At 45.7% G+C, this 110622-nt stretch overlaps 4 protein-coding genes across 5 annotated transcripts; 3 read left to right on the forward strand and 1 right to left on the reverse strand.

Moving 5' to 3' along the window:
- Positions 1-517: 517 nt before the first annotated feature.
- LOC135397680 (clotting factor B-like) lies at positions 518-5721 on the forward strand. The gene is made up of 7 exons (XM_064629289.1): positions 518-583; positions 2502-2586; positions 3570-3622; positions 3862-3974; positions 4766-5007; positions 5069-5223; positions 5292-5721. The coding sequence occupies exons 2-7, from the start codon at positions 2508-2510 to the stop codon at positions 5451-5453; spliced, it is 804 nt and encodes a 267-aa protein (XP_064485359.1). The 5' UTR covers positions 518-583; positions 2502-2507; the 3' UTR covers positions 5454-5721.
- Positions 5722-6721: 1000 nt separating this feature from the next.
- On the forward strand, positions 6722-10468 carry LOC135397690 (clotting factor B-like). The gene is made up of 7 exons (XM_064629300.1): positions 6722-6877; positions 8367-8444; positions 8532-8584; positions 8850-8962; positions 9077-9318; positions 9562-9722; positions 9981-10468. The coding sequence occupies exons 2-7, from the start codon at positions 8387-8389 to the stop codon at positions 10140-10142; spliced, it is 789 nt and encodes a 262-aa protein (XP_064485370.1). The 5' UTR covers positions 6722-6877; positions 8367-8386; the 3' UTR covers positions 10143-10468.
- Positions 10469-11833: 1365 nt separating this feature from the next.
- Positions 11834-31738, forward strand: LOC135397702 (clotting factor B-like). Of its 2 annotated transcripts, none has more exons than XM_064629309.1 (7): positions 11834-11949; positions 22963-23050; positions 23612-23664; positions 24075-24181; positions 25278-25519; positions 29710-29870; positions 30976-31738. In XM_064629309.1, exons 2-7 carry the CDS (start codon positions 22984-22986, stop codon positions 31135-31137), a joined length of 792 nt encoding a protein of 263 aa, XP_064485379.1. In that variant the 5' UTR covers positions 11834-11949; positions 22963-22983; the 3' UTR covers positions 31138-31738. The 2 variants fall into 2 exon arrangements, with proteins under 2 accessions (XP_064485379.1, XP_064485386.1); XM_064629316.1 differs by having other exon boundaries at positions 22966-23050.
- Positions 31739-32335: 597 nt separating this feature from the next.
- Positions 32336-110266, reverse strand: LOC135397717 (B-cell receptor CD22-like). Its single transcript, XM_064629327.1, has 10 exons — positions 109801-110266; positions 49908-50252; positions 49389-49508; positions 43707-43889; positions 42156-42437; positions 40049-40351; positions 39123-39422; positions 38799-38927; positions 33636-33720; positions 32336-33534 (listed from the first exon to the last, which is right to left on the reverse strand). The coding sequence occupies exons 1-9, from the start codon at positions 109871-109873 to the stop codon at positions 33641-33643; spliced, it is 1815 nt and encodes a 604-aa protein (XP_064485397.1). The 5' UTR covers positions 109874-110266; the 3' UTR covers positions 32336-33534; positions 33636-33640.
- Positions 110267-110622: the final 356 nt, after the last annotated feature.

The raw sequence follows: 110622 nt of genomic DNA on the forward strand, positions 1-110622 counted from the left end.
CCCGTGAAACCCGAAACCGGTTCGTGAACTGAACCGTTTGGAAAAAAACCGGATCGAACCATTATAGTTGCCTTCCGGAGCTGAACCGGAACTGAACCCTTATCGTCGAACCCAAACCCGACTCTCCGGTCTGAATGTTACAAAGAAAAAGGACGGGGGGGGGGGGGGGGGAGAAAATGAAGTGTTTTCACATATTCCTACGGGAGAGTTACTGCATCACGAGGTCTCTCATACAAAATATAACGAACTTTAATATCCGCAACAGTTTTTATTTCGCCTTATTTCTTCCTCACCTTCGCCTTGGATTTATCTTGTTTCCTTCGTGCGGAATGAGTTCCGTTTGCACTTTTCTCGGTTCTTTCAACACAGGCAGCGTCATCGGCTGCCCTCGGTTGCCCTCGAGGCTCATTATCGGCGACCTTCCGAAGTGGTGCTAAGTGCTGCTCATTCACCCGTTTGAATAAATTATTTCATCCTCTTCTCTACTGTCCACCGTTTCTCGGTTGTTGTGGAGAGTACTGCACTACGACGGATATCACGTGAGCCAGACTCGACGAATCACGATCCTGTATATATCAGAAAGGTACGTGGATAGCTATATATAAGGTGAAGGTGATCAGACTCATCGATGTCAGAACCTCTCGTATTTAAGTCAAGGTGAGTGGCGTTGCCCCGCGTTTTACCTAGGTGAAATTTGACTCTTGAAATGTTGATAAGATTATTCTGCAATAAGAGAGAGTGTGTGTGTTATGATTGCGAAATACGTAAATTGCAGGAAGTGATATATTTTGCTTTCCTAAGCTCTTGATATTTTCCGCGCGAGACATCGTCACGAAAGAAATTTGTCTATCGCGCGCTGGATTGCGGATGTCTGAACTTGACGACAGCGTAAAAGTTCAAGCAGAGCAAATTACGTTTGCTTTGACTGTCTGGTTCTAACGCTCTGGTCCTGTTCTGTTTTTCTTGTTGCTCACATAGTTGATTGCCTTTGATATGTTTTCGTTTCATGTCTACTTTCTTTTTCTAAGAGGTTATTTTAGGGCGCCACGAGCGGAGCCCGACATGCCACCACATTTTCTCGTACACTACGCATGAAAGTCATTACGTCAAACTATTTCACAGCTTCTTAAAGTGTAGGGTGCTTGAATACTAGGTACCTCTGCGTAGGGTGGAGTCACCCTTTGTAGGAGCGAATGCCGCAAAGCCGCCATGTTGACGCCCACGCTCACCATGCATGAATGCTGTGCACCGATTTCACCAACTTTTTCAAACCTCCTCTGCTAGGTATTTGCTCAACTTTAAAATGTAGTGTGTAGCTCAGCGTATAGCTACACTTCTGCGAGCATGTCGCGAGCTGTGCGTGGGAGTCAAGATGGCGGAAATTCGTAGCAGTCGACGCGGTGGTCTTCACCCTATGCAGATGGAGCTAGCATTGAGGCACCCTAGAAAAGTTGAAAATGCAGCGATCCGGTGAAGGTAGGCTTGAAGCAGAAAGCCTCAGGTCTTCTACTTCAGCCTATTTCACAGCTTGACATCATATGTCTTTTCCCGTTCATGTCTTCTCCATTTCTAATCTGGTCTTGGTTAATTGAATGTTCATTTATTTGACAACTCGGTTATTTGAATATAGCGATATTCGATCGTGGTGTCAAACGGAACAGAATCGGAAAACGTTATTTTCGGCCGAAATGGTGCTGAATCAGAGCCATGTATTTGCTCACTACAGAGCAAAGCCGAAAAATAATCTTTACAGTTTTCGGTTCGTGAGGGAAGAGGGGAAACCGTGTTGCAGACAGCGGGGTGAAAGTGTACCTTGTCCACATATCCACCTCACAAAGCATGATCTCTGGCATTTCAGACTTTTGATTTAACGTTTCTCTCTGAAGGCCCGCCTGAAAGGTGATACGGAACAGCCATAATTACCTTAATTTTCTCAAACTCCCTCTTGTCTATCTTCTCTGCTTATTCTTTTGAGACCAACATGTACGACAAAGTTTTAGTACTTTTGTTTTTAACGCAAGATATTGGAGAGTTTTAGTCAGCAAGGAAATAGCGGGTGCACACTGTACATGCGCCTGACGTCCCTCGCCGTAGCTGAAGGGGACGGAGCACAAAACTAAACACTACGCCATTATTCAGTTCGTATGATGGATAACACAAATCGCGGCAACAACACACATGATATCAAGCGAACAGAGCTTAAATATATGACGTGATCTGCTTTAAATGAATAGTTATATAGGGCGTACGCAATAAGAACACGGCATTTTCTTGCGTATACTACAGCTAGAACTCTTCATTGATCCTGTTCGAAACAATATGAAACTTTACTCTGTTATTCCAGAGCTGAATCTGTTGAATGTTTCTCTGAATGTTCTGAATCTGAATCTCTGAATGTTTCCTCAATCCAAAGCGAAACCCGGAAGGTTTAGTTTGGTTACAGGATGGAAATAGAAGGCTGTTAACTGAGAATGATGCATTTTTGCGTTGTACACTTGTAGAACGCAATGAAGGTGAAGATGAGCACAGCAGCGAGTCTCATTACATGTCTTGTGCTAGTGACATCAGCCGCGACTCAGGGTTCTGGTAAGCCCTATTCCATGACATCAATCACTCTGTACTGATGTGCATTCGTGATGTCTAGTTATTTTATAGACGTGGCATTCCATGGCATAAGTATTTATCTTCTACTTTTATTGACGCTTTTTATCTTCATTACGGCCTACGGTGTCAAGATTTCTTGGACATAGCATCCAACACAAAAACAAGATAATGATAATGGTGTTTCACAGCGGCGATGCCGCATTTTGCATGCTATCAATATGCTAAAATTCCTGTCGACAAATGTCTCATGTCAGGCCATGTTAACGATATTCGTAAACTATTAGTTCCCGCAGGATCGTACGCAATTTACTGAAACAATATGGAAAGTGTGATAACCTTTGCATTTTGATGTCCTGCGTACGACGATACATTGAAGCTCGTCGCCTTCTACAGTCGGAGCTCGCAGCAGTGGACGGCCCTCCGCTCAGCGTTTCAAAAGTACTTGGGCCCTGGAATCACAGTGTCAGACACCTGGCGTTCTCCGCCATAGTGAAATTTTTCCGGGACATTGATGCAGACAACAAGTTTTGAGCCTATCTGTGTTTTGTGGGTTTTGCTGTTTGACTGTTTGCGTGTTGCCTGTTTGCGCGTTCTATGACATCTCAGTGTTTGTGTACTTGCTTTCTGTCGGAATCACCACCACCACTAATCATCAGCATCAGCATCATCGCCACCATCCTGCTCACCTTCATTGGCATCTACATTCCAGGAGTTTTCCACTAAAGTAACTGGTGCAAGTGATGTGGAGATGCGGGCCTCACATTAGTGAAGCCAAAATCTCCATTTTATTTTTTCATTAAAACCAAACCAAACCAAAAATTTGCGCGTGATTTATCATTCTTCATGATCGCCATCACCAACAATTATTGCGCATCACTGTCTGTACCGAGTGGTTCTACTTATTCCTGATTTACTTGCTATACATCTTCCTTAATTTGAATAATAGCCCTAATCCTGTCTTGCAGCGTGTGGAATGAAGGCACTCAAGTCTAATCAGGGAGCAGAATGGCCTTGGCTGGTGAGTGTTATTCAGATTATAATTTATCATTTCCATATAAAATCACTACCGTGCCTGTACGCCGCCATCAACAGTTATAGCCACAAGGGGTTATCAACAATAATAACTACAAGGCGATATTAATAGTAATATAGCTACGAGGCATGTTCTCGTCCTATACATGACACGTTTATTAAGCAGTGTAACCGGTGCAGCATGTCTACCGACGTAACGCAGTTCGTTCGTACTGTACTACGCAGGCATCTGTCATGGAGTACAATTCTGGAAAAACGCCGGACTACCTTTGTGCTGGAGTACTCATCAGTGATCATCACGTCTTGACAGCCGCTCATTGTTTTGATGGCAAGTCATTGTAAGATGTGTTACTGCATACTGTCTACGTAACGCAAAATACATAAGAGCTTGAATGTTGTAATCTGTTGCTCTCTCTCTCTCTCGGTTGATGTGAGTCAGTAGCTTTTCTACTCGCTCTCAGTGTAAGCCTGCGGCGCAAAGACTACCGGTTCCCATAATACTAAATGCTCACGCAAACGGGATCGACAGAAACATACAATTGTAGACGGACACCGCAACGAAACAGAGCAGTGATTTAACGCAAGTACTTCGCGCTCCTGGTCCCACTTAGTTGCATTGGTTGCCCACAATGATTCGTAGACAAGTGACTGCATAGACGTAATTATTATGTTTATGGAAACGTACTGTTGGGGACACGGTTAGCTAAAATCGCCTGTCAGTATCTCGCCGTTTCATATTACCTTGCTTGCGCTTGGAAGTGTTGCGCCAATATTGTATTTGAAGGTGGACCGTGTGCAGCACGTGTTTATTATTCGAAAGAAGTCTTGCAACAGCTGTATATTTGAAATGCGATAAACCACGGAGTGCTGATTTTAGACAACAGTGTCCCTTACAGTACATACCTAATTCCACTTATTCCACTGTATAACCGCTATGGAAGAACCTGGTACAAAAATTTGTTAATGGACTCAAACACTCTTGAGAATCCGAAAGCAAGGTGTAACACATTTTAAGGGGGTTCCAGTACGTTGTCGAAGCGCTGTATATTTTCTATTTTGTAATCATTTATTTCTGTACTTGACACATGCAAAGCCTCGAACCCATTCACAAAACTGATTTCATGTGCAGAGACACACGTCGTTACTCAGTGCAACTGGAGTCGAAGTCCACAGATTCTGGAACTGAGTACAACATCCAGGTTATCACCCGGCATTCGTCCTACATTCGGGGAAGGGCATACGGCGATATCGCTGTGCTCACCCTACGCTCTAATGTCCCACCAACGACATCACCTGTCTGCCTGCCTAGCACCAGCGAGACTTTCGCTTACAAGCCCGCTTATGTAGCTGAATGGCTACCGTCGTCCCCAGGTACTGTTTCGTGCTGCCCTCGTTATATACGGTGTCGCTAAACGCGCTGCAACTTTGACAGGCGGACCGCACCTCCTGAAGTCCCAACGGGTGCTCATAGCCGACAACACGGTGTGCAAGGTCCACTATTCCACGCAGAAGCTTGTGCCGATCAACCGAGGACTAACTCGGGCTCACCTTTGCACTGATCTTCGTAGTTTGCAGGGGGACTGCAATGTAAGCGTCACGTAATAATAGAATGTAGAAAACATGCTCTGATATCCTGTTTCTGTACGCCATTTCAGAGACTGAGTGCCTCTCCTTTGATGGTGACTGACACGAGCGTGACGTGGTCCGTGGTTGCTATTGCTTCATATCGTCCAAAGTGTGAAGAGGACACTGATCCTGGCGTCTACTCTCGTGTATCACTCTATGTGCCTTGGATTGAGAGGATTCTGAAAAGCTGAATGATGCCTATTCGGGTGCTCTGGAAGCACGAGATAATATTGGAGAAGAACATATGGAATAGCTGGAAGTTGGAGAAAAAGAAAACATGTGGGAGAAAGTATGTTGGAAGGAGGCAGCGGAAGTCAAGGGTTCAAAGGAAGCGAGTTTTCAGGGTAGCATCAGACAGTTTAGCTAGCGACGTTGGTCATCATGCACTGGGAACGGATATAGCAAACATTTGATGCGATAGAAACACTAAATATTTCTAGAAATATAGTCTTCACCAGATCTGGGCATGTCTTGATTTTGTTCTGGGTTCGTAAAATTATCATGTCTAGGAATAGACTAGAGCATTGATTTTTAAATTGGTTCTAAAATAAAAGTACGCAAGAAATAACTGTGCAAGTGCACAAACACAGCCATAACTTTCGTTCAGGGGCTGCGCATGCAGCATGCCTCTCCTTTCCTTTGCCGCTTTCCTTATATATGGGTCCAATGCATATATATATATATAGGGTGAGGTAAAAGGATTATCAAACGGCCACGAAGTTTTACAGAAGTTCTAAAAAAGACGCGGAAACAGATTTTAGAGAAGTTACAAACACTAGTTTATTACATGGGGAGACGTTAAAAAGTAAAATGGGCAAGGGGTCGACGTTTCGACAGTGGCACTGTCTTCGTATATATATATAAATGGGCCCAATGTGTGTATTGCAATCTTCAATAAAAAAAAGTACTCGAAAGAACGCACAGTGTTCAATCCTTCAGTCTTCAATAAAGGTATGCGCTGCGTGACTACACTTTTGAAACGATAGACATATATTCCTGCGATCCTTTACTTCCACATTTAATTCACGGTAGCCGTAAATCGAGCTGCGCTCCATTGTTTCAACCCATCACCAACCAGCCGAAGAGATCAACGGAACGGTTCAAGGCCCATCCTCCACAAGGACTTGTGTAACTGCATACATGGCAGCCCTAAGAACGAAACTTTGGTATACCTTGCGGGTTTCAGTACACGTATCTTTCAAGGAATTATAGCCCACGCCACTATCACGATACCCAACCGCATGTTTCATTCTAAGCAAGTCGATTTATTACCCTATCACGACTTTCTCGTATTTACCTTTCCCATCCAACTGTCCGCTGAACGGTTTCCACTTGTAAGGTAAGGCGTGTCCCGGACCTTGTTATTGGTCATACCTGCTAATTATCCTCAGAACATACGAGGGCTAATACGACCGTTTCCCATTCACCTCGTGCCGACGATTCGTACCCTTGCACTTTTTGCAAAGGGTGCGGTACTTTCGGAAAAGTTACGCAGAGGGACTTCCATCACGTGATAAAAAGTGACCTATCACAGTACCCTACGGGGCAGGTATATAACAAGTGGATAATTGTAATCGTCGTACAACGCACGAGGGACAGGTTGCCCAGAGTCAAGGTGAGGTTTTGCTGTCCGATTATACGTGGAATTAACGATGCAGCTGGAAGAGGGGGAAGAGAGAGATGCAGAGTTGCCGTCATAATAATGTGGCAGGCAGACAGCACTGCGTTCCACATTACTTGTACAACTCGATTGATTTCGTCTTACAGAAAGCTGTAGGAGATATTAGAGTGTTTTAGTAGATAGGGGGAGGTGTTCAAGATAACCGTTCCGAAGACACAGTAAGCCGATCACGGTATTCCTTTGGAACGGTTGACATTTCGTGGCTGATTTTTGATTCCCACAGCTTCCTCTGTCGTATCGTTCCATAGACGAATTCCATAGTATGTTACTATTACGGAGTGTTAGTAGATCTGACGTACTCTACGATATACGATACGATAAAGGAAGCTATCAAATCCAAGCTAGACAATGTGACGTCAGCCACTTCAAAGGAATACCACGATCGGCTTGTCCTGTTTTCAGAACCGTTATCGTGAACACCCCCCGATCTACTAAAAAAATGTTTCAGAAGAACAGGAGTGTGTGGCATTAGCGAGTTTTAGTGAATCGATTTCCATGAAGCGGTTCGCCTACGGTATCGCGGGGGACCAATGAGAAGGGGAACTGGCTCCAGAGCGTAATCGTCTGGTTGGGTCACGGCAAAACCGTTCGCGAACCGTTTGAGTAAAAGCGATTCACTAAAACTCCCCGTTATCGCGTCAATGCCACGTGTGTAGTTTCTTAGAACACGCCGGAATACGATGCAGAGGCTGAATGAACAATTAGAACGAACACAGCATTTAGGCCTCACCAACGCCTAACCAATGATTTCCAGGACGGCAGTTGTCGAAAAGTCAGCGAGTGCCGGTAGAGGGAGTCGAACCCACAGCTCTCCGACTGACTGGCAGCTAGGTGTGCTACCACTACACTAAGCCGACATCGCCCTTTGTCAATGCACCACGAGCGCGCGATGACGACGTTATTTCAATCAATAATAGACTAAGTAAATGGCAGCGTACGTTATATAGGTGCTGTAAAACGTAGTAATTATAGATGTTGTATACTACTATAGTTAGCACGTACTGTTAGTAGTACGATTACGAACGTGGTAATCCAACGCATGGCATAGTGCCATACATATGCATTTGCACATCGCTCATTTTAACCATTAAGTGTATTTAAGCATTATGCATGCATGCATACGTACATACATTACCTACACATAGCACAACATCTCATGTACATTGCAGCTCATCGTTGCTCATATATGCATTTGTAATAGGCTTTTTGTTTGTATTCAAATGTTTACTAAACCAGATTGTTCTTGCTGAGTGAAAAAAAGAAAAGAAAGAACAAGTGGGCGTAGCGTAATGGTAGCACACCTAAGCGGTAATCAGAAAGGAGCGACTTCGATTTCTACCACCAGCACGCGACGTCTTTTCGTCAACTATCGTCTTGACCCGCAGTTGAGAACTCAACTCACCTCAACACTGGTCCATTCTAGGATAAACTTCCAGATTGAACATGAACGTTGCAACCTGCGTCATCTGCCTGCTTCTGGCGACAGCCGTTATTGCCCAAGGTGATCTTTAGCTAAGACATGTTTGATATCTCTCCGATGGTAGCAAGGATCACTACACGTAAACTATGAACACGTGTCTCGTTTCAGATTGCGGCTCGAAGGGACCTCGGTCGAAAACTGGTGGAGAGTGGCCTTGGCTGGTACGTTCGTCATTCAATGTTCTTTTTGTTTGTTTTTTTCATGTTGAAGTGGGTTATGAGATTAAGAGTGTGGTCAGATTTACGAAGTAACCAATAAATGTGTCTTACAATTAGAATTAGCCGCACAATACTCCTGTAATAACTAATGTTTCCTGACAAGACTGGCAATCACCAAAATGAACACCAAGGATATAGCACCATCTGCTATTTTATGTGAGACAGATGTAACAGTACGCTTCAATGTTTTTTTGTTTTTTTTTTCTAGGCTTCCATCGTGGAGTTCTCATCTGGCAGGACGCCCAGCTTCCTTTGTGCAGGAATCCTCATCAGCAGGAGCCACGTTCTTACAGCATCGCACTGCTTCGATGGAAAGCCACTGTAAGCATCCTGGCAAGAATATATTTAAGTGGTATATGCACTTCTTCAGTATACTATGTGCACTCTTACTCCACCGAACTCGAAATGAACATGCCAACCGTTTATTTTACTTAGGAGCCCTCGGCGATACGCGGTGCTATTGGGCGGTGCATCGTCCGACACTGGCGCAGAGCACAACATTTTCTTCATCACCCGCCATCCGTCGTACGTTCGTGGAAAGGCGTACGGCGACATTGCTGTCCTCACACTCCGGGAGGATGTACCAGAGAGCACCTCCTTCATATGCTTGCCGAAAGCTGGTCAAGCATATGAATACAAGCCATCCTTCGTGTCTGAATTCCTGCCCAAAAAACTAGGTACTGATTGTTAGTGTCCGTAGCGAAACGAAGATGTAAAGTAAAACTGATTGAATTCGAGAAATTTTTAGCAGACTGTGAAATTCACATTTTTATTCTTTTAAGACTTGAATCGACTATACTTGTCATTCCATTAAGCGCTCTGCTTAAAATCTGACTGACTGACTTAGGCACGAAGCGACCTGCGACGGACTCTTCGATATTTCCGTTTAATAAAAAAACTCGCTTTTTAATTGTTTTCAGGAGCTAGCGACCCGTTCGCGCCCAGGTCATCGAGAGTACTGATCGGAGCAAACAATGACTGCCAGAGTCACTACAACGGGAAGGGAGTCACTGAGATCGACCAGGGAATCACAGACTCTATACTGTGCTCTGACCTTCGTGGGAAACAGGGAGAGTGCGACGTAAGCTTGAAACACACTATGATACTCTGACTTTTAAAATATGCCGTACCAGCATGACGAACAAAGAATTATGCCAGTAAGGTTAGCTATGGTAAAGTATCGCGAGAAAATATGGTATATCAGTAACCACTAATTTCTTTATGTTTTAGTCAAAATAGGTTTTACACCTACACGTGTAAAAAGGCCCTTTGCAGACAACCAGAGTGTACTATTATGCCCGCAACAACCTGAAAACTTGTATGTTGTAAATATTTGCAGAGACTTACTGCATCTCCACTCATGGTACCAGACACTAGTGTGCGCTGGTCTGTCGTTGGAATTGCAGCGCATCGTCCAAGTTGTCTAGACCAGACAAACCCTGGAATCTACACACGTGTCACCTACTACCTGCCTTGGATTCAAGATGTCATGAATAGTTGAACGGGGGAAGTGCCACGATAACCTAATGTAACACATTTTTCTGGCGAGAACGACACACTCATCAAAGGATGTGACTGTGAATGTCACCAGAAAGAGACTGAAGATGCCCCCCAACCAAGAGGATAGTCATCACGAAGTACGGTTGTTGTTTACACAGAGACTGCTAAGCAATCGAATACGTTGTTTCGATGAAGTGCATGCCTTGATGGCGTCTTATGAATGTGAAGCCAAAATTCTTTATTATCATGCAATAAGCTTTTATGATGTAACATTGTTATGGAAGTCTGCCGAGGAATGGCGAATAAAGAGAACTGTTCGGCTCTACAGGTTTTCTTTTCATGACAGTGAAATATGTCAGTCTAGCATTTGGGTCCAACTGTACAGCATGGAAGTGCTGGTCATCAGACACGAATCTCAACGAATCAGCAATATATGAAAATGTGGAAAGCGGGCCACGATGCACACAAGAAATTTGACTATGGGGCTCCGAGCGCTGTTCTCCTTACAGCTCAACCACTCATTACCCGTCAGTTTTTATCGAGTCAAATGGCCGTTTATGTAGTCGGTCCAGGCCGACACAAAGGTCACGTCGACGGGAATTATATAGAGTGCTGTAAAGCAAGGTCTACGTGCTGTCTTCAGTTTCTCCACGTGTGCGAGAATATGACAAAGTCACATTACCAAGGACTATCGGAGGATCCTCCGCACTATGCAAGGTGGTCTGCTTGCACAGACCACCACCAATTCTGCCAAGCGTTGTTTTGGCGTCGCCTATTACTCCGCGAAACACACGTGTGGTGCACATAAGCAAAATGCGAAGTAAACGCAAGTCAGTGTAATCATTGAATCCGTGCTCTCTGAATGATCTTCATATGGTGCAAGGAAGGGCTGTGATCAAATCCAGCAGAGAAGGAATGGACAACGCCTTAAAGTGGACTGATTCCCTGTATAACTACTGTATTGAAAATTTACCGGCTTCTCACATGTCATGTGTGGGTTAAAGATTCCGGACATGCGATAATTTTGAAGACTTCACGATGCAGGTTGATGCACCCTAAGAATTACCGTTGAGCTTATTGAGAGCAATATTAGTAGAGAATTAACGCCACTGCAAAGAAGCATATGGCTTTTGTGTTCATTTGGCTCTAGAAAAACGTCCCGGACTAATCCTGACAAGTACGGACAGTAGCTTTGAACAAAAGCTCGCGGTCGTCAGTGACTCTGAAATTTCGCTGTGTTAATTAAAATGAAGCACGTGTCATTGGAATAAAATAAAACAGTCTTATGGAAAAGTTGGGAGCTAGCTCCATACTTCACTTCAAGCGACTCCGTGAGTAGGCCAGAGTAAAGAAATGATGAGGGACAACACAGTGAAATATTGCTCAGTGACTCTGCACCGAAGCATCTCTCGCAAACACAAGTAGCCAATCTCGTCATGTCCACATTCGTCGGGGAATAGATTTCTTTGGCATCCGCCTGTGTATGCGGTGTGCTCACGAGCAATTTATTTTGGAGGCCTAAGTATAGTCTGTTATTTCCACCGTGGCATTTCGCGATTATTATCTTCGCTTTGCCCAAGGGTTGCTTCGGTAGTTATCCATTTACCTTGTGAGAATAAATTGTGCCCTTTCAATGGTGTTTTTCGTTCCTTCTCGTTTATCAGCAGATGAACATAGTGTGTAGCACCGTGCAACACGTTTTCGCGAAAAACGCCCGCTAGAGGAAAGCGTGGGGCATAAAGACGTATGAGTTAGACGGCAGGACACACCATCCTTGAGCGCGCTATAAAAGACATCTGCCAAGTCAGGTGAGTGTAGAGTGGCCCCTTTTCTAAACAAACATAGGCAAAAAAGACACTTGGCAGCGAGGCCGGCACATTTATGTCATGCCTTAATTCCCCTTACGAGTGCAGACGTAATACATCAACGGATTCTTGTAGGAAATGTCATTTCTATCCCATGTACATGTACTCACGGTGAACAGGATGTAGAAGATAACTGGCATTACGAAGTGAAACCTATTTCGGGTATTCTTTTCTTTCGATGACCCTGGACTCTTGTTGTCAATTTGTTGTTACCTTTATAGAGTCCAGGAAAGCTTTGAGGGAGACCTTGGCTAGGCAAATGCCTGAACAGGAGTTGTCTCGGATGTATACACGTGCGGGATTTTACTAATATACAAACTAACAGTGTATCTTGCAGTCCAAAAAAATTAGGGAAGACTACTCAAATTTTTATTGCGCGAAACTGGAATACGCAACTCTTTATTTGTCTGGACGCAACATCGGCAGTGAGAGGCCAGAGGGAGCAGGCCTCGGCAGCTCAGTCAGTAGGGTGCTAGTCTAAGCTCAAGGTCGCGGGTTGGTACCAGGCTGAGGGCGGCAGCAATCCGGGGGAAGTAAACATTGCTTCGAGCATCGTGCGAGTAATTTCTTGCGTACATGAAAGAACCCCAGGTGGTTCACGTAAACCGCAATCCAACCCTGAGGTGTGTGCAGCATGTCGCCTCACATCCATAGGCTGACTTGTTTGTTTGTTTTTTTCGCGAAGCAACTGTGGCTACGAGCGGCGCTGTCTTGCATTATGTGCAAATCAACTCAAAATTAAATTATTATGGGCCACGGGGAGCACAGATCTCACGCTGTATTGCACACCGTCGAAAGTAAATGATGAAACAATCCTGACGCTGTTCAGCTGCCTCTTAAGAAGCGAAGTGATCGCAGTTAACGAAAAAACATGTACATTCTCTGGCTCTACCTTCATAGGTAGCTTTGACAATACTTACTGACTCTTCAGTCTTCCACAGAAATACCTGATCTAATCAGTTAATAATAAATATCACGCTTGTGTCAGGAGTTCGCCGTAAGGTTCAGAGAAGTTGATTCATTTTGGTTTCACAGAGCAACGTTCAACTGAACTTAATATTTTATCCCACAAAGAGCATATTATTTTCGGTTTCGAGATACGCTCTCGACTACACTGAAGCATTTGACTTACTAAATCATGAAGATCCTTCAGAAGCTCGAACACGATGGCATTCGAGGTATCCTACGGATGAGCACTTATCTTCGACACCGTAAACACTACGTTAATATGCAGGGTGAATGTTCTAGCACACTTCATATTGCAGCTGGAGTACCACACGGCACCCCCTTAAGGACACTGCTCTCCATAATTTATATAAATGATTTAGCCTTATCGAACGACATTAAATTCATTGTTCACGCTGAGAAGCTTGTTTTTGCAGGTCAAATCGGTAGCAGATCTAACAAGGAAAATTAGCTATTTTTAACTCTCTTACACAATTGTTCTACTAACAACTATTTAGCAATCAATGCCTCGAAAACCATGGCAGCCGTCTTCCAATCACTTGGCACAACTATTGAATGAATGAAAATATAAAAATGACTGATTGACTTATTGAACTATAACACAATCAGAGCCCATTGTTCTTGGAACCAGTATAATTGACATTGTAGATGAAGTTAAATCACTGGGTGCCTGGTTCACTCACACAATGTCATGGGATAAGCATGTGAGTTACACTACTAAATAAATATGAAGAGTAATTGGTATATTATTCGTCTGTGTGTGTCCGTTTCTCGTCGTCTTCCTAGTCTCGTTTTTTTTTTTTTTTTCACATGTATTCTATAGCCACCAGCTCGCTTGTTTCCTATCCATTCTTTTAGTGTATTTGGTCGTTCTAGATACACATTGCCTTGTAAGGCGAAGCTGACGGTACATGATATTCTTACATATTGTCACCTATAGTATGGAGCATCACAATGCTAACAAACCTCAACAGACTGCTCATTTGCCAGAAGAAAATGGTTCGTCACATTGCAGGTGTCCCATTCTTACACTCCACGCAGTTTCTCTTTCGGAAACTTAACATAATGAAAATAACTAACTTGTACCATTATCGTTTGACCGTTACGTACAGTGCGCCAATTGAACAAAACAACTACATTTTCCTGAATTTAGCACAACTCACAGCCAGGCCGATTTCGTACTCTCTATTTGGGAACGAATTTTACAATATTCCGCGTTCAAGAACTAATACTAAAGTATCACTCCTTATTAATACAAACTCACAAAATAACATTATTATTGAATCACTTTCAAGTCGGTTAATAAGGTCATTTTACGTTGACTGAGGCCTATGTACATTTGATTATGTACATTTCTGTGTGTCATTGTGTTTATTACTATTTCATTTGTTTTATAATTTAGTGTCATATTCAAGTGGATTAGTTAACTGTTATCTTAATGTATGCTATTGTTCGGGACGAACTCAAGTGTGCTGAAATTTTCATTTGAAATCTCCATTGTTGATGTATTATAATTGAACCTAATCTTTCGCTGCACGTGAACTTTGTGGGGTGTCAGGCCCCGCCAAGCTACGGTGTCGTAGCTTTTTGCTAAATAATAATAATTCATTCATTTCATTCATTCAGCTCTCACTAAATACACAACATTACATAAGCGGGCCGGCCTAAGCCCGAGGGGCTTGTGACACAGGGCCCGGCGTCAGCAGCGGTTACCTACAGCATGAAAATTATGATACATGCCATTGTTGTATATTACATAAAGTACACGAAACCGACACAATTAGCCTCAGAACAACCCATGTCATCAGGAGCAAGACAAATTAAAGCATCCGGTAACTGTCATCAGACACAGGAAACAAACTTCACTAAGGCTGCCTGAAATAGAGATTTCTTAAATGTGTTTTCAAGTCTCGCTTGCGTTGGGTGGCGAAAACCTCGTTTAGCGGATTGTTAAACATAAAAGGAACATACAATAGTTACCATAATGGGTGAATGTTAACGGCCCAATATATCGGGGAGGTGGCTTCCTAAGAAGACGCCTGGTGGGGCTAGGGTTTTTGTATAGCTGCGACCAGAAATACTTCAATACAACAGTGTATCCGAAAATGTTTTCAAAACGAGGAAGTTGTACATATACAAAAAGATCCGTCGTATATTGTGCAGGAGGACCACAGACAACGCTCGTGAGACAGTTGAAGATAGAGTTAATTTTACATTTCCAAGTATCGCTGCAATGTCCAAATATGGTACATCGTATCGAATGATACTATACCCTAAACTTTCTAAAATAGTTTTCCTTAGGGATAGGAGGGGTAGTACCACGGGTACTACCAGGGGTAGTAATAATTGGGTGTTTACGTCGCGAGACAACTGAGATCATGAGCGACGCCACATTGATCGGTCTGTGGATTGCTTTTGCCCACCTGATGGTTCTTTAACGTGCGATGAAAGCTCGTCACATGGCACCCCGTATTTAACGTCCCTCGCGGAAGACGGCGTGTCTAAGCAACTTGTGCCCTGCCACCAAGTTGCTGGAGTCCTCGGCCGGGTTCGAACCCGCGATCTCGGGATCAGAAGGCGAACACATTGCCGACTGAGCCACGGAGGCCGGTACCAGGGGTAGTAGTAGGGGTAGGAGGGGTTCCTTAATAGGAGGGGTAGTACCACGTAGCTCATATAATACAGGAAATCTTTTTTAGCTTTGAACGGACGGAAATCAAGTGATCATTCCAAGACGTATCACTGTTGAATAAAATACCCAAATATTTAACCGCATTGCTATAATTGACTTGCACAAACACAGTTATCACACATAGAAGAATGTAAAGTAAGGGGCAATGTGGCATGCACAAATTTGAGTGGACTGTGGAATACGGCTAGTTGGGTTTTTGCTGGATTAACCCGTATTTGATTCACGTGAAACCAATCCCATACTGCACAAGCATGCTGCTGCAAGAGACGCGCAGATTCTGCGTAATTAACATGAACAGAAGCCAAAACTGTGTCGTCAGCATGCTGAAATAACAAACTGTGTGAAAGCGCAGGATGCATATCATTTACATACAAATTGGATAATAAAGGGGCTAGAACAGAGCCTTGAGGCACCCCGGAACAAACATCAACCAGGTTACTGCGGTCTCCACAAAGAAATACAAACTGCGTGCGCCTATACAGAAAGTCCTTTAACCATACATGTATTGGTCAACGAAAACCATAAGCATAAAGTTTCTGCAATAAAATAATAATAATAATAATAATAATAATAATAACAATAATAATGAATGAAAATGAATTATTCCCAATACTCATGTCAGTATTTCTCAAATATAGCACTGTGTTGGTAAGCTTTGGAGCGGTCGAGCGGTTATTAGCTTGGGGGAGAGGGGGTCTCGTCAACACAAATCTTCGAACCCGCATGACCAAGAAGAATTTTGAAATGACTGTGCTCCTTCGTGCAAACAGAAGGTATGCAACTGAAGAGCAATGTTAAGAAGGAAAGCAAACAGCTTATAGAAGTTGCTGGTTAATGTGTGCTATCTGGTCAGTGCCCAGTCTATTTTCTTGGAATAAAGATATTTGATGGTTCATATCTGGGGTGTGTGCAGAATCCATAAGAAAGAAAAGAAATAATGAAAAACAGTATGCGTTATCACATCATGTGACCCAAGGTAATCTGCTGTATTAATCGTAATGCAACTAATAACAGCTCGCTAAATTAACCCGATCAGTACTGTAAGTATCTGCAACTCTATCAGTGTAATTGCTCCCACGGGGTATCTGTACCTGTAACTCAGATACTTTTAAACCTATTTATCTGCAACTGTACTTTTTAAAAGTAACTTTAACAACCCTGACTGTAAGCATGGTACACACTACTGCGTCTCATTGCATGCGAACGCGGAATGTTGGTTACCGTGGCAACACACGCGTGGGAGACCTTCCGCAGCCGAACGCAAGGAGTTCACCCGAGCTGAACTTTTTTTCGACTAGCCTATTTCCGCCCCACGCACAGAGCCGCAAGCGGAGAACCATACCATCGCCGATTTCCACGCATGCGTGTTAAGGCGCGTCTCTGTGTGAGGAATTTCAACACAGCCGCTGTAAACATAAAGCACATGGCGTTGGCACTGAAAAAAAAAAAAAAAAAAAGAAGAAAAGAAAAAGATGCAGGATTCATTACACTTTCATTCAAACTCATAGCAGTTTGTGTCACGCCGGACTTTAACGTGGAGTTTAAACTTTCCGCCGGAACGCTTCGTTGACAAGGACGTGACGAAAGGCACGCATTGGCCGACACTTGCGGTGTCCGCATGTACGTGAACAGTCCAGCGGATCGCTAATGTCGCATGTATTTGCAAGCAGGTGTCTGCACGCAGTGAAACGCAGTAGTGCGAACCATGCTTCACTCTTCTCCGGGGATTGCGGCTTGGGGTGTGCTCGGTGGTATTTCGCCTAATAGGCTCAGGCGACGTTGAGGTCTTGTTTTAAAGTGTGTGTGTGTGGGGGGGGGGGGATGTATGCATGTGAGTGTGATTGTGTGTGTTCTCTGTTTGTCCCTTTGTCCCAGCTCGGAACTGCCCAGTGCCCTGTGACAGACCTCTGTGGTCGTCATGGGGCCGTCGCCTCGAGCTGGCTGACATGGTGTACCGACGCTTGTGGTCACAAGGTACCCCCGCATTAATGTTGGCTAATGACACTAGTCTGAAATGGCGGCGGAGGCTCTCTGTATGTAGTATGTACCCGTTCTCTCTGACCCAGCATATAGTGCTGGACACCGGACATAAATCTCAAATGGACAAAAGAGGTTCGTTCTTGATTAGGAACTTGAAAATTCCAATTCTAAACTTACCAGTGTCGTGTCACACCTGGAGCTCTCACTAGTGCTGGTCACTGACACAAATACGAAACGGCAGCGGTTCTCCTATTGTTCTGACAATCCACTCGAGCCGGCTACACCGTGATATATTTTACTAAGGGGACCATATACGTTAGCAGTGGAAAACTGACTATTTCGCTACTACAAATAAAGAATATAGTAAATTATTGGGCTAAACGTTAAAGGAGCAGTGAGGCAGCCTCGATGATTTTTGGTTTCTGGCTTCAGCGTGTCCTGCTACAAATAAAATGAGCTCCTACGACAGAACGACGAGCGCAGGTGATCCGCAGCGCAGCGCGCGCGCGAGGTCTCTGTTCCGCACACTTTTCTAAAATCATCCACTCTTTCAAGGAGCGTATAATGAGCCAGGGAAGGAGGAGAATACTTCGTGACGTGAGCAATCCCCCTGGCAGAGCCGATCATGTGAATCGTGACGCAACCGCGGCGCAGCTCAAGCGTGTACAAGCGCGTGAACTGAGAGGGAAGAAAGAAAGAGAGAAAGAAGACATGCACGTGGAGCTGTGGACGTCACGCGATGAGATCAGACCGTCCGACCGAAGCTGATTCCTTCGAGTGTTTTTGCAAATGAGTGTTTTGTAAATTTCATTGCGTAGTGACGATAATACACCGCGCAGCGAAAATATTGTACTGGGTAGCTGTCTATAAAAGTTTACCATGCATGAACGCAGTACTCACCAAATACTCAATGTAGGTGGAAGATTCCTGTGTCCGCGTGGAACTCTAATTGGTACGTTTCATGGTGGCAAATTTCAAACAGACTCAACATCGCAATCCACAGTTACAACCAAAAACCTCCCACAGTTACAACCAACCTCCAAATCCCTGGGAAATGGGAAAACAATCAAGATGGAAGCCATGTTATGTAAACTTTTGTAGGTAGCTACCCTGTACATGGTGGCTCGTGATGGGGAGCTTTACGAATGAAACAGAGTTTCGAACCATGTTAAATACCATGTCCCCACTCCGTTGAGGAAGAAGAGCTCACCCTTTCATCAATCATCTAAAAAGTCAACAAACAAAAACTGCACTCTCAGCCAAAATGGTGCAAAAAGGGGATCAACGGGGTGCAAAGGCGGGTCTTGTCACGTCGTTTAGATGATAAAGGCTATATGTATACCTTTCAGATGGTGTAAATAAGTGTCATGTTCCAATGATATACCTTGCTCGCTGTCTGTAGGTATAAAAGCAGCATTATGTTCCACGTTTATACCTTCAGGGTTATTTTTCTATACCACTGCATTCCGCGAGATCTCGTTGGCCCTCACTACCCTCCTCACTACCAACCTGCCCGAACCACACTCTCCGAGTCTCTTCGTCAGCTGGACTCTCGCCCTTTCTCCCTATCGAAATTGCTTGGTCCCTGGCCCAATCCAGCCCAGCAACGCTCTGCGCTCAAAGCTCTTCTGACATTTCTGGACACCATCGGACTTCGATCGTTATTGTGAAGGGGCTCGTTATTTTATTCCCCCATTACCACCAGCAATGGGGTAGAGTATCGCCTGTGGCGATGAAACTCCCCACTCTCTAAGGTCAAAAATAAAGTTGTTGTAGAGATCTCGTTGGCAACCTACTCCGCCAGGGAAGGTATAACGCATTATAATGGTATAACTTGTTTGTGGTTGCCTAAGATGTCCGCTTGCGCTGTTTTGCTGTAGTTTTGCGTTGATAAAACACAAGAATACTGTGATTTAGTGCCGTATTTCAGTGACACCATGCGGCGGATGCAAGTTATAAGTGGCATATATAATGCGTCTTGGTGCATTAGTGGCTATATTCACAAATCTGTGTTGGTTTGCCGTCTGCGCCGTTTTAATACAAATTGTGGCAGTGTTGTCGTAGAAGTGTTGTTGTGAACTACGATGTCCAAACAATGAGTTGTCGTTACATGCTTAAGGGGTGGAATTTTCTTAAATAAAGAGATATTAATTTACAGTGCACTATAAAATGCATGTCCTTTTAGCGAATGACAGTCACATTTTAGCGGCCGTTAGGCTTATCAGGGTGGACCCGTCGGAACAGCATGTTGGTGTTCGAATTCATTGCTATTCCCGTATTGATAACGGGCGCCGTCATCTACATTTTCGAGCTGTTATTAGAAGACACAGCATTAATAACGCTGGAGATATTCATGAAAAAAAAAAACAAAAAAAAAAAACGGAAAAACGTTCGAATTGTGCGTTGCACTGCAAGCAACATATGTGTCGCCTAACTACGATTTATTTTGGCAGTGTTTGTTTGCGGCGCGGATTTTTCACGGGTGTATTTTCAAGAGTGGATTTTTGAATGTTTCGGCGTAAACCCCTTCGCAGTGTCACAGACAAAGAATAAATGTTCTAAGTGCATTTGTTGACTTTGCACAGTATGCATGGGATGTGTAGAATGATAGAGAAAATAATACAGTACGTAATTTACAGCCTTAAAAAAACTTCAGGCTTCCACACATGTATTGTACTGCAAATTTCTACTGCTGGAACATGATCTTACGACACGGTAGGGTCCTGCACTCAACGCAGGGAAACATCCCACATCATCATCATCATCTATTCATATTCGTTGTTACGACACACATAAAATTGTGAGCATACAGTCAAACTTTACGGATAGTAACAACAACAACAACAAAAAAGAAGACAAAACCAGGAGTCATTCCAAATCGCAAAATTGCACTAACAACCACTGGTCAGCATTGTTTCCCAAAACTTAACGTCTTCCCATGTAAGACAGACAGACACATCCACTTAACCTGTTTTCAAACGCAACCGCCATAGATACCTGACCCAAATACACGTAGCGCTTGGAACGTGGCTGTGGTATCCACAGAGCTCAATAGTAATCGCTATTACACAATTCTTCGCAAATATAGCGTCACACATGTGCAATGTAGTCAACCTATAGACTCAATAAGGCCCTAGCGCGGCTCTAGACGGAGGAAATCAGGATGTCCTGACCCCCCCCCCCCCCCCAAAAAAAAAAAAAATTCTGTCGTTACACGTGCTTCAGTTGACCATAGGGAGTGTATATGTAGCATGCGGTCCAAGGACGGACACCCTCCGATAAATCATGGTTCCGCCTCTGAGAACATCAGCACAGTGCTGCTCAATTCCGACACTGAACGACCAGTCTAACTACCCACTCCGGCTGTCGGAGCTGGGGAGAAACGTGCTCCCGAAACCAGGATCTTCTTTGGATCTTCCATGCGCGACACACAGAGCAGTTGAAGGAGGCCACTATTCCAATGTTACGTAAGAACCGGCCACTGTAGTCGACATTCTGCCGGAGGCGGTCAATTAGCGTCTCCATTAAACGGGAGAGCGACAAAGGTACCGAAAACGGCATGAGGTACCTTCATCCATTCTGTAATGTCAGTTCATGCCGTTTCACTGACCCGCATCTCCCTGCACATCCTCTAAATCACAGCGACGAGCAGCAACGCCCTGGATCAAGCGAAGAACGCGAATTACACGACCGTACCGGTATGCTGGCAAAAGGCGCCGGAATGGCACGTTATCCATTGTAAGATTACATCATGCCCTTTCGCGGCATAAGAGTCGCATATCCTACCGATGTCGCGTACTAGGGAAGCATGGCTTCCTGGTATCAAAACTGCTTGCAGGCTCTCAAAACAGATCAAGAGTTACTATACAGATGGGTCAAAGCTTTGCTGCTGTGAGTAACTCAATGAGCTGTATAGTGCTACTATAATGCCCTGGTGTTCCGCGGCAGTGGAAGATGTACCACAGAACAGGTGGGCATCGAGGTAGACGGATATAGTTCCAAAATAACAATATCATATGAAACCTTTGCTGCTATACTCGCATAGAAGTGAAGAAGGATAGAACATGGATAGCTATTGTCTGAAATGAAACCAGGAGGAGAGAGGCAATTTAAGGGATCGGACAAGAGCAAGGGCACGCACGCAAGCACACACACACACACATACATTGGATGGTGATGGGGTGGGCGATTCACCGCCGCTGAGGCGGTACACTACCCTATTTCGCGTTGGGGGAGGATGAAGGGATGATGATGGGGCTTTCAAAGAGCCGTCGCCAGACCGGTGGAGCACAAGTACTCCGCCAGAAGACGAAGGCCCTGCGCCTGGTGGGCAGCGTTCGACCACGGACGAAGGGCATTGCTGTATACTAGCTGTGGAAAGCTGGGTAGTAAGTGATATCCATAAGGAAAACCCGCCGACTAGGGGAAAATAAATAAAAATGGACGCACACAACTTTCGTGCGTCTTTGCGTCCGTGCGTAATTATTTTTTTATTTATTTTCCCCTAGTCTCGGGTTTTCGTTATGCGTATCTGCCACCAGCTCGCTTGCTTTCTATCTTTTTTATAGTAAGTGGTGCATGGTGGATGAAGCTGCACGAAAAGAACACAGAACGAAGAAGCAGACACTATAGATCATGGTGTGCCGTCCTCTCTTCATCCTGTGTCCCCTTCGCGCTGCTTCATTATCTATGCCTATACCGGAAACACAGTGGCAAGAACGAAGACCAACAGAAACTAACGAAATACCATAGTTTGACTTTTACGAGAATTTGCAAATATTCATGTCAAATTTGAGCAGGCCATCCGCATCCATTATAAAAGCGAAAAAAGCAGCCTCATCATCTCATCATCTCCTAACAAAATGTGTGTGCAAAGGATATGACCTCGCCTACTTCTGGGAGGAGGCTCTCTGGGCTTTCGTTTCCACAAAGCCACTGAACAAAAACGCGTCGACGATTTTACCCGTTGAGCAAAGGGATATAAAAGAAAGAAAAAAAAAACGGTCGGGAATAATGTGACTGCTACCACAGAGCCTTTATGAATTATCACGTTGCAGAAGGAATCGTTATGTAACTTGTGGCTATGACAGTTTGAGCTCTAATGTATATTTGGTATCTGTTTCCATCTCTACGGACTTGGTTGGTTTACAAATGTTCGAAACTTTCCACAAAACGGGTAGCATAAACTCTCCTGCACTTCCTTCCACTCCGAGGGATTCCAAATCAAGCATATTTAGTATGTGTTTAGTGCTTTCGCGCAACAGAGCATGGGGCAGGATTCCCTTACCAATACACTTCATATTACTTTCTAATTGCAGAAGGATACCTGCAAAAGACAGATGGCTGCACTCAAGTGGTTATTCTCGTGCGTTCTTTTGGCAAACTTTTCCACGTGCCAAGAAAGCTGTAAGGAGTCTTTTCTTGCAAAAACTTTTCATTGCTTCCTTGCTATACTGTTCCCATTGTACGTTTCTTATAAAAATTCAGCTAAGCAGGTAACATGAATAGCGGGTGTGAAATAGGAGAATCGTTCACTTCGCTCTTTCTCTTCCCCCTCCATATTCTCCTCAAACAAACCCAAGGGAATCTTCCAGCTTCAGGAGAACCTGTGGAGAATACAGAGCTCTGTACTTGGCGTGATTCGCAATACTGTACTAACGTGGTCACAAAGAAACGAATGAAGTGAAGTATTCACATGGAGTGAAGTGAAGTGAAGTGAAGTGAAGCTCAAGAAATTACTATACTTAAGACAAAAAGCACTGTAGTTCTTGTTTACCAGATTATGTTAGTCGTAATCGAGGGATTCGCGGGGGACCATAGGAACAACGTTGGTTGTAGTTCTCCAGCAAACCATCCTCTGTGTCTGCTATATCTCGTACCGTTGTGTATGAATAACACAACTGTATATCGTTGCACTGTTGCATGGTATCGTCGCATTGGAAGCTTAAACTCGCTCTTCGTTTCCAGCTTGCGGTACCAAACGTAGCAAGGCGCAACCCGGAGTGGAATGGCCGTGGACCGTAAGTAATGGATAGTAAGACTTGAGATCTGCAGTCGCTCTTCATGTGTCATTAAAAGGAAGATCCAGCGACTGCTATAGTAGATAGAGGAAAATACCTCCAATATTTCCAACAGATGACCGCTATCGTAGTGTTTGGTATACCAACAGCCTACTGTTCGAAATATCGATAGCTCGATAATGCTATGTTTCCTGCCTACTTACGATATGTCTTTCTGAGGATGTCTTGCTCATGATCGTAACTATCCGCGGCGGAACGTTACGAATTATTATTATTATTATTATTATCATTTTTTTGTGACTACTGTATTTAATGTAATAAAAATTTATTATTGTCTGAGGATGACTTGCTTTTTCTATGGACCACTCACCTGTGGTAATATCACGTAATAATGAACAATATTGTCACAGGTCGCCATCATGGAATATAACTTCGGAAAGAAGTATCTCTGCGCTGGGACACTGATCAGTAACAAGCATGTTATGACAGCTGCACACTGCTTCGACGGAAAGTCCACGTAAGCATGACTTCCGTACAGTGAGCTACAATTGCTGTGTGCGGAATGACCAACCCCAAGCATGCATTAGATGAAAACGTCAAAGGAAGCACAGGACAGTGTTTATAATAGGCCTATACTATAACCCGCCGTTTGTTAACAACACATTTGGTACTCTCTGTTTTAAGGTTTCGATTGATCGCGTGGTATAGTACCCACTACTAATACAATGTCGTTCAAAGTGCTCAACTAACGGAGGAGTAAACGACATGAGCAATACGTGCCTAAACATGTAGTATGACAGAAATATCTTGAACTGGACTACAGAGGGCTGATCTCCTGAAAAACAACAAAAAAAAGAAAAAAACATATGCCATTAACTACTAGTGTTATGGCCACGTAATTAACCTTTATCAAAAATCGGACGTACATTAGAGCAACAGTAACAGCAGAGCAAAGTATGATGATGCTGAGGCGAGACCTTTCTGAACGATGTAGGTGTACGTAAAGGGGAATATGTGTAAAAGTTAGCTGCGGCTATGAAGGCCAGCTACTCCACATTCGTGTGCTGTAGCAGACAAAAGCTATAGAACACACGCATGACTGTTAGATCCACAGAAGTGCACCTCAGCCACGGCAATGACGCTTAAACACAAAGACAGCACCATAGTACTCTTTCTCACGGATACGGGATGGGCGCCCATCCCGTATCCGTGAGGAAGCGTACTATGGTGCTTGGACGCCTAAGCGCTGAGTCGCGACAATGTTCGACGTCGGTCCTTTCTGTGAGGTTCATGATTACATTCACATTATCTCTAGTAATTGCGGTGGAGCAGGGCCGGCGTCTACGCTTCGCCTCCCGGGGAGGAGGTAAAGTGGGAAATTTGCGGCCCCCCATGTATTTTTAATTTTCTGTATCCCTTCTGTCGTCCTAAAGCGGCTTCGTCTTGCCCGAAAGTTGTCCTTCTGGCGCCCCCTTAGGCGGGCTTAGGGGGGCGACTGCCCCCCCCCCCTTTGGCGCCGGCTCTGTGGTGGAGTATCACCTGTCCTACTGAAACCCAATCATGTGCCCTGATATAAAGTGTGACAAAGTTGATGCCAAGGAACGTGTGCGTAGGAATCCACGGCGCTACACGGTACTTGTGGAGACGACGGCTACGACATCTGGAACCGAATACAAAAGCCAGAAAATTGACTTTCACCCAACATACATAAGAGGAACTGCGTATGGTGATATCGCGATAATCACCCTGAGGTCAGAAATTCCCGAAGTCACAACCCCAATATGTCTTCCAAGTCCAGATGACTCGTTCGACTTTAAGCCTGCTTTCGTAGCGCAGTGGCTGCCGAACACACCAGGTAAGTGTAATTTGTTATCTATTTATAATTTCGCACAAAAGAAAGAAAAATGACAACTTGGCGAATAGAGTCCTGCCCGAACTATGGAGAGCTCAGTTTCGTGATCCCGCTACCATGAACGTTGTGAAAATTCCCCAGTATCGTCCTCAGTAGCGTTGCAAATGCTCTACCAAAGAGCAGAGTTCAGGATGGTAGCACGTGCCTGAAGCCCAGTCCAAGCCACTGAGGACACCACTGAGGAGCTTGTTCAACGTTCGCGTAAGCGCGCCCCTACTACCCTGTCCACCAGGAACACAGGTGCTTCTACACCTCCCGTGCGCCCTCCAAACAATGTTGCGAGACATGAAAAAAAAGAAAAAGAAAAAAGAAATTATAAGCACACACGCAAACAGCACAAAACACACACACAAAAAAGGGCAGTACTTTGGTTATACTATTGGCACATCTAAATTCAGAGACCGCTGTGATGAAGTCGCTAAGAGGCTTAGAAACAGTCCCATCAGAGCTGTGGGCACTCAGTGTCCAAAGGTATGTGAGTATATGTTACCCGAATACACTTTTCTCAGAGGAATTTCTCCCAGAATCGGCTTTGGATTTCTCGAATCAGCGCGACAGTTGGCAACGTTGATGTGGTGTGCAAATTTGGCCAGAACAGCTACAAAACGCGAAATCACTGGTACCTCGGAGGTTCCTGATATCCTTGCTGTTGATGCTTGGCTGCGGACACAGCTTTAACCCTTAGCAATGACGGTATTTCCTGTCTTCGCGTCTACAATGCATCAAGAAGAAACGGCGAAATGCCGAAGACCTGGAAATATGCCTTTGTAGTCTGCTTATAGCCTGAAAAGCATCCATCTGACCTCTAGCCTTTCGTCCAGTTGCGTGACAAGTTGTATTGGTAAAGTTTTGGAGCGAATGGTATAGACTAGAATGGTGGCTTGAAGGTCATCGCAACATGCCCGAAGAGATGGAAGGCTTCCGTCGCCATCGTAGCTCCACAGATTCGGACCTCGATCTCGTCACTATACCGTCCAGCAAGCAAAAAGCCGGAAAAAAATAGTCATGGCGGTATTCACGGACGTCAAGAGAGCCTATGATATCGTCAGTCATGTCCGCGTTCTGCTTGTATTTATGTAAGCAGGTATTCCAGATAGAATTTTCTCGTGGCTGGCTGATTTTTTGCAACACAGAACGCTTTCTGTTTGCACGCAAGAAAGGGCCACGCCGAAAGTTGTATTGTCTCACGTGTTACCACAAGGAAGCGTCTTAAGCCTTATACTTTTATACTTTTTAACCTTGTAATGGCGGGCCTAAAATCGTTGCTTTGCCCCATAGTCAATATCTCTATGTCGATGGGGTCTGTACCTGGACTGTTGGGAATTCGAGACCAACAATACTGCGTCGCCTTCAGCGTTCCCTGGATAACTTTTGCCGCATCTAACAAAGGCAGGCATGGACATATCAAATGATAAAATAGCAGCGTTGGCTTTTACTAGGAAGCATATGCATCGGTATAAGCTTTTCCTTGGCAATATGTCTCTTAAACAAGTCACACATCATATATTATTGGGTCTCACTCTAGACTCCAACTTGTCCTGGAAGAAACAGATCGATTACCTTGACACAAACGCACACTGGTGGATCTCCGTCATCCGTCACTTTGCTGAGGCCAAGCGGGGAATGAATCAGAAGTCTCTTCTGGCCATCCACAAAGCCCTAGACCGAGGAACTCTGTTTTATAGCCTACTTGTCTGGTACGAAATTTCACAGACCCTAGAACAACGACTTCGGTGTATCCTTGCACGGAGCTTAAAGATCTGTCTCGACGTCCTGAGGGCCGCGGAAGCGAGGACGGTGATAGCAGGAGCAGGCGAAATACCTATTGAAGCCTTGCGACTGAACGAGATTATTGGACACTATTTGCGCGTCACAGCTCACCACCGACGCCATCCACGAATAGCAAAAGTTAGCCGCCGAAAACAAAGTAATGCATACCAATGTCTCATGGAAGCCAACCCCAAGGTTCCCCCGCCCTTCCGTAAAATCAGCGGTGCCCACGACGCTTCCGTGGTCGTTTCCATTGCCATCGATCTCACTGTCTATTCCTGGTCCTAATATCAAAAGAAAGCAAGTTCCTACATGAGTTCCCAAACAGCTTGCAGCGGATATGATGCTTAGCCCATATGGTGGCCACACTGCAGTACTCACTAATGAATCCATCAGCCGAGAATGCTCACCGTCTGCTTAGTCTTCCCAATGGACGACGTGTCGCATGGATACTGTCTCTCCCACCGCACATCATCAACCTCGGCTGAGCTCTATGCTATCCTGTTGTTTCGGCGAAATATAATCGCATGATAAAGGCTGCTGGCAGCAGTCTTTATCATTGGGATTCCAACATGTGGATTCGTGGATCGCTCGTCCCAGTCGTCACAGACATCCGCCACCAAGCTCAGCATATAAGCGACGTAGGTCACCGTATATCCCTGCAGCGCGACCCAGGTCACTGTGGTTTGAGAGGAACGAATAGACCGAGAGAGCGGCAACGGTGCCTACCAGTCTCGGACGGTCGCGCCAATTATGCTGTCGAGGGGAGACAGGAGGTCACTTTTGAACAAGAGACGTCGTTGGGCTAGTTGGTGCATAGCTGAACATAAAGGTAGCACACTTGAACATCAACACAGAGGACTTGACGGGACACGTTCTTGTCCCGTGAAGTCATCTCTGTTGATATCCAAGTAGCGCTACCTTTATGTTTAGAGGTCACTTTTGTCTGAGGTAATCCAGCCACTGGCTCGGCAGCAATAGAGTCGATCGGGACATCACTGACAGGTCTCTCAGAATGAAGACAGAAGAGAATGCGGATAATCGGCTCTCGTGCAGCAGTTTTGTTCCTCCAGACCGTGCTCGAGGGCCCACGAGAGCCACGACGATGGCGATCGTAGCAGCTGTGGCGTCGTAACAGCTGTGGAGCTGTGGCGTCGTGAAACATGTCCTGGTAGAACGTGAGCTCTACGAAACGGAGAGGCGGCTACTCTGTGCTCAAATGAATACTGCTAGCAGGCAGACATTCAACCTGGCTGCAACTATAGGCCCATGTCAGGACCTTGTGTAACACTGTCGAAGTCCTCTAATGTTCATGGAGTTTCTGGTGTCTACCGGTTTGCTTCAGACGCTTTAGTATCGCGCGTACTTTGTATCCCAATGACAATCGGGGCTTCCTTCGTTTTTTTTTTTCTTAATCTTCCTTTTGCCCGGCGTAGCACAGCCAGCAAAGGACAGCTCAATTGTTTCATAAATGGCTTGTACGTAGCCCATTTAACTTGATTCTCATGTCTCTCACCTAATGTTACACATGTAATGGGGTAGGGTACTGCTCTCCAGCGGTGAATCAGCCGTTGTCATAATCACGATTTATCTGTTGTTGTCCTTGGCAAAGTTAAATTGTTAGGCGTTTTGCAAATTTATCCTACTCTGCCGCTATGCTTTTGAAACCTTCACCTTTGGCAAATACACCTTTCACTTTAAACGTGAAGAAACTGCTCATAGTACGGCCACATCAACCGTACGGCTATATCAAGGCATGGGTCGTAGTAATGATATGGTGTAGAGAAGGAAAACGTTTCCCAAAGTTCTCCCGGTTGGAAAAACGCCGCCAGGCATAGCTACCCGCGACACAAATAAACAGAGACAGACTATTGCTGCCCTGACTTAGCAGTACAACCAGGTGTTTGGCAATTTGATTACAGGTGCTAGATTAACCTAGGTTGCCAACATAACTATTGCAAATCTCACAAGTCAACTTATGGCATCAAAGTCGTCTTAGTGTTGAGAAGGTAACCTGAAAAGTAACTTTGAAAAGTGGAAGATTCAGTGATCCGGTGAACGTCGATTGAAGCGAAAGCCTCTGGTTGGTGTCCCGCTCCCTTCCGACCTGAGACTTTTGCTTCAATCTTGAAAGGCAGTTCGGTTAGCCCACGTTGCAGGTAAAAGATAGTTACAATTATTTTATAGACTAAATACAGCAAAAATAACGAATTACAGTTAATATATTTGCAACTACTCGAAACCTCTGTTCATTGGTACAAGCCTGTCATTTCTCCATTTTTATTCGCTTTACTGAGATTTAGCTCCTTGCATACAAGCAAGAAGCCTCATCAGCACAAGTTATTTCAAATTTTCCTACGCAGATCTCAGCGGACCTTATCAACTACGAATTCAACGCGTCCTCATATCCGCCAACGATGTGTGCAAGACCGAATACGCTTCTCAGCAACTCAAGGAGCTGAATCGGGGAATATCAAGGACACACATGTGCACAGACCTCCGTGGGAAGCAAGGAGACTGTCACGTAAGCTATCGCATATTATTATCTGCGTAATAGCGTTGTTTACTTGGAATATCATAAGCAAAGACGCAAAGATGTAGATAGGCCTCAGTTCAGGATACGTACCAGATGTCTTGCTACACTTGCAGAATAGTCAAATCGGAATTTTTGGATAGTCGTACTAATACTTTTCAAATTCTTGTTCAGTTCGTAGAAAGTGTCATACTAAAAAAAGGATAAAGAAAAGCAAACACACACACATGTCGCTATTTCTGAAGCACTGGAACATATTATGCTCGTATTTTGGAGTCGTTGCAGCAAAAGCGCTGTGGATACTGACTCGAAGTGAACGAAGATACCCAAATTATTTTATTCGCGAAATGAATCATTCAGGACGCCGTATGGGTGCACTGCTGAATTTTTAGGGTAGTTGATATTTTGAAAAGTTCAATTTGAAGCATAATGTAAAACCCCGAGACTTGGGAACACGAAAGGACAGACACAACACGAAGTCTCAAGACTTCGTGCAAGACTTCGTGGGAGACTTCGTGCGAGACTTCGTGTTCCCTAGTATCGGGGTCATCATCACCAGCTCGCTTGCTTCCTAGCCATTGTTTTCAATTTGAAACATAACTTACCTGAACGCTATAATAAAAATATAAGGATAATATAAGGATAAATTAAGTTGGTAGAACTGGTTAGGTTCAAAAGTAAACCCCAATGCTTAACCCTTCAAAAGGTTAGAGATCATGCAATCAGGTATGTTCGTGTAATATGCCGTCCGGCTAGAAAAGCAGTTCTGCTTTTCGGGGGGGGGGGGGGATATATTTATTAGACGAAAAGGAAAAAAACCGGGGAAAGGTCAGCCAAACGGGACGTCGGCTTGCTATTCCAGAAATAAGAAATAATAATAAATAAATAAAAAGAAAAGGTAAGAATTAAAGAATTTCTAGCCGGATTTGCTTAGCCGGAACTGCTTTCTAGCAGTTCTGCTTTTCTAGCCCGCTTTTCTATCGTTTCAACGTAGATTTCACAGTAAGATTGTGTGTAAAAAGATATTTTCTCTTACGTGTCTATCATCTTAGTACAACTTGGTGAATACTTGACCTAACTGTTTCTGGTATTTCAGACGCTGAACGGTTCTCCTCTGATGGCGACAGACAGGAGTGTCCGCTGGATTGCCGTTGCTGTGGCTTCATTCCGTCCACGCTGCGACGACCAAACTAACCCCGGCATCTACACGCGCGTTTCCCTCTATCTGCCTTGGATCCAAAAGATCATTCGCGGATAAAAATTCAAGCCAAACTCAGCACGTAAATGGGCTAAAGAGCACGCTTTGTTCATATCTATAGACGCACAGGTCTCTTGGAACAACAATAGATAGTTGTACATATGGGGTATACATGTACCCCAAGCATTACCTAAATTGCTCTGGAGCTGATGCACCTCATTCACTGCTTACCGCCGACGCAGACGAAGGGAAAGTAGAAAAAGTACATACATGTCATGAGCTGCGCCCGCATTCAGTTTTTGATCTGCTGATTTCAGTGGATCGTTAGCAGCTGCATAATATTCTAAAGGCTTACGTCGATTATATCCTGAAACCAGCTGCACTCATAGTAAGAAGACTCGCTGCAGCATAAGGGGAAATAAAAGGGTTTGTCTTGAAGTAGGTACTGTACGTTTTGTTTATACTTCACCGCTTTGTTAAAAGGGAGGCTTCGCGGTTAGACGTCTATTTGTTAGAGCTTCGAATTTCATTATTAATATCGGTGTCGAAACTTTCCGTCGGGCGCAATAGCTCCGTACATAATATGTGTAACACACATTATAGAATGTGGTGCTTTCTTACGTGCTTTGCAGTGCAGACTGTAATAAAAATATGAATCAGCTTTTTTTGTCCAAGCATTTCATACCAAATAGCTTTGCACTGTACGTATCCTTTTACGATTTTTATACGAATATTATACGAATTATATTTTGAAGTATCGATAAAAGTATCGCAATGGAACCTGGGCGAGAACAGCTTCCGTGCATCTGATTGCTTCTGGGTCTCATATTCCACCTGAGGCCATAGCTAGGGTGTTCAAGGCAAATGTAATAACTGCTGTAGCCGTCGATAGAAAGGCATCACAATGGCAAACGAGTGTCAAACCTACTTGAGTGTGGCGGCTAACTTTAGAACCTCAGCTGTACAAAATGAAATACCGAAGATATACCATCGTATCAACCACATAACAGAACATCGTTGTTGTTGTGACGTCACGTAGAGTCCATGAGGAACTCTGAAGAAATATTTTCAGTATGACTGAATTCGGACGACTTTTTGCGATTTTCTTAATTTCCTTTCCACTTCTAAACCTACATGTACGATTTCGGAGGGGCAAGCATGTTATGTTGGAAGGATGTACGAAAGCACCGAAAAAAGATTTGAGAGGCTGCAGATTCCACAGCAAATTACGAAGGAGAGAGAGAGAAGTTGAGAATAATTGTGCAATCGGGAAAACATCGTCGTTATTTAATTTTTTTTTACAAAATACGATTTAATGAGTACTGTATCGTGCGATGAATGCCTCTACTCATCATTTTTACACTTCTTTCGATAAAAATAGCTTAAACATAAGCAACTAGAACGGAGGAATCTGCTTAATAGCACACTATACGATACTACTGTGTTTCTTCTACTGTAACACGTACGAATAAAGTCAACTCTGACAGAATGTAAGGAGTAACGCGTAAGTTACAGTGAAGGTCTAGCTCTCAGTAGATCTATTTGTTTACAAAATCCGGCACTGAAGAAAGAGGCGGAATGCAGGGAAGCAACCGCATATAATCACAAGCATCTAACAAGATGTACTCCATGTGCACAGTATGCATACATATCTGAATCACTGCAATATCTGGATATGTAGTTTTCTTGTATACATTTGTACGTCAATAGCGTGAGTCAAGGATCCATAAAGTCACAATTCTCACCTTTAGACTTATCTTCTTATGTGGACTCTTGTTTTCTTACAGGCTGGCCAAACAATGTCTAATGACTTCGTTTACCTTTACTCTCCCCCCCCCCCCCCCAACTGGTTTAACATACGAAAACACAATGCAGTTCGCTACAGTGTCACTATATCTTCCCATTCATGTCAGACGTACTAGAGTGATTATGCTTGTCAACGTCTTCCTGCATTGAACCCTGCTTTCTTCATTCTTACTGCATTCTTCGGCAAATGAACAGCCCTCCTTTCCCAATACGGCCGCATATGATTGCGTTCACTGTGGCTAATCCCCTATACGTGCGGCTAATTGTTTTTAATAGATGGGAGAATGGTACGAAACAGCCCATAGATGTGTCTTCTAATATCTCGCTAACCTCTCAGCAACATGGCTCAAGCTGATCTGGACGTGTTATTCATTTTGCAACAACAATTATCGTCGCAGTTTGCTCAAGTATCATGCATGCAAACACGATGATAGTAGTAGAACGAGGATCCAACACGTATATTCCCGCTTGCAGAAGCCGCCGGAAACAATGAACAGGTAACAGCAAACACTTATTCACTGTCTATGAAACTGCTCCCATTGCGATATGGTAGGTGTGATATTTCCTGCGAGTTCATGAAGTGAGTTACCGTTCTGATGGCACTATGAGGTTCGCGAGAAAGTCTTTGCACCGGTAGTTGACTATTGTCACCTGCAAAAGAATTACCCACATAACTATGTGGGATGCCTTAGTATATCCCCCTGGCGATTAAGGAATAGAGCCGAAATAATGGATTACAAATCGATGCTCACCTGAGTCACACACTGTGATCCCCGTACAGTGATTTGGGTACCATGGAATTCCCTTGTGAGCCATTTCGAGTTTGTAACTGAAGCCCTAAAGAGGTAACACTGCTGTTATTGCGCGCTTGCATGTGTGACTATTCGACACACTTTCGTTCCACTCACCACCAGCAAACAGCTGTTCGCTGACAAGCCAGTGAAAACACATGTAAGTGAGTGAACCGGGGAAAGAGAGGGGAACAAGCAGACTGTGCGGTTTGGTAGACTAGTGTACTGAAGCACGTTTTGGAACCACACGGTCAGAGGTGGGGAAATTACTTTTATTTTGTAATGAACTACCATTACTCATTACTTGTACAAAAAACTAATGCATTATATTACTTTTTGGATATTAGTAATGCATTAGTAATGCCATTACTTTGACGAAGTAATGGCATTACTCTGGCATTACATTTACGTTTTAGGGCATAAGCCTCAAAGGTGCTATGCATAAGTTTTTTCCTTGCTTTTTTTGCTATAGGCAATAGCCACCCGAGTGTCCCCAAATCGGTGCCACTAAATCCCCGCAGAAGCGAGTCTGATAGGCAAAAGCTATAGATCAGATTTATTGCAGATGATGACTTTTCTAGCATTATGGAGCCGGCGGATGAGGCCCAGCTATACAGTTCTGTCCTGGCAGAAAAACTACCTCTGACAGCACAAGATAAGCTAACACGGTACCATACCAAAACAGTGAATCCCTACGGCAATTGTTACGTATTACCCTCATAGAGGCTATGTTTCTACTAAAAAGAAGAAAAGACACCCTATATATTTCGGCACAATTGCGTACCCCCGCAGAACAGAAATGAATTTCCGACGAGCTATAGGCATGGTGAACAGCACAAATATAAAGTTACAAATCGTACAATGAGATACGATAAAGATACCAAGATCACAGACGCACACATACGATATGTGCAATACGGTTGACACACAAAAATCGAACATCGAAACCACCAGCTCGCCTGCTCCTTCGCCGTTTTATCTATCACCAAAATACGATGCGAACCTCCGTTTTTCTACTCTGACCAAGAGACGGCTGGCTGATTTTTTGCGCCATAGAACACCCTCTGTTCGCACAAAAGAAGGAGTCACTTCGAAAGTTGTCTTGACTCAGGGCGTACCACAAGGCAGCGTTTTAAGTCCTATACTTTTCAACCTTGTAATGGCAGGCCTAAAGTCCTGTATCGCCCCTAAAGTCAATATATCTATCTATGCTGATGACGTCTGCATTTGGACTGTTGGGAAATCGAGGCCTGCAATCCTACGCCGTCTTCAGCATTCCCTGGATAACATCTTGCGGTACCTAACAGAGGCAGGCATGGATATATCAACTGAGAAAACAGCAGTCATGGCTTTTACTCGGAAGCATATGCATCGGTATCAGCTCTTCCTTGGCGATACGCCTCTTAGGCTGGTAGCACACCATAGATTCCTGGGTGTCATCCTAGACTCCAACTTGTCCTGGAAGAAACACATCGATCACCTGGACACAAAGGCACACCGGTGGATTTCCGTCATTCGCCACTTTGCTGGGCCGAAGTGGGGAATGAATGAGAAGTCTCTTCTGGCCATCCACAAAGCCCTAGTCCGAGGGACTCTGCTATATAGCCTACCAGTCTTGCACGGAATTTCACAGACGCAAGAACAACGACTGCGGTGTATTCTAGCACGGAGCTTAAGGGTATGTCTTGGCATCCCGAGAGCCGCGGAAACGCGGATGGTGATAGCAGAAGCCCGCGAAATACCCATTGAAGTCTTACGGCAGAGGGAGACCATTCGCCATTACTTGCGCCTCAGAGCACACCACCGCCGCCATCCACTAATAGCAAAAGTTTGTCGCCGGAAGCAATGTAACGCATACAACTGTTTCATGGAAGTGAAACCTAAGGTTCCCCCGTTTTCTGCAAGACCAGTGGTGCCCACGACGCCTCCGTGGTCGCTTCCAGTACCATCGATCGCATTGTCAATTCCTGGTCTTAATGTCAAACGAAACCAAGTGCCTACAGCAGTTCTGAAACAGCTTGCAGCGGATATGATGCACAATCGCTATTCTGACCACACTGCAGTTTTCACTGACGGATCCTCCAGTCATGAATGTTCATCGTCTGCATTTGTTATTCCAACTGACGGTGTGTCACATGGATACCGTCTATCACACCGCACATCATCAACGTCGGCTGAGTTATATGCTATCCTGTTGTTTCTACGTAAGACGCCCTGTGACGATCCGCGGGCCTGGGTCATCTACTCAGATTCAAAGGCTGCTCTTCAATGTATAGCCAACATGGGAATACGTGGATCGCTCGCCCCAGTTGTCACTGATATCCTCCATCAGGTTCAGCTTCTAAGCGATCACGGTCATCATATATCCCTGCAGTGGGTCCCGGGTCACTGTGGTTTGAGCGGAAACGAAGAAGCCGACAGAGCGGCAACGGCTGCCCAACAGTCTCGGGCTGTTGTACCAACGGTGTTATCAAGAGGAGACAGGAGATCACTTCTGAATGAGCTCATTCAGCCACTAGCTCGCCAGCAGTGGAGTCGGGACATCACTGACAGGTATCTCATGTATTCTGTAGATCCCACTATGTCCTTCTCAGTTCCCGACCGTTTACCACGCTATTTTACGTCCCTCCTGCACAGGCTTCGTCTCAACGTTGCCTTCACTCCCCAATTCAAGTGCCGAATCGGATACTGTGACAGCTGCCTATGCTCCAAATGTGGCGTTGAAGCGAACATTGAGCACGTCCTAATAGAATGTAAGCTCTACGAAACGGAGAGACGGCAACTCTGTGCTCAGCTGAGTGGTGCTAGCCGACAGACGTTCAACCTGGCTGCAATTCTTGGCCCATGTCAGAGCCATGTCCAACACCGTCGAGGACTTCTGATGTTCTTGGAGTTCCTCTTGGCTACCGGCTTGCTCCAGACGCTGTAGGGTCCACCCCTGCATCTCAAGGACCATTGGCGCTTCTTTCATGTGCTTCTTCCTTTTGTGCGACGTATAGCGTTGCGCAACCAGACGACGGGAGTTCGAGTTGGACTTGCACATAACTTCATTTTCATATTTCACATCTCATGCTTCTCGTGTAATGGGGTAGGGTACTGCTCTCAAGCGGTGAATCACCCCAGACCATAGTCATGATTTAGTTGTTGTTGTTGTTGTTGTTGGAAACGGCTCAGATGCGCTAGAAATGTCTTTGTTATACTAAAATTTATTCAACGCTCAGTCCATTTAAATGCCATTTGCCGTCTACTCTAATGGGTTTATTACACTGTGATGAGACAAGCCTGAGTTTGAGCAAACGAGGGAATGGACGACACAGAGACCAGGCAGAAGTGCATTGGGAACACCGTGCGTGGACTACACAGGAAACAACGCAGTAGCAGCAGATAGTGTATGCATGTCACTAACCCAATGTTGAAGACGCTACACAATCCATAACGGTCAGAAAGAGTCATGAACCTCGTACCTGTATTTCATAAATTCCGATGAAGGAAGAGAACGTTGAGAGGACGACGAATAATCGACGACGCTAAATTTCATTATGCCCTTAGACGGACGCTTATGGTGTCTACAACAAAACGTTCGAAGAACACCAGTAGTACCTCACACTCGTTTTTCTAATGTGTAAAGAGGCGGATATCAAGTGCATGACACATACTTCTATACTTGATACACGGTGTTGTCGCTCGATCCTGCTGTTCAAGGATTCCTGTCGCCAAGCGATGCTGAATCACTTCCCGGTCTGATATGTGTTATGGCAAGTTTATCCCGAGCTACAGCGTTCTGGTTGTACTCTTGCTCGACCTCTTGAAGAAAGACGTTCCTCTTCTGCGGATAGAGCAGCGCCCTTCAGCGTTCTCAGACCTCGAGGAAGCATCGCACAAGCAGCCAACCCTCAAGTTGTTTTCCCCGGGTCTGCTCTTCTACATATAGGCTCACACGCATGCTTGGAAGTTGGAACTCCTTGCATTGCTTTCACAAGAGCACGGGAACAAAGACAACCGTCCAGTTGTGTATAAGACGAACACTAGAATGGAGCAGTTGGCAAACTGCACCTCAACAGAATTGGAAACACTGAGAGCCAAGTGGACGCTGGATCGGTTACGCTCACATGAATCGGCATGAGCTCTTCACATCCTTCACATCACCACAACGACCACCACGCCTGGGACGGGTGCCCAGCCACCTACGGTACGCCATACGCGTAATTTCTAGAGCTCCTTGGACAGATTTATGTTTCAGGGCACTGCAAGCGACAAATGTCTATACTTCACCGGAATCCCTCTCCCAAGAACAAGCAGCACCTATTACCAAGGTGCACTGGATTCGCTCAACAGATGGTACTCTGCCCAGACATCTCTGGTACTCGAAAGCAACAACGAAGCCCACTCAAGAAGTTTGTAACTTACGCAACGTATACTCTGTAAGCTGGACCTAGGCCCGGTCGCCAACGCTTTTTGATGGGCCTACCCCAAAGCAAGGCCGACCACGTATGTCGTCAAAGCAATGTTCCCTGAAAGGACGCAAAACTACCATACTGTGTTGAAGTTACGAAACGCGGAAGAAGGTTTCGTTCACCGCACTGTTTCCTGCTGTTAAAACGCATAACACAGACGGAACATTAATACGACGAAAGCTTTCGTGATGTTTTTGCGATGCTGAATGAAACGATGAATGCGCGAATTCTAGCGCCATGGCTTGCTATTTGCACTAGGGAATTGAGGTTAGGGAACGCATCGCGGCGTTGGGGACTTCGGACCTTCAACGTGTCACCGAAAAACTTGAGTTGGTTCCCACAGTAAGCAAATCGGGATGCCATGCAGATAACCCATTCGGTGTTCGTTGTGTAGCTCTAGCCTTGGCAGCGGTTATCCATTCTTATAGCCTATGTTCATACTTTTCTAGAACCATATCCATTGCTTCACGTGAATGCCATTACTGCGAAAGCGAGTTATTATGACAGAGGTCATGAAAGGTTTCCGCAATTATTTTGCCAAAGGCCTACCCGGAGATCGCCTATCCACCCACCTAAGCCTATCCGCGTACGTATGTTGGGAAATGCACTTCGTTACACAGACACACAAATGCTTCGTGTCTTGTGATGGCATCTTCCAAGAGGTTCTCACCTTTCTTTCTAACGTCTTTAGTTCTTGTCTGAATAACGATGCCGATCACTGCTGCGACCAAAATGAGGACGAACAACACGGTAACGATGACAGCAACCAGCACATAAGACACCACACTGTCGTCTAAATCTGAAATAGGATGAGAATTAGGAAATGCACCAATCAGACAACACATCTTGACATTATCAGTCAACGGAGCGATGCTTCAAAGACGATAACGCATGCAACGACACATGCTTCGATTCACACGCACGTTAGGCAAGTTATGGTAAGTCTGTCACCTGTAGGAAGTCAAGAATGAAGTACAGCGTCAAGCTTTCTTACCGAATAATACAATGTGGAATACGCAGGGCTTCTTCATTTTTCCGATTTCATTTTCGGCCCAGCAGTGAATTGTGCCGAAGTCGGCAGCAATTTTCGGAGAGTACAACAGAACTCCGTTCGAGCTACTGTTGTAGTTCGACGTAAGATTCCTCGTCGTCACGTTTGTGCCTGTTGAACTTTTGAAAAGCCAGTGGAATTTGACGTCGCTGGGTTCGGCAGATATTTTACATGGGACTTTAATTATGTCGTTGATAGAACCCGTAATGTAGTCGTCAGATGAACGCGCACATTCAGGTTCATCTGTAAAAAAACGGAAGTAAAAGACAAGATGAGATTAGTATACACGCGAACATTCGCAGGCTGTCGTGTATACCCCGTTGCCTGGTATACCAACATAATGTGCTGACCTTGAAATATACACAATGAATACGAGGGTTTTTCTTTTTTGCGAACGTCAACATCAACGAAGAATCCCAAGATTGCAAGTTCAAACCCGGCCGAGGATGGTGGCAACTTGGTGGAAGGGTACAAGTTCCTCAGACACGCCGTCATCCGCGAGGGACGTCAAATGTGGTGTGCCGTGTGTCGAGATTTCGGCGCACGCTAAAGAACCCTCAGATGGGCAAAATTGATCCACAGACCACTGATGCGTCGCTTATGATCGCAGTTGTCTCGCTACGTAACGCCCCGAATTATTTATGTCAACGAAGAAAATTGGCTGCATCCTTGAGCATTGTGCGAAACGCGTTTAAATGCGGTTGCTTAAAATTGGGCCATGATTCATGGTAAATTTTTGGTCACGTGATCACTGTCACTTGGTCTATAAGGCGACAGACGGACCTACACGGTGGATAGCCCTCTATTCATTCGCCCTATTCATGGCGAAATTCGAAACTTCGCTGTGGAAGAAAACGATGCGTACTCACAAAGAACCCTGAGAAACAGCTCATTGCTCGTAGAATTGCCAAGATCATTGGTGGCCATACAAGTGTACACGCCCGTGTGATTCCTTCCAGGGTTCAGTATGTCCAGCCTCGTACCGTCTCTTGTGAAGTAACCGGATTTGTAGAGTGGCATCCTGCGTAGCGGCCTATGGTTAAAGCACCAAGTGATGCTCGTAGCAGCTGGATTGCCGGTCGCTGTACAGTCCAATGATATGGGCGTTCCATGTGTAACGTTCACTTTAGCCACCTTCATATCTTGATACAGTAGATTGACCTGTGGTTTATCTGCGTGAAAGAAGCATCGCACCTTTCATATCAATCAAACATAGCGTAGAGGAGAACGAAAAGCGGCTGCATTTAAAATGAAACTCTGCAGGACGGAATATTTTGCACTTTCCATCTTTCGTAGCGCACCATAGTATATGCGCTGCGTGTGACTTCGATCCTTGCGGATTGGAGATCGCCGGGCTTTGCTCTGCAATTCTCTTTATTAATTAATTAAATTAATTTCTTAAACCCATTAAGGCTTGTGATGGCTGATCGATTTATATCAGGTCTGAGATGCCATATCGCAAAAAAGGAAATGCAGCGCAGTGAGAGTCCACAGCTCGCATGTTGCACGAAATAGGATTTACGCAGTACTAAACACACTTGTAGGAAGGGAGTTGCCTCAGGACAGAAGCCGCCGATATTTCGAACAGAGACTGTTCTTCTTCTGGGCACCGTCCTCATCATTGGCATGGTATTTAAAGGGTTAGGTGTGACGTGTTTAAAGGTTCATGCGAATTGTGGGTCAACAGCCCGGAGGGAAGAAAGGTCCGTACGTGTTTTTACGGCGGGAGTGAATGGCTGCTTTGTTAGAGTGTGGAGGGGATTATGTGAACGTTCACATAATCCCCTCCACACTCTAACAAAGCAGCCATTCACTCCCGCCGTAAAAACACGTACGGACCTTTCTTCCCTCCGGGCTGTTGACCCACAATTCGCATGAACCTTTAAACACGTCACACCTAACCCTTTAAATACCATGCCAATGATGAGGACGGTGCCCAGAAGAAGAACAGTCTCTGTTCGAAATATCGGCGGCTTCTGTCCTGAGGCAACTCCCTTCCTACATCTCTACCGGTTCGCTGGATTTCTACCCATCTACATAAACACACTTGTGCAGTGCTAAAAAAGCACACTCGCCATCCAATCCAATCCAGTCTGTTTCGTTGTTATGAAGGTCATGCACGTGCGCTTTCTAAGAACGTATTGTATACATGGATATTCTTGTTTTGGGCAGCTCACATCGATAAACCAATGAATAAGTATACAGGTAGTGACTTTTTCGGTTTAAATGCCTTTCTCAGATTCGGGGGTAAAAATCGGGCGCTATTTTTAAATCTGTAATTCGGGGGAAAATCGGGCGATAATTGTGCCTTCGGGTCTTATCGGGTGTTTTTGTTTCTCCTCTTGTCTATTAAATCCTTTCCTAATCTCTCTTTTTTGTTGTTGTTTTTCGGGATCGTGACCTTCCAGCGGTAATCCCCGGAGGCATAGACAGTGTTGACACACATGGGTGTATTGCTGGGAACGTAAGTGACCCATTCTTACATGTGTTACACGTGGCGACCTTTGTTCGTCTTCTGTAAAAACGTCACTTGAGGATTTCATAGAGACTGGAATTCGGGCAGAAATAGGGTTTAACCCGAATCGGTCGGAGGTCAGTTCGGGGGGAATAACCGGTCGGAATCGGGTTTAACCCGAAAAAGTCACTCCCTACAGTTTCATTGCGTAATAGTGATATGAATAACTGCAGTACACAGTCTGTATACTGCAGCTATTCATATCAGTATTAGGCAATGAAACTGTTACGTAAAACTTTTCAGTACGACAAGTATGTAAGTAGGACGTAATTAAACTTTCAGTACTTTTCACGACTAAGTAGCATTGTCCAACTTTCACTATCGGTTTCCGTTCCAAACACCCCTCCTCGCATTCTTCTCACACCCTTCTTCACTCTAGAATGTTCTTTATGGCTATAGATAATAATTGTTACTCCCCTTAGAAAAGAAAACGGCATACAAAGAAATGCTTAAATGCTCACACTGAACATCCAGATTCCATACGTCGTTGCTCTTGCTGCTTTTTATCAACGGATTTCTCGCAATACACGTCAGTGTTTGCCTGTTATTCTGTACCGTTGGTCGAAAAAACAGCACAGATAGGTCATTCTCGACGATCCTTGAACTGTTGAGCTCCTTGCCGTCGAGCCACCACGAAAAATGGGGAGCAGGTCTCGATCCGTATGATTCACATTCCACTCTAGCGAGGACACCTGCCTTTAAAGGAGTGTTTTTGTTCCGAATGGTGACGTTCACTGGTTTTACTGCAAAAGAACCATGAAGCAAATCCGATCAGGTAATCCCACATTTTCAAATCACTGTGCATTTGGTTCGGTACGTGTATATTGCTTGTACTTAGCTGAAGCATCATGTACGCTTAAAAGACCAGCGAAGTGACTTGGAATTCCCGGTGAAACCCTTTACCGAGTCGCGCAACAATTATGACGTTTTGAGCGCGAATTACTCTGCTTGAAACCAACATGGCGAGAAGCAAAGGTGGGTTGTAGGTGGAAGGTGCGGTCAGCCTGCTCTAGAGCACTGCACAGGCCGCATTCTTATAGGCAAGGCCCGGCCCGAGCCCGGCCTTCCTTTGATTTACCCGCCAGGGCCCATACCTAGGCTGCATACCTAGCACAGGCCCGGCCCAAGCCCGAAGGATCCTAAGTTTCTCGGCCCAAGCCTGACCCGAGCCCGAGAAATTTATAGGCTACCCGGGCCGGCCCAGTGTATCAGGCTGTAAAATTTGACCGTGGCTAACTAACAGAGGGGTAACACAGGCTTGAGCACAACCTAGGCCCGGCAATGGACAAGCCCGTGTCCGGCCCGGGCCCATAATGGTCAAACCCGAGCCCAGCCCAGGCCCGCAAAAAGAAAGCTTTACCCGGCCCAGGTAAAGCTTACCCGAAAACCCGACCCGGGCCGGGCTCGGGTTTTCGGGTAAGCCCGAGCCCGTGCAGTGCTCCAACCTGCTCTAAAGTGGCGGCTCGGTGCCCCCAGGGGAGGGAGGGGGGGGGTGAAAGAAGGGGGTGATGGTGGCACAGGAGAGGGTAGGGTGTGCTAACCCTCTTGCTCTGGGATTTTGGTAGTCCAAGAGGACTACCCACCACAGAAAACATGCGAGCATCCCTGTGTAGTCTTCATTGGAATGCTCCCTGTACCGCGGTAATCGCCAGGATTATTGACGAAGTTACCCCATGCGGCGAGAAGCAAAAGCGCGCACCTCCGACTATGCTCATGTTCTTTGTCATATCTGACGTAGCCACTCGTGACCTGAGCTGTAGGTAGGAAGAAAAGTGGGGATGGGAGAATCAAACGCTTGCTGGAAATCGCTGCTGATGTGCCTCGTCCTTGTTCCTTGTGTGAAAGCATGTTGTCGACATACACCATTTCACCGCAATAAAAAAAAAAGAAGAGAAAAAAAACAGCTTTCGGTTTTGATGTCTTGCACTGCTCCTTTAACAGCATGGCAATGGGTTTACGTTGATTATTTTCGGTGGCATCATTCATTTACCGCATACTTTTACCGGACTTACAGTTCAACCTTAAGGACACTGATGTTTGTAACGGTCCCGTAATATTGCTGTTGGAAGCCTCGCAGGTGAAAACACCGTTATCAAGATGCCTGGGAACTTTTGGAATGATTAGTACAGCGCGGCCACTTGACGAATTCTCCTTGAGAGGATCCTCCAGCCAACGGATATGAGCATCCGGCTTCCCTGCAAGAAAGATGCTTAATGAAATATTCAACATCATGATTATGATATTTCTGCAATGAACTGTGATACGTTTCAACAAGCAAGACGAAAAAAGTTCGTGTGTAAGGTCGATGCTGTTCTATCGGCAGGTGTCACCAATAAGGTTTTACTCGGTTGATGTGCAGAATGCTGATGAATGTGTCGACAGGTTTAGCAATCATTTAGCTATCCGTTTCCCACTCACAAACACACAAGATGCCCACTTATCACGGGCAGCACATACGCATGTGACGTCCATGCATGCGTAGCCTACGCATGATAGAAGGGGAGTGACTACGTCTGACGTATTTCAAACCTGCAAAATGAAGCAATGTTGCCAGCAAAAAAACACTCAGTTGAGAGAAACCTGCACGCTATTGCGTGAGCACAAAGCTATTCAAGGAACAAACGTATTGGACCCATACAAAAAGAAACACGTGCATGTATGCTTTGGTTCATGTCATTCTTTGGCTGGCCAATTAGAGTATCGATCGGGAAGGGCCGAGATTCGAAGAGGGCGCTGTCTTTGCTAGGAAAACCGAAGAATTGACGGCTCATTATGAGTGATTTCAATACACTTTCCACGTTGCGAATGCTATTAGGTGAACAAGGATTGAGAGGTAGAGGGAAGGATGCTACACTGGGTACCTAAGGGAGGAATGATATAATGTCCGAAACCGACCCACTACTTCACCGTTGGTAGGGAGAAAGGAGCCATGTAAACGAAACACTCAGACCATTCTTTAGAAAATGTTAGCACCTAGTTGTGAAAAAATAAAATAAAAATGAAAATCGCAAAATTGTCATGAAAGAGCTATGATAAAGAAAATTAAGAATTAGGAAACGTTTCGTCATTTACTACAAAGCATTGTCAGAACTTCATTTATCTGTTTACGGAGGTATACCAACCAGCTCAATGCAAATTCGGGAGTCATAAGACTTCGACTTCGAGGATGCAATATGAAGAATATGTAGTTTCAGTTTTTCTCCTTTCACGTCGCAACTACACATGGAGGGAACCGCGCGAAAGTTAAACGGGATTTTGCGGGCCTCACTCCGGTCTGCATGGACTGCATGGACGCAAGTAATCTGGACCAATACGCCAAGTAAAATCAGTGACACCAAACACTAGCTTTATTTCGATGATGATTTGGGTGTTTAGCCCTACACCACTGCGGTAATTTCTAGAAAATATAATGATAAACCTCACAGTGATAACGGGAGCCCTGCAGTGTCCAGAATGGTGAGGAGTGCTGTTTGGGTCGGGCGTTGGTGAGCTGGATTTGACCATGGACAAAGTAATTTCGTCCAACTCAGAAGGCAAGCGTCTAGCTGATTTAAAGAAAATCTAAGTGTAGCCCAGAAAGGTTGGTAGTGAGGGCAATGGACAATGATGTGTTCCAGGTTTTCCAAATCACCCAGTGACGGCAGCTCGAAGAGTCTTGCCGCAAGCGGTACCGCAATTGAGCAGTAAAAGCGCTTCTGAGTCGCATCCGATGAATGAACAAATACACCGTCCTGACGAGAGATAATTCCTGGCAATGAAGAGCGAGCGTTGGGCCACGTCCTCAAAGCACATGTGGAAGGAACGTCAGTTGCTCGAGGCCACGGGTTCCGTCCAGCATCCAACAATGGAACGACAGTCACGTCACAGCAATGCGATATGTCTGCGATACTGGTAGAAGACAGAGCTGCTTCTGTGGCGCGGTCAGCCTGCTCTTTCCTCACATCTCAACGGTGGGCCGGAACCCACTGGAGAACTACCCTGTGGCCTGGTTCATACACCTTGCAGTATGCCATGGACACACCCATCACCACGGTGGCGCACGAGACTCGTATGCCTGTGTTATCAAGCAGCGCGGACATCGAGCCTTTAAACGCTGTCCATACACGAGGGCGACGATCGACTTTGTACTGTAGAAAGAATAACATAGCATAAAGCTCTGCAGTTGTTGATGAGGTTTGGTGCGAAAGGCGTCGTCCTTGCACTACGCCCTCGGGTGATATTACAAATGCCGATGCAGACTTGACGTTTCTAGAAGCGCCATACGTATGTACCGCTACTGAAGTAGAGGGCGAGTGAGTGTAAACAAAAATAATATGGAGAAATTGGCTACGTCAACCTGCATGCTGGCTATTCCACATCACTTAGAACAAAACTGAATAACACTTATCAATTAGCCATAATATAAGAAAGGAAGAGAAGAAAGAAGAAGGAGAGGTAGTGGTGGTGGTGGTGGTAGTAGTAGTAGTAGTAGTAGTAGTAGTGGTGGTGGTGGTGGTGGTGGTGGTGGTGGTGGTGGTGGTGCTGATGAAAGGGCTCGCCGTTGTCGGCCTCACAGAGGTGGGCAACGTCACGACTGACGCCCTGGGGGAATAAGGCGTCTAAGAAGAAGTAGAGATGGTGGTGGTGGTGGTGATGGCGAGAGGGCTTGCCGTTGTCGGCCTCACAGAGGTGGGCAACGATGCGATATCCACAGTATTGGACATGACGCTGTCCTCCTACACACAGAGTGTAGATTATAAACGGTGGCGTCTGACAGTCGGAGACTTGACATGAGACTCAAAAGAGAACGTATCAACGCTAACTGGCGCGGCGTCTTTCGATAACCACTGGCTTATCGAGGGATGACGGAGGCCTGCACAGCGTGCAGCGTATGCACCGAGCATACGGCAGCGTACGCTTACGGGGTAGGCGAAGGTTGTCACTGCTCTTACTATAGTAGTGGTTCCGACCGTAGGAAACTGGCGCCCCCATACGGTAGCGTGAACGGCCGAGGTTCCGTCATATGACTGTCTCTGCGTGTCATCTGCGCCACTCAGTAGAGGTCACTTTCGGGGCGGTATCAAATTTTCCTGAAGAGTGGGTAACGACGATTATGTGCTCGCAGGCGGAAGTAATGCAAAGCTGTCTCGCTTTCACGCAATACCCCAGTCGGGCGTTCTCCTACTTCTACTACTACTCCTACTACCTACCCGTCTCGTCTCGGCCATTCTTGGAACTCCAAGGCAACGACGAAGGCTACCAGCAAAAATTCTTCGAAGAGTGTACAATGAACAGGTGGCAATTCTATGGAGGACAGTAATGTTGTAAAGCTCCGTCGCCCGCAAAAGCTTTGTGAATTGCAAGAAAAAAGTGTAGCAAGAAAAATCACATCCCCATCCAGAACCAGAAAGATGTTGAACAGCAGAAATCCCCCTATGCGCCTTGACTTTAAGGTGCATAATGGGCCCAGTCCAGCGAAGATCCGAGTCGATGACTACGCGCAGATATCGATGGAAAGGTACGAGCTTCTTGGTACAGGCGCCAAAAACGGAAATTCGTCATGCACTTGCGTGTGAACAGGAGTTCGATGCATTTTTAAGCAAAAAATCCATCTTCACTTGAGCGAGATATCTGTGCCAGTTGCAAGCAGCGCTTAGTAGCAGATCTTGATTTTCGTGCTGTACAAAGCGCAACATCATCCGCATACACAGAGAATGCAACAAACTTTTCTAGGAATTATCCATTTTAGGCCAGCCATTACGTCGTACTGAGGACGCACCCTTATGGTGCTCCTTGGGGAACAGTATTTATTTGTTGATGTACATACCCCAAGGACCCTAAAAGCATTATGGGCTTTGCTTGGGGCTTTGTCTGCGGGATGTGCGTGTATGGCAGTGCTCCGGCCAGTACAAAATCTTAAAGACATCAAAACATTTGACCAGACACTCCAAAACCTCGCATGGCGTGCAAGACACAAACGTAAGAAACGGTGTCGTACGTCGTACGCGCGCTTGGTGTCAAGAAGCAGCTTTAGTATGCTGGACTGAAGACATGAGATCAAGAAATGGAACCATAGAACTCAGATGGCGACGAAATTCAGCGATTTGAGCAGGCTCCCTGTCCTTCTAGCCACCAGTCGGAGACAGTGCGAAACCATTCCCATGATCGATTTTCCCATACATTTCGTCAAACTTGCAGCGCGAAACGACGATATATTAGTTGGAGGTTTACCTGGTTTAAGGAGGGGAACAACCATTGCTTCCTTCCAGCTAGGCAGTGGACAGGTTTGTTGCCAAGAGGTATCACAACCGTGAAGGAGAGCTTGGATTGACCTTCCGTGAGGTTTCGGAGTACAGCATACGTGATTTGATCAGGACCCAGAGGCTGAGCATATGTTGCAACGCTGCATTTTGCTCGACTAAAGTGAACTCACTGTCCATAGCCATCGGTGCATTGAGGCAACCCCGGAAAAGTTCAACCGTCAAGCTCTTGACGAAATCGTGATGTACCGGAGCCGTCGAGTCGGTCGTGGGTGTCGGTAATACAACGCAGAAATCAGTGGCGAGTGCGCTTTCATCCACACCTGTGATAGCAAAGGCTGCAAGAAGATTCCGCTGTTGGGGTGCGTCTCTCATTGCCCGGATCTTTCTGGCCATATCGAACGATGAGAGGCGTTGAAATAAATTCCACCAGCGCTTCCGGATCTGGCGCTACTTTAGCTTTCACCCTCCGCCTCCGTTATGCGACATGGTCTGCAAGCTAGCCAGTGCGACGCGCTGTTCTTTCTGCTCGGCTACGTAGCACACTGAGGTAAGTTACTGCTGGAGAATGGCCGACGTGCCCTGTTACACGTCTGGATCAGGCAGTACCATCGTGGGCGCCACAACGGATTGCTTGCAGACAGCTTTTGCAGACCTTTGTCCTTTTCGTTGTCCCCTCGCACTGGGGGTTTTTATCGCTTTTAGTATGGATCACCAACCCGCCCGGATTTTAACTTTATTGCAGACAGCACCCTTGGTGAAGACACAGTAGCATATACATACGTTCTGAGGCCTTCGCGAAAAACCTTCCAGTTCCTGAACTAAAGTACTTCGGTAGTCGGCAATGAGGGCAGTCTGTTGTGCAAGGTATATAAGGAGTAGTGTAAACGGCAACGTCCCCTTAGATTTAATGACAGCTTATGCAATAGCACCGAACACGTGGAGGAAAAAAAAAAAGAAAAACACCAGTACGAAAAGTTGACTGATGGCCCCTGGTTACGGCACGTTGGTAAATATTTCTAACAGACTATGCCCCCTGATTAAATCATACATGATTTGGCAAGTACCAGCACGTGTAAATATATTGATACGCACAAAAGACGACGACGTAGCAGACACCATGAGATCTCAACGTCGCTCACCTTTTGTCTCAAAGTCAGAGGTATAAGAGATATATGCACATGCACAGACATGCACAAAGACATTTTGTCTAATATATGGCGATTTGTTGCATTAATAAGCTTTTTGTGTGATGGATCAATCCCTCAATTATTGCGTCATGTTCTAGCGTTGGAGTCCGAACTACAACAGGTTTTTCAAACGCTGCAATTGTTACGCCCCTTGCAACATATCATCACGGTGTGCAATGCTTATGACACCCGGTTACATGCGTTTCTCACAAAGGACATTCTACATAGTGCGTTTCATAGTTTAAAACACAGAAGTAAGAGTTACCTCCAATGGCACGACATTCCAGGTATAAATCCTCTCCTTCACTATGGTTTACGTACTCGTTTGACTGCAAACGCACTTGGCGAAGCCGGCCAGCCAGCACAACTAAACCGTGGGGAGGCTCTGCAAGAAGAAGGGATAATAATAACAATAATTGTTGCAAGCGAAGTGTTTCGAAAACGTCTGCGCAACGTGGAAACAAAGTTACATTTGCCACACACTGAGGTAGCTTACATACATCTCACACATTACAGAGGTTGTGACACTTTGTAACCAAGTTATCCTGGATCAAGTAAAATACGATTGCGTAGATGTGAATCTGCGTTCCACGTTTTACAACAAAGAGCGTAATACGTACGTAGAAAATCGATACAATTCACCACACTTAGCGTGAGACAGACTATATATCGAAGCGATTATGCGAAAGCAAATGGCCAGTAAAACCTTAAAATGATGACTGATGACTATTTGTCATTGTAGTGATATTCATGTGCCTTTTCGTGTAGCGTGCCATGTACTCACCTATAACCTTAAGAAAGTGAGTGATGTTCCTCTTGAGGTCATTGCCGTAATACACGTGACAATGATAGTGTCCCTGGTCGTACGTGTTCACCATGTTGATACTGAGCCAGATGGGCAGGCGCGTAGCTCTCAATTGCAGGCGATCCTTCCAAGTTGCACTGGGCCTGTGCGTCATCTGCCGCACTGGGACATTACGACCATCTGAAGTGAGCATGTAGATGAGCTCAGCACCTTTATACCACCGTATTTGGGATGGGTTTTCATCGTTGCTTCCAGACAGAACCGTTGTGTTGCAATACAGCTTTCCAGTCTGGTTTGTGACAACAGTGATTTCATTCACGTATCCTGCAAAGGACATCAAAAAATAAGTTTTTTTTTTTCAGCGTAAGAGATCTTAGAGGAGAAACTGGGCCGACTACCCTGAAACACCCTGTGTGTCTGAGCCATTCTCTTCACGGTGGAAATTTTGAATCATATTTTGGAACCCAAATTGTGCATTGCCTGCGAGAAAACAGGTAACAAATTTGAACTCAAAGTTAATATCACAGCAGGGATGGCCTTCTGCATTACGGAACGTGCGAAAAGTATTGATTCTGGCCAAGCATGACGTGGTTAAACTGTGAGAAAATGTTGTAAGTGAAAAAGTCTGTTGCGTCTACGTCAGCAAAAACCTAACTGAATGGGGATTAAAAAAGACGCTTTACAAAACGCACGTTGAAAGACTTTTGCAAAGACAGCATGTTAGCAAACGATACAGCTGTGGCAAACCGTTTCCTGGCTGTTGCACCAAGCTTATAAAGTGCTGTGCCTTTACTATAGAGAGCGGTTGCCTATAAGTAACCCCATACTTCTCTAGGTTTGAGCCATACTGCAACTGCCACAGCTGTACATTGGAGAGCAAGTCCGCTCCAGACTGGCGGCATTCTAGAACAGGGTTGGCTACCGAAAACGGAAACAGAAACGGGAAACGTTAATACCCAAATTCCGCAGGAAACGAAAATATAGAAACGAAAAAAATACAAATCTTTGCCTTTACTGGAAACCGAAACGAAATTGAAGCCTAGAAACGTTAACGGAAGCGGAATTCACGTAACGTAGTTCCCCTACCTTTCCTCTTAATACGCATATAATACTGTCTTTGAATCCTTCATACCAAGAACGAGCGTAGAGTGGAACCACCTTCCACCGTCGTTGTTTTTATGCATGCTTATATGTTCCATCGAATTATAACTAACCACCACTCCCCTCTGTAGTGCTTTGCCTTGAGGGCATTAATAAATAAATAAATAAATAAATAAATTGCATATCTTACTATTCTCTCATTCCCATCTCATCAGTCATCAGACTGATTTAATGGCGAAATACATGTAGACAATGCGAATGATTCGTGCAGAGAGGTTCCAGCGAGCCACTCAAAAGCTTCTCGGGATACTAAAATAATCCGATCCGATTCGATCCGATCCAATCCAATCCAATCCGGACGAAACAGCAACGCCGTAAGCACGCACCTAACTGTTTTGCTCGAGTTTGTACCGAAGTTGTGCCAAGTTGACGCCAGAGTTTGTGCCGAGTATGAGTGGTCGGGGGGAAGACCACATACGTCTTTTGTCTTCGTTTCCTACTTCAAGTATGACACGGAAAGGAAGGTTTGTTATCGGGAACAAATTCTGCAGGAAACGAGAATGGAAACGGAAGTGAAGATATTTTCGTTAATTTTACCGGAAACCGAAACGGAAACGAAAATTCGCTGAGGAAACATAAAACGCTACCGAAAATCATGTCGAAACGGTAACGGAAACAGAAATGAAAAATTGAATTTCGTAGGCACCGGAAAGAGAAACGGAAACATTATCGGTCCTTTTTGTGCCTTCGGTGGGTTAATGTGTGTAAATAGCAAGGTTACCCGATTTTATCTTCTTCCTTTTTCTTTGGTCACACTGAATGCAGAGGACGGTTTACGAGGCAACAACACTTTGTATAGAGCTATTCGCTTTGAGGTACAAACGAATGGGTCAATGTAAATTAAGAACCTTTGAAATCGGGTGTACGTAAACGGGAATATGCATTTCACACGCTTATGACATACTCTTTATGTCAAGCACATGTAAATAAGTTCCTTGGAATGGTTACACCGTTAACGCTTTTTTGCCCTCTTTTCGTCTGAGAGTATGGACAATGGCGAGCTGCTACACACGAATGGATCGGTGTACTTACCGTTACCTCCTACTGCACAACACACCCTCTTTGGATTTTTCTGACACACTTGTACGTGACAAATCACGAAAAAAAGAAAAAGAAAAGAAACGAAAAAGAAAAGATGAAATGAATGGGAATGTAACCATACAAGCACACCTACTAACCAAGCCTATTCCACTGCCGTATGGCATGCCGAAGTAGTTTACGATAGGTTTTATCGGATGACCCTCAACGAATTTCCAGTACATAAGTCGGGAAAACGGGCGGGTCAGGCTGTTTAAACCATGCTCATAAAAACGCGTACCTTTCTTGAAAAATCGTTGCGTAGTGTTCTAGTGCGTAATATATACTGCGATCAACAGAGGAATAGTGTGCGCCTTGCTCTGATAAATATAATCATATTTTGTGCCTGCTGTGTTTATATTAGACGTTACGTTTCCTCCTAATTTTTCTCATATTTGATAAAACTAGTCAATAGAAGGGGCATTAAGAAGACTCTACGTAGCAGAGGCAGATGCTGGGAAATGGTGATGATGATTGACGTTGTTATGGTGCACGAGCAGCTCAGGCTGGAAAATGAGTGACGCCTCATGGGTCTCTCCTATGGCCCCTCCTCCTCATCGCTCATCCTACCAGTACCTGAGCCATACCTATAGCACCTCTTGATATTTTGTTTACTTATTTTGCCAACACATATGAGCTCACTTCATTACTGAAGTGTCATTGCGTATTTAAAGGTTTAAAATATTGCAGAGAAGATATAATTATGGACAATAGCTTAGTCTCGAGACCAGATGAATTCCCGTGCTTAGTTTCGCCGTCTTTCACTCAATTTTGTTTTTCCGTTCCTTCTTTCTTTTCTTTATAGTTCAGCATGAATGTCGCTGGACGTTCTTATTACAGTAATTTCACGCACAAAATTTGGAAGCTCTGGCTACAGTATGACCCGTGCAGTGACATTTTATGAGAGTCATCTTGCCGTCATCGCAGAGCGCATCTTCTCGCCCCCATTCAGTAGCGCGATATCAGCGCGACGCTCCAAACATCCTGGCTCGTTTTTGCCTAAACGATGCGGCGACGAATAAATTGGCAAAACTTTACGAACCGGAAAATTATCAGCCACAACAGGCCCTTGTCACCGAACAAGGTCTGCAAGATCGAAATGGCTTACATGCGACCGTAAACAAATGTTCCATCGCACAACAGCCATCACATTAAAGTTGATGCTCAATAAAAATTAAGTGAAAAGCTGTCTAAACTTACGTCACTGCAACAGCGTCAAAACGGAAGCCTACAGCTGCACTCGGAGGCATGTAAGTATACCGTTTACGTGCAGGCGTTGAAGGAACAAAACAGAAGCCAAGAGTTATTGTGAGCAATTTCCACGTGTCAAGTTGTTGTTTTTTTCCTTCTGTTTCTGGCAGTGAAGCCTTGCAACATGGAACCTCCCTTTTCGGGCTTTTGGACCGCGTGGACACTCTTCAATAAAATCTGTGTGAACAGCTGACTAACAAGACAGCTCCAAAGACAGACTAAGACTCTCGGACACGTCTGACAGAACTAAGTACCAATGTATGTGTGCATAAACATTCATCCTGCTTCGAGGTCAAACAGATATAACCATGGAAAATTCCTATATACAATCAGATCAATGTTATAAATTTTCTTAGAGGGTGAAGGGTGGAGAGGCGTAGAGGGTGCATGAGTTCGTTGGGGAGAGCAAAGTGTTAGAGGGGTCGTTGAGCAAGACCCGCCTTCAGCAGAAAGAGAACAAGGTTTATTGCTTTAGCGAAACGTTCGGCAGAAGAACCACCGGGGCAGAGGATGTCCGTTAGCGTGCCCGAGCTGGAGTGAGGGAGATGGGCTCCGCGCGCAGAATGGTATGCTCGGCAGTCTCGAAGGATGTGCTCGATTGTTTCAGGTTGTTGACAGTGGCCACGGCAGGCGTCACCCCTAGAGCCGATCTTGAATAGTTGAGAGTTGGCGAACGCAGATCCAGTGCGGAACCTATGAAGCATGGTCTGTATGCCTCGAGGAAGGCTTTTCATGGGAAGAAGGGGGAAATGATGGTGCATAATGTCCCATATCACAGGGTGGCGCAGTTCAACAAGCTGCTGAACGGCCATTTGCCTGTTGGTGTCGTCCGGAGTTGGTAAAGTATTGCTGCAGCCCAGGTGTGCCGAGGACGCCAGCTGATCCGCCCGTTCGTTGCCGCCGATACCGACGTGGGACAGGATCCATTGGAAGACGATATCCCATCCGGTTTGTTTATGCTGAGCGCACGATCTTCTGATGCTTCGCGCTAAGATGTTGTCACACATGGGTTCCCCACATCCCATAGGGCGCTCCATGAGTCTGTGAGTAGGACTGCCCTGACGAACCCTCGCACCTGGATCGCAGCAGCTGCGTGCAGGAGAGGCAGGAGTTCAGGAGTCGTAGAGGATATCGGGTAACGCGATGTTCTCCCTTGCCAGGCCACGTTCACTGATTGGATGTAGAACGCACAAGTAGCACTTTTGGTACGGTCGTGAGCCATTAGTGAATACTAGAGTATGTGAGTAGTAGACGTCGCTTATCAGGTTCTCAGCCGCCACTCTAGCGGCCAGGGGGCTGCATTCCCTCTTTTTATGAATGCCTGGAACGTAGACCGTCATACGAGGTACAAACTCCCGCCAAGGCGCCGAAGGTAATCCAGCAGGATGTTGAGGTGATCCCTCAATGTGGGCCAGGGCGCTAGTAGCTTATTCGCTGGCCAAGCGACCGAGGGACGTGCGTGACCTTCTTACGGGGGCAGAGAAAGGACAGTGCTTCCTTCCGGACGTGGCCGAGTTGTCAAAGTACCGGAACCCCATAAGCTCGGAATGGATACTAACGGGCTTTTCCTTGGCCACCACGTAAGTCTGGGTAATTCCAGAGAAGCTAGGTATTCCAAGCGCCGTTCTTACTCCTGTCCGACGGAGCCGCTCAAGAGCCAGCCATTGTGTATGTCCCAGATCTACGTACTGTGACATGTACAGGATACGCGAGAGAATGAGGGCTCTGGAGCTTGAACAGCGAACGCGAACTGCAGCCCCATGAGTGGCCACTGATCCTTCGGAGTAAATTAAGAGTCTTCTTGCCTTTACGCAGTTTGGTTCACTAGCCTAGACCAGCGTAAAGCACTGTTAATGGTGACGCCAAGGTAACGGCAAGCCTCACATCTTGGGATAGCGGTGTTGTTGACGGAGAGATTAGGGAAACCCTTGCCCACATACTTTCGGCGGGGAATGCAAACAAGCATTGACACTTTCCAGGTGATACTACTAACCCTTTTTCAAGAAGTGCCGCACTGAGGCCGTTCAGTGCAATTTCGGCGGTGTCACGAAGCTTCTCCTTGTTGTCTACCACAACACGGAGGCAGCTTGATCTGGTGGTGGTGGTGGTGGTGGTGGTGGTGGTGGTGAAAGGGCTCGGCGTTGTCGGCCCCACAGAGGTGGGCAGCTTGATCTAAACGCGCGACTCACTCGATGTCGACCAATGAGAGATGCGCAACAGTTCAGCAAAGAAAACTGAAAGCTATTTTCGAACAAAAAGTGGTCCTCCTCGGTCGTATGCTCGATGACACAGGAATTGATGACTCTGAAGCTGTTTCACTAGAATTGATTCGTTGGCCGGCTCGGTTGTGCCGAGCACCTTGTTTCTCCCGCACTTGGTTGTTCCGTGCAAGCTAAGACTGCATGGCAAAGGCAAAGTACTTGACACTCCTGATTGGAACATATATTCGCTTAGTGTGTACTGTTGCATGTGAGGGTATGCATCAAGATCTCTTTCACAAGATGTCGTCTCATCCGTACTGACTTTGATGATCCCTCGCTGACATTTGACCTGAATACTGATTACATATTGCTGGACACGTTGGTTTTATATTGGTTTGAAATTGCATCACTTATTGCACCAGCCGTGAATAATTTTCAGGAAAAAAAAAAGCAACGGCATTATATTACTGATCCATCACTGCCATCATTGGCGTCGTTGAATCAAAGACGATAAGCTGTAATCCAGTGTACCCGTATAATGGATATACTGATGATACCTGGTAGTTCAAAGCTGTCTTACTCGCAGCTGACTCTCGAAACTCTCGAGACGCAGCTGGCTGCAAGAAGAGCTTCCTCTCTTGTGAGTCCTTGCTTCTATGCTAAACACGGTTCCACCTGAGGAGGAGTATTGTAGTGCTGGGTTGCAGCCGGCGAATGTCACTTTGATACGATGACACCAGAGAAGGCATCCAAGTTTGCATTTCTGGCTCCATTCTCAGGCTCCAGCAGTGGTGCTCATTAAATACCTCGTTGTACTCGCCTTGGAAACTGTGCCCTCTTTTACACAATAGTTGCGCATGCATGCACAGTGAAGGACTTCCAGAAAAATGAATATGTTGCAGTAGATCGAATCTCCTATTGAAAGTTGAAGCTCATTTTTTGGAAGGTGATGGAGTGATGAGATTGAAATGACACCCTGAAAGTTACCTTACCTTACAAATGAGTTCACGAGAAAAGCAAGGCATTGCATTACGAATTCTCAGGAACGGTAATTTCTTCACTACCCTGCTACGTACACACGTCTGAATAATGTTCACGTTTTTCACTCAAAAATGTTCAGGTTTTTACTCAACGCAACTCTCTTACTTTTGATCACTACTCCACAGACATATATTTTCCCTTTGAAATTTTGTGCGTCCGTCAGCACTGCTACCCTGGAACAGCCACACAAATTCAAGTTTTTTTGCATGAGCCTTTCCCAACGAAGGACAACAGAATGCCCTGCTTAGAAGTCATTTAAGACTTTCTCGTGTTTGTACAGCTCGAAGCAGAGTTAACTGGAACGCCGCGTCGACCAGCGGAGCAAGAGGGGAGCCACCCTGGCGGCGTCTAGTAGAAATAAAGGGCGAGGAGGTTTTGACATTTCCATTCTACTCGGAGGGGTGTTTGCTGTGGCGTGCCGAAGAGTGCGCAATCGGGCTGGCGTTATCAACGCTGCGCTCGTTTGGTTTTTGCGACCGTGCCTGAGGGATTGCGAAGAATCGATGATATCCCGATGGCGCGTGGCAGGTAAGCACGTGCGAACCAGTCGTCTCTCACCCCTCCCAAACTTCCAAAATTACGGCGAAGTGATCCAGACGACGAAAATTTTCAGAAAAAGGACTGATGTGGGGCAAAAAAATAAAAAAATAAAATAAAAATGCGGTTTACGAAAGGTGGGAGACGCAAATTGGGGAACATGCAGTCGAGGTACGAGCGAACCTCTGCTGACGAAAATTGAAGTGAGGACAAAGGTCATGGTGAATTTGTCTAGCTCTGATGATTATTCACTACACCAATAATAAAAAACCTTCACGGTGACTCCCTGCACGGTATGCCAGCATGCACACACACAAAAAAATTGTGTGTGTACTAATTGGCTGTGCTTCCGAGAAACTCCCGAGAGACGCGATATGCTACACCATGAAAGCATTGTTTTATTACTGTATTTAAAAACTCATTACGATGCTTTCGCGATTACCATCACTAATTATTTCAAGCATCTTCGCATCCTCAATTCTGGGCACAGTAAATTTTCCGAACAGAGACAAGCTGTTATTCATTTCATTCGATCACAAAATGAGCGTTTCGGATGACGCGTGCCCATGCGCCATCCCGTTTCCAGGCGCGTGACATGCCATCGATTCTCTGCATTATCTCAGACACAATCGCCCAAAACACAAATAGGCGCAGCGTTGATAACGCCAGCTTGATTGGGCACTGTTCGGCACATCACAACGAACGCCTCCCCCTCCCACACCTCCCTCCGACTGAAATGGAAATGTCGAAACGCCCTCTCCCTTTATTTCTGCTAAAGGCCGCCAGGGTGGCTCCCCTCTTGCTCCGCCGGTCGAAGCGGCGTTCCAGTTAACTCTGCTTCGAGCTGTACTTTAGTCCATGCTTACAGCATGTTTTTCACATAGAATGCCAAAGGGGCAACGCCACGCCTTAAAACGTGATCAAGAACTGTCAATCTAAAACATCTCAGAAAACAAGAGCGCTGTAGCGTTGCGAGCAAGACTCACATATATCTGAGTGTTGCGTTGTATTTTCCTCCTGTATTCACTCTGTACTCACTATGCTCACTAACTCCTGTATTCACTATGCAAATAATTGCGCACACTGCAAGTAACATGTTTCGTAACTATCTTGACACCCATTGTGCTGATCAGAAGTGACTACGAACTTATTGACATCGGCGGTTTTAATACAAGCTAATATGACCTCCATGAATAAAAACCATAGCCTCACGAAAAGAGCGAAAACGGTTTCCCATTTACAAGAAGGAGAAATTACGTCTGCAAGCGAACCAAGCTGAAGTAAAAATAACACGTGGTTTATTTCATTTATTCTCCCTCAGTCTACCACGTGGCTCAACCTTCACAACGCGTTTTCCCTTTGCTTCAAAAGACTGCTGAACAAGGCCTTAATAACAATTCCATTACAGTGGCATTGCGTGATACAGACTATTGGAAGAACCTCCAGCAAGCTCTCTTTTGCGCCACCTGGCAAATTTCTCAAACTTTCAGCTTCATTCGATGTGAGTCCCCGCAGCATTCCGATCGTTCGCTTTTGGCTGGTAGACATCAATAACGTGAAAGAGTGGTATAACGTGTTACCACGTGTTGTGTTATATAGTCAACCCACACTGTAACGGGAATCCGTCAGTTTCATTGCCTGTATTTGGATACACTGGCTTTCACTTTCCACATCAGATGGAACGTGCAGACACATACAGGCCCTTCTATTGCCATTCTTCATTTGTGTAGCGACAGACAGCGAAGTCTTGGGAGTGCGTGACCGGACAAAGTGTCGAACAAAGTTGTTCCACACAAATTTCAAGTCAATCTGTCGAGCACACTGTTCTAGAGCTAGCCTGGTGACCCATGTGCCTCTACTTCCGTATCCATACAACTTTTAAAAGTGGTCTGTACGTCAATTATTTAAATAGTGTGTGGACAATGAGGGTACAGCGTGGATGTAGACCAGCTAGTGGAAATGTGAAAAGCCTGAGTTTGGGCACAACTAGAGGAACGGGACGAATACGAGGGGCGTTCAAGTCAAACCGGGACTTTTCATTTTTCGCAAAAATAAAAAGAACTTACAGGCGAGAAATTAGTTTTATTTTTCGACGTAATCTCCAGCTGCACTAACGCACTTGTCCCAGCGTTTCACGAGGGCTTGGATGCCAGCAGCGTAGAAATCCTTACCGGCGCGTAGCAGCCATGATCGGACCGTATTCTTGACCTCGTCGTCGCAGCTGAAGTGGCGGCCCCCAAGGAACGCCTTCAGTGGCACGAAGAGATGGAAATCGCTGGGGGCGAGGTCTGGACTGTAAGGGGGATGTGGCAGCAACTCCCATTCAAGTTCCTGTAAGGTGCGTGTCGTGAGATGCGCGGTATGCGGGCGTGCATTGTCCTGTAGGAGGAGGAGTCCTTTGGTGATGAGGCCCGGCGGCTTTTGCTTCAGGGCCTTATGCACATCCCTGAGAACCTGGCAGTAATATGCACTATTGATGGTGGTACCAGTGAGCAGAAAATAAACATGAACAACTCCAGCCTTGTCCCAGAAAACCGTGGTCATGAACTTACCCGCAGACGGGGTGCTTCGGAACTTCTTGGGAGCTGGCGAGCCCGGATGTTACCACTGTTTTGATGCGCGGTTAGACTCAGGAGTGAAATGGTGCACCCACGTTTCATCGCACGTGATGATCCGATCAAGGAACGGCTGTCCTTCAGTGTCGAAACGGTACCTTAGCTCTTGGGAGATTTCCAGTCTTCTCTGCCAGTCAAACACGGAGAGCTGCCTCGGGACCCAACGGGCACTAACTTTCCGAAACTGGAGGTGTTCATGAATGATAGTGTTCAAAGTTCCCACAGAAAGGTCCGTCTTTCGAGCCAGTTCGAGACATCTTATCCGTCGGTCCTTGAGGATCAGGCGCTCCACAAGTTGGATGTTCTCGGGAACTCTGACACTGGGCTCTGAGCCGCCCCGGCCGGGATCGTCCTGCACTGATGTACGGCCGTCTCGGAACCGTTTGCACCACTCAAACGCTTTGCTGCGGCTAAGTGTATCGTGGCCATACTGAGCCTGGAGTCTTCTGTGAATTTCAGATGACTTTACGCCTTCATTCACGAGAAACTTCATGACAATTCGCTGTTCGATGTGCGCGATCGCCTCGTTGTCGGCCATCTTGTCCAGCACGTGTCTTCTGTTTTGCACAAACTTTGGGCCACCACGTGGTGAACGCGGAGGCCTGCCGCGTGTGAAAATGACGAAAAAGAAGTAGCGCGAGCCATTTGTACACTCAGGAGACAGAAAGTCCCGGTTTAACTTGAACACCCCTCGTAGCTCAATATTGATACATTTCGTAATAACGTCAGACAGCGTATGTAGTTGATCTAAAGACAAGGTTATCGCGTCCATCACCTGGGATGGCTGCGGGAGTGCGTCCAGCCTTACGTCATGTATTTATCGATCCGTGTCGTCATTTCTGCAGCAGATTGAATTTTTAACGAATTTCATGGCTAAAAGAACCTGACTGAAATGTGAGACCAAAGACGTGAGACTCAGGAGAGTCACGTGAGGAAGCATCACCTCTTCCTGAATAGCTTCCGTCGCTCCTAGATTCAGTCAGTCAGCAGACAAAGCAAAGCCTGATCGTTTCAACGACGTGACGTCATAATTAAGAGTCCGCCAATCCCGACGTTGCTTTCAGCAGTCGTAGCTATGGAAAGAGCCGCCATCAGCAGCATGGGCATCCACTCGTAGTCACAGAAATAATTAATAATTTGGGGCTTTACGTCGCGAGACAACTGGGATCATGAGCGACGCCACAGCGGGTCTGTGGAACCAAAAGCCTGTCCTGCAAAATCGTCTGCGGCGATTGACTGACATCTTGGCTGGCTGCTGTGATTGGCGGACGTTATGTCTACGTTCGAAGGAGTGAAAGGAGGCATTAAGTAGGCCTTCAGTATCTAGGTAGCGTTGACTCTGTCCTCCCACAGAAACACGGGACAGGAGTGTTGCCGCTCGCTCGCTCGCTCGCTCTTACAGCGGTGAGTCAATACGCCTCCTGCATCGTTACGAGAAGGACAGGCTTCTCTGTCATGGGGCCAAACCATCTATGTCGCTGTACACAGTTTGGCTGCCACTCACCAATGATTTCTACAACGAAGTCGTAAAGCCAATGTCCCTAGAAATCTGCACGTGTATATATGTCTTTGCTATGCTATACCAATGGTCATATAAACAAGTCGACCATGTGTAAGAAGAAGAACAACAAATAAGTCATGACGATGTAGTGGGATATTTCGCCGGTGTAAGAAATAAACGATGCTTTCACTGTATACCTGTCGTCGTCTATATCTACTAGACATAACACACATTTACATGCCGAGGTTCACGCGCTGCTTCTCGTTCAATACACAATGCCAAATTTAATTTCTAAACCGATGGTTCGGCGTTTTTGTTCTGTGATGTTATAGTCGATACGAAATTACATTTACAACCCACGCATAAAATATTGTTCTCCCTAATTAGGTCAGTGGGAATATTCCACGAGAGTGCCATCCGCCAGTTCTCGGCACTAGGCGTCGCCCCTTTGAGTGTTGTGAAAGAAGGCGACTGGGATTATTTCCTGAAAATCTCGCCCTTGTGCTGTGAAGCCTTCCTAGTTTCCTGAGCATCTACTCCCTGACATCTTCTTAAGTCGTTTAAGTACCCTCTCGAAAGATCATCGTTAAATATTCAGCAATAACCGTTGGGATGCAAAAGGAGATAGAAGAGGCAAAGTTGAAAAATTCAGAGATGAATTTTGTATGGTGGATTCGCCGTAAGCAGGCAACAGTCATACTATACCAGAAGCTTCGGATATCTATGATACGATAAAAACAGCCTCATTAAAAGTGTACGGCCGACTTTAACTTTGTTAAAGTCGGGGAGACATTTAAAGCGCAGTAGTCAATGCACCACGCGTAGAAAAGTCCTAAGGGGTCGCGGACGGATGAAACACAAAGTCGAGCTGATAATACGCCCTTCGGATTTAATGCTCCATGGCTGCGTAGTTTAAGGAAGCTCGACAGCAGCCCGCGGTTACCGATTGGACAACTCACGCAAACTTAACTGATACGACACTCTAATACCCCAGGGCTTCCTATTTATCGCGCTTTGTATAGCTAACTACAACTAACCGTTTCTGATCTGGGAACATGGGCATTTACTCGCTTCCATGCACGACATACTTGGGATTGTGGTTGATGACTTGACATATGCTATATAAACGCACGTAAATGAACTTACAAAACAGGTGCTATAGTTGTGACAAATATTGAGTGCTGAAATAAATATGCTCCGAAATACCTTTTGATCGCTTCCCCAACAACCATCAATTGCCTGTTACTGAGCATTTGAAAGCGAACTGTTCGGCGCCATGCAGATGGAGGGTTCCCTCTTTCGCAGGTGGGGGAGGGGATAGTGCACCCTTGGGCGGTTTCATAGAGGCTTCTGCTGAGATTTGGCTGAACACGACAGCGGGACACCCTGGAGAATGACTGCAGCAGGAACATATCGCTTTGAAGTATGAAGAGTACTGTAGCAGCACATGACACACAGTGAAGTAGCGTTCTTCACTCAATCAAACATTTTTTTTCTATTAGGTCAATTTCAAGTTACAATGGCTTTTGCTGGGGCAGTGAAGTGCAAACGTTTCTCCTCGCGGAATTAGAGGTGCCGTTACGTTGACAGCAATACAAAAGGAACGAGATTCATCAGTGGCGACGTTCGAGAGCTATGCGCGGACGAAACCACAATTAACCCTTTCCCTCTTATCTCCTTCTCAACAAGGGCGGCAACGCGGAGCGCGCTCTCATTGGTCTCCTCAAACGATTTGTCCAATCATCGTGAGAGATCGTTTGAGGAGACCTATGACAGGCAGCTCCACATTGCCGCCCTTTTTTGAGAAGCAAAGAAGAGGGAAAGCCGTGAATTGCGTTCTCTTCTTTCTTTCTTGTTTTTTTTTTTTTTTTGTATCGATCATAAATTACGAACGAAGCAACGGATGAATCCCGTTCCTTTTGTACTGCTGTGAAGGTAACGGCACCCTTCATTCCGCGAGGAGAAATATTTGTACTTTAGTGCCCCTTTAAGACAGCAAAACAACCGCTTGACGAGGACACAATCCCTTGAAGTTTTGCTTCAACATGACTGCAGCAGAACTCCTATCCTTACGTGTGTCTTTGTCTAATGAAAGCTATGCAGCACATGTACGGACCAGGAACTTCATCGCTCAATCTAGAACGCTTTTCACATAAACGTTTAAATTAATTAAGTGCGAGTTCTCATTGTTTTCAGTTCAAACACAAATACACACATTATTATCGGCTTCATGAGTTACACTGTACTTATTTTCTTCCGGCGCATACATAAAAGAACACAGCGCGGGCTATTCCGTTTCTTCCTAATATTTCGGAACACACCAGACGTCGCTCAGTGCCAGATCGGGAAACCTGACGTTAAATTTCACAATGCGGAGTCAGATTTCGTGCGTTATTGTTTCGTGGTATACCGCATGTCAGTTATATAGCTCTCCTATCCTAATTCAGTTAGCTTTGCATTCCAATAGTGTTTGTGTGTTTCTTAGCAGTTGCAGTCACTGGCGGCAACACGCGCAAACACCATGTTAAAAATGACAGCCCTCAACAGCATCCGCCCCAACCATCCCCTTTTGCAAATTGAATATTAGCGGCAATCTGGATGAGAGGGCGTGTTTGTGCGGGCGGCTGCGTTAATGCAATTATTGCCTCCGAATTCGAGCGCATTTCCCGCTCACGCTTTGCCTAACTAATTATTCGTTTATGCATTCATATTCAAAAGCGAGAGCGCGTCGCCGGTGGCATTGCCATGATGCCACCGTAACTCGGATGCTGGTTGGGAACGTCCTACTCCTGGCTTCCAAACGCCAGGCTTATTTTAGCTGTGCGTCCTACAGTCTGAGAAACAATGACACGGCTCTCTCCACTCTCGGCCAGGGCTCGACTGGCGCTTTGTCTCCATGCCTGCTGGGCTTCGACGGTTTAATGCCCAACTAGGCGATGGCTATATCTGTGTCGAGATTCATCCTAACATGCCACATGTTCAATATATCACGGGGTCAGTGTCTCGTGAAGTTTCCTATGTTTCGACAAAAAATGCTTCAACTGTGACAGGCAACGTCAGAACAGAAAATTCAGAACTCGTTATCGCTTGGCGAAAGGTGATTGCGACGAGACTACGTTCGGCGATCTTGAGCGCATTATTTTGAAAGCTACCGAAAAGGATAACTTTTCTAACCACCGTGTCAATTATAAACTATCCATTGCCATCGTCAGTACTGCAATGGATCACTACGTGTCGGAACGAAAGCCCCCAATGTATATAGGACGTCAACATATGGTATGGTATGGTATGGTATCGTATCACGAGCGGTCCTACCTGGTGCGTAGTGTTCTGCTCGGGCGCGTGTGGCATCTCAGCCATGTTTCGATCGCCCCACACGCTGCTGTGACGCGCATCCATTCATGCCTCTCGTCGTTCTTCTGGAAGAAGCGAAGGGGACCAGTCTCGCGAACCATGCTTTCGTTCCCACAGTCTGCTGGCGGAGTCAACCTTCCCGATGTTGGGCTGATGAACCGGGGCATTGCGCTCAGCACCACACTGCGAATTCTGAATGCGGCGGACTCTCCAACTAAAGTCTTGCTCGGCCTCTGGTGGGACGCTCTCCAACATGGCCATCGTGCAGCTCCTCACCGATTTCACGCGGCGGTGCGGGCTTACTACCAGAAGGTCGCGTCTCTGCTCCCCGCTGCTTCCAGTTTGCAATCCACTTCGCCTTCAACGATGACCAAACTAGTTTTGCTGGACTCTGCCGCAACCACTGAGAGCCTTAGAAGACGGGTGGACTATGCTTCAGGCATCTCTTGGACATCGTTCGTCGCCCCGTGGCTTCCTGGTCAACTGCGCGACATCATTTGGTCATTTGCCTGGCGGATACTTCCCACACGCGACCGGCTGCATGCGTGGGACATCACATCAACTGAGGCCTGCCCGTACTGCGGCAGGGCTGAAACAAACTGCCACGTGCTATTCGAGTGCCGCATTTCCCGTATCTTCTGGCTATTGGTTAGACGTTGCACGAATGTGCTTTGTCCCGTGCAGTGTGATCAAAGGCGGCCAAACAGGCTGAGTGTGCTATTCACTGCGTGTGGCGCTGCAGTGTTGTGGAAGGCCCGTTGCAAGGCTGTCGCTCAACGGCGGCGGAACATCCCCGTTTTTCTTCTGGTTCGTCAACTCCGTATTCTCGTGACGAGTAGCTTGCAACAAGAACTCTTTGCACTCGGCGGCGACGAGTGCAAGGGGGCTCCGTGTCTGTCCGAGGTGTCCCTCCGTGAACAGTACCCCTCCCATCACTCATCACTCCCATCACTCGTCTCATTGTCCATCGAATGTAAATAGTGCACATCCCTCTTGTATCAGCGTAGCAATGCATACATCGCCCCTCATAGCCTCATAGCTCATAAATTGTAAATATTGTTTTGAGGCGCTGTCCATGTACTGACCGTTCCACGTCGTATTAAATTTTCCTACAACAATAACTACCACATAACAAGGAAATAATTAATTAGTTTATTCGATATGTGGTTTCAAAGCTAAGGTAACTGTAAAGAGCCTCGGTGTATAATTTTTACTCAGGACGCCAGTTTAGCCCACCTCATTCCCATGGCAAAGCACATGCACGTTGTAGTTCGAAAACTCTACGGATGCATATAAAAAGACACAGTGTGAAAGCTGCACGTGAAGGATACTGCCTTTCCCCTTTTATCTTCCTTCCGAGGCAAAGGGGGAGCGTAAAGACGGCCACGATGAAGTTCAGGTTGAACACGGCTCATTTGGCTGCTGCTCCAAGTTGATCAGAGGCGTTTGACACGCGCTGTCACCACTGGCGTCAATTAACTAGAGTAACTAATACTTTCTGGGAGGGTCATTCGCCAGGCAGTCGTCTGTACGGCCATCTGATGAAGTGCAGCCATATCATTAAATCTAAGCACGTTCAAGTCGGGCGAGGTGGCTCGCATGATATGCACAAATTAGCGCGCAAGGGGCATCGCAATTATCGCTACCCGGTGAACGGTCGACATTGGACCCTAGGCCTCTCTACCCATTGCAGTCTTCAGCGCCCTTGTTTACCCCCATGGTAATGGCGACATCCCTTCCTGACAACAGCTCACAACGGCCACACGCGCAGAGTAGTTTATTCATGGCTCATCCCGGCGTCAGGAAACATTCAACTCGTGCAGCGGCAAACAGAAAACGATCACGTCGAGCCGCAACCTTTCCTCGCAGAGGTCACAAATATTGACCTGCATTCAACGTAGTGCTGGTTGATGCATTCATCAAGCCATTCTCCTCCTTCGTATAGACTTGTCTCAGGGCAATAAGGTAATAAATAAAGAGGTCGTCGATGTATACTTTTGTGAAGAAGCCGAAGAAGATAGTTCCATACATCGGCCCTTTACATGCGCCTCTCTGGGAAAAATCGTGCGTAAAAGGTTTCAGAGCCTAAAAAGTTTGCGTCCTGATTTTCGAATCGGCTTGTTCCAGCTCCAGTTGAGATCCAGAGTACGACATGCATGAATAAAGATATAGAAAAAAGGAAAAAGGAAAAAAAAACAGATTCATACAGGTACGAATTAATTCCTCGAAGTCGTAACAATAACCGAGAACGCTATGCTAATTTTGATCACAAAGAAATAACAACAACAAACGCATCTACTGACCTTATACCCCTGCCACAAGGGCAGAAAAAAATGACAGCGTGTAATGTCAGTCGGGTCCCGAATGTCATTTCTTACGACGTCAAATTTGAATGCCATTAAACGCAATGATGTCGATGCGGGTCTCCCACTAGCCACCAGGGTTGTTAAGTAACTTAGTAAAAGTATCTGAGTACGTGTACTTAGATACTTTTTGTGTATGTTGAGGAAATATTAGATACATGTTCAAACACGTACTTCTAAGTGTAATTTAATTACTTTTTTTTTCAGTAACTTGTATCTGTCTTTTTTAGTATTTTTTGAGTAAAAACGGCAAAACACTGTCGCCGAGCAGGAGATGGGGCGAAGGGCGTGCCGACACTAGGGATCCTCCATGCGCTACCAAGCAGTGCAGAGCTCTGTGGAAAGGCTCTCCAGCCTTGGAGGGCTTGTGGGCACTAAGCTGCGTACTCGTATGACGGACAAAAACTTTGAGATGACTGTGCTACTGCGTGCGAACAAGAAGTACCAAGTGTGATGAATGCGCAGTGTGAACCAATTGTGTGATTTTCAAACAAGTGTGCGAGTACAGGCACTGTTGAGGCATTGAGGCACTTTATACTTCAGTTGTGTGTTGTGTTTGCAGAGCGTAGATAGTGCTGTGCTGCACATTTTTTGCTTGTGTGATGTACTGTATTCATTGTATACATTTCATATAATTTACCCACCAGAATCGCAGTCTCACAGAGAACTAGTCGGGGCATAAGATATTCAGTCCATGGATCTGATGGCCATGCGAAACTCAGTGAGATTTCTTGGCAATTAAAATGTTTATTTGTTGCAGTTTACAGTTTTTGTCCCTGTCTCGGTTACCCCCAGTTTAGGCGTTCCTTTCAATTTTTGACCTGCAATTACGTACGATTACCCAAGAAGAGATGTCTCTGTGGCTCTAGAGTGGCACCTATTATGAGCCAAAGGCGAAAGATATGGTCTGCGTACAGAATTGCAAAAAGTAACTCCACCCGTACTCGGACACTCTTCCAAGGTATTTGTAACTGTATCTCAGTATTTTTTCCTGTCAGTAACTCCAACTGTAACTTAGTTACTTTTGAAAAGTAACTTTAACAACCTTGCTAGATCACGTAAGATATGCGGTACTTGAAGAGCGTAAACATGTTCAATGGTATTGAAAATGCCCATAATAGTCCACAAAAAGAGAACATTTGTTTTATTTCATAATCGATGCTCGGTACTATGTCGGAAAACTGTTGTCACCTTGCCTGTCAGGTGGCAGTCTACGCCAAAAGCAAATATGCAAAAAAAAGAAGAGAGAAAGAGAGAAAGAAAGGAATCGTTAACAACGCCAGGCATTTTGCAAAAAATAGTCCTTCTTTTCGTGTAATTTACAAAATACTTGAGCGGTGAGCAGTACAGAGTAGCTTTATGGAAGTTTTAAATTGCTCTGGTGCTCAGACAGTGGGGGCGAGGGTACGCATTTCGTGGGCGAATGAGTGGTGGCGATCTCATTACGCGGAAACTGTCATTCAGACGAATGCCATTAAGCATCCCCGTGTACCACGGCACGAATGATATTACGACTTAACTCATGACGCACTTAATGTCATTGTTCGTGCCAGTGTGGCAGGGGTATTAATCGCAATACTAGGTAATAAATTTCGAAGCTGTAATATGTGGCGTGGATAAAAACGATATACAAACCAAACAACAGCAACAACATTATTTCGGTGATGATAATTCGGGTGCCCCATCGAGTTCTCATTCAGCCCTCAGGGATCCCTGGTCGGCTTCAATAGCCTTGGCAGCGTTTCCTGCATGCACAGCAAGCGCGTGCCCAATGGATTGCCAAGGCTACTAGCTGAGAGGGCCCCTCGAGGCTCGAGGGATCGCGCAGGGCTGAGCGAAAATACGGTGGTTACTGTTTCGCAAAGTCTGTAAAAGATGGGTTCCCCAACACCTCACTTGTGACCAGAAGGGAGCGCACATGGCAGTCTCTGAGCAGCTGCTGAACCGATTTCAATCCGAGGCGGACAAATTTTTGCAATCAGTCATCACATGTGATGAAACCTGGGTGCATCATTTCACCCAGAGACAAAAAGAAGCAGCATAGAATTGCGACTTAAAGGGCAACCTCCATGGAGCGAATTTTTGCAACGAAGTTCGCGCGGCAGACTGCCACGCGCGTTCCGCCGCCAGTTGTTCGCTGGCACCAGCTCCATGGAGCGAAAAACCAGCGGACGGCGTCGGGAAGTCATGCTGTGATGTCACTGTTGCCAGGGTATAAGGTGAAAGCTTAGTGATATCAATTGCTCGAAAAAGTGCATTTAATGTCACAAATTTTGCAACTAAATCCAGCAACTGTCTGAAAATATGCGCCCAGTAACGTACCGAAAAGCATATTCACGACTGCGAAAAGAAAACATGTTTCTTGGCAGAGAATGCCTCACGTTCTAACGATGCAGTTGGCGAAACAGCGAGCAGACGACAGCATCCAGTTGCAAGAAGAGGACGACGACGATGATTCACGAGAGCAGACAACCACGTGCAGGCGATCTGGCGTAGATTCGTAGCGGAAGAGCACTTTGATTGGTTCATCTGCAGTTGACGCTTCCGGAATCGCGGACGCTGGGCGAAAATATCTGGCATGGGCAGATCGGCGGCGGACGCTCACATTTTTCACGCCTCGCGCAGCGCGTCCGACGCTGAGCGAAGTTCGCAGCTTTTTCGCTGTACATTCGCTCCATGGAGGTTGCCCTTAAGGCTTCCCCGCCACAAAAGAAAAGTAAGATGCAGCCGTCTCCTGGGAAGTCCATGGGAACTGTCTTCTGGGACATGCGGGGTTCCATCCATGTGAACTTCTTGGAACAAAGGATCATGAATAATGTCCAGTACTACTCGACGTTGATAAAGGTACGAAACGCAATTCGCAAGAAAAGGCCTGGGAAGTTGTCCGGGAGGGTCATTCTTCTTCATGACAATGCCCGGCCTCCCACGGCGAATTTGACGGTAGCAACCTTACCGACATTCACTGGGAGGTTTTGCCCCATGCCCTTTACAGCTCAGACTGAGCTCCAACCGATTACTATTTGTTTGGGCCCCATAAAGAGCACCTTCGAGGAAAACCCGATCCACACAGATGAAGCCCTCCAGAAAGATGTCCTCCAGTAGCTACGACAGCGGCCCACTTCTTTCTACGCCAAGTGCATCAAAGGTTTCCACAGGGATCGCAGGTCGCAGCGGTGTCTAGATGCACACGGTGACTACTTAGAAAAACTGACATAGTTTGGTGCTTCCCGAATTTTCTATTCTATGCAGAGAAATAAAAGAATCGGTCAACCTCGAACGACCCTTGTATCTAAGTTAGGCACTAACTATACTGACCATTTAAAAATATTTCAAAAAATTGTACTAAGATACCAAGTTGTCTCCAAAAGTATTTGAGATAGGGGAACCTGAGTGGAGTATTGAAGTTATGCGCAAGTGTGGTGTGAAGTGCGGCATAGCCCGTAAGCGTTTGTGTCACAATGTCGAAAAGGATACAGTGTAGGTACTGGGCATGTGTAGCCGGGTCATAACAACTGATTAGTCTGAGCGTTGCTTAGAAAAAAAATCGAGCGCTCTCACTTTCGGTACAGCCTCAGACCAACCTTTATTGTGCTACTTGAACGTATACATTCCTTAATAGATGCGGAAAGTTTTCGTTTTCCCGTGTTTGTGTGGGGCGGGGGTAACGTGAAATAACGTACTCTGGCGGGATTGGCGAATAATGCGAGCCAGAGCAACATTTTGGCGTGGCTGGAATACTCTGAGGTATGGGGAACAGCTGAAATAAAGAAGAAGAGGAAAATACATTTTTGGCAGAATAAAGGTCCGTGTCATTCCCATAGCGGGAATTCCCAGTCCCCCCCCCCCTACCAATGTGTAGTGTCACTGAGCGTTGTATACGTCTTCAGGGGAATCTTGGGAGTTGATAATTTGTTTTCAGCTGAAATTGAATCTGCTTTGCAAACAAACACGTGTGGTGAATCACTGGTCATCTGGTCACTGTTTCTGGTGCCTCTGTCTCTCCCTTCTTTTTCTAAATAAAATAGTCGTCTCTTTTCAAAGCTACGAAGTGGTCGTGTGTTTTCTGGTCTCGCCGAAGTTCCGGCGTCCCCGACGTTTTGAGTTCGACGGACTTACACACGCTAACACGGTGTCGGCACCATCGCGGCAAGAAAAAAAAATCGCTAAAGACTTGTTTTGAGTAGCTTTGCGCCGAGTGCAAGGCGAGAGGAGTTTTGAGAGTGGGCAGAGTGGCGACGGGTACAAACGCGAATGGGTAGTTTTGAGAAAAACCGGTAGGGGTTGTTTTGCGCCGGGCGCAAGGCGAGGGAAGTTTGGAGAACGGGTACAAACGCGAATGGGTATTTTCCATATACACCCGAAAGGGACGCGACCTTCGGTCCTACTTTTCTTTCAATAGGAGGCAGCGAACCAGTGCCGATTCGTGCAACCGAGCCCTCCCCTTCAGATGTGTTTCGGTTTCTGTCTGTCCAGTCAGTCTGTCTGGTAGAGGTCCATTGTTTTGTTACTACACGTGCTCTCGGTCTTTCGGTAGTCCAGCTTGATAATGGATGCCACGCAATCGCAGGCGAAACGCGTTCGACGACCCAATTTTACAGATAAGGTTGAAGGTCATCAAGCAAACAAGTGTACCATTGACGTACGGGGGATGGGCCCCAAGGGTCTGTGGCAAAGTGCAATACGTGGGCGAGTATTAAGCACGGTTCACACTAGTGGGTTCTGCTGCGTGTGGGCGCTGGTTACCGTGGCAACAGACAGGTGCGCGACCTCCTGCAGTACAACGCAAGGAGTTCGCCGACGCACGCAGCAGCCCGCAAGCGGAGAACGAATCGCGAGGCCGCCTTCCGAGCGTGCGCAGTAAGTTTGTCTCTGCGAGACTGTTTTCAATATGGCGGCCACCGGAGTGGAAATCCCGCTCGGCGCTCATTGGCTTACGGTTTGGCGACGCACGCATTCGGACGCAGCTATGTGAACAGCGGAACGGATTGCTTACAACGCACGCATACGCACGCTGGCGTCCGCACGCAGCAGAACGCACTTGTGTGAACCATGCTTTACGCAGTTTTTGTTTGCGGTCTCCAAATCTACTGCTGCTGAGTTACGCCGCCATCTTTCCTCGCAAGACCGCTCGCGAGCTCTCGCAGGATTCTGCCGTGAGTTGCGAGGATTTTGTGACGTGCGCCCTTCGTGAATCTAGACTTCGTCGTAACTTTCTCGCACGACCGAGTTACGACAGATTCCGTCGTACGAGCTCTTCATGAATTCGACCCCTGAGGCGGAAGACTACCTTTGTCTGCACCGCCATCAGCCTTACTGCAGAAGCAAGGCCGGAGAAATGCGGGTCCAGTGCATAGCATTCTTGAAATGGGCACACGAAAGTTGCACAGGGGGAACGCTGACTACTTTTGCACAACATGCAAGCATTGAGATTATGTTTTTGTTTATCCTTTATTAATTCTTTGCTGAGCACAAATATTCTACTCGTTACATCCTAAGAAAATAATAAACACTAATAAGAATGTATGTGTGACAACGCGCCCCTCTAGTGGGGCGAACTGTCACAATCGACGACCTCTGCGCGGCTTCGTCTTTGCCATATTTTTTAATTGAGGACCACACAAACCACGTGTGCAAAAGTTTCTCTGAGACTAACGTGTGCAGTTTTCGCACAGGAAAGTCCAAACTGAAAATGGTGACAACTCTCCCCGCTCTCCCCTATATCTTTGTGGACTACACCTGGCCTATCACCGACCTTCGCCATTTGCGCACAAGACTAGCGTCGCGAGTGAGAGACAACCGCTGAGAAACGAAACGCTATTTTTATTCCTTTTAATGCGATAGTATTATTGTGGTAACCCAAGGATTTTCTGTGCGATGCGAGAAAAAACTGACTAGTAGCGCTGAGCGGCGATATATCGCATGGGTACCGTATGAGAACAGCCTATAAGCGCGTCGCAGCAGGGCGCGGAGCGTCGGCTAATGGCGGAGCCTGCGAGCTCACTGCCGGCGTGGATCGCAGCGCAGGCTACGTGGTTGTGGGCTCAGCAGTAGCTGGTAGAGGAAAATACCGCTTATGTGTGCCGCGTTTTACTACAAAAGGTGGTCACAGGACGACCTAGAAAGCAGGGACTGAAACCGGAGCGGAACCGTAAACCGAAAACCGCTTGGAACCCACATTTTTTCAAGAACCGTAACCGGAACGTAACCGCGATTCACCATCGGCAGTTAACCGAAACCGTAATCTGAACGGAAAAATGTGATTTCGGTTACAGGTTCATGTGAATCGGTTCAAGCGTGAACGCGAACAACTTTGGATGCGATATTTGTATAGCTTTACAACTCTGATTGGTGCTGTAGCACGTGCTTCTGTTAAAGTAGATCTCTTCGTCATGTGTTTTTCATTCAGAAGTTGTGTAGACAACATACCATCTTATGCGCTTGGACCCATAATCGGATGACATACGCATCGTATGACATGTATTGCGTACGTATGAGTTATGAACTGTATTATTGTGATAATTTAAGATACCGAGCGTTGCACGTTTTTTGTTTCCACAGCCGTTTTTCTGGAACGCAGTTTTTCTTGCCTTGTAGATTGTTACAGCATGAGCGAAATGAATGTGCATGAGGTAATAGAGACCACAACAAATTATTTTACGGGGAATGTCGAAAACGACAACAGTGCGTCGAAGAAACAGTTCACTCTTTGTTCGACCGTGCAGATGGCACTGCACCACCATTTCGGAGCGCTACAGAAAAATATGTTCATTTTTACCCGTTTGCACTTTGTAGCTCATTTTGCGACATCCCCGCAGCCTGCAGATACATCCTAGAGAAAACCGAAAAAAATACCGGTTCAGCTGTTTGGTTGCCAGTAACCGCAAATATTAAAACAGCGAATCCCGTAACCGTAACCGAAACCGCTTTCAGAGTTCTGACGCCGAACCGTAACCATAACCGAACCGATATTCGTTTCGGTTTCGGTCCATGCTAAAAAGCAACTGGCGAACAGAAGACAGAACGAAGTTCGACATATAAGATCAAGATCGAAGTTCTCACTGAAGGACAGATGATCGAGCAGATGGGAAAACATGCCAAGGCGGAGATAGAGAAACGTGCGAAAGATACTCCCGAGCAGCGGCAGCAGCAGCGTTCTTCCTTCGGTGCGGGTCTATCGGTAGATACGAAGAGATGAAAGACGCGCCAAGCGTATTCCTGCACAACGAAAACGGAAAGCAAAGACAATTCCGTGTCGTAGGTATAGGGAATCTTCGGTTTGAACGGCAATTTGTGAGTTATCCATTTGGAACCCCATATTCAGTATGTGATCGTTTCGTGCTTCTTTAATAATGATAAGGACGTGCGAAGCTGAGCGGGCCTCTTTGCCCAGTGAAGCATTTCCATAATTTTAAACTGTCCGCGTAATGTCTTAGCAGTTCGGCGAATCAGCTGCAATGCCATCGTATTACGGCTTGTTGCATCAGCGCATAGACCGCCAGTGTTTTCTTTTCTTTTTTCTTGCAGTAGCGTAGTGGTGTCAGTGCAGCAGCGCAGTAGTGTTCGAGCAGTGCACAAATGACGACAGGTGTCTTGTGGCGACCGTCCTGTCCCTCCACGAGGCGTTGCTTCCTTCTCAAAATCTTGCTTTTCAGTTGTTCTAAGCTTGTCCCAAGGGATACTTAAAACTGCTCAGTCGGAACTCGTCAAGACACGGCTCCAGAACCAAACCGCCCTAGTCGTCCTTAGCCCAGAAAGCGGCTACTAGGGACAGTATCATTGCTTACACTTGACCCTGCTTCGATGTTCACGTTAGACTGAACGCGCGACATTTGACGAGCAACACGGACGGACTCCCCGCCTCAAAATCCAGGACAGTCCAGTGTCCTACATAACATGACTCGGTCTTCCGTTAACGGAGTTTAAAAGAGTCCACAGCCCAATCAGACTGCTGTGTCAGACTGTGCAGCTCGTCTGAGCTACTAACACCACGTTATACAAGCGCTTTGCAGGGATTCAATGTTAATGGATGCGCTGCTACTTAGGTTGGTACTATCCGCCGTATTGCGAACAGGATACTTTCGTTTTTGTAGCGTTCTTTTTAAATACATTTTTGTATTTCTCCCACTAGCATCCCCATAAAACGCTGCATGGATCGCAAGAAACTGCGCATTTTGAATACGCCATATAATCGACAAGCACTATTACGCCTAAATGCATATTGCATTCCAATCGAATCGAATCGAATGGCTGTTGGCTCGAGGACATTTCACAAACGGGCAGAAAACGGAAAGAAAAGTTCCACTGAAACCATTGACACTTCAAAAGCTCTTATAGGTATCTAACGGGCGCCCGACAAGGAGCCTGATATAAAGACGCGCCGATACAAATTGGCTTTGTCTAAAAAAGGAGCGCACTGGGCGTCACATGTGGAGAAGGCAGGGTATCGCATTTCGGATGAAATTTTTAGAAGGACCAGTTCCACATTTTGCGAAATATAGAGAAGTGGCCATCCTTGTTAGTTGCCTCCGGAGACGGCTTCTAACAGGATTTCTAGAAGATCTGTCGAGTATCAAGGGTCTGATGCATCTTTGTTCTGACGTCGATCTCTTTACAGGCAAATAACTTCGAATGGAAGCGCCTTAAAGCCGTTTTCCTCGCACAGACGTTGGACAAAATAAGCAGAAGCAAATCGTTAGTTGGAGATGGAAACGTTATTGGTGTCTCTTTCAGAAAAGAGATTATGATCTACCCGTTAGACATCTCATGCACGAAAAACAAGACTAAGTGACGCGCCCGTGTTTTTAAAGCACACACGAATGGCGCACATGGGCATATCTGACTGATCTGAGTGTCAAAAAAAAAAAAGAAAAAAAGAAAGGAGGAAGTGAACTATAGTTGGTACATGTTGAATTTCAACCAGCCTAAGCAGCCAGAATTTAATTCTAAGCAGCCAGATTCCCAAGGGACAAGGATGAAGCGCACACCACAAACTGAAGGTGATCTATAGTCACTCGGCGGATTTTGCTACTCCCATAATGAGTCCCTGTCCCACAAAACACACAAAACGACTACGACGCTACCCCAACATCACCACTATCACCTTCCCACCGCACCCTTGGATACACCACCCCGAGCTGCATTCCTATACCCCTGCGCGAAACGCGATAACACAACAAATTCAATTTCTTCCATGTTTTGACACTCAAACGCAAACAACACACGCAAAAGAAGGAAGAGGAACTCGATTACACACCTATAGCACATAGCCTATGGGCTAGAGCCACAACTCATAATGAAGTTATAAGTGTCGAAAACTGTGTGTCCTTCACTCTTAAAAATGAACTTCACCGCATAGCACGCTCCTAGCCAACCATCAACCCGAATGACAACGTTCTCGCCCCTGATTTGTTGAAAATGGGAGGCATACGCCTTTTTTGTGACACTTATGCAGTTCATAATTGTTACAGAAATGGGGTACGCCTCCCGTTTCCAGCAAATCAGGGGAGAGAACAATGTCATTCGAGATGATGGTTGGCTAGGAGCGTGCTATGCGGTGAAGTTCGTTTCTAAGAGTGCAGGTGCAACTTGTATGAAAGAATAAACACTGAAGAATGAATAAAGAATGGATAGGGTAAAGAAACTCCTACCACGTTACTTTAGAAGAGATGCCGCACGTCACGAGTGCGCTCGTCTGTGTAAATATGAGAGCGACTGGCTAGTGTTCTTGCGCTAGCGAGTGTTCTTGGGTTCCCAAACAGTCTTTACTACATCAAAGTTTCTACTATCCAAGCGGTCTAGAGCAGATTTAAGTATTATACTCTTTTGGGATGCGTATCCCGTACAGTGCCTGACGCCGCCATATTGTTGTCACATGTATTTCCTCCAAAGCACTGTATGAGAGGCCTGCCAGGATGCCTAGGAAAGCAGTACCTGCCACTTCTACTCTGCGCTTTTAGGTTCCACTCCTCCTGGAAAAATATGACATTATGGCGGCCTTCCATTAGAGCGTAGCTCCATTTTTGAAGCTCCATTTTTTTCTGCGCATTTAATATATCCGTGTTATTTATTTTTCTACTTGTGTAAACTTCTATCTTCGCTTACCCCCCTCATGAAATGCCCCAATGGGGCGCCTTGAGGTACTACCATAAATAAACAAATAAAATAAATAATAACAATAATAACAATAAATAATATTTACCAGCTCCCGTGGCATAGTGGTTAGGATGATCGCTTTCAGAGAGTGGGAGGTGACACGGGTTCGAGTCCTGTCACCGGCTGTGCTGGCTGAGGTTTTCCCTGGGATTTTCCAAGACTTTCCAGACGAATGTGGGCACAGTTCCCCCTGATGTCGGCCCAGGACGCATACTAACCCCTCTGTCCTCCTCCTCACAGTTGCTTCGCGGCACTAACACGGGATTTAAAAATAATAATAATAGTAATTCGGCGGATTTATGTCGCGAGACTTCTTGAAGTATCCACGAGTAGCCATACTGATGCAGGATGCTGTGAAGCGCAGTTACCTATCTATCCTCCTCCTCCTCCTCGCAATTCCCCTCTGCCTTCTCGTGCAATTCGCTTTCTCTTCTTCCAGATTGTGCTTCCTCATTTCATCAAAATTACAATTCAGAAAGGTGTATCAGCAGTTGCATTTCGTCATAATTGAGACAAATTATGAGCACGACTATGTATAATGATCTGGAAATGTGTCTCAGGATCTGATCATCCGATACAGGTGACAAATGAACTTCGTATCACTTAAGTGATGGTATTAAAAGTGATACTTCGTTTATTAAACTAAAGTGGAGCCGCCTCTTACCGGTCAAGTTCACCAGTGAGCGAGGAAAAGTCGACCAAATGAATACCTAAAAGCGCTACAGATATTCTTCACAATCGTCCGAGGCACCCATATTGCTTATCGCGTTCGGCTGAGATATACAACACACGCCGTCCGCTATGATGCTTTCACATTTTTTTAATAATTCTAAACCGTCACACGAACCTTTTAGAGAAATCGCTTACAATCGCGAAGATAGAATCCTTTTCTTGGGGACATTTCAAACACATGAAAGCGACTACTTTCCTGCTGCAGTTTGCCCATAGTACCGCGATTTCACGCTAAGCTGCCTATTCCACCTGCCAGCGTGAAGATCAGTGGAAATGGATACATTATGGATATTGTCACCCAGTACAAAAACCACCTTAAATATATGAGAGCCTCTTTACGGAGAATTCTCCATAGACTAACAACAGTCGCAGAAAACTCTCGCATAGATTTTGAAGTTTTCCTCGGTAAACACACAATAAAGGTTTGGTATCTCCTGCATCTCAACTACTTGTGTGACAAAAATTCACTTAAACAATTTAATCAACCTGCTCGCACGGAGGCAGGGAAATTGCACTGCACACTAAAATACGTTGCTGAGACACTTTATGATTGATGATGCGGCGAGTGAACTATAGCCTATTTTCTAGGTGTGACAGGCAGCACATGTAAGGGAATGCGCGCCGTTGGAGTCCAGCCGCCGTGAACGCTCCCCGTGTTTCCTTCTTCATGTGGGACCAAGCAGCTGCTTTACAGAGCACAGATTATCTGAAACACTCTAAATGATAGCGTACGTGTTGATTCCTGCCGCGCTGTTCAAGAGGAGTGAACATAGAAAGTGCTCTATGTCCTAAGGGCTACCTAGCCAACCATTTTCTCGCAGTGTTTTGTAGGTAATATAAACTAATACTGTTAGTGCGCTTCGCTATTGGCTGAACTCAGTGCACCTCAGTGTCTCGTTAAATTTACATGCTCCCATGCCACAAACAACAATTAAATGATGATGAACGACGGTGTCACATGATGTTTGCGCACTGTGGCTGTGAGACACTACCGCAGTTCATGAGGGTTCATATGATATGATGAGCTAGAATGACACGCACGCGAATGGATCAGCATGTTCCCAAGGAAAGTGCATGTTTAAGTAGTAATACATAAGAAGGGTTCCGGGATATCGAAGTTGATTTTTGGCCATATATTCGAAGGGTGTTTTTCGGTGCTTTTAGTAGTTTTTTTTATTTTTTTGCACCTGACTTAATACTGAAATTTGGAGAATAAGTGACGGCTGTGACGACATACTCCAATGAGACGCTGCACTGCAAAAACATTTACTGTTATGCAACAGGAGTTGTAGACATCATCTGTATCGCGATCACCTATGAACAGCACAAAATCTGCATAGTCATTGACATAGACGCAGTTACCGGACGCAAGATAAGACGCATCCCCATCCACGCATCCCATTCCTTTCAAGGAGACAATTTGTATGTCATTTTTGAAGCGGGGAAACATGACTCACACAAGACTCAGCAAGAGCTATAGGCCTGGACTTTTCCCAAGTATACGAGTAGATATACCTGAGAATTGGCCGAAATGACATGGACATGATTGATTGATTGGTAAAAAAAAAATGGAGATGTTGGTCCCAAACTAGTCGGGACTGGCTACTCCAGGACGCGTTATTTGGGGCTCATATGTGAAACAAATGAAGGGAAAAGAGGGTGGGGAAAAAAGAAGACAGGGAAAACTATAGAAATCTATACACTCAAAATGCCTTCATGTCGAGTATCCAGATTCACTAAATAGCGTATACGCTATTCAGTGCCTCTTGGCGAAGGTGCGTCTTGGCAAGGATGGAGTTACTTACCCTGCGTTGCACGGATGCTTCGCGCGTTGTTAAGTGAAAGGCTGACTACACGATGGATTTGGATTGAGAGAGCCACCTTTCCTTGTAATCCTTGTAGACTTTGAAATTCGGATTGCTTTAGACTTACCGGTGCATGTTTTTAGGATTTTTTTAAACCTATAAATCCGAAAACCCAGGAGGCGATAACCGCAAGATAGAAGGAATTTCCTGTCAGGAAATTACGTACATAGGGAATATACATCAGGAAATGTTAAAAAGGTAGAAAATCCAACAAACCGGCGAGGAGATCTTAAGGGGGAGGGCCTCGAGACCAGAGCCGCCGATATATATCGAACAGTGCTCGCTGTTGGACAATTATGTTGGACTCGCACAGCTTCGGATCTTCTGTTAACAATACATCAGGAAATGACGTACGCAATGGGTGCTGCGCTGTCCCAAGTAACGGATCGGTGTCATTAATCATATGCGACATTTGAAGAAAACTACACAGGTACTGCCGCGAGAAACTACTCGCGGTTGGACAAATCTGGCAATTGCGTTCGGCCTAACATGTTTCTAAATGTGTGCCGCAGGACCAACATCTGGAAACGGGGTTATTGGTATTAATGTAGTAAACGCAGCATAAAAGGCACAGGACACAGGCGACAGCACAACTGTGGACTCTCAACTGGCAAGTTTATTCACACTGCACGCCTACACAGATACGAGCATAGTCACAGCAGCCGACGTCAGGAATCGGCTGCCGATTGCTGACGTAACTTATAACATACCTGCACGCCTGATAAAGTGCTCAGGATTTTGGAATATCCTGCCAAAATGGCCTCCAATGTAAGACGCAGAGACAAGAGAACGATAGCTGACATCAAGTAACAGCAACTGTGCAGTTTGGACATTCGTTGACGTTCGCAACTTTTCCATGATACGGTCAGACGCTCTGGAAAGGTTGCGTACGGTCCATCCCACTCTTCTATTCGGAAGAAGTGGTAATATGGTGCGTGGATAATATGCATTCACTCTTTGGGGGCCACTCTTCGTGGCAGAACGGCCGTATCTGCGCTGACGCAACTGCCAGTCGCTATTGACACACGTGACGGTCGCAATTGCAGCTGCATGACCAGGCGCGTGTCAACAGGCTAACGACACTAATAGTGCGCGACCTAATTTAAGCTGCGCCACGGGCTCACATGCTATTTCGCTAATTAACCCGTAAGGGTTCTACACTGAGTTGAATTGTAATGATAATTTCTTCACGGTACGGTGCAGGCAGTGACAGTCATACGCGGCATCTTGGAATAAGTTTGAAAACTGTCATTAGAGTGATGTATGTTATTACGAGTTGCATGCGAATGTGCAGACTTCTGCAGGTTATTATGGAAGCAGTTATGTTCTACTGCAGAGAGCGAAAAGACGCAACCTAAATTAAAACATGTAAATGAGGGGAAATAACCCAAGAGGTAGGGCAAGTCACAGCGGTGTATGGAGAGGATCATTTATAGCGTGCGTAGGTTGCTGCTCTGAATGAAGAGCTTGCCTCTCGGTGAGCATGTTGCCAAAAATCCACCCTTTCAGTTACTTTGCGCATTTGGTACAATGGGCTGACCCCACGTAGGTTTGGTGATCATGCAGCAGAAGCCTAAGGACACAAAGTAGGCAAACCCCCTGGAAGAAAAGAGAACGACAATCTGCGTGATGAACTCTCAGAAATGACGGAATACCCTTCACAGAAGAATCTCGAAAACAATTGGAAAAATGTGTTTCTTCCCAAGCTCAGAGTCCAAGTGGACAAAAGCGTAAATTCAGCATCGACCATTAGGAAGAATATAAAATTTTAGCCTCACCGAGCAATGATCTCAATGGCAAGGGCAGGACAAAGGCGAGCTAGTAGATGATGAGAGAGCAGTGTTGTACCCGCTACCAAAACGAAGTGACGGAATACCCCTGCGCGCTACTCCACAAAAAAGTAGCGCAATGCTAACGTCGCTACAAATTTCAAAAAGGAACGCGATACCGCTGCCTCTACAAAACATGAGTAACGTAAATACTATGCCGCTACATTTCCGCTACCTTACCAGGCTTCTCTAGGCAACACCGTACCGTAGGCATCTCGTCGGCGAATGTGTCTAAAGACGGAGCAATATTTATATGTCCCCTCACATAGCCAGCATGCAGCATAAAGCACTACTTACAGCCAAGATATATTATTTCACATTGATCTTGACCTTGAGATGATACGCTTTTAAGACATAATTTAATGTACACAGCGCATATGTGCATTTAATAATTTTCCCCTCAGAATGTTTCGAACACACTATTTTGTTCAAGATATCCGCGAATCCCAACATCAAACTTTTTCCGTCTGTTTTCTGTCGACGGACTGATCAGTTTTCCCTGTGGTCAATTGGCGCAACTGCCATCATAACCGACCACTCGTACATGCAGTAATCAATAAGTAACCACCATGGTTCAGGGCTCCGAGAGACACGGTCAAACATGGACGGACAACAAATTCTCAAAGATACCATGGTAAAACCATGTGGTAAAAAGATCAAACAAATGGCATAATGTTTGCTCATGGTTTCGCCAGGGCCAACGCCTCCAAGAAGAATAGACAGCCTTCTGAGTGCTGTTGGTATACTGCACCAAAGCTTAGGCCTCATAGGAATTACGAGATATTGTTGTCATCCATCCCTGCTTCCATTCTTCGAGCCGTACGACGGCTTCTCTTACAAAGCATTTAACTATACAAAAAACTATACGTTTGATACGCATTTTCCGGGAGTATGATTTCCTCAGGAAGTCTACCAATATATAGTATATCATGTAACGTTTCCCTAAACATATCAAACGCTGTCAATCAATTGCTTTAAAGTTAACCACCTGTGTACCGCAACCAAGCAACTATGCAAAGAGCCTTACACTGACTCCCGAATAATATTATTTCTTCATCCTGTGTGGTTCACATACCAACAGTGTAACGTATTTAATGTGAGAAAATAGCTAGATCGCGTTCGGCAACCTGTGTAAGCTGTCCAGTGCTGGTATGGCGACGTTTGAGCACTTAAAAACACATACACCACGTGCAGCCAAAGAGCTTCGGCTATTTTTCCCCTATATACTTCACTGGTTTTACATTAGCCTTTCAGTGGTGAGTCTCTTACCCTGACTGGTGGATATCACGTTCCACATGACCTTCTGGCGTCACCCACTCAAACGTCGCCTGCCTGCGCACTGCTGAAGAGGCCCAAGAAGGCCGAAACAGCTGTACTATTTTTGAAACGTAATGTGGACAAGCTTGCGCTTGTCCCAACCTACAGTTCATAATACAACAGCTGTCCAGTGCTGCTATGGCGACGTTTGAGAACTTACAAACGCATACACTACGTGCAGCCAAAGAGCTTCGGCTATTTTTTCCCCTGTGTAAACTATGGTAATTCTAGCTTGCCAGAAATGCTTCACCTACGGCACAAGCAAAGTCGGCGGTACGTTTGGAGTGCAATGACTATGGCGATATCTCGTTGCGTTTCCGATATATTTTCGTATTCCTGTTTCGAAAGACACAACGCTCTATTTATCTGCTCTGAACAATAACGTTGCAAAGAAAATTTGAAATGTCCTATCAATACGCTCACACTACTTTTTCTTACACTACTTTTTCAACTGACTGTATGACGGAAAGTAGCTTCGTAGCCCATAATCTGCAGTATGTTATACATATCCTGTTTGTGTTTCGAAAATGTGAGCTAAACAAGTGAAAAAGTCATAAGAATAACACAAATTATACTCCTGAATATTTAATTGCGCTTAGCTTATGAGAGGTGTTGTGAAACTGAAGATCGTCACATCAGTCTGCCTGATTAACAAGTAACTAAAAGGAGTATCAAGAAATAAATTCTGCTTCGCCGTTACCTCGCTCTCTGTGTCTACCGTCTTCCATATTAGTGAGTTTTAGTACATCGTACGCTATCGCCTTTGCGTACGTAAGGGATAGCGTGGTGGTTTTGCGTACGCGCAAAACAAAGAGAGGAAAGAAGGAAGTCACTGAAAAGGTTAGCCAGCTGCAGGACTGGAACCCACATCTTCTGGACTGCCGGTCCAGGGCTCTACCAGTAGACGAGTTCAGAAAATCCCAGTGCTCTTTGCGCGCGCATTGCATCCTGGGCGCTTGCTGAGCGATGGAACGAAGAATAATCCTTCACATTTCGCTTTCGCTGACCTTGACACGTCGTGGACAATGGACCGGTAGGGAAGAAATCGGAACAGTTTGGAGGCCACCCGTTTCTTTCGTATTAGTAAACCCCCACAGTTCAAAGCGACGCTAAGCACTCTGGGACATTCTCAACCCGTCTATTGAGCTAAGCTAATACGCCTCTCCAATGACTTCCAAGGTTGCCTCATCTGAAGGGATAAACCACGCCCGCTCACTCACTCACTCATTCCTTATTTTCCTTTAGATGACGCAACCTTGGAAGTCATTGGAGAGGCCTGTTAGCTTAGCTCAATTGGTAGAGCCCTGGACCGGCAATCCAGAAGGTGTGGGTTCGAGTCCTGCAGCTGGCTAAGCTTTTGAGTGACCTCCTTCTTTCCTCATTCATTGTTGTTAGGCACTTGAGGCGTTGTGTGTTTGTCCTTTCTTCTGTGTTCCAGCCTCAGAACATCAATTTCCATCATAAAGAGAGCTTCGTGCAGTGCGCAAAACCACCACGCTATTTCTTACGTGCGCAAAGGCGAAAGCGTACGATGCACTAAAACTGACTATTATGAAAGGTAGCGGTAGCGGAGAAAGAGTTCGCCGATACCATATTTGTAGCGGAAATACTTTTCCCGTTACCAGTTTAAAATGTAGCGGGATCGCTACTCCGCTACTGAAGAAAGTAGCGAATACAGTAGCGGCGCTAGTAATAGCGCCGCTATGTATAGCTTTGGACAAAAATTTACGGAACACCGGGGTGTCGCATTTCTCCATTGGCACGACACCCTAGCGGCAAACAGGAGCTGACACAAATATACTGAGAGATGGATAGAATAGCCGGGCATCCGTTTCTTATTCCATCTCTTTCTGATATCTAGTAGGGGGCGGCTCCGATGACGAAATATGCCAGTGCCGTGTTCCGTAAACTTTTGTCCCAAGCTGTACAACACTGTGGGAGAGAAATAACCCGAGACAGGGAAGGAGCAAGACGAGCACAAGACGATCTCAAAAGACGGCAGGGCAGGATAGGATCTGGGATCGGATCAGACGACGGATCTCAAGGACGGTGGGTGTGAACGAGGCATTCTTCTTGGAAAACGATAACTTTCTAGGGCCCACCAACGTCGACAGTCGCGTAGGTCCGTCCGTACCAGAGGTGGAAGGAGAAGAAGAGAAGTACGTAGAACAGAGAGAAGGGAAGGGAGAAGTTACAATGGCACGAAAGCTCGGGTCCGGAAGAAGGCCATATAAAGCTACCGCATTTAAATGTCTTAGGCAGAATGCCCAAAGATGCAGCCGTTTTTTTTATATACTTATTTAATGATCATCACCTAAATTAAAGTAGGAGGTGCTGAGACAACCTGTCTGATCCTGTCGCGTCTTACGTCCCCATTTGTTCTCGTCCTTACATTGCCGTTCTTTTATTGAAGACTGGAGGACAGGGCCTGCGCGCAATGCTCGACAAACATCGCCTTTCGAAATATTATTGCTCTCGCCCTACAACGAACATTAGACTCCCTGTGTTGTCCCCGTCCCCAACGAACACTACAACATTAGTTCTTATCATCATGATCGAGCGAGAACCTACAAAAGCACGATGTCCGCGTAGAATGTAACGGTAGCACACCTGAGTCAGCAACCATGGAGGAGTGGGTTCGATTCCCGCCACCGGCATTTGCTGATTTCAAGGCAAAAGCTTGTGTCCCGGCACACGACAAGTCAGTCTTGCTTGAAAACGAAAATGTTCCCTATTACAATACTGAACTCTACGGCAATGACGATATGACCAGAACACATCCAAGCAAACAACAAATAGATGATGACGATGGCATGGGGTGTTTCGCCGCTGGGGAGCAGAACCTCCCTCCGTTACCCATTCACGCGAAGCGTTGCAGGCTCCATATGTTCTTTAGGTATAACATCGTTTCAAGTGGCTCAACGGTAACAAAGTAAGGCAATTATAAACGGAATTTCATTTGTCTCGCGACGTAGAAGCCTCGAATTATCATTATAAACGGAATTTCGTTGCTTGGTGACGTTGATATACGGCTTTTGAGACATCTGTATCGCGCAACTTTGCGATTCTGAACCAGAGTAGTATCCCATAAAGACTAATGGACTCTTATGGCCACTGCGGAACCTACGTGCGTGCTGCGATACAGAGGGGTGGCTGCTACAGCGCGTGGAATTTTCATTACTTACGTTATTTTAATGTGGCGCGAACCGCGAAAATATCGCCGCGTGCACTACTTCATCCATGGATAATGGTTTTGAAGCTAGTTCCCTGAATATGTAATGGAGTGTCGGAATTCATGAAAAGTGTATTAAGGCCTTAAAGACTGTTAATAACGCACTGCCTTCCCAGCATAAAATCGTCTGCGTTAACGGCCACGACGCAAAGTCATAGTGCGTAGACCATATGCGTATTATAAAGCCACTCTGTTTAACATCCACTGAATATCTCCTGAGAGGCTGTAGTCTGGTAGGATTACATATATTAGCTGCTCTAAGTAGAATCTTCGCTTACACAACAGGCAGAGCCTAACAAGCAACGCGAATAATCTACTGTAGGCATATTTTGGTTGTGCTTCCAGAAGGGCAGTTCGTGGACGGAACCACTACTTGCAAAAGAAGCGACTCTTCTGTCACTTTTACTGGATTCGCTGCGGTGGTAGTTATTAGGTGGACCGTTATTACCGAACTATCTGTCTGCTAGTTATGATGGCATGCTGCGTGTGTCCCGGGCAGACTTCATATGAAATTGTGCGTTAGAGGGTCATTGGAAGACCGGAGAAAACACCCAGACATACGCCGGCAAAACTCACTGATGCTCAATGTGGCGAATGAGTTGAGCATAAGTGAGCAAACGGAGAGCTGAGCGGGGAATGACTGAGCAAACCGTGAACTGAGCAAGAAGTGAGTGAGCATGAGTGAGCAACAAGGCGCTGAGCTGAAGATGGGTGAGCATGAGTGAGCAATCAAGGAGCTGAACTGGAGATGAGTGAGTATGAGTGAGCAGGAGTTACAAGTGCCATATAAACGGTCCGCCTGACGTCACTCGCGTCACGAGGATTTCTCCTTGCTCCGGTCCCTCGTGTCAACCCACACTTACTTGCCACCCGTACCGACCGTCATTACCGTGATGTCCCCGTATCGTTACATAACCTGCATCTATGTACCAGCGGCATGGCCGAGTGGGCTAAGGCGTCCACTCGTTGGTGGTAACCAAGGTCCTGCTGAAGACTGGGAGGTGGTGGGTTCGAATCCTACCTCCGGCTGTGCTGTCTGAGGTTTTCCCTGGGTTTTCCGAAGGCTTTCCAGACGAATGTCGGCACAGTTCCTGCTGAAGTCGGCGCATACTAATCCCCCTGTCCCCCACTCCTTTCTGCTGTCCTCTCTCCATCTGTCCACATATGTACGCAGCTCATAGCCACAGTTGCTTCGCGGCGCTAACACGCAATAAAAAAAAATCTACGTAGTTATATACCCTAATTAGAAACCTGCAGCAGTAGCATCGCTGGCTTTATTCTGCCATTCCGTGTACATGTTTCTCTTGTACTGTGGTAATGTTCTGTTGGACCTTCTATCATACACACCATGGTAGTACCTTCTTTTATCTCGCTTGTGATTCACATTGATAAGGAGCAAAGATCTTCGTATTACTGACTGGAGTAGTTTTTCTTCGTCAGCCAATCGCAGTGTCCAACACATATTTACCACACTTGATTGCTACCCCAGCGCATGTTTTTGTTGTGCAACCACACTTTCGTCGAAACCTCCCCAACACTTCCTCACGAAGGGGCGCGAAGGGGCGCGAAGGGGCATTCGTCTTCATTTCGCCACCCTCTCGTCTATCCTCCGCTTCTCTTTCATACAATTTCGCTTCCCATCCATTCTTCGACGCGAAACTACGTGCACAAATACAGGCTGCTTATTGGCATTTCACTAAAACTCGTAAATTTGTCGCCGACAGTGATACGAAAATATTTTTGTGTCAGTTCTGCGGTCGTAAATTGTTACATATTGTATTTCTTCGCGCGGACGACCTCTGACTTACAACTTCCCCGTTGTAATTGATGCAAGTTGTTATTTTACTTGTCTCCACTTCTTACGTGTGTGCCTTAACACATATACACTTTAAAACTGATTTGGTAGAACAATATTTCACATATTTGAGCCGACCAATTAGTTGACCACGACAGTAAACGAAACCTCCCTAAAAGGAGTGGGCTGCATCTTTGGGCATTGTGTCAAACGCGTTTAAATGCGGCAGTTTCATACGGCCATCTTTGGTGGTAAATTGTTGGTCGCGTGGTCACAGTCACGTGCTCTTATAGAAGCTACGGCCGGGCCTACACTGGGGCTGACCCTATAAAGCCATCGCTTGAAAAATCGTCAGGATAGACGCTTGGCTTCTGTCCGATAGTCTCTGAAGAATGCTGTGGATAGGATGGACAGCAACTACTGTAATGTTCGAGATACGAGGACGAACTGTTTATTTGCTCGCGCCGTTGCATGCTGCAGCATGCTGCGTGGGCGGCGCCTGGATCCGGATCGGCGTCTTCGTCTGCGTATCGGGTCACCACAACCATTTTTCCAGTGAAACAAGCCATCGGGCTTGTTATTAGCCTTATTAGTTGTTGTTATTATTATTATTATTCTTTATCATTTCTTATTATTATTCTTTCAGTTCTTCAGTTCTTTCTAAGCGTGATACACGTTACTGTAAGTGCCGTTTCAATAATTCTCGTACCTTCACCAGATACGGAACCTTCTGCCGTCGCTACTACATATCGCAATACCTGCAACCGACCACCCCCAAAGTGACGGTGGACCGGTCGAATGCTGTTTTTGCTGTCCCCCGATAGTCGAGCGCTTGTAGGAGCACGGACACGGGAGATTCGTTAACAGTGGCCACGACAGTACATAACCAACGATTTTCTACAATATTCCAGTATCGCCTACATGATCACTTGCAATGTCAGCGCGCGTACTCCTAACACTGAAGTTGCGGGCGTATTACTTTCGCTCACCAGTATGCTTCTACCATGTGAACCATATGTTACGAACCGGTAACCGGAATTTTAGTTTTCGATTCCGGTTACGGTTTCGGTCACGGGTGACCAGAATTTCCGGTTTTGTATCGGTTACGGTTTCCGAAAAAAAGAAAAAAATCAGTTCCAAGCTGTTTTCGGTTATCGGGTCGGTTCCGGTTTCTATCCCTGCCTGAAACCCTAGCTGGTACAGACTATTACAGTGCTGTTATAAACATTCTCGCAGGTCTTGTGTATTGACTTGATTTCTCGATGTTATAGAAACCACACTTGCTCTTGAGCTGTGAGACAAAATTTGAACGGCCGTGTGCCACACTGAACTTCTAGTTTTCTTGATTGATGTTGGGTTCATGAACAAGAATAAAAAATCCTGCTTTGCTACGTAATATCTGAAATAATCCTTTGGGGCATCAACATAGTTTGACTTTAGGGCAATGGCAGCAATGCTACTGTTATGTTTATCATCAAGGGTGGTATGCAATTAAGTAAATGGTGAATATATCACAGGGCAATCTATATTAGAGAGCGTGCCATAAAATGCTTGTAATGTAGTGTGTCGGGCCCCCAATTTACACTGCCGTACTTTGCAACTGTGCAGCAGGTAGTCGAAGAAGGAACAAATAGACAAGAGACGTAGGCCCTATATACAAAGTCGAAAGAAAAGCTTACACCTCTCAGAGAAGTCTCTAGCAGCCAAGTTCACAAAGGCACCAGTGCACACGTAATTGAAGGAGAGGCCAGTAGAGGAGATGTACGTTGAGGGTACGTGTTAAGACTTTTGGAATTGATCACTAGCTAAAAATATTTGTATGTTATCAGCTTCTGTGTTAGAGTTTCAAATCATTAGAAATCAGCGGAAATCTTCTCAACAGATATTCACACTTCCACCATAGCATTTTACTAACGCGAAGCTTCATAAGGCACTATAGCTGTGCGAACAAGAAGGCCCGCGAACAATAAAGACGTTAGAGGCTCCATCACTCTCTCCTCGTCCTCTCATACATACATGTTAGCCTAAGTATTTATGAAGTTGCCCTTGTATCCCGAAATAAATTATGTTCGGAAGCATAGTACGGCTATATTGTCAATCAGGTATAATGACATCGGAGCATCCTCAAAGCGTCAAACGTTCTGAGCAAAGTTGTTGAGGAGTCGGCAGAAAGCAGGCACTGCCGAAGAAGGTCTGGGCAATCTCACACTGCTGTCAGCTTTTGCTGTACTCGAAGCTACAACAGGAATGGAGAGGATGGAAGAGTAAACGGCTGAGATAAAAAGTAGCCTGGCGGCATCTTTGGTGCGCGAACAAATATACTCTTATAGAATTATCGCCTTAAGGCTAGCTGTTACGTAACGAAATACGTACTACGTCAGAAACACGGCTATTTAAAGGCTTTCATGGCAGCACTGCTGGCGTCCATTCCGCCTCTCTTGCTGAAATCCATTACTTGTGAAATTCCCGTTGTACCGTATGAAGGGAAATCGCAATTGAGTGATATGTGCATGGTTGTGCGCACTCTGCATCAAGTATTCCGTGTTTCATCCATTCCTTCATCTACAATGTTTCCGCTTGAGTAAAGAAAAAAATCTAAAAGTTGCTTCTTCTCAGTTCTCCAATGAACGCGATATAGTCAAACGGACTCCTTTGGGGCGCGACCTGAAGGGATGGGGTCTTTGAACGCTGATATCTTTCAAAGTTTGTCGTGAACATCGGCTTCACATGAGAGAACTGATGTTCTGAGGCTGGAACACATAGAAAGGACAAATACATACAAATCCTCAAGTGCCTAAGGAATTAACGAAGAAAGATGGAAGTCACTGAAAGGGTTAGCCAGCTGTAGGACTCGAACCCACATCTTCGGAATTACTGTAATCCAGAAGATGTGGGTTCGGGTCCTACAGCTGGCTAACCTTTTCAGTGACTTCCGTCTTCCTTCGTTAATCGGCTTTAGGTTACTCGACTTCAAATAATGAGAAACTGTACTTCTAGCGGACACAAAGTTGGTGCTGTCAAGAGAGAAGCAGAGCGCAGTATGCACGCGTACCGCACCATCGACAACGCAGGAATGCCACAGAACAAGTGCTGGATAGCTCTGCAAGTGAGCCCCACAACTGTTCGCAGTTAGTTGTTTGTTAGTTTATCCTTTATTTCCTACTTCTTTTCTTTTTTATTTATTTTATTCTTCTTTCATTTATTTTCTTTCTTTGCGGAATAGCAAGCCGACGTCCCGTTTGGCTGACCTTTCCCCCGTTTTTTTCCTTCGGTCTAATAAAAATATCCCCCCCCCCCCACACACAACTGCCGGTACAATCGCATTGAGAACATAAAACAAAAACACTGACGATTGCGGGCTACGAAAATGTATTCTCTGCATAAGGATTTTCTAAAGCATTGATCAATGGGACTCATAGTGTTTGAGTTTTGGAAACAGCCTATAAAACAGTAACAATAGTGTTGTGTACCTAATACTAGACGACGGAAAACGGACGATGGTGATATGAATCAATTACATGGTAAGTATTACACGGTATGAGGTAACGGATTCCTAGACAGCATTGTGTCCGAATAACCTGCAGTCTCCTTACCTGCAGACTCCGGAAGATGCAGACCGTTCACATCCGCGTATTTAACGATGCTACCACGCCTTGTTGATCGAGACTACAAAGACGTCGGACCTATCAAAAAGACGTTCAAACATCGAAAGAATACTATAGCATAGTTTCACATTTTGCAAGTTTAACAATATATTGTGTTCTTCCAGTTTTCAGATATTCTTACAGCTACTAGGTGCTCCTGTGTGCGTGTGTGTCATGTGGAGTGGAAGAGTGAGGTGCAGAGAAGAAAATTCTGGAGATGTTGGCCCCCACAATCGAGGAGCCGGCTACTCCAATTCGTAAAGACAGGTGAATGTGTCCATGTTAGTACATGCATGTCTGTGCGTGTGAACGACGGAAGGAGAGGGAAGCTGTTAATATGTGTAAAAAGTCGCTATGTTCATAAGAAATTTCGCAAGGCTCAAGTCGCTCGTCGCTTTAGCTCAGCCTGTCATGCTCCTAAAAGCTCCTTCAAGTCGAATGGACGGTGACATTGCAATGCAGCTCGAAGGTCACTTCGATACAGACTGTATCGGGAGCAGCAAAGCAAAGTGTGCGAAGCAAAAAGCGAAGCAAAATGTGTGCTGTGCTTTCCACTTCGCCGCATGTGCGGCAATTTTGCGAGTTTACCTTCGCAAGCTTGTATAGAGCATCGCGCGACCGAAAGGGAGATCAAGGAGAAGTCAGTGTATCAATGATTCAATGGCACGCGGCGTTCGAGTTGAGAGTCGGAACGCTAATGTAGAGGCTAAGAGCCCGGACTCCGCACCTCCATTTGCAAGCGTCGTCACACACTTTGGACAGCATTCTCTTATCGTCGGGCCTCCTGAAGCATACGGGGCGCACATCTGGCCAGTTCAGGGGATCTGAGTGCAGCTGCATCCGCAGCTTGGTTTCCTCGAATTCCGACATGTGTGGGAGTCCACTGCAGGAAAATGCCCTCCTGATGAATATGATGAATGTCATGTTATGAATGTCACGCCCTCTTGAAACTGCGGTGTGGTGTTCGCGCAAGAGACATCGTGAACAATGGGTGCTAGGCTACAGACACGATGTAAACCACATGATTCTAAAGCACATCATGTTGATGTGGTGCAGGCGCCAAAAGAATACCATGACGTTAGCACCCATTAGCACCCATTAACCCAACAGACCTCATCGAATTAGAGTGATGCCTAGGATACTGGATACCCATCCTTAGAAGGGTGGCAGAAATCCGACTGCGGAGGTGAATCGACACAATATTAAAGGATTCCCGTTGAACGTCCAACTTTATGCAACTTCTGGATATTTTTCTGTGGCCATAGCAGCTGCGTATTGTTAGCAGCATCGATTTCAAATTTTCCCGACCATACTGAATTATTGAGTGATTGCGCTACAGAGCATTAGCAGCAAATTAAATAAGCCTGAACGAAGCGGAGTTCGTAAGAATCCTCGTAAAATACTAAGCGGTCCAACAAGATAGAAAGTCAGTTTGAGCTAAAACGTCATCTTGCCCTTGTAGGGCGTTGTCACCCATGGGCTGTTCTGAGTTGCTTGTAGCCCTATGGTTACAGGCTGACAGACGCCTATGCGTGTATGGATTCTGAGATGTTAACTAGGTAAACATTCAAGCGCCATTTTTGCGCGAGAAGGTATACGCAACACTTCGTTTGGAGTCTCTCGATAACCAAAATTTTTCTGTTCCTTTTTTTTTTTTCTGTTGCTTTCGTGTGTGTGTGTGTGTGCGAGTTTGTGTGTAAGCATCGTGAATACAGGAAATGCTAGCCTACTGGTAAGGTTAAAAGTTACAAGTAGAAAGCGTATAAAACTTTAGTACCACGATCCTAAAGTATGTGTCTGAAATGTGGGAACCACATCCTGTAACAGGCGTTGCTAAACTAGAAGCCGTTCAATAGGCTGTCGATTCATTCTGTCTGAGTATGATCCTTTCTTTTCTCCGTACATTCTAAATACTTTTACACGTTAAATGGTGTAAAAGAACATGTGCATGGCGCACACCTTTTAAGGTGTAACGGAACACCATCAAGAAATCAAGGGTGTAATTGTATGGAAGGGTGTAATGTAACCTGCAAACCATAGAAGAGGCAGCTGGAAATTATTACAGCTTCACTGCGAAAATATAGTGTTTCTAGTTTTTACAGAAGGCACATGCTTGGTACTTTCGAGTGTCATTGTGGCTATCTTGGCATCACTCTTCGATCACAGCCATGCAAAATATTCTTTAAAAAGTCAAGAATATACTTTTCTCACACTGAACTTGTAGGTATACTACTCAGCTGTACCCTGTGTGAAGCAAAAATAGGACATTGCAGACACATGTTGCACAGCACACACATGTTATAGGTGATTGATGTGGGTATATGCGGACATCATACATATCAGACACAATCACAGGAACTGAATAGTTATGCTTTTATTAGGTTGACATTATGCCATGCAGCATACATATCCTACATTACGTAGGCATGAAGGTATTCGAACGTATCACTTAATACAGCTTTATCACCATAGTAGTAATTTTATATTTTCCAGTCATCTAACCTTGAGGGGTTAGATGACAGTGTACCAAATGTTGAGTAACTGTGCATTTGGTCTTTATATCACAACTTGTATCACAAGCTTAGGTTCTGAGTACCACAAGCACTTCAACACTGCACAGGAACAGGAATATATTTAGCCTGTCCCACCTCCAAATACACCCTCTGTTGCACCCTCACCACACCCTCCTGACAATGTCTCATAAAAGGGTGTAATTCACCATAGTTACACCCTCGAAAATTTTCAAGCCAAGGTTCTAGGGTGTAAAATAGGTGTAATACATGAGAATACACAACTTTTACACCTTTAAGGGTGTGAAAATATTTAGAGTGTATATACGGTCCTTTCCCAGCTTGAACTTACTCCACTTTATGTCAGGCGCCGGTCTAAAAACATTCCATGCTATAATTAAAAAATCCTGTGTATTTGCTTTGCAGGAGCAGTATTCATACCGAATTCCTGTTTCAGATATAGATGGGTAGAAATCCAGCGAACCGGTAGAGATGTAGGAAGGGAGTTGCCTCAGGACAGAAGCCGCCGATATTTCGAACAGTTCGAAATATCGGCGGCTTCTGTCCTGAGGCAACTCCCTTCCTGTTTCAAATATAGTTACTTTCTTCAGTGTATCACTGAACACAACCCTATACATGGCAATTTTCTTGAGTTCCCTCCTCTTCGGTTCTTCAATTCATTCCTGCAATACCTCGAGTTGGGGCTGCAGTATGTACAAACAAAATAAGAAAAACAAGGTCTGTATGACCACACATGTCCAGCGCTGCTCCAGGGGTGGAGGTGATGCTGTAAGCAGCTTGTCGGTGTTGGACGTACAATTGTGGGCAACGTCACGACTGTAGCTGTGAGATAAGAGGATATGAAGAGGCGAGAGTATAAGGCGATTAGAATCGATGTTTTATAGGTACTTCAATTACAATATATTATAGGCTCAAAAACATGACCTAGCACATTATACATCTTCAGGAATGCACCCATTCACGATGGAAGAGTGCTAGATTGTGGGCTCTCATGCGTGTTTCAGAAAGCGCTCCTCCCTGGTGTACGATATCACCAACGCTTTGAAGTGGTGCAGTTGGTATTTCAGGATCTAGAACTGAACGCAGCAGCAACAGAAGGACACAAGAGGAAGGCAACGGCACAACTGCATACTCACAACTGACAGGTTTTATTGACAAACACGCTTATGGTGTCTTCGACTGGTTGGTTCTGATCGCTTTGGGGCGCTCTGGAGCGACGTTTCATATTCGACTGGTCGAAACAGAGCACACTCACTGCATTCGACTGGTTCATTCGGAGCTCTTTCCTCCAACTCAAAGCGTTCTAGAGTCCTCTCACCAACGCCGTCGGAGCGGTTGCGAAATCTGGTTGGGTTCCGGTCACTGCGTCAGCTTCCGCTGAGTGGTGCTTCTTGTTTCTGTTCCGCCATGCCTGCCGTGTTCTCTATTTTGCGCCGTCGTCGGTTTGACTACGAGGGCAACACCGGAAGCCACATGAGTTAACATTCCCTCTCTGCTCCTCAGCTCGAACCTGCCGTGTTCGGCTTTGCACGATTCCTACGGCTCGGAGCTGGAGTGAGATGCGGTCTGACCCGCTCCAGCTCGGAGTATCGGGACGACCAGTCGAAGACACCATTAAATAGACAAGAATTAAGCTGTCGTCAGCCTTCAGCAAGGCAGGGCAGTCTCCCCTATTACATGCTTCATTCTTTTAAAGGAAGAGGATATACCCTTTTTAAAAGAATGAAGCGTGTAGATAGGGGAGGCTGCCCGGCCTTGCTGATGGCTGACGTCAGCTTAATCCTTGTCTGCTTAAGCGTATTTGTCAATAAAACCTGTCAGTTGTAAGTATGCAGTTGTGTCTTTGTCTTGCTGCTGCGTTGTGCTCTAGAATACCATATCACTCCTGCTACCGTTCTTGCAGTCTGCTAGGTGTTCTTGGTGCGCGCTATCATCCGTGCATGCAGTCCCTTTCGACGTGCTCAGTTGTTTCAGGCTGGCGACAGTGCTTGCGATTTCTGTCTTTCACGGAGACGACTTTTGTGTATATAGCAGCGAGTTGGTGAGCGGTTACTAGGTTCAAAACCACTGGAGCGCTGTTTGAATATTTCTTTGCAGACCGGTCATAGGTAGACCGAACGGACGGTTTAACAACACATACCAGATTCTGCGGTGTTCTGATTGAAGTAGTGAAAATATCTCTATCACTGTTCCGGGCGTTGGTAAGGACGGATTGCAGTTGACGTGAGCTGCAGTCGCACGGTCGGCGTGTTCATTGTCGCTCATCCCAACGTGTGAAGGAATGCGCTGCAGGGAGATTTCTGCGCCACACGATGTCTGTTCAGTACACAATATCCAGGAACGGGTGCCAGTATGCTGTCAGACAGGGGTTTCGTAATTTTTGGATTGCGCTGCTTAAGTCAGTGAGGATGACTGCCTTGTTGATGTCCATAACATGTACTGAAGCAGCTTCATGTAGTAAAGCGACGAGCTTTCCAGTTGTGTAGAGTATTGGCCACTGCAGAGATTTTCCTTGGCAGGATACAGACAGGGCAGGGATACTTTCAGTAGTCGAGGTGGCACTTTTAGAACGGTGGTCGACGGAGCAGTCTGTAAATACTAGCGTGTGCTTGGTGCAAATACCACACACAAGATTCTTCGCAGCAGAGCAGCCTTGTAGTAAGCTGGCTTTCAGTGAACTATGTCTCTCTTTTTGAGATTGAGGATGTAGGCTGATGAGTAAGCGTTGCCACCCGCCATGGCAGAGCATATGAACAGGATGTCCGGCAGAAGTCGTGTAACAGGTTGCGGTCGCAGTGCAATCCAGGCAGACGACCAGGGGTCGACGGTGTAAATGAAGCAAAACGTTCGAGTCAATAGGTATATGAGTATGAGACGACGCCTCTTATGACGCATCTACTGATGTGAAATGAAGATACGCACAGATTCTCATTATTACTCGAAAACATTATATTCCTTGAGGACATCGTGCTTACATTGCAGTCAGAGTTGCTTGGCTCGTAAGGATGGTATAATACGTAGTTCAGTTCCCGACGCAAAAAAGGTTGTAGCTTAGCGCTACAAGCTCGGCTAAAGGGTCTCCTATATGACTGTCATTACCATTCCGCGTGATATAGTGCTTGCTCCGGCTCGTTCCTGCGTCTAGTCGCGTCTGTACTGTAAACTCGCATTCCATTGCATATTCCATTGCGTGAAACATCGCGTTGAAAGTAGCACTAAGACGTTGAGGCTAACGACACAGCGCCGCAGATTTACGTGAGAATGGGATTCGCCCTTTTACGCACTGCAATATGTACCCCATGGGCCAGCTCTCAAGGTCGATTTTGGAACCCGCTCGGCTTCAACCAAGCAAACGAAAAGCACAGCAGTTGTTTCCACAATGTTGCTCTGCCCGAAGCCATGATGCCAGACAGGCCGACTTCTCTTTTGCGCAGTAACGGCTGTTTCCAGGGCTTAGACGTAGGGGTAAATATGTCAGCCCATCACACTTACAGAGTGACAGAAATGTACGGCATATTTTGTTCGAACAAAAGACATATCTTTAACGTATCTAACTAATCTCCGTTACATAGGCGAAACCGAAATGTAATTACACGAAAGATTCCACGAGCACCGCCAGCCTCGTTAACTTCCACCTTGTCAACGTACACCTGGAGTGACTAGTTATGATACCCTATTTACCCCGAATTCCCACGTCACCACCCCCCTCCCCTATTTACTAGAAAATATCTTAAAAACATGGCATTCTCTCAGAATTCCTCATAGAAATGTCTTCTTCCTCAATATTTTCCGCCAGAGGACGCAGTTTCCCATGCATATTCCCACAGGGCGGCCACCCAGCTCATACCGAGACGACCTACACCTGGACAGCTCATTCCAGACAACTCATGCCACACTCAACTCATACCGGTGCAACTCATACCAGGACAACTCATACTAAGACAACTTATACCAGGACAACTCATACCGAGCGCACTGAAGGGTAGTTAAGCCGCATTACAATGATTGTTGGAAACAGGGAATTTTGAAAAGGAATCAAATCGAAATTGTTCCACATTTTCGTCGTCGTCTGGAATACTAAAATATTAATCAATCATTTGTGTAAGTCAATGGTTTCAACCCGTATTCCCGCTCATCACAATACTATTCGGAAAAATCCGAAGGATGAGTTGTCCCGGTATGAGTCGTCTTGGTACCAGTTGCCGTGGTATGAGTTGAGTGTGGTATGAGTTGTCCCAGTATGAATTATAGTACCAACAGATACAAACACGTCTTTAGGTGGCATAATGGACACCACGTACAACATGTCGCATAATGGACACCATGACTGCACACCACACTTTGGTTTCTTTTTGGTTTCATGCGCTCTATGTATGCTGTCGTCGTCTTCGTCGCCGCTTTTCGTTTTTTGATAAACATACGTTTTACGCAGATAGATTGTGCCCAATCCACTTTGTTCGAAAGAACCTCGTTAGTGGTGCCACTGCCGATATGTCCTGATTGGTGCTTTGTACTCTGGTTTCCGATATCGCGCCGGGCGATAGCGACAGCAATCTCGCAGAGTCGGTCGCTCGCGACGTCGCGAAGGTAACAAAGAGCGGCGTCGCTGACCCGTCGCGCAAGAAGAAATGCGTCGCGCGACGCGAATATCGCGCTAGTTGTCGCTCCATGTGGTTTAGCATTAGGGTAGCAAGGTAGGGTAGCAAGGCAGCTCCGTATTGTCGTCCCTGCTCGAAGCTATTGTTCTTGTGTTCCGTTGTGCATTGCATCGTACATTTGTGAAAACGTTTCTGCCAACTGGTACCAGATTAGCCAGTATGCATTGAAACATGGAAGCGCGTAGACGCCGCTACTCATCTCAAAGAAGCCTTGCCTCGCCTTGACGATTTTCGTCGCATTTGAGGTATAATACGTACGCTTGTGGTATATAATCGTCCGCGCTATACATTTCCATTCTTCATGCGTCTTGTTTGCCCGTGTTCGCAGGCATTCTGAGCGCTGATCGGAAGATAGAATACAGTGAGATCGTTAGGAACTGTACTTTGCGCAAACGGTACGTTTGTTTGTTTCGATGTCTACCTAATTGACATGTTGTTGTAACCGGGCTTTCTGAAACGCTATTTCTTCTATGTTAAATCTGTGCGAAGCAGCAGGCAACGGTGATTAAAGCATTTGATCCGACGTGGCGGTGATAATTAACCCATTATCGTCTCGACAAAGTTGGACGGTGCCTTTACGCAAGAAAGGCAAAGTAGACGGGAAACCCCGAGTTCCAAAGCCTGCGAAACACAGAAGGGCACGATCACCCAGAGACAGAGCACTTTAAGAAATTTGTCGTCGCTACGGATATTGCAAACGCGTGCACCATGAGTTGAACTCTTTGTTCATTATACGGCATTGCTCAGTGTGCGTTGCTGATGAACGGATGCGTTTTCAAAGGTACGTAAGTGCTGAATCAAGTTATTTGTCGCCGTTATTTATTGTTCTGTGTGATATCTTTCAAGGGCTTGATTCGTCCGTGTTTATTATCAGAAGTTTCCCAAGTCATATGAACAAAGAATGGAAAGCACATATCTGCTGATTTTTATGGCTCTTTTTCTCCTTGTTTCTCATACAACCTACCACAGCGAGGCGTATTGGAAATCTTGTGAGTAGTTTGTTATTAGTAGAAGTAGTAGTAGTAGTCTTAGTAGTAGCAGTAGTCTTGTGAGTAGTGAGTAGTTTGTTGGAAAGTCTAAGGGAAATCCTGTAGGATTCCTGTAAGAAACGGGGGGGGGGGGGTGATTCTTATAAATTGCTTATGAGAAAGTGCGACAGAAGTTCTTTGGGACATTATTCCGTTATCACACACAGATTCTTTCAGAATCTTGCAAGAATGGTTTAGTGCGATTCCTGAAAGATTTTGCAATAGGGTAGTTACCCTACGTAAGCCTACAGTATTAGGACGTATTAGTAACCGTAATATTGGCGTCGTTTCGACAATTCCTTTGTGATGATGATGATGATTAGTATTTTTATGGCGCAGCAGCGACGAAATTACTTTAATATTCCTTTTTATTGTATCCCAAATTCTAATTTTGTTGTGGCTACAAACACCAGGAAATCCAACCAAACACTTAAGCGTATGCAGAACTAGTTGTGAAGTTTCGTAGTCCAAAATTTGACTACACATGAGCGAAATACCTAGCAGGAGAAGATTGTTTGGTTTGCTCCGTGTAAGGAATGATAAAATAGAGAAGAAAAGGAGAAGAAAAAGAGAAGAAAGATGTGTATACCCAGCTGCTTTGCTAGCGTAAAAGTTTTGTCACCCAGATCACTCTTGTGCACTGTAGCGATCACTCTTCTTTTCTAGAGGGTATACTGCGTTAAGTCTACCCACAGTTTTCTTTCTGTTTTGCCCTTAGAGTGCAACGCTACCACGTTATCACCGTGCTATATTGCCGTGTTTTGCCCTACATTGTTATATAAACTAGCATCAAACATCTCTGTTGCATTCATGCCAATGCGCCGTCCATTTTGACCCACATACATTCAAATACGTTACCTATAATTTTCATAGCATGAGAAAATGCCGTTTGTCCCGCTCAGCAACGTCCTGTCGCTATTCGTTATGTGGCTGGTACGAGCAGTATCAATGGCCACGTAAATTATGTACAGCGCACAACTTTCGTTGAAGTAGTAGATCCAGGTAAATGGAGGGTATGTGAGATGAGTTGCGATAACGCTTTTTAGTGATGGCGGCGTCCACACATTATCTAGGAAGCAGGAATGAGCATTATGTGCTTCTCCGTTTGATAGTTCCATATTCTTGTTTTCGTGGCTTCACTCCGAAATTTAGTTGTGCTACATGTGTTTGGTACTCCTGCTCACTATTTGTTACATGTAATGTTAACGTATTTAGCGTACACATGTTTCGCCGACGGAATTTTATTCTCGCATATAAGCGATAGATGGCGGAACATATCATGTTTCGTTGGCAACCAAACCTGTTGCACTGGCCTTCGAGACGTATTCTGAACTCGAAAGTCCAAGTCCGAGACAGAGTAACGACGCAAGGATTTCTTAAGGTACCGCCAGATACGCTGACGAGGTTGGGGCGGTTGGGAAATACATTTTTTAAATAACATGATAAATCCATGCAGCGTATGCTTAATATAGTAGCTTGCTAACTGTAGTTACCATCTTCCTAATGGATACACGCGATATGATGTGGAACTGTTTTTGCGGCAACCCTCTACAAGACACCGAAAGGCAGTTTTGTTAGCGTGTTCACATACCATGTAGGCAATACCAGCAGGAATGCTATCACCTGCCTGCACAGGCGTGTTGAAGATTGACTGTTGGAGAAGATCAACATCAATTATCGTAAAATTTAACATCTTTAAATTAAAGTTAATGATCTTAGGTATTTTGATTTTCCTCACTTCGGAATGGCAATGTCGTCGAGTAATAATAGTCCTTATGACGCTGTCTGTTTATGTGCTCGCTCAGTGCCTTGTAGCACCTCCCGCAGAAGCGACGCCTGGCCAGGCGAGAGCGTATACTCAAGTACTCAACAGAGTACAAAGAAGCGTAAGAAAATAATTAGCGTAAAGTCGCATTCCTATACAAAAACGCAATGTAGCCTTCCAGCAAACCAAATGTTGTCTGGAACACTCTGTCCTTCTGTCACTCGCATTTGCGTGCTTTTCATGGAGTGATACTTATCAAATTAGTTGTATCATATACGCAACAGTATTATGCTACAATCAAACTACGAAGCAAGCAAGGCGATGATGAAACGCATTCATTGCAGAGGCATTTGCTGCATGCATGAACAGCGGTTGACGTCGTTGATGGTGATGATAATTTGGGTGTTTATGGCGCGGAAGCATCTCTGGCGGTAACGCGACAATCATCAGCGCCAAAGCGGACATCTGTCGTGCTTCTAACACGGCAGGAACTAGCGGCATCTGGAACACTCTCACAGACGCCATGTCGTACACGTTCATCCAAGGACATAGTCGAGCCATATACATGTAATCATTGCTGTATATGATCAGCTTATGCATAGATTACAAATTCAGTGTTTTGTGTAACACCGTTTCTGTAATCGCTACTTCGTTCAGTAGCGAAGCAGTAATCGCGCTAGTGTTTAAAACAGGCAGCGGAACGAGTGCTTCCGTTACAAATATATGGTAGCGCGATCCTGTAAGTTAGCGATACCGATTTTCTCATATCCTGTTGACGATTTATTGAACTTGTCGAGGAGAGGATGAAAAGCCCTCAACATGGAGCCTGTCGAACCAGCGGCCAGTCGCTACGCGTAACGCTGATTCAACAGTGGACGGCTTCCTTGCGTTCGGAAACGAAGCTTCGTGTGAGCAGTAACCCCCCTTCCCTCCCCCCTACTTCCGGTCCTGAAGACGCCGCTTTGTTTGTTGGCTGGTTGTGCCCTCAATGATACCCCGTCGTCGTGGACTTCTCACCCCCCTCCTCCCCTTTTTAGTCGTGACGCTGCCCGCACTTTGCGTGGCCAACTACGGCAAGGGGTATACTCGACATCACCACCACCACCACCGGTGACGAATGGCTCACACGGTTCCTCCTGCTACCCAAGACTCGAAACTTGCTGCTCTGAAGCTTACCTAATGTACATTGTCTTTATCAAACGATAACAGCAGCTTCCTCTACTGCGTCAGTGTAAAGTCTCTTCAGTGTCTGTGCAGATACGCTTGCGGTAAAAAAGCGCACCAGTGACAGATGATAACCTTGAGCGCCAGCTAGAAGTCTTGTTAAAAGTCAACGATCAGGTTTAACCAATCATAAAGATTTATCTTTCCTGTGGCAGGGACGGTTGTCGCCTAGTTCATTTACGCAAATGAAGTGTCAGCATGAGCTAGGTTCAAGTGCATGCTTTTCGTGTCACCTATTTCTAATTTCAGCAAATGTAGTGGATAAAGTATCACGGGACCTTTTATGAGTAACGGTAGCGGTATAGCGTCACTTTTAAGTAACAAGTATCGGTATCACGTTACATTATTTTGGTAGAGGGCACAGCACTGATTATAGCTATCTAAGGTAGTCAGGCAGGGCAGTTGGTGACGATCCATTGCAACTTCTCAGGGACGCCGTCGTCCGACGGCGCATCATTGCCCATCGATACCCCTGCAATTTTCGCAGGTTCCACAGGAATTAACAGCCTAGTAGCCCGTATCCACTGCCCTATAAACAATTTTTTACTTCTGCTACGGCGAGACATCCCCTGGTGCACGCAATCATGGGCACCGAACAACTAACGCACAACGTCTTGCGGTAGCTGTGGCACTCTTCCGTACTGCAATTATTTCATTAGGTTTCCCCTTCTTGTCCGGAGACATGGCTCCCAGGCATTGACGCGATAGGTCTGGCTCTTAGAAAGCGCATTCTAGGGTGATATGTCACAGAAGAACACTGAAAATCAGGTAATCGGGCATCGGCGGAGTCAGGTGATGCACAGGCATCGGCAATCAACACGTTTTTGCATATCCGAGCACTGCGAGCGGGAAGTAGCCGGAGCTTATAGAGAAGTAGATAACAAGAGATTATCTACAGCTTCCATGAACGCCACTTTACACGAGTACCAAAGGCCCAGCACAGTTGGAATAAAACCTTTGCTGGAAGTCGATGTACAAAGTGCAGTCGAAATGAATGACATATGCGGAAGCTTCTCCATGAGCCCTCACCGGACATGGACGAAGACGAGCTCTGTTCACATAAACAGACATGACACATGGCATCGTAGAAGGACAAATTCAAGTGGACCCAATACTCTTACCAACTGACTATAGAAGATGCGGCGTTCGCGCGTGCTCAAAGCGTTGGTAGCGGTTGACAATACTTCTGTATCCTGGCTCTGCCGTAAGGGATTCCTGGAGCCTAGTACGCTTCAGGGGGCCCTCTCAAGAGCTATGGCAGTGCATTGACCAGGAAGCGCTGCCAAGTCTACTGAAAATTGGGCTTGAAACACACAATGTCCCAGAGACCCCACGAGGCGGAGCGAGAATACGACCAATAACACTATGACCAGTGCGTATGGGACTGTCGCTGACGTTTTCGCTAATTTCGCTGTCTTCTTCACTGCATGCCTGTGTGACCAGGAATCGCAGTGATGAGGGTGATGACGATGGTTTTCTGTTTAATGGTACAACTGCAACGGAGGGACCCTAACGAGGAGGACACCGAATCATCGGTGGGTCATCGAATGGAAGCGTGGGAATTTTTCGCAAATTTCTCTTCGTTCATGTGGAAGATCATCTCAGCAGCAGTGGCACATCATGGAGTTCGTACAGACTTCGTACCTCAGGGACATAGCCATATTGCATGCAGTTCACTATATAGAAAAACTTCTGTGAAGCTTAGTGAGCTTTATACGTAGCCGTGTGCGGCGAAGTGTGCGGAGAGATCGTTTTTCCTGATATAGCATGAAGAACAATAATACAACACGTGTACATTCACATGGCGTGATGCGCTTGGCACTTGGTATCTTGTCGTTATTTCAAGCAGTGCCTCTAGATCGTGCAAACGAGACCAATTTCACCGCTCTATAGTTTTCCCGTCTTGTTCTTCTATATATCTTTCGCAGGCATCCGTCGCATTCATGCTTGCAGTGATCAGGTCGGAGTTATATCAACCGTCAACTCTCAATTTATGAACCCTCGATTTACAAATTCCCTCGCTTTATGAACGGTGCCTTCTGGGACAAAACGTATCTCCTTCGTCATTCCAAACGTCGATATATGAATCCCTCGATTGATGAACGATTTCTCCAGGAACGTTAACTGTTAATAAATCTAGGGCTGAACAAATGTTTTGTACTACTTTTATGGCTGAATCTGTCAAAAGCTTCACTTGGAGGTCCTATGGTATAAGTGATATAAGTTGTACACTGGGGCTTCAGCAAAATGTTAGGTTCCTGGTTTTCTATAGCTATTACGGAACACTTTTTTTCGAGCGCTATTCTACAGAGGACTCACTTAGTTGTACAATGTTCCCGAGAAATCTTTTTCCAGTCTACACACGTGATGTTGCCAATGGAAATAAACCGAACCGCTCTGGGAGATTGTTTTTGACACGAATACCACGAGATGCAGCAACCATCGAAAAGCTTTGCTAGAGAGGGAACAACAGAGAAGAAGTGGGAAAAGAGGAGCATGCGGTCGGGCGTAAATATGACAGGCTGCTGGATGAAGCGCGTGCTTGAAAACATTCCTCTTCGTCAGGAATCGACTTCCCGAATTCCTTGGCGTAAAACGAACCCTCGAAATATACACAGAAGGAGAAGAAAATAAGAAGAAAGTGTTGCAGTGATTTGTCGAATTTGATGAATGACGGAACAGTTATTTTATGTAGATCATACCGGACAACGTTCGCTGCTGCAGCTGCTAGCTTAGAATGTTACGCAGAGGACGTTTGAATCATCTGTGACGCACCATATAGGTTCAACAAGCATTTGTATGGACTTATTTTATATAATTCGGGGCTTTACGTCGTGAGACAGCTGTGATCATGAGCAACGCCACAGTGATCGGGTGTGTAGATTAATTTTGCCCACCTGAGGGTTCTTTAACGTGCGCCGAAATCTCGACACACGGCACACCACATTCACGTTCCTCGCGGAAGACGGTGTGTCTGAGCAACTCGTACCCTACTTATGGACTTGTGTGGAAATTGGTATTCAGTGCAAGCTACACACGAACTTTGTGCAAGAATACCCGGAGAAAAATGTCACGAGTGATCATCAGGTTTCCATAAAATTAAAAGCATTCAAAATGCTCGATGCCGCTATACCAAGCTATACACGCTGAATACGCTTGTGGGTGCGAAACACTCGAAATAATTTCATCAGAAAATTCGTTAAAAATATGTATGATTCGATAAATGTCCATTGTAAATGCAATGGATGCTCATATTTAAAAACCGCATCATCGGTTCAAGCATTAGTCGTGAAAGGCCGCGTAACTATGCACTCTACGCTGTCCTGAACTCGCCGCTCCCCACCAGGCTCGGAAGTACTCAATTGTAATAATGGTTAAGGGTTTATCATTCCCCAAAGCTACTAGCGGACAAAACAAAATAGCAGATAACGCGGTGGTGATGGACCTCCTTGCCGTAGTCAGCCACGCTTAGGCGGACAACGTCACGACTATCCCAGGGGGGATCGTGCGTCCTGGGCAGACTTCACAGGGAACTGGGCCGACATTTGTCTTAAAGCGTCCGACGAAAACCCATGGAAAACACCCGGACAGCACAGCCGGCGCCCGCATTCGAACGCGGTTCACCCGGGTCAGCAGATAAACCATTTCTCTAAGTGCTATCTGAACTCAAACGTATTTGCATTGACCCGAGTGTCAAAGAAAATGAGATCCTCAAAACGTAGCACTCGTAAGGATGCGTAATGGATGAACGTTCGGCACATTTCATGTGCTTGGTTGATAAAGTCGTTAGCCCTTCCAAAGACTGTCAGTTCTTCTGTAAGTCCTCTCCCACAGCTCAGCTGGTTGGCTGCAAGGAAAAGAAGCTCCCCAACTTCGGCATGACACACCACAGGTGTCCCATACCGTGTGTGTTGGAACTTTTGAGCCGAACTGTCAAGTTACATAGATAGATGCGCTCGAAGAAGAATACAGGAATAAAAATATTCGACATACTGGACTCGAACATACTCGACAAGTGCCGTACAGGGAAGCAACCACCAAGTTCGGCGAGGAACAAGCTTTAGAAAAGAACAACTGCACCGGATAAATCTTTTGAATATTGGACGGGTTAGATTGAGACTAAAGAGCACGAGCCATAGCAGCAAACCTTTCAAACAACACTCTGTCCACTGAAAGTTTTCTTGAGCTTTCGCCTGAGCCGGACCCGTAAAACCAGTGTGGGTTTTTTGCAACTGGGTCGAATATGAGAAACTGCATGTTGTCAATCACTCTTCAGTGCAGTAATTCAGTTTCCTTTTCTTTCATTCATCTCTTTCTGAAACGGATTACAGCCGTTATTGGTTACTGTTCGACCGGGTGTAACATTCGGTGTCGACCATTTGGACGAAACGAATGACCATCACAAAATGCCTACAGAAGCCTGTCTACAGAAGTGAGGCGACGTCGCACCTATGTACTGTCGGTATAACTATGCACTAAGAAGGACGTGTTTCCTTCCTGGGTTTCCTCTTTCCAGGATGGTAGGAGTTTGACGTCTAGGCGTGAGCCGTCGATGACAGATTCAGAACAACCGGTTACTGACGCGGCAAATCGGTCATTCCAAGCATCCGCCATGGCGCAACGCCCAGAACAGGCAGAAGCCCACATATTCCTCGACCAGAGACCGAGTTCGTGTTTCACAAAAGTTCACCGCATTGCTCATCTCTTCCGTACGATTGAATTTTAGTGCGATGGTACCATGCCTCCCCGGAGATGCATACTGTCAACCGCTTCGAGCTGCACAGCAAATGTAAATGTACACTCAGGATCGTAAAGCGATAATCGTCGTCAACAGTATCTGGTGTTCTGAGGTCAAAAGGTTGCTGAATCGTTGTACTGCATACACTATGCAACAAGATCTGTGAATCATACGAAGGGCTATGAGTTTGGGTAAAGAAGACGAATTCCTAATTGGGTAACGTGCAGTAATGTTCCCAGAAATCGACTTCGGGGTGTGGGGGGGGGAGGTACCGAGCTTCCATGGGGGGGGGAGGTATATGTATATGGACACATGATTGTAGGTATGTACATTGGTAGCTGAGCTGTATTGGGCAGTCTCAGACATTTCAGTGGGGCTGTTGCAGAAAAACAAGGGTGGGGTGGGGTGTAGGGAAGGCCCTGGTAACGTGGAAATTAGCCAAGTACTACACCACCAAGTTCATCTGTAACGATAGTCTACTGAGACTGTGTGACGTGTTACGGAAACCGTATATTAGATGCAAGTTACAATCGTTATGACAACTGCGGAGTTTATTACTTTATTGATGGGTATACCGGTGAAATCGCGAAAGAGGGCGAAGCACGAGACGCAGGCGACGCTGATGCTAAAAACTGGGACTTTATTAACATAACTGATGCCAGTTCTGATAAGTGATAGATCGATACAGTCGCAATCGTTAGCGCTCATAATGTCGGCGACTTATGATTCTTTCTGCCGTGCTATTGAATCTGATAGATGAGTGCATGGACGTTTATAAGGTTGCGCTTAATGCATCGTGAACGTGGTAGCAGAAGTATTACGTGGCTTTGCTTCCTGGCGGCATAATGGACTAGTCATTGCAGCTAGCCTAGTGCTGCGACGTCTAGATGGTGTTTCCCACATCTCTGGAAATATGAAGACTACAGTAGGGTCTTCGGGAGGAGTTAATCACAAATCGTGAGCGGAGGGCGTCTGAGTGGCCACTGTACAGAAGTGCGCCACCAGCAAACAAACACAGACAGTATATTTTCACCGATAAGCTGCTGCGAACTAAACAATGTAGTAAGGCCGGACAACTTAAACGTACGTAATATCTATCATCTTGCTATACCACTGGCAAAAGTATCAACTTCGGTCGTCGATGCGTCCCTGATTTCTGAGCACACCAGGTTCAGAAATCAGTGACTCTCCGTTCAGCCTTTTCTTGTTCAGAGAAATATCAGAAGGTACAGACTATACCGTGGGGAAGAGGTCGTGAAACAAGCAACACTCGTGTTCATGCACGAGCTGTGGATAGCGATGGCAGGATGGAAGTATCCACGTGAAAAGGGGAAACGTTTATTCTCTATACGGGCTGAAATAACCTGTGTTACATAAAACCGCACAGGTATGCAAGATATTCCAGTTGGAACTAATGAGAAGGAGTCCGTAAATATATTATATTTGAAGCCACGCATTTAAGTTCAATTCTGGTATTCGCGTTCCGTCCTCCTTCACTTAAAAAAACAAGAAAAAGAAACCAAGGAAATCTACAAATTAACGTTTAAACAAAAGGCGATTATGGAACGTTGATAAGTGCTACCATGTTTGTGTTTCGGCTAGTGAATAAAAGTGCAAAAAGTACAGAAATTGGGGCATTCGCTAATTACAAACAGCTTCATCATACAAAGGACGGGTTGCAGTAGGCGCAATACAGCCTAAATGACCCAAAATACAGAAGCCGGACAACGTTTGTGGTGCTGATGTGGTGAGTACACCAGTCGTACTCCGTAGAAAGGTTGTTCCAGAGAAGTTCACGACGGTCTTCTGCACGTGGAACTCTCGCCTTTGTTGTTTAATTACGGAGTACAATTTTAAATTTCATTACAGGTTCTAGCTATTGGCCAATAACAGTCTTTAGTTGGGGTAGTCGGTGCATAATAAATTGAACTACGCAGCTGCAAAAACATCAAACAAAGGAGAAACAGGCAACGACAGGACGAACTCCAGTCCAGCTTCATTAGGCTCTAAGCATGGCATATGTGAAAGTTTGCGTAGGTACTAAAGTCCAGCATGTACGAAAGATAAAAATGAGGGACGCACAGAATATTTTATTTTTAAATTCCGCGTTGACACAAGGAAAATATCAGGTGGTTGCACGCCATAACCCAGTTTCTTTTCTTTCATTGGCTTCTTTTTTATTGTTTACTAAACAATCGTTCATATCCACAACCCACTGAGGTGACTTCTAAAACTTAAAGAAAAGGAAACGATTCTCTGACCTGCGTTCCCGTACTCTGTCCAAGCGTAGGCCACTGCAAGAGTGAGCGTCCACGTGGCCAGAAGTAGTGACATTGCGTTCTACAGGTCCGACGACGAGGCGGCTCAATCGATGGTCCCGCCGTTCCACCATCGAGGTCGGAGCTCCGAGTAAACTCACAACACTTTCGAGCCGGAGTTTCGGCAGCAGTCCCGAGCGCAGGCGCGGTTCGCTGATGCTGGGGAGAGGAAAAGGGCCTTTCTCGGTGCAACTCCCTCCCGATGCTGTTTGTAAAGCGCCAGTTTTCCCCTTCTCCTCAAAAGGATGCGCTTTTCATGGGGGGACGACTGGCAAACATTACCTTGTGCGTACGAAAGCAAGTTTCAATCGTCCCATCGAAGCTCATCGGAACTGAAAGTGTCAGCGCTTTGTTTAGTTTGTTTGTCAAGAGTCTCGTGTATCCCACAAGTTTTACTTCGATTTCAACACGTCTCGTCAGCCGTCTAAGTGTCCACCAGCATCACCGAAGGCTGCAAGACAAATATATTATTTACCCTTCTCACATATATTTCTCTCGACTTAATCTCGACTCACAAGACTTCTTTCCGGATGCTGTACTGTGACGGGAGGAACCAAACTGTGGCTTTCCTGGTATGGTCTATGGCCAGTTTGGCCCTCTCGTGAACTGCTCTGAGAGAGAAAAAAAGTACGCATATACCACTCCCGATAATTACCGGTGCTATGATACTTAACATCTTAATTGGTCTATAGGGAAAGGTGATTATATACGCGTTTTGCGGACGATGGTCGTCAGCGCCACCTAAGCAAGTACCACTGCAATTTG

The sequence above is a fragment of the Ornithodoros turicata genome, chromosome 1 (genome assembly GCF_037126465.1).
Source record: "Ornithodoros turicata isolate Travis chromosome 1, ASM3712646v1, whole genome shotgun sequence".
Classification (NCBI taxonomy): domain Eukaryota; kingdom Metazoa; phylum Arthropoda; class Arachnida; order Ixodida; family Argasidae; genus Ornithodoros; species Ornithodoros turicata.

Coding starts and splice junctions, on each gene's coding strand:
- LOC135397680 (XM_064629289.1), top strand. CDS start 2,508: ATGAAGGTGAAGATGAGCACAGCAGCGAGTCTCATTACATGTCTTGTG. Junction 2,587..3,569: donor AGCCGCGACTCAGGGTTCTG/GTAAGCCCTATT, acceptor CCTGTCTTGCAG/CGTGTGGAATGAAGGCACTC. Junction 5,008..5,068: donor ATGGCTACCGTCGTCCCCAG/GTACTGTTTCGT, acceptor CAACTTTGACAG/GCGGACCGCACCTCCTGAAG.
- LOC135397690 (XM_064629300.1), top strand. CDS start 8,387: ATGAACGTTGCAACCTGCGTCATCTGCCTGCTTCTGGCGACAGCCGTT. Junction 8,445..8,531: donor GACAGCCGTTATTGCCCAAG/GTGATCTTTAGC, acceptor GTCTCGTTTCAG/ATTGCGGCTCGAAGGGACCT. Junction 8,585..8,849: donor GTGGAGAGTGGCCTTGGCTG/GTACGTTCGTCA, acceptor TTTTTTTTCTAG/GCTTCCATCGTGGAGTTCTC.
- LOC135397702 (XM_064629309.1), top strand. CDS start 22,984: ATGGCTGCACTCAAGTGGTTATTCTCGTGCGTTCTTTTGGCAAACTTT. Junction 23,665..24,074: donor GAGTGGAATGGCCGTGGACC/GTAAGTAATGGA, acceptor ATATTGTCACAG/GTCGCCATCATGGAATATAA. Junction 24,182..25,277: donor TGCTTCGACGGAAAGTCCAC/GTAAGCATGACT, acceptor ACGTGTGCGTAG/GAATCCACGGCGCTACACGG.
- LOC135397717 (XM_064629327.1), bottom strand. CDS start 109,873: ATGTCACTACTTCTGGCCACGTGGACGCTCACTCTTGCAGTGGCCTAC. Junction 40,352..42,155: donor ATGGAATCTGGATGTTCAGT/GTGAGCATTTAA, acceptor TCTTTCACGCAG/ATAAACCACAGGTCAATCTA. Junction 38,928..39,122: donor ATTCCACATTGTATTATTCG/GTAAGAAAGCTT, acceptor ATCCTATTTCAG/ATTTAGACGACAGTGTGGTG.